The sequence below is a fragment of the Cnephaeus nilssonii genome (genome assembly GCF_951640355.1).
Source record: "Cnephaeus nilssonii genome assembly, chromosome: 8".
NCBI lineage: Eukaryota > Metazoa > Chordata > Mammalia > Chiroptera > Vespertilionidae > Cnephaeus > Cnephaeus nilssonii.
This window is the reverse complement of record NC_137079.1, coordinates 92,336,368-92,480,546: the sequence shown is the minus strand read 5'-3', so window position 1 is coordinate 92,480,546 and position 144,179 is coordinate 92,336,368. Positions and strand designations below refer to the sequence as shown.

The 144,179-nt window shown below is 40.3% G+C and overlaps 1 pseudogene across 1 annotated transcript; it reads right to left on the bottom strand.

Moving 5' to 3' along the window:
* Positions 1–58,016: 58,016 nt before the first annotated feature.
* LOC307104072 (ER lumen protein-retaining receptor 2-like) lies at positions 58,017–114,049 on the bottom strand (annotated as a pseudogene). The gene is made up of 3 exons: positions 113,986–114,049; positions 60,087–60,137; positions 58,017–58,631 (listed from the first exon to the last, which is right to left on the bottom strand). The product of its transcript is annotated as an ER lumen protein-retaining receptor 2-like (transcript).
* Between the last annotated feature and the right edge of the window lie 30,130 nt (positions 114,050–144,179).

Sequence of the window (144,179 nt, the reverse complement as noted above, 5' to 3'; positions counted from 1 at the left end):
CTTGAGTCTCTAAGTCTGATTCAAATAAAGGGAAGAGGAAGAGTTTCAATGAATCGTGCATACAATTTTACACCATTTCACTGTGTAAACCTTGGGCAATTTATTTAAAATATTTGTGCTCCAGTTTCTTCATCAGCAACATAGAAAGATCAGTATCTGCCTTATAGACCTGTTATAATAATAAAATGAATTATTGAAAATACTTTAAAACAGTGCAGGATATATGATGACTGCTCAATAATTATTAGCAATTGTTATGCTGATTACTAAGTCTATACCAGACCTCTTGGCCTGTGATGGAACTAATCTGGAGGCAAGAAGAATGTATGCTGGCAGCAGTTCATGGCTCCCCTTAAGTTGATCATTCCTATAAACAACAGAGTTAACTCCACATCTCCCTGTTGGGCCTTGTGTATCCAGATACTGTTCTTGCCTAGGCTGGGAATCCAGGACAGGCAGCATGTTTTCTTCTTTGTTATAAAAGTTCCTTATTCATTTTTCACAAGGAGAAGTAGTTTGCAAAGGTGCCAGTCCAGACTATGTGACTTCTCAGGTCCAATGGCATGGAGATGAGGAAGCTCAAAAGTGTCGAGGCTACTGTTGAAATCAGAGGTTTAAATCTCAGCTGAGCCATCAGGAGCCAGCCAAAAACCATTGGATAGATTATTTTAGCTTCTAAGGGTGGCTTCACAGAGCAAGGGCCTCTCCAGGGCTCTGTCCTGAAGTCACCTCAGAAAGCTATGTCTGTGACATCATAGGAAAGGGATCTCGGGCCAGAAATCATTCAAAATCACCCACCTCAGTTTCACCTCTGAGAATTGAGATATCAGGGACAAATATTGCAGGAAGGTTCAAGAATCTGGGTACCAAATAGATCTTTGAGATATTATATCAAGTTAAATAAAATTTATAAATATTTATTAGGTACCCACTATTAGCAACTTATAATAGTTCCTGAATTGGAAGAAACTTTCTGAGAAATGAATAGATGGGTAACCCATGTAGGATTGTAGATTAATTGCTATCTGCTGCAGTCAGAATTCACAGTGCTATTTCAAGAACATATGTCAGGAAGTTAAATAAGGAGTTTTGAATTTTTTATTTACAAATGTATTGAGTTCAAACTAGAAGCCAACAGTTACAGACTTTACACTAGCAAAAAGAGAAAGACCAAAAGGGGAAAAGAAGAAATTTGATAAGGTATCCAAATATCCCAATTCCTGAAATCTAACCAAATTATGTTAACAGTTCAGTCCTTTGCTTTTAAATGTATAAAGCAACATGATGACTGGCTCCATGAAGGCAAGACCACCAGGAAGCATAAGACCCCTCTGGCAACCATGGCCTAGGGGCTGACCCTTCCTGGAAAGAAAGGCCCCTTCTATTCAAAGGCAGTATCCAGGGAGAAGTAATTTATAAGTTTTATTTTATTTTATTTATATTTTAATACAACAAGTGAAAATTACTGTTTCTGGTCAGGGGTTCATATTACTCTCAAATAAATGAAAAATAGACTCTGTGGTTTCTCAAGGTATTATACTTTCAGCTAATTTGATAGAAGACTCAGCTTCCGGATCAATATTTGTATATTTTATATACACTCAGTTACGTAGGGAGGTCTGAGGATATTTAGATACAGAATATTATGATCAAGTTATAGCACATAATTTTCTCTCAAAATTTACCTTTTTAAAGTGGATTGCAAACCATTTAATTCCCCTTTGTGTTATTCCTATGAAAGAATGCCACACCAGGAATCAGACAGAAAAACAAAGATGAGTCTTTTCCTTGCACAAAAGCCTACACAGGAAAAAAATGGATGGCTCTCAGCACCATATACAGATGTGTGGCTGTAAACCACACACCCTTCTTTTCTTCTTGGAAAATGATCTTCAGCCGAAACCGGTTTGGCTCAGTGGATAGAGCGTCGGCCTGCGGACTGAAAGGTCCCAGGTTCAATTCTGGTCAAGGGCATGTACCTTGGTTGTGGGCACATCCCCAGTAGGGGGTGTGCAAGAGGCAGCTGATCGATGTTTCTAACTCTCTATCCCTCTCCCTTCCTCTCTGTAAAAAATCAATAAAATATATATATATATATATAAAGAAAATGATCTTTAATTAGACTGGAACACTAGATGAGCTGCTGCTAAGTAAAATGTTCATTGCTTTCTGCAACACTGACTGCATTTGAATTATATCAGACACTCTGAATTAATTTTCCTCCAAGGGCCCCATTTGGCTTCTAAGTCTTCTTCACAACCCCTCCTCCCTTCTCAAAAATGTTTCCTATTCACTGTGAGGCTCTCATCCAAGGAAAATAGATGGCAGTGAAGGCCCTGGGGGTGGGGATAGGGACACAGAGAGGAGCTGTTTTAGAGAAGGGAAGGAGAGATGAGGGCTGCTCCCACATAATGTGTGGACACCTATTAGAGGGTTGGTGGACTTATGGCAAACATAAAACTAGGTCCAAACACTCACTCCAATTCACTGGAACATGCAAATTCATTTGAGGCTAGAGAAGAGAAGTTTTAAAAAATTATCCCCCCCCCCCAAAAAAAAAAAAAGTATGAAATGAAGTTGTACCATAGAAAAAAAGTGGTAGCTAATGAGGAGGACTTTTTTTGTAATGTGAGAAGCTAAACAGCTGGAATAGAACTATTTCATATTTCAGATGTGGACTGAAATAACTGAATAACCTTCTTATTTTGACTCACAGCTTCATACAATGGAGGCATTCATCACATGAAGAGCCATAGCAGAGTTTTGGGCTATTTTCTCCTTTTATTCATTCTCTGAACCCCATCCCTCCCTTGCCTCCTTTCCCCCATTTCCTCTGTGTGGTTTGAATAGCTGAAATGTGCCCACAATGTGTTTGTACTGGGCACATTGTTAACTCCCTTTTACCAAAGGCACCTGGCAGGGTCAGCAGCCAACCTCAGCTTCCCCCACCGCCAGGGATTCTGGTTTAACTCTTTAGTGACAAATGTCCAAATACATTTTTACAGTGATTTTAGCAAATATTAGAAACTAGAGGCCTGGTGCATGAAATTCTTGCACTGGGTGGGGGGCGTACCTCAGCTCGGCCTGTACCCTCTCACAGTCTGGGAGCCCTTGGGGGATGTCTGACTGACGGCTTAGACCCGCTCCCTGCAGACATTCTTAGTACTACCATGGAGGTGGGAGAGGCTCCCACCCCGCTGCTGTGCTCGCCAGCCATGAGCCCGGCTTCTGGATGAGTGGCGCTCCCCCTGTGGGAGCGCACTGACCACCAGGGGGCAGCTCCTGTGTTGAGCATCTGCTCCCTGGTGGTCAATGCACGTCATAGCGACAGGTTGTTCTGCCGTTTGGTCAATTTGCATATTCACCTTTTATTATATAGGATAGTCCAACAAACTATTTGAACATATACTTTAAAGAGTGAAAGGAAAATAGAGCCTGCCTTATTTTGTTAAGTTTCATAATTTCCTTTCTTTCTATTCCTCCTCTCTTCTTGTCTCTTTTTCCCTTGAGTTCCTAACATTAAGATGTGAATTTGTTCTTTTCCAGCTGAATCAGTGGGAGATGGGTTGTTAATTGCTCTTAAATCTAAGTCTGAATATAACCATAGATTTTGTGGTGATAAAGCAAGCAACCACACATACTTGGTAAAGAAAAATTAGAACCCATTATATAGCAAAGCATAAAAATAATCAAATGCTTTGTATTTCTAGAAATAGAAACCTCCAGAGGACTGTCAGTATGTAAGTTGTTAGATTTCTGCTTCCAGCCTTGATAGAGTAACAGGGAATGGATGTACTTTCCTGTTTGAAACAGCCTAACTTAAACACACAGACACACACACACTATATGAAATAATAATTTTAAGACACTGAACAATAGGAAGGTTAGGATGCAGCTTTATTTTAGTTAGAAGTTGTAGTCTGGGCCATATGTAATTTCTTTATTTTATTTTATTATTTTTTAAAATAAATCTTTATTGTTCAGATTATTACAGTTGTTCCTCTTTTTTCCCCCTATAGCTCCCCTCCACCTGGTTCCCACCCCACCCTCTGCCCTTACACGCTCCCCCCCCCCCCCCGGCACTGTCCTCATCCATATGTGTATGATTTTTGTCCAGTCTCTTCCCACACCCCCACACCCCCTTCCACCAAGAATTGTCAGTCCACTCCCTTTCTATGCCCCTGATTCTATTATATTCACCAGTTTGTTCTGTTCATCAGATTTTTTACTCCCTTGATTTTTAGATTCACTTGTTGATAGGTTTGTGTTTGTTGTCACTTTGTTATTCATAATTTTTATCTTTACCTTTTTCTTCTTTTTCCTCTTCTTAAAGAATACCCATAAGCACTTCATTATAATACTGGTTTGGTGGTGATGAAATCTTTTAGCTTTTTCTTAACTGTGGAGCTCTTTATCTGACCTTCAATTCTGAATGATAGCTTTGCTGGGTAGAGTAATCTTGGTTGTAGGTTCTTGCTATTCATCACTTTGAATATTTCTTGCCACTCCCGTCTGGCCTGCATAGTTTCTGTTGAGAAATCAGCTGACAATCGTATGGGTACTCCCTTGTAGGTAACTAACTTTTTCTCTTGCTGCTTTTAAGATTCTCTCTTTGTCTTTTGCTCTTAGCATTTTAATTATGATGTGTCTTGGTGGGGTCCTCTTTGGATTCCTTTTGTTTGGGGTTCTGTGCACTTCCTGGACTTGTAAGTCTATTTCTTTCACCAGATAGGGGACATTTTCTGTCTTTATTTCTTCAAATAGGTTTTCAGTATCTTGCTCTCTCTCTTCTTCTGGCACCCCCATAATTCGGATGTTGGTACACTTGAAGTTGTCCCAGAGGCTCCTTACACTATCTTCATGTTTTTGGATTCTTTTTTCTTTTTGCTTTTCTGGTTGGGTATTTTTTTGCTTCTTCATATTTCAAATCTTTGACTTGATTCTTGCAATCCTCTAGTCTGCTGTTGGATCTCTGTATATTATTCTTAATTCAGTCAGTGTATACTTAATTTCTAGTTGGTCCTTTTTCCTATCCTTGAGGGTCTCACTAAATTTCTTGAAGGTTTCTAGATGATTCTTGAGTAACCTTACAACCATGGTTTTGAACTCTATATCCAGTCATTTGCTTTCTTCCATTTCTTTCATTTGTGACCTGTTTCTTTGTCTCCGCATTTTGGCTGCTTCCCTGTGTTGATAGAGTGGCTTTGTGTGCTAGGTGTCCTATAGGGCCCAGTGGTTCAGCCTCCCTAATTACCTGAGGTGGACACTCTTGGTGCACCCCTTTGTGGGCTGTGTGCACAGTCTTGTTGTAGTTAAGCCTTGATTATTTTTGGTATCACTGGGAGGAATTGACCTCCAGGCCAATTGGCTGTGAGGATCAGTTGTGTCTATAATGGGAGAACTTCTGTGCTGGAGACACCCTTATGGGCAAGACTTGCTTCAGTGAGGCTTTGGTGCTCACTGAGTCTGCCCCCTGAGTGTGTCCCTTGTGAATTTGAGGAGTTGTAATCTGGATGTTCTCACTCTGACCACTGAATACACTGGCTCTTGGATCTCCAAGGAGGTGCAAAGTCAGCCTCTGCCTGAAGCCACCCAGCAGGAGCTACAGAGAGATCTGCAGATCCTTCTGTTTTGTTTGGGGTTTGGAGGTACCCAGATGAGGCCCAGCTGTGAAGCAATGCAAGCTGCTGTCTAGCCGTGGGCCTTCTTTTGTAGGCTCTGGCACTCTCTGATCCAGCTGCAGTATGTTAGGATTTAGATTGCAAAGAGCCAGGCCATTCATATGCAAAAGCTTCTGGGCACAGCTTGGATGGGGTTGTAAATTGGGTGGGGCGGGGTCTCAGGAAATCACCAGGGTGGAGCAAACAGCAATGGCTGACCATCAGCCCTGCCCTGAAGAGGTCCCCGGGTCTCTGTGTCCTGCAGCACCATGCAGGAACAATGATCGCTGCAAGCACCTCTGAGAGAAAGCTGCCCTCATGTTCTGGCCCGATGCCAGACAGCCCAGTTTCTCCCCATGTGAGTCTGGGTCCCCAGAGTCTCACCCGGAACTGGAGTTCAGAGCAGTTGGGAGCTTGTATCTCCCTCCCAATTGAAAAAGACAACAGCGTACTCAGTTGCCAGCCCTTTCCACATGTGCCTCCGTACCTCCGCACTTCACTTCCACACCTCTGCACCTCCTCCCAGTCTCAGTGTGCTTTTCTCTTTCCTTCTAGTTGTATAATTTCCACTCAGCCAGCCTTCCTGTGGTTCTGGATGATATCTGTTTTGTCTTTCAGTTGTAGTTTTGAAGTGGTTGTGCGAGGCAGCAAGTTCAGATGTTTACCTTTGCCCCATCTTGGTTTTAGCCCATATGTAATTTCTTACATGGTGTTGGTATAGAATGTTTGACATGACTATTGTGTAACCTGTGGGTACCCCCACTCTTATCTGGATCAGATCAAATAAGAGTCCTCCCTAAATACTACATTTTGTAAGAACTACACGAGAAATAGGTTTTTTGAGGCCAAACCTCAATCTCCTTTATTTTCATCTGTACTGAGCTTTATGATAGAACTAGAGGCCTGGGGCACGAAATTCGTGCACTTGGTGTGTGTGGGGTGTCCCTCAGCCTGCTTATGCCCTCTCACAGTCTGGGAGCCACACAATCAATTACCCCAAAGAGGTAGGCCCTGCCCACCCGGCTGGGACTCCACAATGGATCACCCCGCAGAGGGAAGCTCTGCCCACCCTTTGCAGCCCACCATTCGGTGGCCTGGGCCTCCCTTTTTGGGGAAATCTTGGAGTCCCCTGATTGATTGATGGCCACACTGGCTGGTGGCCTGGGTCTCCCTCTGCAGGACGATCATGGGGCGATGGCCAGGCCCCAACCAATCACATCGCACCCACCTTGGCTGGCTGGTGCCAGTGGGTGTCATAGCGTGGTTGTCCGGAAGGTTGTCTGGATGGTCATTCTGCTGTTCGGTCACTCAGTCGATTTGCATATTACGCTTTTATTATTATAGATCTTAGCTTAATGAAGATGGGTGCTAGATCTAGCCTTAAACATGAACATGAGCTGATCATGTTTGCAGCCCTGGTCAGAGACAGGAGCCATAGAAAGTCAGGGAGCTGCTGCCCACTCTCTGTCACAGCAGGGCTGGCAATGGCCTTTTCGGGGGCAGCTCCTGGGCCAGGATGCTTACAGGACAAGCATCTGTCTGCAGCCTGTGGCTTCCTTTCTTTTGCTTTTTCTGTTTTTTTCTTTCTTTCTTTCTTTTTTTAAATCCTGACCCAAGGATATTTTTCCATTGATTTTGTGAGAGAGAGAGTGGAAGAGAGAGGGAAAGACAGATAGAAACATCCATGTGAGAGAAACACATCGATTGGTTGCCTCCTGCATGCACCATGACCAGGGCCTGGGTCGGGGGAGGAATCTGCAACCAAGGTACATGCCCTTGACTGGAATCAAACCTCGGACCCTTCGGTCTGCAGGCCAACACTCTATCCACTGAGCCAAACCGGCTAGGGCTTCCTTTCTGTTTTGGGATGTACTGATGGATAGATAAAAGACTACGGTTTGAATCCGGGTTTTAAAAATATGTGCAATTTGTGAGGAAGCTTCTAGGGTGCTGCCAATGTCTTGTTTCTTGATCTGGATGATGGTTCCCAGTGTGTTTATTTTGTGATAGTTTATCAAGATGTAAATTAATGATTGTGACATTTTCTATTATATATGTTGTTCAATAGGAGTTATAAAAATTAACATATTATGTCTTTTAATCAAAATCAATATTGTTTTTATTCAATTGTTACTTTATTATAGAAGAATATGTAGTAAAGCTTGGATACTGATTATACTTAATATTTTTAATGGTGATACTAGAAGCCTTACATATTTTCAAATAACAAGAAAGAATTCAGTCTCTTCATTCCTGCAGGTGGAGACAAAGCTTTATCATTGAAACCTTTGCCCATTGTTAGGAAACCTTTACTTCTACATTAGAAATAAATATTCTCATTGACAAAAGCATGGTGGTCACTGAATTAGTAGGGTGGCATTTTGAAAGAAATTTACTTATGCTCAGCAATATAAAAACCTGGCTTTTTCAATTATTGTGTAAATAATATTTGTTTATTTTTAAATTTTAGTCTTCTTTTTTTTTACTCCTAATGTCATAAGTGAACACAATAACTTATTTTTGAAACTGTTTTACTTTCTTTTCTGTTTCCTTTGAAATTCTTAGAGTCAGAAACTGTCTTTTCTGTTTTAAAATGATGTTACAGTTGGCAGTGCTATGCATGTGCTTGTGATATTGAAAGAACAAAACTTTCCAGAGGTCTTCTTAGACTACAGACCAACTCAAACTACGCTAACTGACCAAATATCTGATATTATGTGTTAACATAAGCAATATTCAAACCTGGGAAGAATTTTTTTGAGTTTATTTTATTTTTTTAAATATATTTTATTGATTTTTTACAGAGAGGTAGGGAGAAGGATAGAGAGTTAGAAACATTGATGAGAGAGAAACATGAATCAGCTGCCTCCTGCACACCCCCTGCTGGGGATGTGCCCGCAACCAAAGTAATGCCCTTGACCGGAATCGAACCTGGGACCCTTCAGTCCACAGGCTAATGCTCTAGCCACTGAGCCAAACCAGTTAGGGCTGTGAGTTTATATGAGCCAAACTGTTGACAAATGCTGGGAAGCAAAATCTCAATGGACTGAGATAATGCTCTGGAGAATGGCAGTTTTGCACCTTGTTTTATACATTACAATCAAAAGAGGAGATGTAAGTGGGTTACATGAAATCCATTGGTGACAGATTAGGGAGGCGGGAGAAAGAAAAGCAGGAAAACCTCTGGGATTGGATAAAAAGTAAAATGATAGACACAAACTTCTTTTACAGAGGTGGGTGCAGGATAGTTAACAGTCAACAATTAACTCAATAACAATGAGGGGACTTGTGGTCTCTGCAGAGCGGTGCCTGTGCTTTCAGGGGTCTGGGAAAAAGAAAAATTATTTTGACATTCCAAAGAGACAATGGTGTTAAGTTAAAGATTGATTTTGTCAGGGAAGATATTGGCCTAGGACATGACTACCCACCATAAACTGCTTTTCAGTTTAAAAAGTTTTAATTACAGACCATCCTATGTGGTTACTTTTAGGTCTCTGAGTTTGCAAGGCCACCGTGCAGGCCTTCTCTTGAGCTAGTTTGGTTAGCCTGTGGTCCCTTTTCATCCACATATGAAATATGGTTCCCAATTTGGACTCTGACTTCATACCAACAAGTGACCCAGTATCTATCTCAGTTTAATTCCAGGACATCTGACCACTGTTTCTCTGTTCACCCAGGTCTCCCTTGAGCTAGGAGTAGCCACACACAATAGTAATACACTTGTCATATACAAGACCAACTTCTGAGTTTACTGAGAGGAATTTTTCATTCCTATTTTGTTGAAAACCTTTGGAAATAAAGGTAAAAAAGCCAAGTGAGATCATTTTTCTTACTAGCCCAGAGGAAGTGGAAGCTGGGCTGCAGGTGGCCCCAAACAGCACGGAGTCTGAGGAATGCCACTGGTGGTCAGGGAGCAAGCTGGCTTCAGTGACTTCACTTAGAGCTGGTGCAATTTGGTTCATTTCAGGTGGGGCTTCTAGCACGAAGAAGGGGCGATGAGCAGGCTATGTGTGGGAAAGCTGCCAGTACCTTCATGGTCAACCAGGAGCTTGTATTCATGGAATTCTTAGGAGATACCTGTAAGCATCCCTCTGCCTAGGCCAGCTGACCTCACCTGCAAATAATGATGCCGATGCAGGACCTTCAGGGAAACATGCTTTGAAAGGGAAGGGTGCCGCTTAGAACAGCTGTGAGAAATGAGTTTTTGAATCCAGAGAAGTAGAGGCATGGATTAGCGGGGAGACTCTAACAGAGTGCTGGAGGAGAGCACAGCCACCTGCAAGGAGAAGGTGGCCTCTGGGCACCACAGCCAACCAATTAGTATTTACTGAACATGTATTTTGCTGTAGGGGCTGTAAGCATTGCACATAGAAGTCAAGAAGACTGCTTTCGGGGAGTGCACAGTATAGAACACAATAAGCTCTTCACTAAATTGGAATTAGTCAAAACTTTAAATAATAAGAATTTTAAGTTTACTGTGAGAGAGTGAATCATTTATATAGCAGTTGTCCACGTGCCTACAAGATTTTCAACTCCTTTTCTTTCAAAGATTCAAAGTTAAGGAAACCTGTCTGAATGAAGATGGTGTCCTTAACCACAGCCCAGGGACAGGAGGGAACAGTGAGTTTTTCCAAATAAACTTTTCAAGAAAGTAGAAATGGAGGAACCTGTGGGCTTCCTTCTACCCTGAACTGGCTGTTGAAGGAGGGATGGTGCTTTGGGAGCCCCCAGAGTGTGAGAGGTGGAGTGTACCCCCGGGGGCAGTCTGATGGTCCCAGGAAGTGCCTGAGAAAATGAGTGTGAAAGTGCTAACATGTTGTACTCAGTCTCATTTGGTTGTGGGCCCCCCTATATGAGCATCATACTGGGAAGAAGGAGTTGAACGTGATGAACTGCCACGGACTGGGGAGAACTCGGAGTGAAGGCCCCGTCTCAGGACACTCTCAGCTTTGGTCATGACCAGCTGCAGTGTGCCTCAGCATCCTGGCCCTGCGCGGCCACCAGAGGACCTCTTTGGGTCATCTGGTGGCAGCATGGTTGCTTGCAGCAGCACTAAAGGTGGCCTGAAAGGGTGCGCCTGAGTTCCGGTCCCGTGGTAAGGCTGAGAAGCTGAGAAATTCCTTTGAATTCTACTAAGCACCTGGGAATCCTGGGCTATATCAGGACATATAGTAGGGAGCAGGGTGGGGACTGGAAGTGGGATGGTAGAACTAAAGGGACTGGATTTCTTGCTATTGGACCATCTGATAAATTTAGTATTTTATTTTGGGTCTCCACTGGTAAATGTTATCTTCTCAGATTTAAAATGGACTTATCTCCATAGTCATTTTCTAGTTACTGTTTGGAAGTTTTATCATATATGCAATACATACTTTAAATTGTTAGAATTGTCTACTTACAGTCCTCCACCAGAAACAAAAAGGATCAGAGAGCGATCCTAATCAGTTATATGTATGAATCCTTTTATTTTCAAATATTTTTTAAAAGTATATTTTATTGATTTTTTTACAGAGAGGAAGGGAGAAGGATAGAGAGTTAAAAACATCGATGAGAGAGAAACATCTATCATCTGCCTCCTGCATGCCCCCTACTGGAGATGTGCCCGCAACCAAGGTACATGCCCTTGACCGGAACCGAACCTGGGACCCTTCAGTCCACAGGCCAACACTCTATCCACTGAGCCAAACCGGCCAGGGCAATGTTTTAAATATTAAGTGTGCTCAGAAGAGATTTCAGCTAGAATATTATATTTCATGCAACATTTTGCTAGCTATTGAGTTATCCTTAATATTTACTAAATTCTTCAACATAGGGATTGAGGCAAAAAGACCACCCTCAAATTAAATCAGGGAGAGAATAGGGGTTCGTGTACTGGAGGTTGTTCCGTTTTGCTCAGCTTTGGGGAATGAAGGAAATAATATATCAAAGTAGGGACTGACCTCAGTGCCCTGGGTTATAAATACAATGTGTTGTACAGAGGGTAGGATGATCCCTGTGAGGTGTGGTCAGGGTAGGGCCCAGCAGTGCCTGAACTATGTTTACATCCCTGGCTCAGGAAATCCTGCACTCTGACAGCAGGAAAAGGAGAAGCAGGCTGAAATCCTGGGGCTTACAGAGACTCTAAGGAGGGTTAGCAGGCTGAGCAAAGGAAGCTATATGAACTCCTGTTAGAAGAGAGGAGGAAATCACTTACCCAAAACAGCTAGGCTCATAAGGGAGACATTTTTTCCTTCCCAGATTACAGGAAACTGGTCCAGACCTCTGCAGTGGCATGATAGCAGAGGAAGGATTGTGAAGGCCGATAGAGAGGGCGGCTGGAACACGGGCTCTGCCTGTTTTAGTGTGCCTGACATGGAGCGGGAGAACAGTGGGGGTTAAAAAGGCAGGTGGCGCTGATGATGACAGTGGCAGTCTGCAGTGTTTGATGGGGAAGGGGGGGCGGGCACAGTTGTCAGGGCGCAGTTTAAAAATCACATCTCTAGAAGACAACCCCCCCCGATCGGGTGATGTTGAAAGAGGTTTAGCAAAGAGAATATTGTACTTACATATACTTGCACTTTTAAAATTCAGCTTTACAGCTACAAAATTTCGGACAAACGTGAAACTGAGTCATGTTTTCAAGTGCTCCCAGGAAAAGCCCCTCTGTGGTGCCCATCCTCTTTAAGCCTGCTGAACCGAAGCCTCCTGGTTTCAGAGGTAGCATTGGATTTTACCTACAGCAGCACTGTTCGTTCAGTGCTGGATTCAGGCAAAACTGTTTGGTTCCTGTTATCCCCCTGAGATTCTAGCATGCCGGTGAATAGAAAGAAGGCAGACACTCTACCATTCATAATTCAACTACTGCTTGTTTTTAAGATACTATTTTATCTGAACTACTAAAGGCGACTGAAACACATAATATTATTAATTGCATTATGGGCCCTAGAAGATTGCTTACAGGAAACCATTTTGAGAAATTTACAGATGGGAAATGAAAGGCACCACAAGTCTGCTGGTTCTCTGCCCGTATTTTCAAAGGTAGGAAATGTTCCTTTCGTTGTGAGATTGGCTTACCACGCTATGAACTTTAGTGAGTCGATTGGGTCAAGGATCAGGGGAGTGGAGTGAACAAAAAAGTGTGGGTGGTCCCTGCACAAAAGGCCAGTTTTAGGCATGATGTTCAAGCTTGGTTCCAGCAAAGTGCTCTTGAATCGCCTGCCAAGAAGATGGGGTTAATTGGGTAGGAAAGTGTAGAAGGAAACTGATGTTAGTGGAACATTTAACTGGAGTCTATATCATGTGGAATGTATGTGTGTCCTTATTTAATTTTACCAACAACCCTATGAGATGGGAATTAGTAGCTCCATTGTAGAGAAGAGGAAGCAAACTCAGTTTAAGTAAACTTGTCTAGTGGCAGAGACTTATTAAGAGGTACATTAAAGTTTAGAACAAATATCTGACACTAACTTCTGTGCTTTTCTTCTTTTAAAATAATTCACTCTTCTATTTAGTGCTAGTTCTCTCTCTCTCTCTCTCTCTCTCTCTCTCTCTCCATATTTATTTATATATTTATACATGCATTATTTACATAGAAAAAGTCAAGTTTTCTCGGAAGACAGCAATGCTTCCTTGTGGAATTTCAGGCACTTAGGACAGAGGTGTGCAGAAAAGATACTATGGAGTAAGATTTTCACAAAATGCCATACTTAAAGCTTGTGACAACTGTCACCACTGAGCAATAATCAGCTCCAAGCAGACTGTCCAGTTGCCCTCTTTATTGTCACAAGTCCGTCACCACATGATGTGCAGTAGATGATCCTGGATAAATCTTTGTACTAGCCCTCACTGGGAATGCTCAGGAATGTGGAGCATTCAAAGCAGGAAATTGCACCATCAGCACCATTGTCTTTGAATGTTGACACTTGCTCAAGGTCAGGCCACCACAGGGGCCATCATCATCATCATCATCATCATCTTGTGACCTATGCAGGACCTTGTCCTCTGGATTTCAGGTGTGGGAGGTGATGATACCTCAGAAAATTCTGCCTGGCTTGTAGAAACATAGACAGATGGTTTTGTCATCTGCCCTTGTGTACACTATACTCTGTAACTCTTTGTTTAATGGAAATGTAAGGTATTCACCAAATGGAAACTCAGATTTACTCCTTGGAAAAATACAGACAATAATACGTACATAGAACACACAAGATTGCTCTAAACTAATAAATATACCCAAAGTGTCTGACAAACTGTAAGCACCACTATATTAGCTATTGTTGTTGTGGTTGGTATTATTATTCATGTTCTTGTTTTAAATGTGTATTTTCTAAGTGACTGCCCCGACCCGCGGGGCAACAACGCAGTCGCTAGAGACGAACCTAAGAGAATGAGACAAACAAGGGACGCGGAGAATGGAGGCAAGACAAATGGGTTTCTGATCAAGCCTCAAATTTTTATTCTTACAGCGGTGCCTTATATCCAAGTCAGGGAGTGGGAGGTGGGGCGCGGGGAGTGAACTGTGGACCTATCAGTGCTTGCCAGCAGGGGCTGCAGGCAGGGGAGGGGGTATGAGGAAGTTCTAGAAGGGGAGATGTCTAGGAGGGATAGGGGCTGAGCGGATCATGTGGACTTAGATAATTTGGCTAAGGTCGTAAAGGGTGTTGACTAAAGATAAAGGATGGGGCGGTTGAAGGGCAGCTATGCGAAGAATGCTTTGTCCTCAGGCATGAGGAAGTAAGCCAATGGTGAGGACCAAGTTTCCATGAGGTTCTGTTTCATTAGCTTATTGAAATAATGTTAGAATTAATTTGTCATTGACTCTTGGCTCCTGACAAGTGACTTTAGTGTTTGTAGATTGTCTAAAGATAGAATGACCTGAAGAAAATTAAACCCTAAAGATACATTTATGGAACCACTTTTTTCTCACCAAGTTCCTTTTCTCTTAAACTTTACAGTTCCACTTTGTATTTTCACAGAAGTTGCTTACTTCAATGAACACCGATAGTATTATGCAGATATTGATTAAAATATCCTTACTTGTGCTGTTGGTTTTAAATTTTTTTTGTGAATAGGTGATAACATGTATACTGTAAAAAATCCAAAGGGTACAAGAGAGTGTATAGTGAAAATGTAGTCTCCTAATCACCCTGGACCTTAGTCCTCCAATTTTTCTTCCCAGGAGGCAATCCCTGTTACTTGCTTTTTTGCGCATGCTTCAGACAGAATTCGTGCCTATGCACTCAGACCACTCAAACTTATGCTGAAAAGAAATTATAGCATACTATTTACCGTGCTCTGTTCCTTCCTTTCTATACTCAATGCTGTATAATATTCCATAGCTGAGTGTATAATAATGTCCAATATTTTAAATGACTGTATAGTATTCCATAGTATGGATTCACTCTAATTTATAGTCCAGTCCTTAATTAATGATTATTTTGGTTTTGTTGCCACAAATAATGCTGCAATGATATACTTGTTCTTTACTTTTAATTTTTGGTTGTTTAAATATTAAATATTTTATCTACCTGGTATTGATATTTTTAATGGATATGAGGCAGGGACCCAACCTTATTTTATAACTAGGTATAATGTGTTAAATAATGTAATTTCCTCCAATGATTTGAAATATATTATTATCATATACTCAATTACCCCATGTATTCAGACAGTAAACCATATATTTTAGGGTGTGGACTCTGCAATCTGTCTGGATTTGAAATTTAGCTCCTCCACTAACTAATGATTTCCACTTGAACAAATTTTTTTAATCTCTTTGCTTCGATTTTCTCATCTAATAAGTAAAGATAGTAACAGTTCCACTATATTACTGATAGCACAATGAAAGGCATGTATTGTACAAGGCTTAACATATTGCCCGATACAGTAATCCCTTGGTATTCCCAGGAGATTGGTTCCAGGACCCCCATGGATACCAAAACCTATGAATGCTCAAGTGCCTTATATAAAAGTGCCACTGATTTTGCATATAATCTGTATACATCCTCCCATATACTTTATTTTTTAAAAAATATATTTTTAGTGATTTCAGAGATGAAGGGAGAGAGATAGAAAAATGAATAATGAGAGAGAATCATTGATCGGCTGCCTCCTTCATGCCCCACACTGGGGATTGAGCAAGCTGGGCATGTGCCCTGGCCAGGAATCGAACCGTGACCTCCTGTTTCATAGGTCGGTGCTCAATCACTGACCCATACCAGTCAGGCTCCTCCCATATACTTTAAATCATCTTTATTTTTAATTATACATTACTTATAACATCTGATACAATGTAAGTGCTATATAAATGGTTCCTACACTGTATTGTTGAGGGAATAATGACCAAAAAAGGCTGTACATGTTTAGTACAGACACAACAAATCTAGACCTAACTACATAGTACAAATCAGCAACAATGTAACTTTTAAAAATGATATTTTTGATCCCCAGTTGGTTGAATTTACTGATATGGAATCTTCAGATATGGAGGGCTGACTGTATATAATGAAGTCTAAATAACATTAGCTATGATTGTTTCTCTATTTATTAGTATTTCTGGCCTTTACAATATTTTCCCATTGCTTTTTCTACTCTTCATGAATCATGAATCTAGTATTCATGAATCAATTAATGTAGCTTTTAAATATGTTTTAATATCTGCAAGGTTCTGTCTTTCCTCACTACTTATGTCTTTCAGGAATTTCTCATGAACTAAAAATCAGCAACCGAGGCACATGCGCTTGGCCCAGGAATCGAACCTATGATCCTCTGGTCTGCCAGCCAATGCTCTAATCACTGAGCCAAACCTGCCAAGGCACCTCTTTTTTTTTCTTTATTGTCTAATTGCAGTGACTGATAGCTATGGAACAATATAAAATACTAGAGGCCCAGTGCATGAAAATTCGTGCACTTGGAGGGACCCCTCAGCCCAGCCTGTGCTTCTTGCAGTCCAGGAGCCCTTGGGGGATGTCTGACTGATGGCTTAGGCCCTCTTCCCCCCGGGGAGCAGGCCTAAGCCGCAGTCTGGCCTTCCTCTGTGGGAGGCAACTGGCAGGCCAATTGGGGGACCATGCCGGCTGGCGAGCGGCCAGCCTTCCCTCTGCCCACTGGCACCCACCTTGGCTGGCCTGGCGCCGCCTGCTGACTGGCCCCACCCCCTGCCAAGTGGTTGTACCACCCTTTGGTCAACTTGTATATTAGGCTTTTATTATATAGAATTGCTGACAAAGGACCTGCTTTCTTGTTCCAAAATTTAAAAGATAATTCTTTAGCAAGAAGCTGGTATCCATCCATTGATGAATACACTGAGTGGCCAGATTATTATGATCTCTGAATGCATAATAATCTGGCTACTCAGTATATGTCCTATATAATAAAAGGCTAATATGCAAATTGTCCCCTCGACCAGGAGTTCGACCAGCAGGCAGGCCAGCCAACTGCCCATGTCCCCTCCCCCTGGCCAGGCTGCCCAGACCCCACCCATGCACGAATTCATGCACCAGGCCTCTAATATATATATACGCCGAGTGGCCAAATTATTATGTGTTCAGAGATCATAATAATCTGGCCACTCAGTATGTGTGTGTGTGTGTGTGTGTGTGCACATGCGTGTGTGTGTGCGTGTGTGTGTGTGTGTGTGTGTGTGTGTATATCCACCATCCCCTCCTTTCTTTTTCTCTTTGTATATCTCTGTATCTAAATATATACTAGCTAGATATTATATTTTTGGTGTAATTCATGTTAAGAAGTAGATATTTTTAATATTTAACTTTTTTTATCTGAATAGATATTATATTTTATTGAAGGTCTTAGAACATCTGTGAAGATGATAATATGTTTTCTCTTTTAAATAATATGATGATCTATAGTAATATAGTAATAGATTTTCTAAATATTGAATGATTTGGGCATTATTGGAGGAGTCTGCTGATATTTCATTTAAGATTTTTACATTGATATTCATAAATTAGCAAAGTCTGTAGTTTTTCTTTTTTCATATGTTATATATGTGAAATTTTCATAGTTTAACTTTGTAAGAAACTTTTACAAGCTTTTATTTATGAAAATATGGTAGATTATATCTCTGAAAATATCTTCTTATTACAGAATACATAAAAATGTTGAGTAAAATAATAGAAACATTTAAAAATTCATTGTTTTCTGTCTCTTCTGGTGTTATTTATAGAAATTTTTATTTTAATAAAAAAATCATACATTACATCTCAGTTTCCAGATTTATTTCAGATAATTGAAATATTCGTCTATGATTCTGTGGAAGCCTTTGTATCTATACTTATTTTCTATCACATTTTTATTTTGTGTATTTCTCCTTAATACTTATTTACTTTATTAAATTAGGTAATTATGTATACACTTTATTATTTTTTAATATGTAGCTCTTGAATTTGTTAACTTTATTATTTTTCTGTTTTGAAATGATCAATTTCAATATAATACTTACCAAATTTCCTTATTGCTTTACTTTTGTCACCTACTTTCTAGCTTCTCGAGAAACATTTTTCCACCGTTCTATTGTGGTAAATGTTAAACATAGAACACAGTTGAAACAGTTTTACAGGGAACTCATAGATTTACTCATCTCATAAAGTCTACCAATAACATTTAGTACTCTCATTTTATGACATATCTACTACTCTACCCATCCAGCAAGCCATCTGACTTTGTTGACTCATTTCAATGTAAATTGCAGAAATCAGTTCACTTTCCTATTTCATATACAGACCATAAAATAGTTAACATTTCCCTTTTGATATAAGATTTGCATACAATTGAATATACCCATATTAAGTGTACATTTGTTGTGTTTTGACTAATATATTCATGTGTATAACTGAAACCCTATCAAGATATAGAACATTAACATAACTCCGGAATGTTAATTCTCGCTCCTCTAAGTCAATCACCATCTCACACCTTTTCCGGAGACTTTCACTATTGTGGTTTTTCCCACTACTGATTAGTTTGGTCTATTTTAGAAACTCATATAAATGTAATAATACAGTATGTACTCTTTTGTATACTGTTTCTTTTACTCAGCATAAATGCTGGCATATAGATCAGTAGTTCTTTCATTGTTATTGCTTAGTAGTATTCCAGGTGCCTGGAACTGAACATGCGAAAACTTGGAGGTATGCTTGTATGCCTTTTTGGTAAGGTATATGTTCCAGTCTTTGTTTCATTTTTATTTTCTCTCATCAATTTTTTATAGTATTAATTGTAGATGTATTGCATGCCCTTTGTTAAATTTTTCCCTAAGTATATATTTGGGTGTTGCTATATATATGGAATTTTATATCATATATTCCCTGGCAAAAATAATTTTTAATCTTGTTATTTTTAGTAATAGTTTTATAGTTTTTAAAGCATTTTAATACAAACAATGCCATCTGAAAATACAGAAAATCCTTTCTTATATTATGCCTTTATTTGTTCTATTATAAAAGTTAGGCAGGACCCCTAGTACAATGTTTAATCTAAATGGTGAGAATTGACATCCTTTCCTTATTTACAGTATTATGGGGAAAAATGTTTTGAAATTTTCTACTAAGTGTGATATTGACTGTTGATTTTTTATAAGTGTCATTTATCAGAATGAGGGATTGAAGATGTTACCTTCTAAGGTCTTACTTTGCTGAGAGAATATATTTTTACTGATTTCAGAGAGGAAGGTGAGTGGGAGAAAGAGAGAGAAACATCAATAATGAGAAAGAATCATTGATTGGTTGCTTTCTGCATAACCTCTACTGGGATCAAGCCCACAACCTAGGCATGTGCCCTGACCAGGAATCAAACTATGACCTCTGGGCTCATAGGTCAATGCTCAACAACTGAGCCACACCCACTGATGGGTGCTGAGAAATATTTTTGTTTGTTTAACCTTGAATGGGTGTTGAATTTTGTTCAGTGCTATTTTTTTGTGTGTGTGATTTTAAAATGATCATGTGTTGATTGATTTTTAAATCTTAAACCAATTTTATAATCCTAAAATAAACTCTACTTAATTTTGATATATCATTATTGTATATGTTATAAAACTCTATCTACTAATATCTTATGAAATGTTTTTGCACCTATTTTCATGAGGAATATTAAATTATTATTTTTTAACCTTCTCCTTTTTAATTTTACATTTTTTAAAATCACAAATCTTGCTTATCAAGCACTACTTTACTTATAAGCTATAGGATCTCTATGTGGTATTTTCTGTCCTTATCTTACCTAATAATAGAGAAACATGTAAATTGACTGTACCTCCGCTACATCCACAACCAATCAGAGTGAGTATGCAAATTAACCCAACAAAGATGGCGGTTAATTTTCATATATACCTGGGTCCGGGGAACCTCCTCGGCACCCAGGTCACTCCCAGCAGGCCATCGGGCGGAGGCTTTAGGCTTGGGAAGGGGCTGAGCCTGCGATCGGAGGTGCAGGGGGGCGGGGGAACCCCTTCACAAGCCTAAAACCTGGGTGGAGGCTTTAGGCTTGGGAAGGGGCCGAGCCTGCGATCGGAAGTGCCGGGGGGCGGGGGGGGGGGGAGGGACCCCTTCCCAAGCCTAATCCTGGGGTGGAGGCTTTAGGCTTGGGAAGGGGCCAAGCCTGCAATCAGAGAGAGGGAAGGGGAAAAAATCAATGGAAAGATATCCTAAGGTGAGGATAAAAAGAAAAATAAAGAAAGAAATGTCATATCCTGTGAAAGACACATCTTGAAAATGCTTAAAGAAAGTTGTCATTTTTTCATGGTGAACAGACTGGAGTCCGTGTAGATGAAAATACCTTGGTGGCTGTGGTGACTGGCAGTGGCTGCAGCAGCGGGGTGATGGGGCTGGCACCTTCCCCTGATCAGCCTGGTCGCCTCCCACAAAGGGAGACCAGACTGCGGCTTAGGTCTGCTCCCAACGCGGAGCAGGCCTAAGCCATCAGTAGGACATCCCCTGAGGGCTCCCAGTATGTGAGAGGGGGCAGGCTGGGCTGAGGGACCCCGCCCTAGTGCACGAATTTCGTGCATGAGGCCCCTAGTTTCTATATATTGTGCAATTATATTTTTATTTTCCTCTTTTAAACTGGCAGGTGATAGGTGATAGAGTTTTTTCTATTTTTTTTAGTTTTCATATTAATTTCTAGATTTATTTTATGTAATCATGTATCTATACTATTTCTACATATTGGAATCAATGGATTTTCTCATTATGACCTAATGCACATTATAATAAGTGTTGTATGGATATTTGAAACAGAGGTTTGCCTGGGACTGGGAGGGTTCCCAGAATGCAGGACTTACAGTGAAAAAACAAAAGAAAAACAAAAACTGGGACTTACCCTGAATAAGCCAGGATAGGTTGGTTACTTTCTTTCATTGAGGACATTGTAGTCCTTGCTTACTGTTCTTTCACAGCTAATATAGCATTAATTTGAGAATAGCATGAGTTTTTTTTCCTCCACTCTTTGGTGATTTGATATTCTATCTTTGAAATCGGTAACTTTACTAGGCTGTCTCAGCATTTGTTCTTGTATGTCAATTTTTTTCCTAGGAAATTTTAATTTATAGAAAGAAATCTTCACTTAAGTCTTGAAAGTATAAAAAATATACATATATATGTATATATATATATATATATATATATATATATATATATTTCTAATCTTTATAAAATCTATTTTAATTTCATTTTACTTGATTTTCTCAATTATCTTTTCTATAATCATTGTATTTCTCATTTGTTTGCTTTGAGTTTAGCCTTTGTTTTTGGGAGAATTTTAGTTTTTAATTTCACTTTTTTTCTGAGTTATGTGCGCTCATGTTTTATCTCCCTCTATTGTCCTATTACAACTTCTCTGAGCTCTTACATTTCTGATCTATGCTCTTGATTTAGAGAAGTGGTTGCTTCCTAAAGACTTAACAATTTTGCGGTGATATGTTTAGTTATGATTCTTATTGGTTAAATGCGATCTTTTTTTCCAGTATAAGGGCTTTCTATATATTTTAAATTTTTATTTAATTCCTTTTCTCCCCTTTGTGGTATCTTTGAAGGAGATAAATTCTTTCTAGAGCAGCTATTTGTAAAGGTTTATGTGGAAAAATAATCACTGCCATATTTCAGGCTAGTGGAAACTCTTCTTAATATTCAGGCTTGTATGTGTGAGTCACTAAACCTTTATATCTTTCTATCTAACTGAGTCCAGTGTATTACCTCCTAGTTTAATTGGCAGACTGTTTACTGCAGAGTGGCTTGTCTCTGTGATTACTCATTCAATCTTACCTGCCATGCTTCCTGAAACTACTAAGAGTACCTATACTTCTTATTTTAAACTAGAGGCCTGGTGCACGAAATCTGTGCACTGCGGGGGGGGGGGGGCGTGGTCCTTCAGCCCTGCCTGTGCCCTCTCGCAGTCTGGGACCCCTCTCTCCTTACCGCCCACCTGGTTGCTGCTGCTTACTGCTCAGCTTGCTGCTCCTTAGCGCTGCCGTGGAGGCGGGAGAGGCTCCCACCACTGCTGCTGCACTTGCCAGTCGTGAGCCCGGCTTCTGGCTGAGCAGCACGCCCCCTGTGGGAGCGCCCTGACCACCAGGGGGCAGCTCCTGTGTTTAGCATCTGAACCAATTGTTCTGGTCGTCCCACCGTAACAGTTGCTTAGGCTTTTATTATATATATACATATATATGCATATGCATATATATATATATATATATATATATATATATATATATATATATATATTCACTAGAGGCCTGGTGCAGGAAATTCATGCACGGGGGTGTGTGTCCCTCAGCCCAACCTGCAGCCTCTCCAATCTGGGACCCCTCAGGGGATGTTCGACTGCTGGGCCTAAACAGGCAGTCGGACATCCCTTTCACAATCCAGACTGCTGGCTTCCAACTGCTCACCTGCCTGCCTGATTGCCCCTAACTGCTTCTGCCTGCCAGCATGATCACCCCCTAACCACTCCCCTGCCAGCCTGATCAACACCTACCTAACTGCTCCCTTGCCAGCCTGATCGTCCCCAACTGCCCTCCCCTGACAGCCCAGTCACCCCCAAATGCCCTCCCCTGTATATTCCCTCTTTATTAGATAGGGTTTTTTTCTTTAACATATTGGACAGCCCTAACTGGTTTGGCTCAGTGGATGGAGTGACGGCCTGCAGACTCAAGGGTCCCAGGCTCGATTCCGGTCAATGCCATGTACCTTGGTTGGAGGCACATACCCAGTGGGGAGTGTGCAGAAGGCAGCTGATTGATATTTCTCTCTCATAGATGTTTCTAGCTCTCTATCCTTTTCCCTTCCTCTCTGTAAAAAATCAATAAAAAATATATATAAAAAAGAAACATTTAAGATTCCTCCATATCTGCCTGGCTGGTGTGACTCAGTGGCTGAGACTCCAGGTTGGGGATGGGACGGGATCACTCTGTGGGGCCGTGCACCCCTCCCAGGCTGAGACCCCAGGCTGGGGCCACACGCCCCTCCCAGGCTGAGACCCCAGGCTGGGGCTGGGACGGGATCACTACATGGGGAGTGAATTTGTTTTTGTTTTTTATAAAGGGTCAGGAGGGCCTCTGGGCAGCATTCTGCCAGGCCGCTTACTCTGCCAGGACTCTGGCGGGGCTTAGAGGACTGGGCGCCACCATCTTGTGGCTATGGGAGCCGCCATTTTGACACGGAGTGACGGTTAATTTGCATATTACTCTTTTATTAGATAGGACAAGAGATAGTTGGTTTTATTCTCCTAAGGGACAGAACTTATAAAACTGTACTCTGTTGATTCTCTGTATCTATGATAATTCTCTCTTGCTATCTTGATTTTTACTGCTTTTGTCAGATCTTATACACTGTGTATCATGATTACATATATCTCCTGGTTTGCCATAGGTGGAGTTTGCATTTCTATTTCTTCTCCTTTTAGTTTTACTCTGCTGTTTTTATACAATTCCAATCGTATTCTAGATGACTGATTTTGAAAGGACCTAGCGAATTATTAATATTAATAATTTTAAAAATATTTTTTCTCTCAGCTATCTCCCAAACAAAAAATGTAGAAATTTTTGTTGTTGTTAAGTGGCTAAATGATGAGTGCAGAAAATTTAGATAGAACATCTTAAAGAATCAATATTCATGTAAGAGTGGTAGGAAAAAATAAACAAGGGGTGGTACCTACCCCAGAGCTGTTAGTCAGTTGGTACACATAGGTATTTATTTACAGATAACATTGGCTCAATTGGACTAGATCTGTTCTGATTGTCATTCTGTACTCTACCATACTTATTATGTTAGGGGCTCAGGGCACAAATTCATGTACCTTGAAAGGAACTGTGGGCCACGAGGCTGCAGTGGGCACAGGGGTGGGTCTTGGCCCATTCTCTGTGCCCCTGCTTGGCCCCTCCTGCCATGGCTCCTGATCCCCTGTCTGCTGACAGCCCCACTCCCACTGCTGCCGCTCCCATGCACTGATGGCACTGGCCCTGCTTGCACCTGCTGATGGCACGGAGCCATTGGGGTGGGTGCCAGCAGTGGGTGCAAGAGGCGGCTGCTGCCATGATTACCCCTCAGGAGCAGGGGGAGGTGGAGAAGCCCTCAGGGGCTATCAGGGCCGGTAGCTGCCACTCGCACCTGCTGATGGTGCCGAGCATTTGGGACTGGGCACCAGCAGTAGGTGCGAGCGGCGGCTCTGGCACTGGCTGTGGCTGCGAGTGGGACCGGCACTGGCAGTGGGTGTGAGTGGTGGCTCCAGTGCTGGCAGTGGGTGTTAGCAGGGCCATCGCTGGCAGCAAGTACAAGAGGTAGCTGCTGGCCCCGATTGCCCCTCAGGAGCAGGGGGAGGTGGAGAAGCCCTGAGAGCCTGGTGCAAGCCGCAGATGTGAGCACTCAGTAGGACCATGGCACGTGGGAGCAAAGAATTTTCAGTAACCACCAGTGGCTTGCCCTGATGACAGGGATCGGCGCCCTGCCTTGGTCTGGTTCCCCCACTCACCTGCTCCACCATCCTGCCGTGGTGATGCCTGCCATGTTCTGTGCTCTGCCACCTGCTGCCAACACCTGCCATGTTCTGCGTGCGCCTCTGGTGGTCAGCGCATGTCATAGCGACTGGTTGTTCAGTTGTTTGGTTGTTCCGCCATTTGATCTATTTGCTTATTAGGGTTTTATATATATAGACTAGAGGCCCAGTGCACAAAATTCGTGCAGGTGGGGGGGTCCCTCAGCCTGGGCTGCACTCTCTTGCAATCTGGGACACTGCATGCACCAGTGACCATACTTTTCATACAGGTGAAAGGCATCTTGCTGTTGTATGGGGGCTACATTTTTTTGCCTGATTATAAAAAGTGGTTCATAACATGATCCTTCTGAGGCAGTAGTACCATTTTCCCCATCTTATGGGTGGAAAAACAGAAGCAGAGAGATTAAGTAATTGGCTTTGTCACACAGTTATAAATGTCAGAATCAGGGCTGACCACAAAATGTGCAAACCAGAGTCCATGCATGTCATCACTGCATCATCCTGTTTTTTCAGTGTTAGAGTAGCCTTGCCAGGTTTTAATTTTTAAATCTAAGAGACTGTTCCCAATATATGGGGATGAACATGCATTCCCATATATTGGGAACAGTCTCTTAGAATAGAATAAACTATCCACATCCTGTGTAGAATAAACAGGATGTGGATAGTTTGGAGATTCTTCTGATGAATTAGGATTAAGCAGCCACAGATCTCTTTTTCAAATATCGCAGAAGCCACCTTCCTTGTTTAACTGTGTGTAGGATGTAGCAGTTTATAAGCCATGGCATAGAGCCTCAAAATCCAGGACCCCTCAGGGGATGTTAGGGTCTGGAGTTGGGGGCCCGATTGGAGGTGGGGCTGGCTGGGGGGAGGAACTGCAGCAGGTTGGGGGTGTCAATTGGCTGCTGGTGAGCGTGGGGCGGGTTGGGGCAGGGTGTGCGGCCCTGGCGGTGGCACAGGGAGGAAGAGCCAGCTCCTTGGCCTGCCCATCCCCGGGTCATGGCCCCTGGTCGCGGCAGCATCTGCTGGAGACCTGGGGACACAAATGAGGCTGGCACTCAAGTCCCTGCATCCAGCCAGAAGGGCACTTGCTCCCCACTGCCCTGATCTTACAAATGCTGTGGTTGAACTGGAATATAAAAGTAGAAAGGCCAGTGTGGCCGAACTGAATAAACTTCAGATTTGTAGCCTCAATATTCTAATCTCTCTAGCTAATGGTAGTATTAGGGTTAAATTTTACGGTCCTGCTAATGCAAGGGCATACCATCCTATGGATATTCCCCCATCTTAACATCAGATTGGGTAGCCTTGCTCCCTGATCGCTGCTGCCAGTCGCTTCCCTCTTGGGGGGCAGATGCTCAATGTAGCACCTGCCCCCTGGTGTTCAGTGTGTGTAATAGTGACTGGTTGTTCTGCCATTTGGTCAATTTGCATAGTAAGCTTTTATTATATAGGAGGATACCATTTTAAATCATATTTTGAACATTACCCATCTACGCAACACAATGTAGAGATATGTTAATTGTTTAAATACTATAACCATTGTGGATAGAAAATTTAAAAGAGTTTGTGAGAGGCCATGTCCCATGTGGCTTGGGGTTTGGGATCAGGAGAAGGGCCATGGGCAAATGACGAGACAAGACAAGAAATAATAATTTGGAAATTGGGGGTCAGGCGGAGAGTCCAACGCAAGAGGAAGGACTTCACTGGTGCCCAGTCCTTGCCAACCTTTTGTTCAATTTTGGATACACATATTGCCCTTAGTCAGGCAGGAAATTCTGGTAACAGACAGACTATCTTAAAGGTCAGTAAATATTAGTAAAGATTTTCTTTGAGACTATTTGGTCAGGAAATTGCTTGAGCCACCATTGTCTTGACTAAACAATATTTGCATAGCTTTGGCCCTTGCCAGAGCTCAACGTTCATGAGCCTTCTGCTTTCCTTGTTTACACTTTTCTGATAGTTAAGACAATGGGTAGCTTCCAACATCTCCCCCTTCTCTTTTCCTTAATAAACCTTGAAAAGTGAATGCCACCTGAAGAGTTCGAGTTCTTTTAAGACTCTTCATTCTGCATCTGCAGACTAGAAATAAACATATAAGAACAAGAATGAGACAAGCAATAGTGGTTATGCTGAGAGGAAAATGTAAGGAGATCCAGTGGAAGGGATTAAATTCTTTCATGTCTTTTTAAAATTGCTGCCAGGCATCTAAGAAATTAGTGTGTAAGTTTGTCTGGGATAATTATATTATATTCTGTTGTAATTCTAAAATATCAAGGGTTGTATTACCTTTACCCCAAGCACCAAGAAGGTGATTTTTTATTGATTACCAAGGGTGTAAGGTACTATTATAGGGAATGCGGGTAACATAAATCTGTGAAAAATTATAATGATACTGCAAAGATATTATTTTCTCTAAGCTGTGGATTTTATCACCCATCCACAAGACTGTAGACTTTAATGCCAATAATTCTATCTCAAACTGGCTGTCAATTCTTTTTTGTATAGATAAGGTCTTAGTTACATTTTCCTTAACTTGTTGTACAAACTGAGAAGTTTAAAGTTTAAACAGTTTGTATCATGGATGAAGCAGCAATGCCCACAGAAGTAAGTAATGTTATGAGGGCAAAATTTCCTGCAATTAACATTCCAAGAAATTTTTTTTGTCTTTTTAAGATTTTTACCAGATCATGTAACAGTTGGTAAGTTTGACGAGATCCCCAAGGCTCAGTTAGGTTAGTAGGAACCCAAGTGAAAGCAGGTTGTTTTACAATCATAAGGGAATCTTTTTGGAATGTAGAATTAATACAATGGGATAGTGTGCAGCCTGTGCATGACACCTCATACAGATGGCTTGTAACATTAAGGTGCATCTGGATGGGGCCTGAGAGGAGAACAAAATGGATCAAATACACAGGTGGTGGCAAATACTGTCTTATTGGGAGTTCTCCATAAGGTACGAAAGTAATTATCTGAGCTATAATTAAAACTATACCATTTAATAGGTGCAAGTGCAGCAGCTAGTTTCCATTGTGTATTTTTAAGGGGCCAATTGTCATGTTGTAATTGAGAGCCAACAAATCCTACTCTATGCCATGAAATGGAGTGATTAGCTTCAACATATAGATGTGTTCCCCTTCCATTTTAGGGTGCGATTGTTACTATATGCAGACCCATAGGAGCTCCAATCCATAAAGGAAAATCTGTTATTAAGTTTGCTGCTGGTGGGATAGTCACTATAACAGTCTTGCCAATTAATTTCTTCCTCGGTGGGGTGCCATTCATAAGACTTTTAACATAATGGCTTAGTGGCGGGAGGGGTGTCTTAGTAAAGTTACATTTTCTACACCTCTTCCTGGAGCAAGTAGTGATAGTAGATGTATTTGGGCTTTTGCTTCCCCCTCCTTTGGTGTCCATGGTAGCCAGAAGCCTCTCTTTAATTTTACACACAAAGGAGCAGTGGTTTGATTCTGTGTCATTATACTTTGACCATATACTTCTTTGTCCCACCTGTGGTCCTCCTGGGTGACCAAGGTGTTTGGTATTATTGGTGACTACGTTAGGTGGGGGATCAGCCCACATAAGGGGTCTTACCCACGGTGGGTCAGGAACATAAGTCCCAAATACTTCCCCATTTGCCCCGGTAGTATTACTGCACAGCTGATGACTGCTAGCAGGGCAAGAAAGATGATCTCAGGTGTTCTTGAGGGTCTGTTCTCCTCACAAATTTGCTCAGCTTTCTGGACCGTCTTCTTCACCATCCCCCAGTGACCTCTGGGTTGTTTGTCGTCCCCTTTGTCCTCCTCCCACTCCTTATCTTCAGTGGGTTGCTTGGGGCTGCTGCTGTCTGCAGCTGGAGTAGACTATTGTCTGTAGCTGTAAGGTGTGGCTCCAGGTGCAAGATCCTCATTAATCTGGCCAGTTCCTCCCTCAGATCCATGTTGAAGTTTAATATTTCTTGCGGGAATCCACATGGGCTTCGAGAAATTTTCTGGAAATATACAAGTATACCCTCAACCAAATGTTAAGAGGGGATCCAGGCCCTTCTATAACCCAGACTCAGGATCTTTCTATTTAACAAGACCATTTTCCTTTGTCTTATTCTGACACCAGTGTATTTCTATGGGTGTCTTGCCATGGGCATCGCAAGTGAAACAATTTAAAGTAATTAAGGCTTGGTGTAATCTACTTACAGGTGATTTCTCCATAATCTCCCCTTTTTTGTTTTAAATAATATTAAGAGGCTTTTGGAGATCCTGCAGTGTGTTGAATTTTCTACTTTTTACAAAATTTCTGGAAATGACAGCTTGTGTCACTGAGTCATTTTAATTGAGTAACAAATTTGTCATTTCTTCCATAGAGATTTTTAGCTAAGGTCTTAACCAATTAATGTCCTTTAATAACTTCTAAAAAGTCACTTAAGGTTTTAAGGCAATTCTTTTTATATTTCTACTTTTTAAGGCCTAATATATTGACGTTTAATTACAGTTCTAAATATCTGAAGAGCATTTCCCTTTATTTCCTCCCAGAGTGATCTTTGAGCTACATTTAGGGAGTTTCTTTTAAAAACTTTTTTCTTTCTTTTGAACTGAGCAACAAACTTGGTTGCTTCTTGGAAGCTGGCCAATGCTGCCATGCATACGTTTTAAGTAAAAATAACTTTCCTTTTGCTTATGGTGTTTTATTAACGGTGAGATTTAATGCTTGAACCATAACTTTTAGTTTATTTTGTAAATAGTAGCAGAAGAGATTTTAAAATTTCTCATTTTCCTTTAAAATGTATATCTTGCTTTCTATTATCCTATCTAATAAAAGAGTAATATGCAAATTGACCATACCTCTGCTACACCCACAAGCCATGCCCACCAGCCATGCCCACCAGCCAATCAGGAGCAAATATGCAAATAACCCAACCAAGATGGCTGCAGCCACAGAGAGCAGGAGGGAGGCTTGGGTTTCCCCGGCAATGGAGGAAGCCAAGCTTTCCCCCGGCCCTTGCTGGCCTAGGCCTCCACTCAATGCTACAAAGTTTCAATTATAGAAGATAAATAAATTCCAACAGAAATGGCAGCAGCCACGGAGCTGGAAGAGCAGGAGGCTTGGGTTGCCCCTGGCAATGGAGGAAGCCAAGATTCTGCAGCCCTGGCTGGCCTAAGCCTCCACTCCAGGCTACAAAGTTTCAATTATAGAAGATAAATAAACAGCAACAGAAATGGTTGCCAACACAGAGCGAGCAGGAGGCTTGGCTCCACTCCAGGCTAAAAAGTTTCAATTGTAGAAGATAAATAAACCCCAGATACCAGGGCCTCCGATTGGGTCGCCATGGGGCGTGGCCGGCCTGCAAACCACCACTGGCCCCCTTGCCCAGGCCTCCCCACGTCCCAAGGGAACCTCCACCCTGATTCAGGACATCCTTCAGGGCAAACCAGCCGGCCCCCACCCATGCACCAGGCCTCTATCCTATCTAATAAAAGAGTAATATGCTGATTGACCATCACTTCAACACACAAGATGGCTGCCCCCATGTGGTCAAAGATCCTGACCCCATGTGGACACAAGATGGCCACCACAAGATGGCCAGCAGGGGTGGGCAGTTGGGAGGGATCAGGCCTGCAAGGGAGGGCAGTTGTGGGTGATCAGGCCAGCAGGGCAGGGCAGTTGAGAGGGACCAGGCCTGCAAGGGAGGGAAGTTGGGGGCAATCAAGCCTGCAGGGGAGGGCAGTTGGGGTGACCAGGCTGGCAGAGGAGGGAAGTTGGGGGTAACCAGGCCTGCAGGGGAGGGCAGTTGGGGGAGACCCTGGCCTGCAGGGGAGAGCAGTTGGGGGGGACCAGGCCTGCAGGGGAGGGCAGTTAGGGGTGACCAGGCCTGAAGGGGAGGGCAGTTAGGGGCAAACAGGCTGGCAGGGGAGTGGTTAGGGGGTGATCAGGCTGGCAGGCAGAAGTGATTAGGGGCAATCAGGAAGGCAGGCAGGTGAGCAGTTGGGAGCCAGCAGTCCTGGATTGTTAGAGGGATGTCCACTGGGATCGGGCCTAAGCGGGCAGTTGGACATCCCTTGAGGGGTCCCAGATTGGAGAGGGTGCAAGCTGGGCTGAGGGACATACCCCCCCATGCACAAATTTCATGCACCGGGCCTCGAGTTAAAACTATAATATTTAAACCTTAATTTTCTAATGATAATTAAAAGTGAACAGCCAGCATTATTTAGATTGACATTTATCAATAAACCTTTTGTAATTATTTTAAAAGATATTAATTAAATTTAAACTGGTTTTTATATTAAAAATTTGGTCAAGACTATGAAATTAATCCTCTTTTTTAAATTAAGAATTACTTTTCTCAAAAATGAATTTCTATATTTTATGAATTTTGTTATTATAACTATATAATTTCTCCCAACTTAATTTGAACTTAAAACTTTTAGAAGTTTCAAATTTTAGGTGGCAAGTTAAATACTTAGCATTTCTCAATTTAGTAATATTTTTACATTTTTAAGGATAATATTTCAAATAAAATACAAGGCATATTTAATTAATAGATTCAATTCTATCTTCTAGATTTTTCATATGAGGCAAATTTAGATTAATATTTTAGTATTTTTGTCATTTTAAAATATCTAGATATCTAATAATTTTTATTATATGAATCAGCAATGTTCTAAAGTTTTAAATTATTGAAGGCTTTGGAAAAGTATGTTTCTGGCAAAAAGGCAGGGGGAGGGGATTTTAAAACCGCCACATTTTTCCTTAGAGATAACATGTAAGGTTTCTGCTGCTGCCACCGGCTTCTCCGCTTTTACAGGGAGGATAGCAACTGGCCCTTCATCATTAATATATTATTACTGAAAAGCTTTACCACAAATTCTTCATTTTAGTTATTTATTTATGTTTTAACAACTTTGAGATTTTAAAGCCTATTACTATCTAAGGAATTTTCTTTTGGCAAATTTTGTAACAGAGATGACTTACTGACTTTAAGTGGCTTTAATGTTAAAGTATTATTTTATGAAAATAGGAGTGCCTCGAAGATTTGGGAGGCAACCTTGAAATGTAGTTTATTATTATTTTAAAATTACCTATTATTACGGAAATATTAATCCTATTGCCTAAATACAGCCTGTATATTTTTCTTGTGTCATTTTGCCATCTTTTTAAAGAAAAAAATTTTTTGAGTTTATTTTATAGTATCCATAAAGAGATTGGGGCTTCAACCAAGGGCCACCCAAAATCAGGTGGGGCGCCTCCCCTTGAACTAGCCTTTCACTTCACGGGTACAGAAATTCTAGACGCAACCCTCAATTCTGAGAAATGTCTTATTTGTCTAAATTTCAAATGATGGACTGGAAAATAAAAACATGGCAAAAATGTGACTTTTAATAACATTCTCAGGAGTGGGCATCCATCCTATAGGCTCACCAAAAGACTTAGTAATTTTTTAATTACTTCCCTTTGTCTAGGAAATTTTCCTAGAACCTGTATTATTGGCCACATGTACTGCTCATATTCTCTCTCTCCCCATTCCCGCATTCTGTTTGTTATGGGGAAATTCAGCAATGGCCTGGCCATCTACTGTTTCTTTTCTATTAAATTAAATTAAAGGCATGCTTAATAAACTAACAATAAACAACAAAGACAAATACCAAAATAATTAATAGATAAGTACCCAATAATTTTCTTTTTAATATCTAGGACATAAAAGAGGTTGAATCTGCATTGATTTAATCAGGAGGCGGAATGCTCGCGCCTTTCCTTTGAGCGCCACCTAGTGTCCTTTTTGGTTGCCTACATGCTTTTTAAAATGTCCTGTTCTTCCACAAAGTCTAATTTGCTCATAAACTTTTTGCATATAATCTAGCTGATTCTGCAAGTCACTGCTTATTATTTGATTTGGGAAATGTGGGTCAGCTATCTGTATAACAGTAAAAGCAAGTCTCTCCTTCACTGTCATGTCCTTTAACCCTTTTTGGATAGCTCTTTGCATAGGTGATTCTATTAACGGTGAATTAAATGTTTCAGGATTAGGACACGGAGGTGGAGGGGGCCATGAAGGCCATTCTTCCAATTTTTCTTTTTGCTTCTCTTTAGGAGCAGAGGGTGCAAGGGGCGGGGGTTTATCCTCTTTTGTCTCTCTAAAAGGCTCCAGCAAATGCAATACCATGTCCCACAAGGAGAAACAATTTTGAGACAATTTTTCCCCCAGCTGCTGAGCTTTTTTCAAGTTCTGACCAACTATTTCCCAACATTCAACATCTAATGTACCTTCTTCATGAAACCAAGGATTATGTTCTATAATAACATGCAAATCCTGTAAGAGAATACCTTCTGACACTTTAATTCCTTTATCCTTGAGCAAGCAAACCAAAAGTCTACTATAAAGTTTCTTCATTTTTAACTGAATTCTGCCCCATTAGCCTGGCTAAAAAAGACTTTTCCACCCTACTTACAGATTGCAACTTCTGCAGCTGGCCGTGGGCTTTGCACGTGGCAAATTTCCCCACTTATCCAGTGAATTCTTTTTCCTCACCTTGCCGGTGAAACTTTGTTTTTCCACTCTAGGCGAATCTTCTTCTCCAGAAGTCCATTGTTCGAGGTGCCAGATGTGAGAGGCCACGTCCCACATGGCTTAGGGTTTGGGATCTGGAGAAGGGCCATGGGAAAATGACAAGACAAGAAATAATAATTTAAAAATTGGGTGCCAGGCAGAGTCCAATGCAAGAGGAAGGACTTCATTGGTGCCCAGGCCTTGCCAACCTTTTATACAATTTTGGATACACATATTGCTCTTAGTCAGGCAGGCAATTCTGGTAACAGATAAACTATCTTAAAGGTCAGTAAATATTTTTTAAAAATATATTTTATTGATTTTTTACAGAAAGGAAGGGAGAGGGATAGAGAGTTAGAAACATTGATGAGAGAGAAACATCAATCAGTTGCCTCCTGCACACCTCCTACTGGGGATGTGCCCGCAACCAAGGTACATACCCTTGACCGGAATCGAACCTGGGACCCTTCAGTCTCCAGGCTGACACTCTATTCACTGAGTCAAACCAGTTAGGGCAAGGTCAGTAAATATTAGTAAAGATTTGCTTTGAGACTGTTTGGTCAGGAAATTGCTTGAGCCACCATTGTCTGGACTAAAAAATTGGTGCATAGCTTTGGCCCTTGTCAGAGCTCAATGTTCACGAGCCTTCTGTGTTCCTTGTTTACACTTTTCTGATAGTGAAGACAATGGGTAACTTCCAAAAGTGTTCTTGAATTTTTCCTCACTGACTAAATTAACCAGGTAATTGCCATATATCCAAAGTATTACTGGATGCTAACACCAGCTTTTCTATTTATTCTTCTTGTTTCTTTTGACTTTACAGACAAATTAACTCTGTGGTGGCTTTGCCTCTTATGAATAGGACCCTCTTATTCATATTTTCTATATTAATGCCAAAGCAATGTTTATATATTAACAGTAAACTGGACTGTGTATGCAGTATAGCAGGCCTGGCTTGTCATAGTTTCAGGGGAGCCCTTTATCAGGACATGAATGCTCTAGTGTTTGAGATCAATAAACCCTTTCAGAACCCATCAACAGTGGCCAAAAACCCCTTTGGTCCAGCCAAATCTACTGGGGTAGTTCCTTTTCTCCATCAAGGATTAACAAAACAAAACTAAAAAACCCTATTGAATCATATGCCTGAACCATGTCAAGCCAATTTATGTTGGGGAAATAGTGAGAGTTGTAATTGCTTTCTAATTAATTTTGTCTTCCTCCAATGTTCATATGAAATATTTGCACACTACATCCAATCCTAGAAGACTTGCTTAATTCACATCTTACTGGTAAGATTCTTCAGGGCAATCATAATGCTAAATTTAATGAACATTTATCATATTCCAGGAGCTATATTTTCCATGCCTTACTTTATTTATTCCTCAGAACAACTCTATTAAAATGGAATCATTACTAACCCAATGTATGGGCTATAAATTTTCAATGTAAGGAAATTGAAGATGAGAGAAGATAAGCACATTTTATAATATGGTACAGCTAGTTAGCATTAGTAACAAGAGTTTAACCTGGGCCATCTGGCGCCACTAAGCAATGTTGACTTATGTGCACACTTCTAATTTGGGCTTCTGTTATTTCCAGCCTGCCTTCTTAATCCAATGGGTTTCCATCCTGGCTACACATTCAAATCACCTGTTGAACTTTTTAAACAATATTAATTTTCAGAGATACTAATTTAATCGATTTGGATGGGGCTCATACTTGTATTTTAAACAGTTCCCAGGATTAAGAACCATGGTATAAAAACCATACAATTTTTAAATTAAATTTATTGGGGTAACAATGGTTGATAAAAGTACAGAGGTTTAATGTGTACAGTTCTGATACATGATCTGTATATTACATTGTGTGTTTACTACCCAAAATCAAATTTCTTTTCATCACCATATATTTGACCCCCTTTACCCTTTGCTACCCTCTACTCCCTTTCCTTTGGTGACCACCATACTGTTGTGTGTGTCTATGAGTTTTTGGATCTTGAGGATATCATTCTAAGCAAAATAAGTCAGGCAGAAAAAAGACAACGACCATTTTATTTCACTCATATGTGGGATATAAAGCTGAAAACAACAAATGAACCATAACATTTTTAAAATTTAAAATTTATTGGGCGACATTGATCAACATGTTCATATAGGTTTCAGGTTTGGGTTTCTATGTTATAAGTTCTGTATATTACACTATGTGCCCATCACCCAAAGTCAAATCTCCTGTCACCATATATTAGAACCCCTTTCTCCCCTGCACCCCCTTCCCTCTGATAATCACCACACTGCTGTTGTGTCCATGAGTTTCAGTTTTATATCCCACATATGCGTGAAATCATATAGTTCTTAGCTTTTTCTGACTTATTTTACTTGAAATAATGTTCTCAAGGTTCATCCATGTTGTTGCAAATGGTGCTATTTCATCCTTTCTTATGACTGAGTAGTATCCCATTGTGTATATGTACCACATCATCTTTATCCAGTCCTCTATAATCAATTTGAATATAGGTACCAAACTTATGAACCTTGGTCATAGAGAACATTTATGAATTTGACCCCAAAGGCAAGGGAAGTAAAGGCAAAAAAACAAATGGGACTATACCAAAGTAAAAAGCTTCTGAATCTCACATTTTTAATGTGAGGGTCTGAGTATCTAACATGCTGGTTTATGTATTGTCAGTCCCTCTGTAAGTGCATCTTTAAGTGAGTTAGAAGATTATATGTAGACTAGCGACCCGTTGCAGGAATATTCCTGCAAGACTTCCAGCGGGCTTCCCTCCCGCCACGGCCACCTGTCCTGCCCCACCACCTCTCCTGCTGCGGCAGGTGGGGCAGGCGGAACGCCCCGTGCTTGTCCCGCCCACCCAACCCAGCCCACGGCCACCGCGGCCTCCGAGGCTGCGCGTGTTGCTACCACCGCAGGGTGACCCACCACGCCCGCCTCCTCCGCTGCCTCCCACCACCGCCACCTCCGAGGCCATGCATGCTGCCACTGTGCACCTCACCCCGCTCACCCGACCCGCTGCCTCCCACCACCGCCTCCCGCCGCCGCCTCTGTGGCTGCCTCTGCACACCTCACCCCGCCCAGCAAGTACTGACAGTGCTTTCCCTCCAGCAGCCACAGCCACCCTGCTTTACACTTTCTCTCTCTCTTCCTCCACATATGCAAATTAATTGCCATCTTTGTTGGGTTAATTTGCATACTCGCTCTGATTGGCTGGTGGGCGTGGCTTTGTGGGCATGGCTTGTGTAGCAGAGTGATGGTTAATTTGCATATTGCTCTTTTATTAAATAGGATTGTTATCTGAGTTATTTAGCAGAGTTTGTAGTATAGTTTTGTGGCATTTTTAGTCATCCTTGCCTGTCTCCTTCCTTGACATGGCACTGTCATTAAGAAGCTGTCCAATTATTATTTTTATCTCTCAGAATGGAGAGAGCTGAGTAGAACTTGTTTGCAATGTTCTGGCCTGACTGTGGCCTTACTGAAGGACTGTTTTCTGTCTTGCCTTATTCAATGTTCAAGGAAACAATGACGTAGTTTGAATCTCAGGCTTGTAGCTATAAAAGGCAGTGGGTATGCCATGGCACATGAAAGCTGCAGGGGAACCACAGATGTATGGATAGCTAAGAGCAAGAGCTCATGGGCAGAGGAATACAATAGAACATCTAAGGTTACAAGAAGAAACTGAGTTGAGACTATTTGAGACATTAAGACACTTAAAAACAACTGGGGAAAATTAGAAAAAATACACACATGCTAATACATTTGAAATACATTCAAATAGGATGCATGCCCAGAGAAGAACTCAGAATACCTTAAGCTATCATCCTATACTGTTATCAAGTCTCAGAGGCCTGCAAATTAGAAAAGGTCTTCCATGCCAGTTTTCAAATACTCAGAAAGGTAGCTGTAATTTTCAACAAAAGATTACATGGCAGACACAGAAATAGGGAAAAATGACCCATCAAAAGAACAAAACAAATATCTGGAAACAGTCCCTGAAGAAGCACATGATTAAGACTTACTTTACAACAATTATCTTAAGTATGCTTAAAGAATTAAAGGAAATCAGGAAAACATATGAATGGAATGAGAGTATTTACAAAGAGACAGAAATTATAAAAAGGAAGCAAATAAATTATGGAGCTAAAAAAAATATAATAATTAAATGGAAAATATCCACTAGAGAGGTTCCAGGCAAACTTAAGTAGGCAGAAGAATGAGTCAGCAAATGTGAGCACAGGCCATTTGAAATTATCAATTCTGAGGAGCAAAATGAAAATTAAGAAAAATAAAAGAGCCTATGGGATTTGATGGAATACTATTAAGATACTATGCATTATGGAAATTCCAGAATACAAAGAACAATGAGTCAGGGGCAGAGAGATTATTTGAAGAAATAATTCTGAAAACTTCCCAAGTTAGAGGAAAGAAATGGATATACTAATTAAGAAGTTCAGGAGTTCAAAAATGGTGGGGGAGTATATGAAAGCTACACTGACACTCTCCCAGGACCAAACTGGAATTACAACTAAAACACAGAAAAATAATCCTGACTAATCAACTTAAGCCTAACTGGAGATAACCCTGATAACCAAGGATGGAAAGTGGAGACAGAGACTGGTAGAAAGTGCAGAAGCATGAGAGAGCTGATCAGGATTGCACAGACAGCAGCTGAAGTTCTGGAGAGATATCTCAGGTGAGGGGAGTTCCAACTGAGAATGCTGGGGTCTAAACCCCAAGCTGGGATCTACAACCCAGAGCACCAGAACTGAGAAAGGTGCCCGCATAACATCTGGCTGTGCAAATCAGCAGGGTTGCTGCCTCCCATGGAGAGAGGCTGGAAAGGCAGGCACCGCCTAAATGGCCAATGCACAAAATTTCATGTGCAGCCACTTACCTAGGGCTCTGGCAAAGGGAGGGCACAGTGGACTAGAGCTGTGTGAGGAAAATCTAGGGTTGGGGGATGTGGGGTGAGAGCTCAGAAGGCAACCACCTTGGCTTAATGTGGTTAAGTCATTCACTCATACTGCAGAGGACATCTTTCTACTGCAGACCATAATCCAGGCAGCTTTTGCTTGGGGTGGGGGAGGGAAGCAATTGTCCCACCCTCTTGAAAAACCTCTCCCCCAATCCTAGTGAGTCTAATTAAGACTGAATAACAATCAGACTGCAGGCAGAGGAGGATCTCTGGAGGCTTTGAATCTTTGCCTGATCTCTTTCTGGGCCCAGAGCTAGGAAAAGCAGATCTTGGTTCACATCTTGGTCATTTTCAAAAGCACCCACCTCCAGCATAGGAAGCCACAAGCTGTGGATTGCTGATGGCCCCAAATAGGGTATTCAGGGCCTGTCACAAACAGTGTTTGACATTGTCCTGCACCGGAGCCTGGGAGACTTAGCAGATCTACCTAATACATAGACACAAACCCAAACAGGCAGCCAAAATGGGGAGACAAAAAACAACCCCCAAATGAAAGAACAAGAGAATTCTCCAGAAGAGCCAAACAAAATGGAGAATAGATATTTATCTGATATAGAGTTCAGAATAGTGATGGCAAAGATGCTCAACAGCATGAGAAAAGATATAGTAACTATGAAAAAAGACCATTTGGAAATAAAGAATGACATATCACTAATAAAGAACACATTGGAAGGAATACACAGCATATTAGGGGAAGCTGAGGATTAGATCAGTGAATTAGAAGACAAGGTAGAAAAAAAAATCACTCTATATGAGAACAAAAAAGAAAAAAACAACAACAAAAAACAGGAGGGCAGGTTAAGGGAGCTGTGGGACAACATGAAACATAACAATATTCACATTATAGGAGTACCAGAAGTGAAGAAAGTGTGCTGGGGATAGAGAACCTATTTGAAGAAATACTAGCAGAAAATGTGCCTAACCTGGTAAGGAAAAAGTCATATAAGTTCAGGAGGCACAGAGAGCCCCAAGCAAGAAAAACCCAAGTAGGTCCACACCCACACACATTATAATTAAAATTCCAAAAATTAAAGACAAAGAGAGAATCTTAAAGGCAGCAAGAGAAAAGCAATTTGTTACCTAAGAAGGAGCTCCCATAAAATTGTCAGCTGATTTCTCAACAGAAACTCTACAGGCCAGAAGGAAACGGCATAAAGTACTCAAGGTAATGGAAAGCCAGGATCTGAAACCAAGATTTCTATATCCAGCAAAGCTATCATTCAAAATGGCTGGTGAGATAAAGAGATTCCCAAACAAAAAAGGTTAAAAATGTTTATCACCACAAAACCAGCATTGCCAGAAATGCTAAAGTGACTACTGTAATGAGAAGAAGAAATGGAGAGAGAAACATAGGCATAAGAAATAAAAATAGAAATAAATAAGTACCTATCATTAATAACCTTAAATGCAACTGATTTCTGGATATTTATTTTTATCCTGCTACTTTACTCAATTCATTTGAAATACTAGCAGAAAATGTACCTAACCCTCAAGATTCCACCTAATTTTTTGGTGGAATCTTGAGGGTTACCTATATACCATATCATGTATTGCTACCCCAGGTTTTTTTTCATTCTATTTGCATGAAATATCTTTTTCTATCCCTTTACTTTTAATCTGTGTGTATATTTTGTTATCTGTGGGTATCTCTTAGGTAGCATATATGTGTGCCTTGTTTTCTTATCCATTCAGCTACCCTATGTCTTTTGATTGGAGAATTTAAGCCATTTACATTTAAAGTGATTATTGATAGTACATATTTATTACCATTTTATTCTTTTAGTTATTTTCATCTGGTTTTTTTTTTCTTTCTTTTTCTTAAAGAAGATCCTTTAACATTACTTGTAATAGTGGTTTGGTGGTAACAAACTCTTTTATTTTCTTTTTTGTCTGGAAAGCTTTATATCAATTTTAAATGATAGCCTTGCTGGGTGAAGTAGTCTTGGTTGTAGGACATTTCTTTTCATCACTTTGAATATATTTCATGCCAATCACTTCTGTCCTGAAATGTTTCTCTTGAAAAATCAGCTCTCAATCTTATGGGAGCTCCCTTTTAGGTCACTGTCTTTCTCAATACTTTTTTTGTCTTAGATCTTTGCCATTTTAATCATTATACCCTATGTCTTGATGTGAGCCTCTTTAGGTTCATCTTATTTGGAACTCTGTTCTTCTTGGGATTGGGTGTCTTTTTCCTTCACCAGGCTAGGGAAGTTTATTATTTCTTCAAGTGGGTTATTTTAAAAAATATATTTTTATTGATTTCAGAGAGGAAAGGAGAGGGAGAGATAGAAACATCAATGATGAGAGAGAATCATTGATCAGCTTCCTCCTGCATGCCTCCCCACTGGGGATTGAGCCTGCAACCCAGGCACGTGCCCTTGACTGGAATCAATCCCGAGACCCTTCAGTCCATAGGCTGATGCTCTATCTACTGAGCCAAACTGGCTAGGGCTCAAGTGGGTTCTTGATCCCTTGCTCTCTCTCTTCTCCTTCTGGTACAGATATGATATAGTCATTGTGCTTCACATTGTCCCAAAGTTCTCTTAATTAACCTCATTTTAAATTTTAATTTAATTTTATTTTTTGCTAGTCTGATTGGATGTTTTCTGCTAAGTTGTCTTCCATGTCACTGATTCAATCCTCTGCTTCATCCAACCTACTTTTATTCCTCCCAGTATATTCTTCATTTTAGATATAATATTCTTCATTTCTGACTCTTCTTTTTCATGGGTTCTATATATTTTTTATGCTGTTGTAGTTCTCACTAAGTTCCTTGAGCATCCTCATAATCATTTTTTTGAAATCTATATCTGGCAAATTGCTTGTCTCCATTTCATTTAATCTATTTTTTTCTGGATATTCCTCCTCTTCTTTCATTTGAGGCCTGTTTATTTGTTTTCCTTTGGGACTGCCACTTCTTGTTTATTTGTATGTATTAGGTAGATCTTCAGTCTCCCAATATTGGTTGGGTGGCCTTATGTAGTATGTATAGCGTGGAATCCAATGACACTGTTTCCTTGAGATCCTGAGCTGAATTCTCCAGGCATGTCCTTCGTGTGGGTTATGTGAGCCCTCCTGTTATATTTGAGTATTGGTTGCTATAGGCCTATTTATGCGTGTGTTTAGCAGCATTATTCACATATTTAAAAATTTAAAGTACACCAAATGTTTGTCAGTGGATGAATGGATTACCTAAATGTGATATACAGTATAGTTAAAATGGAATGTTATTCAGCCTTTAACCAGTTAACTGCCACGTGTCCAAAATGGAAACCACCCCAATTTCTTCCATATGTGCTGGAATACTTACAAATTTAAGTTACCATCATTTTCTTTACTGGTACAAACCCAGAGAGTCACTAACAAGTCTGATTTTAAAACTGGACGACTAGAGTTGATATGCGAGGTTTGCGGCTATAGACGCGCATGGCGTTTGGGGGTGGTCCAGCGCTTGTGTCTATAGCCGATTATAGTATACAAAGGGTTAAAAGGAAGGAAATTCTGTCTGGCCTGTGTTTCTCAGTGGTTGAGCATCAGCCCAGGAACCAAGAAGTCACTGGTTTGATTCCCTGTCAGGGCACATGCCCCGGGTTGAGGGCTAAATCCCTAGTAGGGGGTGTCCAGCAGGCAGCCTATTGGTATAGCTGATGTTTCTATCTCTCTATCCCTCTTCTTTCCCCTCTCTCTAAATATCAATAAAAACATATATTTTTTTTAAAGGAAGGAAATTCTGACACATGCTACAACTTGGATGAATCTGAAAGCTGTCATGCTAAGTAAAATAAGGTGAACCCAAAAGGACAAATATTCTATGATTACACTTATATATTGTTCTGGAGTATTCAAAATCATAGAGACAGAAAGTAGAATTGTAGTTACCTTGGACTGTGAGGAAGGGAATGGGGAATTAGTGTTTAATGGCGTAGAAAGTTTCAGTTGGAGAAGATGAAAATGTTTTGGAGACGTATGGTAATTGGTGGCTGCACAACACAGGTTCTTAATGCCACAGAACTGTGCACTTAAAAATAATTAAAATGCTACATTTATGCTATGTATATTTTACCACAAAAATAATAGTGTCACCAAAATGAGACAAATCTTTAAAAAGTGCTTTAAGTTATGTGACCCTCCAATGTCCTCTTTTTTCATGAAATCTGGCTCCTGGGTCCCCCTTCCTCTTCTCTAATGTGGCTGTACTGACCTCCAGGGACGCAGTGTCACCCAAGGATTTCCCTTTCCAGCTCTATTATTAGAGCCACTCCTTTCTTAATGTATTTATTGAGTTACTCCCTTGTTTTGGTGGGTAATATTATTTATGAAAGGATACATGAGTATTAAATCTTATGAGTCCTTGCATGTTCCAAAATGTCTTTATTTTGCCCTTCACTGAATTGCAGTTTAGTTTTCCTCAAAATATTTAAGGCATTTCTCCATTTGCTTCTGACATCCAAGTCAATGCTTTCTAGTTGATTCATCACACCTCAGCCTCTATATATGATCTCTGTCTCTCAGGTTTTATTGATTTGATTTCTAACTTGAAGATTGTCTTCATATACATATACAGTCAAACCTCATTTCTCGAACCTCTTCCATCTGGAACAACCCAACCCTGTCATGCTGATACTTTTTGTCATGCAGCATGACAAAAAGCATCTCTCAGGCAACAAAGGAGAGAATACTTTTGTTGCTGGAGAAATCAATGATTAGCATAATTTTAAAACATAATGAGGCCATCAAGAATGCTACTGTTGCTAAGGCTGTAAAAGAAACAATGATCACAGGCAATTGAAGAGGTAGAAAAACTTGTTGATTTGGATAAGTAAAAAACAACCAGTGGCAGCATTTCAAAGGCATTGATTTATGAATAAGCAAAAATGCTGTATGCTGACCGGAAAGATACCCCTGGAATGAGTGCTGAAAGTGATTCTTTTAAGGACAGTAGGGGGTGGTTTGATAACTTTAAGAAAATAATTGTTTATTTATAGATTAAACAATACATTAGACATTCATTGTATATAAGAAAAGTTAAAACAGGGAATCATTTGGGGGTCTAAAACAGATTAATTCAGTATATACGATTTCTAATAGGAAGAAATGATTCAGTTTTCAAACAAATCACTTCTGGAAAAGCCTTCCAGAATGAAGTTAAGTTTGAGAAGTGAGGTTCCACTATATTTGTAAAATTAATAATACCATTGGTGAATACCATCCACTGATGCTTTTACCCTTGTTTATCTACTAGTTTGATCCTTTGCTCTTTGCTGTTCCCAGGAAATTGTTGGAACTCCAGAACTATAATCTGACTGTATAAAAAAGGGCTCAGGAAATTGTCCATTATCTTTAGTTTTCCCTGTTTTTTGTTGTTGTTGTTTTGTTTTGTTTTTAGCTTCATTTCAAAATTGCTTTGGAATTGGATTCATTATTTTTGTTCTTAGAAAATAAAATGTACATCCCCAGAAGAGCAAAACATCAAGTAAATAAAAACTTCTATTTGTTTGAAAACTTAATTTGTTAGCTATTATGTATTACCTTCAAATTTTCATTATAAACTGTTATTATTAACCAAAAGTCAAGTCTTTGCAGGGACTACATAATTGTGTCTCTCACAGCCTGACACTCAGAATTAATAAAACATATTTCATTTAACTTTTTTTGTTTTGTTTGTTTACTTTGTGCCTTTATATGTATTCCCATCTAAGTGTTTTCAGTTTTTAAATAAATATTTATTACCCAGATCTATATTTGGATGCATGCATAATTAACATCACCTTCAGTTAAACCTTCTGCATTTTGCAAAAAAATGGCAGAAATTGACCTTGATATTTTTCAGGAGGACAAATTCATAAGTATGAAAACAGAAAAGAGAATCCTGTACAAGAGAGCAAATGACTCAGTGCAGCTTCTACAGTGAAATGAAGATAATCTACAAGGCCGGCACATTTCTGAAAAGTACAATAAATTATGTAATACCACAAATAAGCACAGATAATATGAACCTCTAGGTTCTTTCTTGATGCTGGCAATTTGTATATATCTAAGCCCTCATGTGCCTCGCTTTCAGTGGGTTTTTCCATAAGAGCTAAACATCAGAGAGACCTCCATGGTGAAATTGTCATTTAAAATTCTACTTCTGCTGTATTACACATGCTTTGTGTGGAAAGGAATAAAACCAATCTTTATTATTTCTCTTGTAAAAAGAGAGTTAGAGAAAACATTGATGAAGGAAATCTATAACTTCAAACAAAGGCCACTATTTGACCTTCCTGACTGAGGAAAACTTTTCAACAGAGCAGTTAGCCATCAGACCAGTAGGTTAGTTGCAGCTTCATCATGCTTTCTTTTTTTCTAACTTATTTTTTGACAAGCAGAGAAAGGCTACATGGTTAAGAAAGGAAGAACTAGGAGGTGAAAGAAAGTACTGGATTACATGTAAGTAAAGACATAGGTGTGATCTCGACATGCTCTGGGCTTACCCGGGAGAATGCTCTGCTATTCGCAGGGCCCTTTCTCAGTGGGCTCAGCCTCCCCTTTTCCTTGCAGCAGCCCCCGCAGACTCAGTTTGTCTTCACCCATGTGTAGGTACCTCCACCACTCAATTCATCCCAGGAATTCACACCCTCCTCCTTCTCCCTCCTCAAAACTTAGTGGAGAGAGGACCCAAAACCTCGGCTGCCCTAGTATATGCTACTGCCAATAAACAGCTCCTTTTAAGACAGGTTTATTGCATAAAGGGAAAATGCATGTGAAGAACCATATGATCTGCATGGGATGTCCCCACATGATAAGCATGATACAGCAGCTGTACGTCCACGTCAAATTTTATCCTTCTGAATGACTCTGAGGCAGACATTATTATCTCTTGGTGAGGTTAGAGATTTCTCTTCAGGTCACTTGAATGCCTACAACCTTTATCCTATACCATGTCCCTCTGGCCCACGTGACAGTATCTAACAAAGGCCAGACTTTCCGGCTCCCAACCAGAAACCCTCTATTGCCTCTGCTTCTTACACAGCACTCCCTGCTGCTCAGGGGTCACCACCAAGGAAGGACATGCTGTGCTTGTTGTTACCTGAGAAGATTCAGTTTCAGGTGACGGTCTCTGGGGAGCACCCACAGGCCTTGCTGGTGTTGGCCTGTGCCAGGAGAGAGTTGATAGCATTTTCCCCCACTGCACCTCAGCATATGTCATCCCTAATATCCACTCCCCCACCTCTAGTGGCTAATGACTTTGGGGATTGCAAGATGATTAGGTTAAGAGTCCTCAAAAGCAGACTTGGATATGTCTTTTCCATTCAAATGCCGATTCTTTGAAATGAAGGTTGACTGGCAAATAACATTTTAATGATGGTTAGAAGACCCCAGAAGGCATGTATTCCTATTCTTCCAATAATCTCAGTTGTTTGTTGACTGTAACCTAGTGGATGTTTGTATGACAGAGATGATTATGTTGTTGTGAGTCACAGCACAAACCCTCTCCCCCCCTCATTACCACAGGAGTCATTGTCATTTTGCTTAAAAGCAATGAGGCAATGAGTAAAAGTGAAAAGAACTATGTCACAACAATTTCGGGGGGAGGCACTAATACCTCGACTTTGGTGTTCCTGTAACAAAATGTCACTCAGGGGAGACAGACAATTCCCACTTTTGCATTCGTCTGCCACGTGACCTTATCTTTTGAGGATCCCCAAGAACATGGTTCCAATGTGCCAGCTGTAACAGGCAGAGGCAGAAAAGTGGTGTCTTCGTCAGCTGGGGCTGCTATAACAAAATACCACAGACTGGGTGGCTTAACCAAGAGGAACTTAAACGTCACAATTTTGGAGGCTAGAAGCCCAAGATCAGAGTGCTGGTGGATTCGGCTCCTGGTGAGAGCCCTCTTCCTTGTTATTGATCACATGGTAGAGAGAGAGAGGAAGTGAGCTCTTTGGTCTCTTCTTATAAGGACACTGATCCCATCACAGGGCCTCTCCCTTCATGGCCTAATTATCCAATAACCCCAACCCCATTTGCCATCACACTGCGGATTAGGGTTTCAACATGTGAACTTGAGTGAGACAGACAAATATTGAATAGCAGGTGGGGTAGCACTGGAAGAGGCGCCTGTGCTGGGTGGTGATAGAGACTGCAGGGACCCTCAGAGCCACAGTGCGAAACAGCTCAGCAGTGGGTACCAGAGGTGGGGGCGAGAAGCTTCATGCAGCTTTAGGGAATTGACACCTACACAGCAGATGGTTCTAACAGGAACTCTGGTGATGGAGGAAACACAACTGCTGTGAACCCCACGGAGGAACCAGCGGAGTGTCCTGGTGATTCCCATTTATAATTAGAGAACAAGTGGGGGGTTCCACAATCATGAGTGTTAACATAAACAAGCAAAATGAAGATTATTAACATAAATAGGACTCCTTTTAAAATATCTGGCTGGTGTTGAAAAACACTGTTTACGACTATCAGAAAGAAATGTGGATGTAATTGATCTCCACCACCACTAAAATGGGAGAGATAATTATTCCTGTTCCTATGAATCATGGTTTGTGGTAGACAACGGTCCCAGTGATCCTCTGTGGGTTTAATCCCGATCTGAGCATCTGCATTAGTGTTTGAGCCCCAATTCAGATGTGTAATATTTACCTTTCTGGATGTGCCAGTGCCTTCACACTAGCAAACACTAGTCTTAGTCACCAAAACCATTATAATAGAGCAATTGCATAAATGCTGTCACCTAGCTGTCTGCTTTCCATCACTCCCAGGTCCTCAGCAGGCAGCCTCCCTCCACAATTGTCTGTTCCAGCCCCACCTCTCTGAGTCTTGTGAACCTCCATATGTTGTTGGCATCTCTCCCTTGGTCCCGCCTCAGCTCCGTTGTGTTGGTCCCGCATGCACCAAAGCCCTTTGCTCACATAATGTTAATTGTGAACATGGCACTTTTTCAAAAGATTCTTGGATCAAGTTTTAGCTCAAGTCTCTCTCCTTGGGTCTTTCTCAAATTGTCCTAGTTTCAATCTGGCTATCCTGAGATTAGCAATTTTGGCTGTGGACTGCAGCATCCTGGGTGATGCCCTCCCTCCTCAGGGCCTCTGTTTTTGTTCACACTAACTTTTCACCCAGACTCTGTTAACAACATAGTCCTACCTGGAAAAACCTAAATTTAACTGTGTTTCCCCAAGGGACTGCAAAACACCCTGAGTGTTTTGGGGTTGAACTTCCTCTCCTATGGCACAAGGTAAGTGGGGCTCAAGCTTAAATACACTTCATTCATTGCCAGAACACCTTTTCATTTTACTAAAAACATGCTTATCAGCAGACAAGTATTTAGTGCCTAGTATCACAGTGGGTTAAAAGTATCAGACATGTTCCCCAATGTCAAAGATCTGGCAATCTGGCCAAACCTGAGAGTAAATGAGAACTGACAGCAAAGTGTTTCAAAAGCTGCCTCTTCTTTCTCTTTCCATCTCAGACTAACACCTTATATATAGTTGTCTCTGCAAATTTTTCTCCTTTTTGTTCTTTTCTCCTGTCTCTTTCCTCTCTTACCCTGTATTGTCACTACATAATCGAGGTAACTCTCATTTTGCCTCCAAACCTTTTCTCTGTATAACCTTCAACACGTTACTTAATCTTGTTGCGACCTCATTCTTTTATACAGTGCAGTAGCCCTCCTTTACCCACAGGTTTCCCCCGCCACGGTTTCAGTTACCTGTGATCAACTGTGATCTAAAAATATTAAATGAAAAATTCCAGGACTATATAAATCATAAGTTTAAATTTCTCACCAGTCTGAGTAGCATGATAAAATCTCTCACTGTCCCGCTCCATCCTTCCTAGCATGTGATTCATCGTTTTGTCCAGCTTACCCACAATGTATATGCTTCCTGCCCATTAATCATTTAATAAACAACTCTGTTATCAGATCGACTGTCATGGTATTGATATCGTTGTATTTAACCCAGTTATTAATAAATCGGAAAGGAACAGAGGGAAGGCCAAATAGTATAGGCATGCCCAGTGAGGTCTGGGTTACCTGCCAGTCACACCTGAGAGCAGGTCATTGGCCAGAATAGGCATAGCCACTGCCAGGGCACGGAATCTAAGATACAGAAGCTCCTGAACAAAGGCGCTTCCTCTCCTGCCTCTCTTGCTGTCTGGGCTCCTGGCTCTGTGTGGCAAGGGGCCCACTCTCTGCATTTGCCCACATGGCCCACAGCGATATTTACCCCACACACAATGGACTGATGGACTGGAACTAGCCTGATATTCTGTCAGACACAACTCCACCATGGAACGAAATTCTGGACACTGGCTTTGCTTCTAGCTCTACTGAAGCCCCAGCTGCACCTCTTCCAGGACTAGATGAAGGGAAATGGGACTTTTGAAACCCAGGCTATAATTCCATGCAAATATAACTCAACCACCTCTTATTCTCCCACGGGGCCTCCAGAAATTCTTATTCCAGCAGCAGCCCCAGAACCCCACTCCCAATGGTAAAGGAGAAGGGCAATCCAGGCAATCTACAATAACAGTATCAGTACTTAGGTTTAAGTAAACCATATTTTACTTAATAATGGCCCTGATATTTTGCATAACATTTATTACAGTATATTGTTATACTTGTTCTATTTTATTCTTGTTGCTTAGTCTCTTACTATATCTAATTTATAAATTAAACTTTATCATAGGAAAGTATGCATAGGAACAAATAGTATCCTATATAATAATCCTATATAATAAAAAGGTAATATGCAAATTGACCATCACTCCAACACACAAGATGGCTGCTCCCATGTGGTCAAAGATGGCTGCCCCCATGTGGACACAAGATGGCCACCACAAATGGCCAACAGGAGAGGGCAGTTGGGAGGGACCAGGCCTGAAAGGGAGGGCAGTTGTGGGTGATCAGGCCTTCAGGGGAGAACAGTTAGGGTTGACCAGGCTGGCAGGGGAGGGCAGTTGGGGGGACCAGGCCTGCAGGAGAGGGCAGTTTCGGGGGACCAGGCCTGCAGGGGAGGGCAGTTAGGGGTGACCAGGCTGGCAGGGGAGGGGAGTAAGGGGCAATCGGGCTGGAAGGGGTGTGGTTATGGGATGATCAGGCTGGCAGGCAGAAGCAGATAGGGGCAATCAGGCAGGCAGGCAGGTGAGCAATTGGGAGGCAGCAGTCCTGGATTGTGAGAGGGATGTCCGACTGCCCATTTAGGATCGGGCCTAAATGGGCAGTTGGACATCCCTAGAGGGATCCCAGCTTGGAGGTTTGCAGGCTGGGCTGAGGCACACCCACCCCCATGCATGAATTTCATGCACTGGGCCTCTAGTATATATCTATATATCTATATATCTATATATCTATATATCTATATATCTATATATCTATATATCTATATATCTATATATCTATATATCTATATATCTATATATCTATATATCTATATATCTATATATCTATTATCTATATATCTATATATCTATATCTATATCTATATCTATATACATATATATAACTGTATGTAATGGGAATAATAATTAAAACTTTCTTATAAACTTGATGTGAACATTAGATGAGAAAATCAATGTAAAGAAATTAGCCTGGTTCCTGATACTTGTTAAATAGCCAATACATATTAGCTATTGTTTTAAAATTAGAATTATCATTAATTACCATCATCACCACTTTATTTGGCCACAGAAGAGATAATGGCAATAGCTCTCATTTCCATAGTTCACAGCATGGTGCACCATACTTTAAGTATATAAATTGGAACAGCTACTGACATGATGGAACTCATCTTTTTGGGTACCTTTCTTTCTAGCTTATGATTGATTGATTGGAGTGATTTAGAATCACAAGGGAAGGGAGCAGAGAGGGATCAGTTCCCTGGCACAAATTCTTGTAGAAACCACAGTTTTAGCAATGATACTAAGTGGCCATTCATCATCACAGGTATGCCTTTAAAAGTGAGGCTGTCACTGCTAGAAGAATTTCCTTTTAACAACATTAATATTAAATTATCTCTGTGTTTCTTTTTGGCACTTTCACATATATTTAGTCATCCCATTTTACAGGTGAAAAGATTGAGACTACAAGATATGGCTGGCCCCCTTCTTTTCTTTAATATCTCTCACTGGCCCTGGCCAGTGTGGGCCAGTTGGTTGGGTGTTGTTCCATGCACCAAGAGGTCACCACTTTGATTCCTAGTCAGGGCACATGCTGGGGTTGTGGGCATAATCCCCAGTTAGGAGATGTGCAAGAGGCATCCCATCAATGTTTCTCTCTCTCTCTCCCCTCCTCTCGCCTTCCTCTCTCTCTAAAAAGTCAATAAAAACATATTTAAAAAATATGTCCCACCATATGTTATTTCTTTCTCACAGCTATTTCTTTTCACCTTAAGTATTTTCTCTGTTTCTTTTGGGCAGAGTTACCTCATTTATTGTTGATACTGATTAAAGGAGACTTGTCAGTAATCTGAGACTTGATTACTTATATTATCTTCTTTTAATTCTTGGAAAATGAAAAATATATTATTTAAAGATCAATACCTTAGTGTGAAAATATGTAATGGTCACTGAAAAAAGACTCGTTTCTTTTAAGGTATGTGGTGAACAAAGTCTGGAGTGGATTGTTCAGCTTCTGTCAACCCTTAGAACACTTGTGAGGTACTCATTTTTGTAATGTCTTCTGCTACACACTTTGCAGTTATGTTGATGATAAGAATATAAATGTCAATTAATAACCAAAAGTTTTAATAGGCATATGTATAGGTGCACACACACACATATATATATATATATTCACAAACATACATTTATATACAAGAAAAATACAAATCGATAGAAAAAGACTGATAAAACTCTAAATTAATCTCTTTTTTTTTTTGTGCCGTTTTAGCCTAATGTTTGCTTTTTATTGCACTTGTATAGCTAATTTCTTTTATACTTTATAGGGTCATTTCTATGGTTTCCTGCTCAGCCTAATAATTTCCATTGGTATGAAATTATTCTGATGGCTCCCTGCAAGGCTCTGTGATTTCAATTGTTTGAGGGACATGGTGCCATTTAGAGAATGTTAAAAAGTGTAAATATTCATAGTAGGAATAGCCACAAAAGACATTTTCCCACATTATATTGAAGAAAAAATAGACGCATGAGTATGATAATAGCACATTGGCACAGAAGAACCAAATCACGTGGAGGTGGCCGCTAAAAGTTAAAATGAGGATGGTAACTTAGTGTTCTTGTTGAGTTCTTAGAAAGCAGTGGTACAAACTTGACTGCCTCCTACCCTGATATTCACAGAAAATCAAAATAACAAAGGAATTTTTGTCAAATTTTCAGATTTTACTTGGACCATTTTTAGTATATTCTCCCTAATGTTTATGATTCGAATGTCTACCTCTTGACACCCTTTGAGGCAGGTTATTTTTAAGTAGCTCCACAGATTTTTGCTTCAGCAAGTTTTAAGATGCCTGATTTCTGTGTGTCAAAGCATACTGACAACTGTTTAGATCATAGGAGAGAGTTGGTTCAATTACTAGGGGAGATTGAGCCTTTAGGAGTTGTAGTTAAAAAGACAAAGAGTGAAGGAGAGAAGACAGAGACTGGACTCTTGGTGTCTGTCTTCATAAGACCAGCTCCTGGGCAGGTGAGTCCTCTGGAGTTGAAGCAACCCATTTGAGAGATTGTGAGGGCAATTCCTAATGAGTCAGTCTCTTCTCTTTTTTGTTGTTTGTCTATGAGTAAAATAAAGCAGGATTTCTCAACTTTGGGACCAAATCATTATTTGTTGTGGGGGGCTATCTTCTGCATTAGACAATTTTTAGAAGCACCCCGGCCTCTACCCACTAGATGTCAGTAGTGCCCCCTAGTTGTGATAATAAAACATGTCTCCAGACCTTGTCAAATGTTCACTGGGCTGAGTGCACAGAGTAAAATTGCTTCTGGCCGAGAACCACTGATATAGAATGTTGTTGTATATACTTATTTATTAAGACAATTTTTCCTAAATTACTGGCTCCTAATTTTTTCTTCTTGTCTTCATAAGGGAAGTGATAAAAGTTTACAATTATATGTAACATGTATTACATATTTTTATTGCTAAATTGTTTATATAATTGTAGTGACCACCTTAAGACAACCAATTCTTTAAAAGAATCAATCTGTAGATTACCACAGGATTCTTATTCCCATTATTTTTCTTTTGCCCTTCTTCTCCCTTACCCCAATTCTTCCAGAACATCCCTAGAAAGTCAAAGGAAAGGAGGCAGCTATTGCCTCTGTAAGGTTGAAGATGTGACATTGCATTTTGGGGAGATTGCTAAATATAAGAGAAAATATGCAAAGCAATGTGAAGAGTTATAATGTTAGACTAAATTGTAACTAAAAAAAAGAGGAGGTAGGTGATTTGTAATATTAGACATTTTGGAAGAGAGTGACTATGTCTTCTTTATATTTGTCCTGGAGAAGAATGCATTCAAGAACTTGGATATGCACCCTAGACCTTCGACTGCTTCAGCAGACCTCTACAACTTTTTAGGAGATGACTCTCATTGAGGCATAAGAGAGGAACCATCTAAAGAATCAATGTGAAATTACTGAGAAAAAAAACCACACAACAACCAACCAACAAACAAAAAACAGAACCCCAAACACTGATTTTAAATTCTTCTTTATCTTATACCTTATCCCTTAACCACTCTTAATATTATGCAGACTATGCCTCGATTTTTAAGATACAATAGACATGCTTGAATCTGTTTATAGAAATCTCCAAAAGGGACAATCCAGCCTAATCCTTTTCAATCTTATATTGTGGTTTGGGCTCCAAAGTTAGTAGTAATAAAGAATATTCTGTGGTTGTAGTCCTCCATGTATGTATTTCCCTTGGGCAATGAGAAAAAGAAGTGACTGGATTTGGGGTCTTAGTGTCCTCTGCACTCTCTTTTTAATTTCACCCATTATTTCCCTTTTTAACATAGTTTCCTTCATCGTGTTCATTAGTTGAATCTTTGTTGCACTAATAACATGAAAGACATTTTCAGAAGTCTTTATGTGTCTTCTTGCTTCCTTATATGCTTTTCACACCTGTGAAGCCTTTAGAAATATTAAATTTTGAAACACACTTGAAATTGAAAAGACTTAATTTTCTATTGGGGCAAAATCTCTATATGCTTATGAAGGATTTTTTAATCCAAAATGTTATTTTAAGTGAGTCTGTTCATTTCATCCCATCAACATCCTCACTCAAATCATCAAGAAACTCTGAGTTTAGAGTATGTATTTTATAGAATAATTTCCACAATTTATTACTGGATCAAATTTGACTCTAGATAACAAATTTTAAAGGAGGGACTTAAATTCTTTTACATACTTTTGTTTTAGCAGGGAAAGTTGTCCAAGGGCTTGGATCCTATTTGTCCCTAATTGATGTTGACTAGAGATAAAAATATAACCAGAATAGATTCTTATAGTAACTCTACATGCATAAAACTTTTAAAAAAACTTTATGATATGCCATATATTACATGGATACATGAAAAAAGTACTTAAGTTTTAGGGAGTTTCTCCCTCTAATTGTAACATATAACATGTATTTCCTTAACAACCTTTATTTTAAAAGATAAAGGTTTTGAAATATACCTTTTTAACCTTTAAAATCCTGAGGTCAGTATGTAACTGCTTGCCAATGTGAACTTGATAGGATACAGTCTCTGAAAACAGAACACTGTGTGCTTGAAAATACTCTGATTCAATTGCACAGCTTATAACTCCTTTTGAGAAACTGAAAGTCTTCTATGCCAGAGAACAGAGGTTAATGGAAGAAGGATTGATTATCCTTTAATATTGTAATCACAAAGTTCCCATCGAGGCAGGCTACAAAATTTTTCTAGGCCAGACTAAAATGAACATGCAGGACCCCTAGTTAAAAATTTACTAAGAATTTCAGGACCATGACAGCTATCAATAAACTAAGTTAGGGAATCTTTTAAGAATGGCAATTTTCAAGAGAGATATTTTTTCCTTATAGTTGTCTAGTCCCTCTTTCTGGTTCAGCTGGGTACTTTGTAACTCAGTGAATATCTTTAGTTGTGTAGAACAGTCCAGAGTGATTCATTCCATGGCTTATCTTGTAGTAACAAGAAAACAAGTGACTTCTGAATAATAACATTAACCTGCAAAACACTGTTGATCCAGACTACATTTTATTAAATTTAGACAGTATCGGTTATACGAAACACCACTGTTTTATGTACTATTAAGAAAGAAAAGATGTTAGTAAATATGAAACGTCATCCATTGGAAATGAACTGTAAATTCAGAGACAGTAAACTGTTAAAGATCTTAGAATTCATGAAAGTGTGGATCTCAATAGAGAGCTCTTGCAACACTGAGCTACCTACCATTAGATCCTACCACATGATGTTGAGAAGCTCTTTTGTTCATAGAAATGAGGCATGGAGGGTTAAGGAGATGTACTAAGGTCACGTGTCTCATGATCATAGAGTAATAGGGTAAACCACTGGTGCTGAACTGAATGCTTTCCCCTACAGCTCAGCTGCTGTCTCTTCAACAGGATCTTTTACTGGGTAAGAGAAGGTCAGTTGTAAAGAAAGAAAAAAATTGACAAAAACTAGATGAGAAAAGGATGAACATGCACATGAACATTAATGTATATAATATACATATACTACATACATGTAGTATATGTATATTATATATAGTAAATATACTAGTATATGTGTGCATATGTGGTATATATGGTATATATATACACATATGTATATATTTTAATATATATACATGTATTTTAAATGATATTTGGGAAGCAATATTTTTGTGTGAAGTTTAATCAATTTATGCCTCATTTTAATTAATTTTGACCTGTTGATTACATTTTTTTTTCAGGCTGTTGATTTATATATGCATATACACATGCAATTTTTTTTTTTGATGAGTAGTATGGTCTATAAACATCATAAAAGTTTAATGTAAGCCACCAATCAACATCATCAATGTTTAATGTAAGCTACAGGGTTGTTTAGATTAGGTATGCATTGTCACCTTTGTGTTTAAAGTGTTTTGAATGTAAGCAATCTGGGATTGAAAAATAACTTCTATGAAATTGTAGGGGAACTCAGAGATGCAATATGGCTCCAGCAGTAAAGGGTCTATGAAATGTTGGGCTCTCTGTTTAATTCTCTGCGACTGTTTAGCTGCCTATAGCCTCAGGCTTGGCTGACTACCCAGAAAGCAGGAATGCCACCCAAAGATAAACGTTATGCCCCCAGGAAGGAGGTTAATGGATGTATAGGGTATGATAACTGCCTGATTCTATCCGTTAACTTATAAAGGCATTGTTCTTTCTGGTGGTTTATGTGACTATTACCGCTATAAAAACAGGCCCTGTCCTGAGAGGGGTGTGGATTCTTCCTTGCTGGCCACCACTGGAAGCAACTGCTTTGCCCATGTATGTAAGTTTTCTCCTATTAAAGCTCTTATGAATTTGAATAAGGCTGTGTCAGTTCTTCGGAATTGATGCTGAATTTAGACTTTTGGGGCTTTCCCCCAACAGAGATATTTATCAGAAATCATTTTTTCCTCATTAGCATCCACCCTACCAACACACATACACACACACTCACTCACACATCATCTTCTGCCTACACACCATCTTCTTAAGCCTTTATTTCAATCTTATCTATATATATAAAAGCCTAAGCAACTGTTACAACTGAATGACTGGTCGAATGGTCACTATGACAACACACTGACCACCAGGGGGCAGATGCTCAACGCAGGAGCTGTCCCCTGGTGGTCAGTTCACTCCCACAGCGAACCTCCTGTGGCTGGCCAACCTCCTGTGGTCCCTCCCCATGGCCAGCCAGGCCGAGGGACCCCACCCATGCACGAATTCGTGCATTGGGCCTCTAGTAATATCATAAAGTTCATTGTGTGACTTAAAAGACAAAATATATTAAGATTTCCATTTATGTTGCTCTCCCTAAGACAGTGGTCGGCAAACTGTGGCTCGCAAGCCACATGCGGCTCTTTGGCCCCTTGAGTGTGGCTCTTTCACAAAATACCACGTGCGGGCGCGCACGTACAGTGCAATTGAAACTTCGTGGCCCATGTGCAGAAGTCGGTTTTCGGCTCTCAAGAAATTTCAATCGTTGTACTGTTGATATTTGGCTCTGTTGACTAATGAGTTTGCCGATCACTGCCCTAAGTGATGGCTGTTACTTCAGAGAACAAAATCTCTAAGATGGTCTTTGTCTCTCATCACAACTCCATCCTACTCTGGGAGAAGGAGGGTCAGCACTGGTCTGAGATGTGGAGCCATGGGAATTAGTTTTCATACACTGGGTCCCGTGGGTGAAGAAGCTGCCTTTGAGGAGGGCAGCTTGACCAGGTGGTCCAGATGCCTCTAGAATTCCAGGGGTATGAAGGCAAAAGGGCACGGTAGGCTGTATCTGCAGGCCAACAACTACAGCTCAGATATCCTATATAAGGTAGTAGTGCCAAACAAAAGCTAATATTAAAGTCAACCCTTTGGAAGAGAAGAGGTAAAAGGAAATGGATTTGGAGGAAAGCTGTTGGCACTGTGGCTTTACGAGTCACACAGCCAAAGACAAATTCAAGTTACAATCTTCCAAAGACATTCTTCCCCAGCCTGAAAGCCACAATTGGTAGAAATACAAAAATGCCTTGGACAGCAGTGGACTTAATTAGATTAAGGCAGGAAAAATTAAGGAATATGTTAGAAAATAAATTTTAGTTTTTAGCTTTCTCCCTCTTTTCTTTTTCTTTTTTTACGTTTAATAAAGTATTTATTAAGGTAGTAACACAAGATAAATCATGCAAGAGCTCAGTAAAAACAAAAAAGTAAGAATATAAGAAATGGTAATTGGTGCTGCCAATTAAAAAAAAAATGTCAATAATTTTACTACCCAAAGTGATTTAAAAAAGTGTTGGAGTCTGAGCATGGACATGATTATAGCAATCTTGTGGAACTGTAAACTAAAGTGATAGCTGACTTCTTGTGTTCTAGTCCTCAGAGGAGTCAAGTCATAGATCCAAAATAATCATCAATGTCCCTCACATCTGCACTCAGAAGGCAGCCCAGAACCCCTGCCCACTGAGTCCTTCGGCACCCTTGGGACAGTCTCAAACTGACACTTCTTAGCAGGGGAGGGGAGCAGGCAGTTTTGGTGACTCTCAAATGAGACTCCATCCACATTCAAAATCTTTACATTTTTGGTAATGAAAACCGTAAGACTTCCATGTGATCCTTACCAGCCTTAAATGTAGTGTTGTGATGTCCAAGGAAGGGTTTTCATATCAGGTGGAATAAATTTGCACACCAAATTGAACATAGTATCTCAGATTTCAAACAAATATAACTCATCTTTTGGCAAAAAAATATAGTGGAATGCAAGTTTGATAGATGGAAGGAGTATAATTTCATTGCAGACACAAAGAACCAAAAGTTTAAAAGAATTAAAAAAAAAAAGAAGAAGTTTGCACTATTTCTCACAAAATCTTCACTTTTGGAACTTCCCCAATAGAAGCTACACACATAATTTATTAATACAACATTAAGTTTCATTGTGTAAAAAATATTTGTACATAATAATAAAAAAGATAAGGCAAGATGCATTAAACATAAACCTTCTGGTTCTTTTCCTCTGGTTCTTACAGAGCCACTGATGACTATCTGCAGCAAGAGTGAAGTTTCTGATTTTCCATATGGAACATCTTGTGCCTTTGCTGTGGTAAAAATTCTGTCCGAGCACCCTGAAGGACAGATGCTGGTGATGGACTTTGGCACTTACACTAGCAGACTGAGCTTCTTTTCCTTGAGTACTTATGTGATGTACAAGTAGAAGAAGTCGCAGCAGAGGATGGTCTGGACAACGCTACCACCATAGCGATGAGGTCAAAGAAGCCCTCAAAGTAGAAGTGCCAGACACAGTTGACGAGGTAGAGCCCCTGGTAGAGGCCCAGGAAGAACAAGTAGTGGGTGGTGACGGTCTTCACCTTCCCGGTCTTGCTGATCATGAAGCGCTGCAGAAGGATAGCCACCGATTCCAGGTAGATGGAGAAGGTCCACAGAATCTCAAGAGGAGAGAAATCATGATTGACTAGAAATAAGCGTCCTCCCACAGGGACCACCAGAAACTCCACTCAGAAGGTATCATGGTTCCCATCATAAGTTGCCTTAAACTTCATGTAGATCAAGTACACTGCTGCGCAGGGGCAGGCAATGTAGATACGCTTCCTAGATGTCTTATATAATGAAATAAATGAAGTAAAAAGATCCAGGCATGGAGTTGTGAAGACCAGTGCAAAGAGAAGCTGGCTTTTTCTGGAAATACCGTCGCAGGAGCGTGTCTTCCAGCTCTTCAGCATCAGGATGAGGATGGCCAGGTGGGACAGGTCCGGGTCAGCAGGAAGATGTTCACGGCGGTGCCCGGGGTCCCTGGGAGGAAGCGGCAAAGATGGCGAGAGCGGGAGATGTGGCCAGGGACGTGGCCAAACTCCCCCTTTTCTTTTCCATTTTGCTTTTCTTTTGCCTCATATTTGGAGAGGAAGAAAAGGCATCCATTATTTTATACCTTAATTTTCATCTTGTTGCTGACACCTGGTTGTCATTGGCACCAATGTTATGCCAACAGGAACCCCCAATTTGGGGTGCAGTAAAGAAGTGAACATTTTATTCAGTGCAAACAGCTCAGTTGTGATACTGAATGCTGTGAGGAGGCCCTGGGGTGAAGTACCTCTCAGGCCAGACAGCTCTGCTCTGCTCTACCCCACCTGCTCCAGGTCTTCCTGCCCTGTGCCAGTTGGCTCCAGGGAAATGTCTTTGGGGATTTAGTTGCAGTGAGAAACACAGTCTTAAGTCTTTGGTGGGAGAGAAAGTGCAATGTCCCAGCCAGAGGGAAGCCATTTTAGACAGAGACAGACAGAAGTCCCCGCCCCTGGTGTCTGACTAGCCCACCTTCATACAAATGAAGTCTCCACATCCTCACAGTTTGGTCCAAACAGCACTATCCTGATTGGTCACAGTAGAACTGCTTTGATTGATTAGTAATGAAACGGATAGAAATATAGCTGCACAGCTCTAATTGGAAAGGGGAAGTCGCAGTCCCATTGGTTGAAATAGGATTCTAGGAACCCCTTTGTAAGGGCTGGCTCAGAGGGCAGGAACACAGGACGGCAGTTCAGTGCAGAAGGCAGGTAGTTCAGTGAAGACTTCTCCCTGAAATGCAGTTTATGTGAACGGTCCCTGTGTAGAAATGACTGCTATGCTCTATTTTCCTTTTTAATTGATCCCAGTTAGCCACCAGGAGCTCTTCTTAGTAGGTATTTTATTTCTTAGGTTCCACACAGCTCATTCTCTTAATCAACATGTCACAGCTAAGTGCATTAATTTCTGAGGAAAAATTCTAGCAGGTTCTTGTAACTGTTCATGAGCGGTGGCTATTCGCCGCAATTAAGATTTTCTGTCATGACCTGAAATGAACTTTATGTGTTTAACTGGCAGGAAGGTTAAAGAAATAGCATTTATGAGTGGCCGTATCCCTTCTTGGCTCTTGGGGATCTGGGATAAAAGGAAGGGGGTCAGGGATCATGAAACAGGAACCACCTCAGACCCGTTAAAATTTTATCTGAGCCCAAATGTGGTTCAAGCACAATGGGGTGCATTGAAGGAGAGGCTGCCCAGGGCTCTGGAATGCAGGACTTTCTGGGGAGGAAGGTGGAGGAACCTGGTCTACAAAGGGAAGGTTCCCGTCAAGAATACAACCAGACATTGTGAGCCTCTCACTGTATTGTTAGTCACTGGGGCTCCATGGAAAACTTGGAACATTGAAGGAAGGGAGCTGACGCCCTGGAAGGAACTAAACAAGGACTAGGAGTTTAAATCACTACTTACCTCTAGTTTGGTGCTCTATACCCAATCCCTCTCCACTTTCTGACTCCCCATCTGTAAAATAAAAGAAACAGATGCTAATTTACCTTTTAGGGTGTTTTTATAGCATTATGTCTAAAACAGGCTTGGAAGGAATAAATGGAGTAATCTGAGGCCACAATTACGATCAGTTAGGTGGAGAATTAAAGTCCATGATGCTTGAAATGAAAGAATTGAAAACCCCAGACCTATAGTGTCCTGCCCCGAAAGAAAGAAAGAAAGAAAGAAAGAAAGAAAGAAAGAAAGAAAGAAAGAAAGAAAGAAACAATATATATAAAGGAAAGAAAAGGAAAACTGAAAGAAGAGCTCCAGGGGCATGATATGCGTCAGGGGTGAGATATGGTCAAATGGTGTCTGTAGATCAATGCCAGGCATGCACTGAGAACCTCAAAGGGTGGCAGTAGGTTTATAAATTATAAAATTTACAAGATTAGGAAACAGCTATGATTGTAGGTGGCAATGGTAATTGAGAGAAACAAAAGAAAAGTTTATGTCAGTCTGTAAACAGAAGGCAACATAATCAGATAGGAGGAAAAGAAGCAAAAAAGGTAAAGGAAGTGGAATATATAGGATATATGCCAATTTAGCATAAAATCGTGTGTGCGCACACATACAAACAAACTTTGTTTAGAGTAAAAAACAAACAAAAACTAAACTAAAACAAAGAAAAAAGGCTTCAGTATTCCCTCTCCAACAAAATAGATTGAATTAAACAGACAAATTGGTTATCTGGTTGCTTTTGGTCTTGGAGATTCGGAGGAGGACCAAGTAAAACAAAATGAGTCATGGATCAGAACCATCTAATTTGTCTGCAACAGAAAGCAGAACAAAGCAGATGTTTATTCCCTCTGGCTGAAGCCATAGACATGGAAGCAAAATGATTGCATTGGGGGGAAATTAAGCAGGATGGGTGAGGGGCAGATGGCTCCCGCATTCTTTCTGCTCTCTGGTAGAGTTGGCAGCAGACTGTGCAAAAGTAGACTGTGCCAAACAGAGCAAAGGGACCGGTGCTGCCTTCCTCTGCTGGTGATAGCACCCAAATTCCCAATGCTGAGGTATGCACAGGGGAGCAAAGCATAACAAAGCACTCATTTGGAAACCAACCCAGATCAAACCTTATATTTCAGGCAATATGAATGAAAAATAAGCTCTCAGGATCAAGGCTGACAATTGACACACCCATTCTTTCCATTTCAGCATACGATTAGATAGTCAAGGCAAAGGCACATGAAATCGAAGGCACTAGCATCCTGGTTAGATATCAGGAAATGCCTTTCCTAGCATGATCATCTTCCACAGAATTTCAAAAGTGGGGTGTTTCTCGGTTGCACTTGAATAATTTGTGGCTTCCAGGAAGGCATAAGGCTTGTTTGAACTACGCAGGTACTGGATACTGAATGTTTTTCTTTGAAACTCAAGAGGAAAGGTTCAGCAGAAAGTAACAGTCCCACACATTTCCTGCCCCTGTGCCTTTTCTACACCGATAATATCACATTCCTAAGTAGGCACAGCAGGTAGACAGGTCCTGTGAAGATGGGCAAATTCTCCCACATCTCTGTGTCCTCAACACATTTTCTTTCTTTGAACCCTATACCAAAAAGAATAAAAATTTCCTAGCAATAAGGCTTTGGGATAGATTAATTAGAAATAGAAAATGCCCTGGCTTAATTGCAGTCTTATCTCAGATGAAAGTGAAAAAGAGAGGCGGGAAGTGGGTAAGTGGAGGGAGCCCTGCCTAAACAACTGGCAGTACTCATGGTTTAATTCTCCTCAGGGATGAATCACTCTTAAATCAAGACCTTAGGCAGTGGGCCCTGAAAAAGTAGTTTTTGGACATATCTTAGTACCTTTCACCAAAGGCTAATATCTTCTATGACATATGACCATTGTAAGGTCTACAAATTAATATACTATTCAATAAAAGAGCTGTCTATAAGCTCAGATAAACAAATGGAAAATTCTGGGGGATTTTTCCAAGTTCTCACATTAAAGGAGATGGGAACACAATGTATTTTATTAGTTTGAGAAAAGAAAAGAACCAATATCATTTTCTAGGAAAATGGTGTTAAACTCATAATTGGTACTCCCTTTATTTTCTAACCACCCCCACCCTGCCCTTTTGTTTTTCTATGAAATATAAATGAATACAACTTTCTCTGGAAGTGAGCCCTAAGGCTGAATTTTATGCTGCTTATTTGAAATAATTTAAGACAAATATTTTTGTTAACTTTGGATCCTCAAATTGGGAAGAAATGTTTATAAACAGAAACTAACATGGTTGATGACATAGTTGTCTAGAAAACATAAGCCTTCCTTCAATCTGGCCCCATGAAATAGTATTTGTAAATGATGAATTTGTGTGTAAAGGAACAATTTCCTGTAAATCAATGTACCTTACTTTAGATTTCAGTTTAATACCTAAAACCCTACCCTTGGAAAACAAATGGCATAAAAATTACTTAAGATCTTCATTAAAAAAAAGCCATATGTTATTTGGGTGATTTAACTAGATTTTCAATCCTGTCTCACTGGACACCTGCATTTCTCAATAAAGTTCAAATTAAACTAACATAGTAGAATAAATTTGGAATACCTATGTTGATAATAAATGGACACAGACAGATTCTTTGGGCATTTTCATTGTAGGATGCACCCTAATAAATAACAAATGCTTTTAATGACTCCATTGCCACGATTGGCTTTTGATTTTCTAGTTTCATACCTTCTCAGAGCTATTTAAGTTATTAAACAGAAGAAAAATAAACAAGGGCTGCTCACCATGATTGAGGACAAGCATGATGGAGCCAATCCACAGGAAAATCCTTTTTGATTTTCAGTCATACTATACCTGGCAGGGAGCTAAAGCTAGTCTCACATTTTAGTTGTGTGAGAATAGCAGATTTCAGGGGGTGGGGTGTATTTGTCAAACTGTTGTATGATTCTGGTTGTCTGTTAAAGGAGAACATAGCAAAATCATTCTCTTATATTCAGAACTCAAATTCCTCACTCCAGAAAATTTAGATATTAGTTACGTACATTGTTGTTTCATGCCACTCAGGAATCTTTGCAGCAATTGGGAGAGAGATGAATGCACCAAAGAGCATTTTGACTTTGGAGCTTGCAGTTACATCCTAGAAGCTGCAGTCTTTTGCATAGTTCCTGGAAGCATGAAGCGCTGTAGTGATCATAGGATCAGTATAGGGAGGCCACAAACTAAGTTTAGTGGCGTTTTCTATTTGTTAGGAGAAAACAAGACAAGGTGAACAATGAAATTCAGTGAGCTGTTCCTCAACTCCCTGGTTCTATCTTTCAGAAAAATTGGCTCATGAGTCATTTCCGGGGAATTTTTAAAGCTCAAAACTCCTTTTTTTCTGTAATATAAATAGGATTACAACCTGAGCTAGGGTTTTGAGACTGGTTTCTATGATATCAGATCCTAGCAATAGGTCTTGTTCCATTACTATTTATGTATAATTTGGCAAGTAATTTTATTCAGTCCTCTTTTTGCCTCCAATAAAGTAATGACAAATAACCTGCAAAAGGTCTTATAACAATAAATATGGACATTTATATAAATTATTTTCTCCTTGTATTAAAATAAACACAAGATACTTTGTAGGGTTATTATTTTTATTTTCAGTAACAATAGTCCCAAGACAAGCATAATTGTAGTATCTTATATAATAAAGAGGTAATATGCAAATTGACCATAACTCCAACACACAAGATGGCTGCCCCATGTGGACACAAGATGGCTGCCACAAGATGGCCAGCAGGGAGGGCAGTTGGGAGGGACCAGGCCTGCAAGGTAGGGCAGTTGGGAGGAACCAGGCCTGCAGGGGAGGGCAGTGGGGAGAACCAGGCCTGTAGGGTAGGGCAGTTGGGGGGAACCAGGCCTGCAGGGGACGACAGTTAGGGGCAATCAGGCCTGCAGGGGAGGGCGGTTAGGGGCAATCGGGTGGGAAGGGGAGCAGTTAGGCATCGATCAGGCTGGCAGGGGAGTGGTTAGGGGGTGATCAGGCTGGCAGGCAGACCTAGTTAAGGGCAATCAGGCAGGCTGGCAGGTGAGCGGTTGGGAGCCAGCAGTCCTGGATTGTGAAAGGGATCCCAGATTGGAGAGGGTGCAGGCTGGGCTGAGGGACACAATACCCACCCCCCCACCCCCACACGAATTTTGTGCCCTGGGCCTCTAGTTTTACAGTATATTTCTATAGTGCTCTATGGTTTATAAAGCATTTTTCACATGAACTAACTCATTTGATGTTTATGAAAATACTAGAAGACAAAATAGGTAGAAATTATTTTTCCATTTCGTAAATAAAGAAATGAAGAACTAGAAAAGTTAAATAATTTACTTTAGGTCACACAGTCTTGAAAAAGGACTTAGCCCAGCTGGCATGGCTCAGTGGTTGAATATCGATCCATGAATCAGGTGGTCCCCGGTTCAATTCCAGTTCAGGGCACATACTTGAGTTGTGGGCTCAATCCCCAGTGAGGGGAGTGCAGGGTGCCTATTGATGTTTCTCTCTCATTGATATTTCCATCTCTCTAACCTGCTCCCTCCCTCTCTCTCTAAAATCAATAAACACACACACACACACACACACACACACACACATATACTATATAAATACACATATACACTGAGTGGCCAGATTATTATGATCTCTGAATGCATAATAATCTGGCCACTCAGTATATATTAGAGGCCCAGTGCATGAATTTGTGCATGGGTGGGGTCCGGCCAGCCTGGCCAGGGAGAGGGGACATGGGCGGTTGGCTGGCCTGCCTGCTGGTTGAACTCCTGGTCAAGGGGACAATTTGCATATTAGCCTTTTATTATATAGGATATACACTGAATGGCCAGATTATATGCGTTCAGAGATCATAATAATCTGGCCACTCAGTGTATATAAAGAAAAAGGACTTAAAAACCCTGGTTTATGATAATTGTCAATTAGTCTTTCACTCCTCTTGGGTGTCCAAGTTTTATCAGGTCACTAAATTTCTCTGTACTTCCTGAGCCAATTTGCTTAAAACCCTAAAATTCTGATTTTTTCAAGTGTTGCAATTTTAGTACAGAAATAAAACTGTGACCTATCTTCTGGGTTGTGAACCTAGGTGTGAAAGATCTGACAGCATGGTAAAATTCAAACTTCATGTCTCATAAACAAACTGACTTGATAGATAGGATATTTTAAACTCCAAGTGTATAATAGAAAGAAGCAGTAATATGCAACCGTTTATTCTGTGCAGAACTTATTGAATTTTTCCACAGCTTGCCCTTTAATAGTTCTTCAGAGTCTTCTTGTAGAATAAGTTCCACTCCTCTGGCCTTATTTTTTGGTCTCAGGGTGGGCCTCTATTAAAACAGGACCATTCAGAATCTCTTTCCTGAGAGTAGTGGGCTATATTGGGTACATTTCTGGGGCCATGGTTCTCATCACATGTATTCCAGAGCAGAACACACACACACGAGAGAGAGAGAGAGAGAGAGAGAGAGAGAGAGAGAGAGAGAGAGAGAGAGATATCTGAAGTAAAGTCTTGGGAGAAGAGATGAGAATCGGAGGGAGTCCTGACAAGATTTCCAAATCCTAGTTCCAGTGCCTTCCTAGGGACTTGTGAAATTCCTGCCCTTGGGTTCTGGGATACAGGTCTGAAGCCTTACTAATATATGAACCTGGATTCAATGTGCATAAGATAACCTTTCAATCCAACTGAAACAATTGTTCAAAGTAATTGCCTTCTCAGACAGAATATTTCACATTCATCTCTTTAATTCATGTCATGTGTCATAAACACAGTGAAGCATTGATGTAATTATGTGAAGGATAGTGGAAATTAAAAGGAGGAAATGTGGTCTGGTGGTTAAATTTTCAGACTAAATGTCAGGAGTTTTGTTTCTGTGTTTGATGTGACTCTTAGGACATATACTTAGCTCTCTGCTGTCAGCCCTAAAGTTAGAAAGAATAAGTTTGTCTCCTACTTAGCTGAACACAGATAGACTTTGATACTCTGGGACCCCTTGGATGGTAGAAGATGCCCTTGCAAGTGGAGAAGTCTTAAAGCCTATGCAGAGTGAAGGGCTAATTTCACAGTTGGCCCATGCTTCATTATTCACAAAACAGAGGACAGTATAAATCATGCTTTATGGGTCCAGCTTCAATTATGGGAATCAAAGCCAACCCCCTTTTTATCATGTGACATAGTTACCAGCTCAACACAGAAAAAAAATTGTGTTGTGGAACTGACATATTTTTGTATATATGTGAAAAGAGACATATAAATGCTGCCCCTCTGCTTCCATAGAACATTTATTTGTCTTTCAAAAGCATGACATGGCAGCACTCTTTAGTAGAAAATCCTTTACATTTCTGATAATGATTTTTGATTTGCTTAGAAAGGTCATCAGAGGTTCCTACTTACAGATGACATAATTGTCTATGAAGAAAATCCCCTAAAAATAATAATTAGGTATCTTGTTAAACAAAAATAAAATATGTGCAGGATCTGTATACTGAAAGTTATCAAATGCTGTTAAAGAAATCAAAGAATACCTACATAAATGGAGAGACATACTGTGCTTATTGGTGGGAAAATTTAAGATAGTAAACATATCAATTATCCCTAAATTGATTTATAGGTTTAAGGTTATTCTTATGAAAATACTAGCAAAGATTTTTTGTGTACATAGATAACCTTATTCTAAAATGTATATGTAATAGCTAAAATAATCTTGATAAAAAAATAAAAAAGAGAGAGGAACTACTCTGCCTGCTCTTGAGGTTCACCTTAGAGCTCTAGTAATCAATAAAGATGGTATTGGCAGAGGGATAGGCATATACAACAATGAAACAGAATAGAGAACCCAGATATAGATTCACACAAATGTGCTTCTTTGATTTTTTTGAGAAAAATGCAAAAGCAATTAAATGAATAGCCTTTTCAACAAATGCTAATGAAGAAATTGGAGTATCTATAAGTAAAACAACATTAAACAATCAAAAAAAGAAACCCTCAACCTAAACATTAGGCATTATACACAAATTAATTAAAAATGGGTCACTGACTTAAAAATAAAGTGTGAAAATATAAAACTTTTAGGAAGAAAAAATTAGAAGAAAAGCTTCAAGATAAACTGGTAAAGCTAGGTTGAAAGGTCTTAGGCTTGATTTCAAAAGCATGATCTACAAAAGGAAAAATTGATCAAATAGACTTCATAAAAATTTAAAAGTTTTCCTATGCAAAACACCCTGCAAACAGGATGAAAAGATAAGCTACAGACCAAGAAAGAATATTTGCAAACCACATATTGACAAAGAATTAGTATCTAGACTATATAAAGTTATCTTAAAACATAAATAATCCAATTAGAAAATAAGCACTATAGGTTTTTTACAGGCAAATACATATATGAAAAGATGCTCAGCATCAATAGCTATTAGGCAAATGAAAGTTAAAACCCAAATGAAATACCACTCACACCTATCGGAATGGCTAAAATTAAAAGGAAAAAGGATGGTGACAGTACCAAATGTAGGAGATAAAGATGGATTACTCATACATTGCTGGCAGAATTTAAAATAATACAGCCACTCTGGAAAATGATACAGCCACTCTGGAAATATTTTGGCAGTTTCTTATAAAATGAAATATTCAGTTACCATATGTTCCAACAATTTCAGTTTTTTGGCATTTGTCCCAGAGAAATGAAAATGTATGCTCATATAAAAATGCATATATAAATGTTTGTAGCAGTTGTATTTGTAATAGATCCAAAGTGGCAAGAATCCAAATGTTCTTTAATAGGTAAATGGTTAAACAAATTGTGGTACATCCATACCATGGAATATTATCCTATCTAATAAAAGAGTAATATTCAAATTAACCATCACTCCGCTACACCCACAAGCCACGCCCACCACCAAATCAGGAGCGAATATGCAAATAAACCTAACCAAGATGGCTACGGCCACAGAAAGCAGGAGGGAGGCTTGGGTTTCCCAGGCAATGGAGGAAGCCAAGATTTCCACCTGCACTTGCTGGCCTAAGCCTCCACTCAAGACTACAAAGTTTCAATTCTAGAAGATACATAAATCCAAACAGAAATGGCAGCAGCCACGGAGCTGGAAAGAGTGGGAGGCTAGGGTTGCCCCTGGCGATGGAGGAAGCCAAGCTTTCCACACACCCTGGCTAGTCCAGGCCTCTGCTTAAGGCTACAAAGTTTCAATGATAGAAGATACATAAATCCCAACAGAAATGGCTGCTGCCACGAAGAGAGCAGAAAGCTTGGCTCTGCTCCAGGCTACAAAGTTTCAATTGTAGAAGATAAATAAACCCCAGATACCAGGGCCTCTGCTTGGGTCGCTGTGGGGTGTGGCCAGCCTGCAAACCACCACAGGCCCCTCGCCCAGGCCGCCCCACGCCCCAAGGAAAACCCCACTCTGATCTGGGACACCCTTCAGGGCAAACCAGCTGGCCCCCACCCATGCACCAGGCGTCTATCCTATCTAATAAAAGAGTAATATGCAGATTGACCATCATTTCAACACACAGGATGGCTGCCCCCATGTGGACACAAGATGGCCGCCACAGGATGGCCAGCAGGGGAAGGCAGTTGAGAGGGACCAGGCCTGCAAGGGAGGGCAGTTAGGGGTGACCAAGCTGGCAGAGGAGAGAAGTTAGGGGGGACCCAGGCCTGTAGGGGAGAGCAGTTGGGGGGGACCAGGCCTGCAGGGGAGGGCAGTTAGGGGAAAACAGGCTGGCAGGGGAGCAGTTAGGCATCAATCAGGCTGGCAGGGGAGTGGTCAGGGGGTGATCATGCTGGCAGGCAGAAGCGATTAGGGGCAATCAGGAAGGCAGGCAGGTGAGCAGTTGGGAGACAGCAGTCCTGGATTGTGAGAGGGATGTCTGACTGCACCCTCTCCAATCTGGGAACCCTCAAGAGATGTCCGACTGCCCTGAGGGTTCCCAGATTGGAGAGGGTGCAGGCTGGGCTGAGGGACACCCCCCTCCCCCCACCCCATGCATGAATTTTGTGCACCGGGCCTATAGTCTATAATAATAAAAGCATAATATGCTAATTAAACTGGATGTCATACCGGACACCCTTCTGGATGACCTTCTGGATGAAGCTGGGGCTGCAAGGGAAGCCCGGGTCCCAGGTGTTGGAGGGAAGCTGGTGTCGGCAGCCAGGGAAAGGAAGGCCTACTTTTGCACTAATTTCATGCATTGGGCCTCTAGTTAGACAATGAAAAGGAATAGACTGTTAACTCACACAATAGCTTGGCTAAATCTCAAGTGAATTATACTGAGGGAGAAAAAAAATTATCACAAAGGGTTACATACTGTATTCATTTTCTGTTACTCCTGTGATGAATTACCACAAACCTAGTGGCTTAAATAACACAAATTTATTATCTTATAGTTCTGGATGTCAAAAACCCAAAATCCTTAAAGCCTTAAAAAGTCATGATGTGTACAGGGTTGCTTCCCTCTTGGAGACTCTGAGAAATTCAATTTCCTTGACTTTTTTAGCTTCTAAGAATATTGACATTCTTTGCCTTGTGACCTCTTCCTGGTGTCCCTCTAACCTCTGTCTCGGTCACTGCATCCTGCCTCATAACTCTGATCTCTTGTCTCACTCTTATCAGGTCTTTTATGATTATACTAGAGGCCCAGTGCATGAAATTCGTGCACTGGTGGGGTCCCTCAGCTTGGCCTGTGCCCCCTCGCAATCTGGGAGCCCTTGGGGGATGTCTGACTGATGGCAGTTGGACATCCTTAGTGCTGCTGCTGTGCTTGCCAGCCATCAGCCTGGCTTCTGGCTGAGCGGTGCTCCCCCTGTGGGAATGCACTGACTATCAGGGGGCAGCTCCTGCATTGAGCATATGCCCCCTGGTGCTCAGTGTACATCATAACAACTGGTTGTTCCATCGTCTGGCTGAAACTGGCTCTTTGACATCCCCCAAGGGGTCTGGGATTGTGAGAGGGCACAGGCCAGGCAGAGGGACCCCACCGGTGCACAATAGGGGCCAGGGAGGGATGCGGGAGGTTGGCCAGCCGGCAGGGGGGCAGGGGGGACCGCAGGAGGGCTCCAGAGTGTGTTTGGCCCGTATCACTCAGTCCTGATTGGCTGGACCCCAGCAGCAAGCTAACCTACTGGTTGGAGCGTCTGCCCCCTGGTGGTCAGTGCACATCATAGCTACTGGTTGACTGATCGACTCCCCCCTGGTCTGTGCATGTCATAGCGACTGGTCAACTGATCAACTGTCTGCCCCCTGGTGGTCAGTACACATCATAGTGAGCAGTTGAGAGGCCTTAGCATATCATTAACATATTATGCTTTGATTGGTTGAACAGCCGACTAAATGATTGGACACTTAGCATCTTAGGCTTTATTATTTAGGACAAGTGGCCTGGTGCATGAAATTTCCTTCTCGCAGTCCAGGACCCCTCACTCATTATCGCCCGCCTGCTTGCTGCTCCTTACCGCTCGGCTCACTGCTCCTTAGCGTTTCCACGGAGATGAGAGAGGCTCCCATCACCATCACTGCACTTGCCAGCCATGAGCCCTGCTTCTGGCTGAGCAGTGCTCCTACTGTGGGTGCACTGACCACCAGGGGACAGCTCCTGCATTGAGTGTCTGCCCCCTGGTGGTCAGTATGCATCATAGTGACTGGTCATTCTGCTGTAATGGTCACTTAGGCTTTTTCTATATAGACTAGAGGCCCAGTGCACAAAATTCGTGCATGGGGGTGTCCCTCAGTCTGGCCTGCACCCTCTTGCAATCTGGGAACCCTCAGGGGATGTCCAGATTGCTGGTTTAGGCCCAATCTCTGTGGTCAGACATCCCTCTTGCAATCCGGGACTGCTGGCTCCTAACCACTTACCTGCCTGCCTGCCTGATCGCCCCTAACCACTCGCCTGCCTGCCTGATTGCCCCTAACCATTGTGCCTGCCTGCCTGATCACCCCTAACTGCCCCTGCCTGCCTGCTTGATCACCCCTACCACTCTGCCTGCCTGCCTGATCACCCCTAACCATTCGTTTGCCTGCCTGATTGCCCCTAACTGCTCACCTGCCTGCCTGATCACCCCTAACCACTCTTCCAGCCTGTCTGATTGCCCCTAACTTCTCTCCTGCCTCCCTGATCACCCTTAATTGCCTCTGTCTTGGCCCCCGCCGCTGTGGCTTCTTCCAGAATGACGTCCAGAAGGTTGTTCAGCTGTCCAGTCTAATTAGCATATTACACTTTTATTGTTATAGATTGGCCCCATCCAGATAATCAAGAGATTATCTCAAGATCCTTAGCATAATCAAATCTGCAAAGTATCTTCTACTATGTAAAGTAATGTGATTACAGGTTCAAAGTATTAGGATGTGAACATTTTTGAGAGGCCATTTTTCAGACTGTCACCTAGATTGCTTGATTCAATTTATATAATATTGTTGAAATCTCAACATTATAGAACTGGAGAACATAGTAGTGGTTGCCTGGGTGAGGGCTAATGGGTAGGTGTAGCTATAAAAGGGCAACATAAGGGCCCCATGTGGTGTTGAAACTGCTCTGTATTTTGATTGCAGTGGTGTGCACACAAACCTACACACACACACACACACACACACACACACACACACACGTGAGCATAAATCAAACTGGGCAAATTTGAACAAGTTAAGTGAATTGTATCAACGTTAATATCCTGGTTTTGGTACTTGTACTGTGGTTTTGTAAGATGTTATTTTTTATTAAGGGAAATTAGGTAAATGTAATCTCTTTGTATTTCTTACAACTGCAAGTTAATCTATGATCATCTCAAAATAGAAAGTTGAAAAAACAAAACAAAAAACTCAAAAAGTCATACTTACTATTGTAGAAATATAATAATACCTTTGGGTGGATTCCAAACCCAGCTGGTCATCAGAATTATTTGGGGCAATTATAAGAATACAGGTTCCCTGACCCCCATCTCTAACACAAGTGATTAGAATTTGATGGAATAAAGGCCAGGAATCTCCTCCTTTAAAAACTTTTCAAGTGGTTTCTTATCAACTAGGTTTAGAAACCACTATATTATACTAGTAGCCTGGTGCATGAAATTCGTGCATGGGGGGGGGTGGTTCCCTCAGCCCAGCCTGCACCCTCTCCAATCGGGGACCCCTTGGGGGATGTCCGACCACTGGTTTAGGCCTGTGCGTAATCCCTATATCTGATCTCACCCCCAACTGCCCTCCCCTGATAGCCAGCCACAGGGACTGCTGGATCCTAACCAATCACCTGCCTGCCTGCCTGATCGCCCCTAACTGCCTCTGCCTGCCTGCCTGATTGCCTCTGCCTTCCTGCCTGATTGCCCTCCCCTGCCGGCCTGATCTCACCCCCAGCTGCCTCTGCCTGCCTGATCACCCTTAACTGCCCTCCCCTGCTGACATGATCTCGCCCCCAACTGCCCTCCCCTGCCGACCTGATCGCCCCTAACAGCCTCTGCCTTGGCCCCCACCACCATGGCTTTGTCCGGAAGGAAGTCAGACATCTGGAAGATGGCCAGTTGACCTGGTCTAATTAGCATATTACCCTTTTAGTAGTATAGATAGATTATATAGGATAGGATTGCTTAAATGGGGTGGGGGGAAACTTTTTCATCAGGGGAAGATGCTCTTGTCAGACAAAAATACATAATCCCTATATCTGGACTGATAGCCAGCCATATGCACTATACTGCCAAACTGGTCATTAAAAAATTGAACCGCTTTCTTACACCTTAGGCCAAACAGCTATTGCCCTTAAAACCCCTCCTCAGCCCGCACCTTAGATTCTTCCTTCGCAGTTCACCCAGATTAGGTTCTGATTGGTCAGTTCCTATGCCAGTCAGCGTCAAAAGTTCTGCCTCTGAGGCAGCCATTGGCTCCTCACACTTCACCCAGATTTGGTTCTGATTGGTTGGTTTCTATGCCAGTCAGCATCTCCGGGCCTACCAATGGGCCTGATCAGAGAGGTGGGGCTGATCAGCAGCCCCAGCGGAGGCCTGAGAGAAAGAGAGGCATGGCTGCTAGCCAGGCCTGGAACAAAAGAGAGAGGCAAGGGCTGATCAACAGCTGCCACGGAGGCTACAGATCAGACCCTGCTTCTCTCCAGGCCTCTCTTCGGGCCTGATCTGCAGTCCCCTCAGCAGTCAGTGCTGAATCACCATGGTAACCCAGCACTGCCTTCCAGTCGGTCGAGCCTTCGGTTGTTTTGGGTGTTATGGATCCTGGGTTTTTATATATTAGGATGCTTTGCTGCTTTTCTCAAAAACAATTTTTCATGTGGTATTTTTAGTTTACATAAAATTTCAAGAAGCACATAGGTCAGTTTTACCAGATGACAGCAGAAAAAGAGATAATCCCTCCCCATATAGTCTTCAGGTGGACTTACAAATAAGACTAGGGAAAAACTGAGTGAGAATGGAGAAACATGGGATATCGGGTATACAAAATTATCAGGTTGACAATTCTTGTCTGAATTAACCTACTAGAAAGATGGTTGTTTTGAGGTTCTCCCTAACAGGTGGTAGGGGGAGCTGTTGCTTGAAGGAGAACCCTAGCAAGGCAGAGGTAATAAGTGTGGACATAAAAAGGGACACATTGATTAGAGATGCTCAGGGTTCTGCTCTGAATGTGCAATGTACTTATGTTACTGTGCATGATTGTTTGAAGGCCCTAATTATAGCTGTGTGAGTCAGGGAACCTTCATTTTAAGATGCCAAATAGAGGAGAAAACCAAATGGCCAGATACAAGAACTGGAGAAGAGAATGCTATAATGGCTGGGAAAAGGTAACTTGAAATTTTATGAGTGAAAAATTTTAGAGTACTTGGGTGGGAGCCAATAGAAATATCTCATAAGATAATGTGGGTCTATTGTGCCTGTCTGACATAAAATTGGTGTTGTATGGATAAAGTGAGAGCCCTATAATCTATGAGTTGACACTAACTCATTTCAATTAACTGAGAAATTGTTAGTTTGGAAACTTCCCTTAAAAAGCAGGACCTGTGTCCTATCCACAAAGTTAATAAAAAACCAGATTGGGGTAAATTAAGATAAATAGGCTAATAAAATTAGATGAAAGGACAGTGTACCATGCTTCTACACAAATTTGAGTATCTATATAATAAAAGCCCAAGTGACTGTTATGGAGAAATGACCAGAACGACCAGTCGCTATGATGTGCACTGACCACCAGGGAGAAGACGCTTAAGGCAGGAGCTGCCGCCTGGTGGTCAGAGCACTCCCACGGGGGAGCGCCACTCAGCCAGAAGCTGGGCTCTCGGCTGGGGAGTGTAGTGGTAAGGAGCAGCGAGCAGGCAGGCGGTAAGGACTAGGGTCCTGGACTGTGAGAGGGATGTCTGCCTACTGGGTAGCAGGCTTAAGCCGGTAGGCGGACATCCCCTGAGGGGTCCCAGACTGTGAGAGGGCACAGGCCGGGCTGAGGGACACCCCCTCCCCCCTCCTCCCCGCCCCCCCCCCCCCCCCCCCGTGCACGAATGTCATGCACCGGGCCTCTAGCTAATAATAACCAGCTACATGCTAATTGTTGCTTTCCTGATTGCTGCTCATTTCCCCATTTATGTTAGTACTAGAGAGGTCTAAGATCCAAGATTAAGGCAGCTGATATTTGAAACTTCCTCAGAAAACCCGATGTGGTAGGATTACCTATCCTACTACCCACCTTAGGCAGCATTTGCCCAATGTTCCTAAGGGTGGAGGGAATAGGTCTTATTATAGTGCCCTGCTCCTGCCTATATCCCTCCATAGGAAAGGCAGCCAGCTGGATCTATAAGAGATGCTCCCCTATTCCCACCAGATGCTCATCACTTAGTGAAGGGACACCCTCCTCTGGTATCATTTTCCTAGAACCGTGGTCTCTGCAAGTACAGCTGTAATCACTGACCATATATGGAGAGAAATTAAGACTTCCGCCAGCAATATTTGTTAAGAAATTAAGTGACAGTAGATAATATTCATTGTGGGAATTTAATGGATTCTGGACCATAACCTACTGTAATGTGCCAGCCTCAGGGTATGTAATATTTGTTAATGTTCTTTTTATTAATAACATTTTCTTTAAATATGTTATAGTCAAAGTTCTCGAGAAGGGAGCTGTTGCTATTTTATTGGACTATTGAGAGAAAAATTGTGAAAGTGTTTGGGTGGGGAGCAGAAATGCATGACTTTGGGAAGATAATCTAAGTCTATTGTGTAGCTCAAATGGAATGGGAGTTGCATGGATGGCAGTGAGCAATCTACAGCCCATCAGCAGACCCTGTTAATATACGACTGGGGAGGTGTCTCAGTTCTGCTTTCCGGTCCTCACAGGGTGGGAAGGAAACAGTTTTCTCCCAGTGAATATTGGGCTTGGAAACTGGGCATTTTAGAGAGCAATGGTCTCTGTGGTTAAATCCTTGATATTAAATCCACTTCATGGAAAGAGATGTGACTTATTTGGTGAGTATCTTCTCACTCTCAGCCCCCATCCTATTCTAAGCCCTTTCCTACACCTCCTTACTACCCTTATTTAAACCAAATCACCGGTCTGGCCTAAAAGACTATAAGAATCTAGCATCTCACACCCTAAGGTCTAATCCTTAATGACTGGCAGGTTTTTAGTGTTTTTTCATTTAACTCTCTGGCTCAGACCTTCCAGATCTTTGGGGCATGTACTTTATGTGCACTACACATTGGCACACCCATGTCATAACACACTAGAGTGGAATGCCGAACCATTAGTCAGCCAGCTGAAAGGTGTAAAGAATTTAGGTTATTGTTGGATATGCCTACAATTTCCTGCAGGTGAGCAATTCATACAATACTGTACTTAAAATTCCAATGCCATTGTGTTCAGGAGTTTAGTAAACCTTTTGGGATCTAAGCCAACATTACCCTCTCACACCTGCCCTTTCATATCGAAAGGATAAAGGCCAACATTGTCCTTCTACAGTCTTAGTGTTAGCTTTTCTTTTCCTGGGTCAGGGACTTTCCCTTGGCCTAAGAAGCTCAACCTAATACAATCACTCCAGTCTCACCCCAACATCTGTACCAAGTGCCTTGGGTGTGAGATAACATTTAATTAAATCAGTAAAAACTGGGCTGTGATCAGAAACACGTGTGAATACAAGGATTGTGTCTCGTCCACCTGGATACTATAGGATTAATGTGTTGAAATAAGGAGGGAGATCCTGTGACAAAGATCAGATAAACCATAAACACCACAATTTATTCCTCCCTGGGGATGTTTAATAGACCAGACCAATTATTCTGTTGCTCTGGTAATTCCATGTCAGTAACAGAGGCAGATAATTAAATGGGTTTTCAGTGACACCTCAAGTCCCTAGCTAGTTCCCCACATCTAACTCCATGTTCTAGTAAATGGCTGGTTTATATATCACCACAGTTGCCAGGAGCTACTTTTTTCATGTAATTTCCTGATTATAGGTACTTGCATTCTGTAGAGCTTTCCAAATGTGTTTTTTGTTTTGTTTTGTTTTCAGATAGTTGTAAATCCATTATAGAATAGCTTTGCCAGGGGTATAAAAAACACCTCTTTTGAATGTGTAGAATATCATCCTTCAGGTGTGAAATGTTTAATAGTATGTGTAATAGTATGCACTTGAGGGCACATGCTTTTCAAAATGGATCATGGAATTCTCTCTGGGACTTGTCAATCTAGCTTATAAGAAGTCCAAGTTGATGCCACCCATGTAGGGCTTACAGTAACTGACCAGAGAGGGTGGACACTAGGCAACAGCAAGGCCCACCACATCTGGCCTACTTCTCTCAGACTACCCCCATACTGTCCTTGACCAAATATTTTGTGTATCAGTCTGCTCCCAATGACCTCACACATATGACACTTTCCCACTTATCTTCTTCTCTTATATTATTTCATCTTCAACATTGTCCATTTACTAACATGTATTATCATACCTTAACTTCCAAATGTCAGCTCCTTCCTACCATCAACACCCAATTCAAGTTCCTCTTCCTCATTCATTTAATAAATATTCAATTGACATGCTAGAGTTTAGGTACCTACTGGTGAATAAACAAGCATACTCTCTGCCCTGTGGAGCTTACAGCCTATCAAGGAAGGCAAATAATTAACTGGAATACAAACAAATAAGAAATAAAGACTGATCAATGAGAATAATAATAGGTAGAACTTACTTAGAGAAGGTGGTGACATTTAAGCTAAGACGTGAATATTGAAAAGAAGTCAGGTATACTTTGGTAGTGAGAGTAGGGACAGAACATCTGGCAGACAGAACAGCATATGATATGATTTGATGTACACTTTAGAAAGCTACCTGTGGACAACAGATGGGAGAAGGACAGAAGATGAAGTGGAGAGACCAGCAGGTGACCGTAAAAGTAGTCTGAAAGAAAAGTGATGGATGAGAGGGTGGCAGTGAAAATGGAGAGAATTGACAATGTTGGATTGGATATAAGGTGTGAATGATGGGGAGGAGCCGAAAATAGATAATTCCCAATCAATTTAAGCCTCTACCTACTCTTTTAGCATAGTACTCAGTAAAGATCAAAACATATTTGCTCCTTTTCTATTTTCTCTGAAGACATAGCAATTCTTTACACCGCTTGCTTGTCAGTACCTCAGGTTATATCCTGTGACATCTCTTTCACTGTTTTTTAATCAAAGATACTGGAAAATATAATCAGATAAACACAAAAAAGTATACAATGTTTCATCCTAGGAAACAGCCCACATTGCTCTTTGAAAAGATGATAATTTCTTTCTGGGACAGCAAGGTCATAATCACAAAAAGGAAGCATCAATTATAATATCTATTTTTTTTTCAATTTTATTTGTATTATTTTCTTAATTTTTGGTGCTTTTCCAAAGGCTCAAGGCATATTTCATTCATGACCCCTACTCATGATTATACATTCTCTTGTACCTAAAAAAGCAAAACAAACATGGGTTATTCAGTTTTTCCACTTTGGGAAAAAAAACAAACTATCAATTCAACCCATAATTTTAAGCCTGTGATCACAGCTCTTTCTATACGAGAGGAGTGGTCTGAATGAGTGGCTTTGCTACTGGCCATTTCAGCCATTTAGTAAATGGCAGAATTGCACTGGTGGGGAATATGAGGTGTCTGGAATGGATGAGCACATTGCAAGGGTTCAGTCAAATATTGTCACAGTCTGACTAGTTCACACAGCAGAAGCAGAGGAGTCTGTTGGAGGTTGCGGAGTGTGAAAAGGGTAGATGAGCTGCTAAAGGAGGAAGCCAAATGAATATTGTTCCCCTTCATCTGAGGGTCAGTTTGCTTAGCTAGAGATCTCAGGTCAGACTATACAAGCCTGTGGTTTCCTGCACAACTACTGGAGGCCCGAGAGCCTAAAGATGTCAGGTGGACTTGTAAATGGCTCAGCGAGAGAGTGTTCTGAGTAAGGTCTCTCAGAGACAAGTCTTGTGCCTGGGGATTTTTCAGCAGGAAGATTCGGAAAAACCATGTGTAACATGCTGGTGATGTTAGGATGAGACATTCAGCTGAAAAAATGTGAGAAAGTTCCAGCTATCAGTCATCAATAATAAGGGGAAATCTTTTAGTAAGAAAAAGACTCTTCATATAAATGCTTCTTTTGTAGTGATTTTCAACCTTTTTCATCTCATGACACCACACATAAACTAAGTACTAAAATTCTGTGGCATACCAAAAATATATATTTTTGCTGATCTGACCCCAAAAATGGGTATAATTTTAATTCATTCACACTGGATGGCTATTGTTGTGTTGGCTGTTGTCTTTTTTTTTTTTTTTTTTACAATCTAAAGGAAAAGAGGTCAGTGCCCCTGACTAAGTAGTTAGGTATTGCTTTTAAAATGTCTTGTGGCACACCATTGAAAATCACTGTTCTATTGTCTAAACATGTTCAAAAAGTTGTGAAATCAACTTAGTATTATACATTCTCTTGTACCTAAAAAAGCAAAACAAACACGGGTTATTCAGTTTTTCCACTTTGGGAAAAAAAACAAACTATCAATTCAACCCATAATTTTAAGCCTGTGATCACAGCTCTTTCTATACGAGAGGAGTGGTCTGAATGAGTGGCTTTGCTACTGGCCATTTCAGCCATTTAGAAAGAGTGAGGCTGGTCCCTGCTCTGGGGAAAAACCGTGTCTAAACAACTGCAGCTGAATCAACTGACTGAAAATTTTGGTGAACCCAATTAGCTGTGACATCGCTGTTTGAGTAAACCACACAGTTAAGGACATAAGCTTTGGCTCTGCCACTTGTCTAGAACTGGCAAATGCCTAACCAATTACAGTGAGTGCATTTTGCTGCCCTTATTTAGTTCACCCACGGGGCAGGCATATGTTCCTTTATTTTTCAAGTACTAAAGTGAAAATAAATATTGCCAGTCAAAAAAGTACAAACTGATAATGTGAAATGGGAAATGGGCAAGGAATCATTGCCTAGTGATGATGGCATGGAAAAGCAAAATTTTGAAGCTAGGTACTTTCACTTTTCAATGATATGGGTTTATTGTGCTTTTCCTTTCCCAGAAATGCACTGCTTTTTTTTTTTTTTTTCCAGTTCTGTGCTTAGCTCACCTTTGTTCCTAAAGATGTACACACAGGCTATTATTTTCCTCTACTATTAGAAAGAAAACAAAGTGGTTAGGAGACCTTCCTGAATCAGGAGTTTTATAATGATAACACATAGTTACAATAATAAAATTACTTTTTGCCAATTTATTTGTATGATTCTTTTTCTTATTGTGTTGACATATTTTTAAATGAATGCTGTCAAAATATTATTATAATCAAATCTATATTCTAATGCATTATTTAAAGGCGTTTGGGAGCTTTTTTTAACATATATGTTTTTGCTGACAAACTAACCAAATATTTATCACTTACATACTTTAAGTTACACAATTTTAAGTTCTCTCATCACCTCTGTATAAAGTGATAGCATCCCGGCTGCTCAGATCAGATTTTTTGTTTGAGTAACTGTTTTCCTCTCCAGATGAATTTTCTGAATTGGCATTTCTCTTAAGTTTTTCATGGAAGCCATCTAATCAAGGTAGTATTTGGACTGCAGTTGTACAAGACTGAAAACATACCCCAGACCATTGACCTGGGCAGATGAGGCTGTTTAAGGAATTATGTGCTGTTATAAAAGAAGAAAACAATGCTTTTGATTCCTATGTTAGGGGTCTCCCACATTTTATTATCCATAAGGACTAGGTGAGGGTCCTAAGTCCCTGAACAGAGTGTTACTCTCCAGAATGTGCACCTATAACATCAGGCGTGCATCTACATGGTAGCATTCTTTCACTTAATTGTAGAAGTTGAGGCAATATAGTAGAAGGACAGGGTTGGGTTCAAATTAATCTATACCACATTTTAGTCTTGAAACACAGATTAAGTTACATGACCTCCACAAGTCTTTGTTTTATCACTTGGTAAAAACAAAATAATAATTTCTATGTTACAGGTTAAATAAAGAACAAATATGTACTTACTTGCTATATATGTTAGATGCTCAATAAGTAAAAATATCTACACCTAATTTTCAGAGTGCTTTTTACCTTTAGTAATCAATACTTACCCTACAGGTATTGAAGAGTGGAAGAAAAAGGAGACATCAAGCTTTTCGAGAAGGGAGTTTATCTGGAAGACACCCATTCTTTTTGTCCCAGTCAGCGTCCCTTATCCAAATTCCTAACACTTTGTGCACAGATCCAAGGGTTTATGTAGTGTTAGAATGGCGGTGGTGGAAGGGAATAGCTGTCATTCTAGCCTTCCACAGCCTACTTTTGAGTTAGTTAGAGGATTAGTTGAGTTAGTTAGGGACCACTATTCTGTATGCAAGCCTAAATTCACCAAAATGGGGAAAAATTTTTATTGATCAAAATTCTTGCTAATAGGTGTGAAGAAAAGTTTACAGCATTATAAAATATGTCCCCAGATAGCCCACTGGTGGTGAACCCTTGATTCTGTGTTCTGGCAAGTGTCCAGGGGACTAGAGAAAGATGGATATCAACTATCTGCTCACCATTTTGTAATACCAAGTACTATCCATAAGCATTTCCTTCAGCTGGAAGACAGACTTACAATTCATCAGTATAATTAGTTCCTCCTTCAAAATGATCTATTTCTGTCTCTGTGTCTTCACCTGTTGTCCTGAGAGCAGAAGGTGATAAAAAGGAAGCCTCCTCAAAGAAGATTAAAACACCACTTGTTATGAAACACCTCATTTTCTATGGTTAAATACTATTCAGACTACAGGTAAAGCTATGTGTAGTTTCCCTGGTGTTTGCCAAGCCCAAAGCCGCAGACAGTTGGGTGACACAGAACATGAGCAATGAGGGAATGTGGGCTAAGGGATTCCATGTTTAGACAGATGGCTTCAAGCAGTGTGGCTAGCCAGAGAAAGCGAGTCCATGTCTGGAGCACCAGGCCCCAGGAGAGCAACTGGAGACATTAGTACCAACTATGTGAGGTCATGGGAAGAGCTAAATATGAAGACAACATTGTCAGTCATCATCACCCACAGTGTCACCAAGAAAGGAACGTGCTTTAGTCATAAACTGGAAAAATTGGTTATTTTTCTTGAAGAAGAGTTTTTATGAGAATGAAATGATGTGATATCAAAATAAGGGCAGTCAAAATAAGAAGCAGTAGTGACAGATTTTGGTGGGTGAATGGTGAGGGGGTGGTAATCCTTCCTCTTGGTTATGTCCTGACCAGCGTGTGTTCTTGGTCTACACCTGGTTTATTGAATAGGTTTTATTTCATGTGTCCATATAGACCTGTTGATAATGGCTTCCTAAAACATAGGAAAAGAATTTTATGATTGATTGCTGATGTCTGCCACAGGATAGGAAAGAAGAGTAGTTGTACTAATGCCATTTACTAGCCATCCCTGGTCTAGAACCTAATTTTCTTAGGCTTTACTTTCTCCATCTCAAAAACAATGCCAACCAGAATTATGTGAATTATTCTAAGCATAAACTGTAACTAATGAGAGTATTGTTCAAAGCTTACTGTGATTATGTTAAACTCACTTGTGTATAACATCATATTCAGCATTCAAGTAAATTAAAGTATTCAACCTTCAGCATTATTTATGTGCATGGGTATCTGAGATTATAACAGTCCTGGTATTTATTGTGTTATCATTTACATAATGCAGTGGTACCTGATACAGCCTTATGGATTATAGGCTTTTATTGGTTGGAGTTTTATAGTATAATGTCAAATATTGAAACATTGAAATTTATTAAAGAAAAGGATGGGACACTTGAAACTGTCTTGGATTTCTATATCTGTCTGTCTATTCATTTATTTATTTTCAAAATATGGGAGATGGAGCATACTGGTAAGAGACAAAAAATGTCAGCCTATATTTTTAAAAATTGCCTCAGAGCAAAAAGTCTTTTTGATTGCAAGACCTGGAAAAGGTAGTCTTGTATCAAAGGTCTGGAAGAGTCTTTAAGAATTCACTGAACTTAACCACCCCTTGCATTCAGGCAGGACTTCATATGAAGGGCTTCCGGATTTACTTTGCACAGTTCTCTTCTTTAAAGTTCCTAAAGCAGACTTGATAGTCTCCTTGAATTACCTATTACATGGCAGATCAAAGTTTCGTGGGTCCTGGAACTCATACAAATTTGAGGGTTCCTTTTAGAGAAAATGGACACAAAAATCTCTTTTACAAATTTTACATAAACATAAGACATGTAAATGCATCACCAAGTCCTCTGCTGGAGTTTTGGAAGGGGCATGTAGCCTTATCTTTATCAACCCTGAAGCTTCTTATTCTTTGTATTATTATTATTATTATTATTATTATTATTACTATTATTGATTTCAGAGATGAAGGGAGAGAGAGATAGAAACATCAATAATGAGAGAGAATCATTGATCGGCTGCCTTGTGCGCACCCCCTAGATCGAGCCTGCAACCTTGGTATGTGCCTTTGACTAGAATCAAACCTGGGACCCTTCAGTCCTCAGACTGATGATCTATCCACTGAGCCGAACCAGCTAGGGCTGTCTTATTCTTAGTAGTAAGTAATTTTGGCTGACTTCTCAATCCTGCTTTTGAAAGAATATAATTTATTCAAGAATATAAACTATGTTATAGATATATTTAATTATTTAAGAATAATAATTTAAAGTATGTCATACTGATTCACATTTAATGTTTTTCTTTTTTAGTCAAGACCCAAAGTAATTAATCTATGCACAAGAATAAAATGACAAGACTGCAAATAGTAAAGGAAGTAATTTTATTAGAAACCTGAGTGAATAAACTTTTATATAATCATCTTAACAGCTGAGATGATAAAGGAAACAAGGAAATACCAAGATCTTACCTAAAAATAGTGGGTAAACACTTACCTGGACTATATTTATTAGCTATGTTTGCTAACAAAGCATTTTTGTAGATATTTTAATGGAACACAAGACTCTGCAGAAGTTTGCTAAAGCACCATGGATGATTTACATGTAGAATTAAACTTTCAAACACCCCTAACTCAGGCCTAAACTGGCCCTTGGAAAATGGTCTCCAGTTAGGCCATGTGCTTGTGGAGGTTGCCTGTAATTGTTTTTTAGAAATTATTAATTTTTACAAAAACACTTTGGTCTGACTTGTTGCTATAAACAATTACTTTCTATTTTGTTTTGTTTTGTTTTGTTTTGTTTTGTTTTGTTTTGTTTATACCCAGTTGAACGGTCTAACAAGAAGCCATCATTGTCCCCTGGTAGTAAGTGACAGTAAAACAGAGCTGACTTGGAGAGCTCTGGCCACCCAAAGGGTGGAAAGGTAGGTACAGGAGGAGGAGAGGAGCTGAGTCTCAGAACTTCCAGAGCAATATCACAGTCTAGAAAAAAGCCACCTCAGTGTTAGGGATGAAAAAAGATGCCAAACCAGGAAATGGAAATCCTAATACAACATCTAAACAGAGGTAGGTACTGGGAACAGAATGAGTCAAGACACATGGGGAAGTGCCGGCTCAGTCATCGAGAGCTGAGCAGAACCCAGGAGAGGCAATGGGAATCTTTAACTGGCATCTACCATGTAATCATCAATTTTCTCCAATCCTCACAACTGTCTGCATGGTAGGTATTATTATCCTCATCGTATCACATCACTTCATCATAGCAGTCAATAGCATGATACAGTGCATCACTTGCTTAAAAGAAAATGAAAAGAAATTGGATAACATTAAAATCAATTTTCTAATTAAACTCTAAATGCAGAGTAATAAAACAATTTATTTGCGGACACAATTAACACTGTATATTCAACAAAGGAGTTGCCACTGTGTTTAGTGGAAAGGTTAAAAGCAACAAAACTGAGGGATGTAATTTACCACCGTTGCTTATCTTAGTGTGGATGTACTATTAATAACTACTAGTATAGAAAAAGACCAAAAGAAAATGGTGAATACAAAGAAATAAAAATCCTTTTTATAAAGGATGTAATTGCATACTTATACAATTCACGGATGGTAACTAAAAATTATGCAAAAGACAGAAAAAGAAATCTGTTACCTTTATACGTGGCTTTGTTACTTTTTAGTCACTGCATAGCATAACATATATGGAATGTGATACTGAAGAAATTAAATTACAGTAGAAATATTAAGCCAGATACAGTCAAAAGGTCACAGTTTTTCAAATTAGTTAACATAATCATTCCATTCATTTACTCATTAACAAATTCTTTTATTAATTAATTTTGTAAATAAAAACACAGGCTGTGTGTTAAGGGAGTGAGACAGCTTCCAGGGTCCCTGCCCTCGTGAAGTTTCTAGTCTGTTTGATTGACATAGATGATAAACATAAGCTGATTAGTACTATCATGGGTGAGATGCTGCCATTGCCCCAAACACTGGCACAGAGCAGGTTTCAGAAATAATTTTTGTGTCATACAAGAAAACCAGTTTTGCTAGTTTAAGGGTCTGGGTCATTGTATCAAATAAAAACAAACATAAAACATCCTTTGATGCTCTGCATTTACTGGGGAATTTTACAAAAGGACAATATAGTAAAATTTGTGTTTTATTTACCTGACTAGGCTTCAGGTAACATTCAGATATTTTAAAAGGGCAAAAAGTGTCATCATTGAGAATATGTGAAGAAGTGCTTTAAATTCTGAAAGCACCCTCTTAAAAAGGGTGACAGTGCTCTGAGTGAGGCAGCATTTTTGTAATAAATATCAAATACCCCGAAGGGACTTCTATGAAGGGGGCAATACTCTTTGAGATGAATCAATGTGGGATTTAAAACACAATCTCCTTACCGAAATAATCATTCCTTTTATGGTAGAAAAATGGTTTTACAGATCTTTTGTTGAACCAGAATTTAGTACTTATCTACACTACTACCTTCCTTTGAACACTAAACAATAATGATTTTCTTAAGCATTCCTGTTAGGCATGGGAACTGGGATCAGATGAACTGTATTTGAGTCTCAGACTGTAACCTGAAGGCAGATTTAATCTCTCTAAACCTTCATTTTTTTCCTCAAGACATTTTATTATGAAGGATTTCAAATGAAAGGCAAAGCTGAAAGACTTTTACAGTGAACATTCATAATTACATCACCTAGAGTTTACCAGTAACACTTTACTTTCTTTCTCACATATCTATTCATATCTCCATCCCTCTATCCAGCCATTAATCCATCTTATTTTTTATGGACTTTAAAGTAAATTTGCATAGATTACTATTGTTCCCCTAAATACTTAAGTATGTTTATTATTAACTAGAGTTAAATATTGCTTACAAGTTTTTATTTTGAAATAAAATGGACATACATTAAAATACATAAATCTGAAGTATATTTTTGTTGAATTTTGACAAATGTATGCACCTTTGTAACCCCAGTCCCTTCTCCGCTTAAACCTCCATTTTATATTTTAGTTATAAAATAAAATTGAGAGAATGGTTTTAAAGAGTTGTTGTGAGAATAACATAGGTAAAAGGTGCTATGTAACTTATAAGGTGAGATATACATGTGAGGCACTATTTTTATAACTGTTAATTAATATAATTATGATCTCTTCGATGAGTATGGCTAGTAGAAATGCTGAGAGGATGACAATTTCAGTTAGACTTGTAACCTTAATTACTATAAAAGCTATTATTGCCCCAATGTTCATTATTAAGCAATTTGCACACAGTGCTCTCACACAATCCGGACAGCCACTTGTATGGCTCTATTCCAGTAATCTGGCTGCTGTCTCTGTGCACCGTCTGGCATATGACTGGCAAAACAGTGATGGCAACATTGCCTCCTCTTGATTTAATTACCATTGCTTCATTGTGCGGGAAGCCACCACTTGCCAATACTGTCAGTGAACCAAGGAACTCGGACGACCGATGAACCTTGGGTGTTAGCAGGGCTGACACTAAGCACCAATTGTTGAGATAGTGGTGGCTCAAGGCAATTCTCTTAACCTGATAATCCTTTTAACTTTACCTTTGATATGCCTGTATGCATTGCTTGAGGGCAAGATATGTATCTAAAACTGAATAAAAAGCACACTGGACCCAGTCTTGGGTGTGTCTCTTCAAGAAAGAGGCTCACCCTGACCCCTAATGCCTTCTAAATTCATATTTCTTGTATAGTATTTTCATTTGTGCATTGGCCACTCTTTCAGATCCTGAACCCCGCCATGAAGGTCGTGGCACATTGCACTTTCTGGGCAAACTCAAAGGCTGGCCCTGGTTTTACCTCTCTCTTTTAGTTTTATCACATTTTATGAATGGGTGACAAACCAGAATGCTATTGGTCATAGAGGAAGATTGGTTTCCTGTCCTCCCTCAGCAAAACCACCCATGCACTAAAGATTCAAATGTGGACATTTGTCTACCAATTGCTGACATTTAGTGCCAGGTAATCCTCCTTATTGATGTTGTTAATAATTTGGTTATAATGTATTTGCTTAATAAAATGATACTGTGGAGAAGAATGCCCAGGACAGGTCTGAGACTTGGCCTGCCTGAAAATGTAAGGCAGGTTTTGGAAATTTTTGAGTGCATTCAGATCATGGGAGAAAATATTGTCCAGTGGTGTGGACAGAGCATAGTTACAGAGAAAAGGTAGTTAAAGCAAGTTGTTAGCATCAGAGAATAATAATTCTACAAAAAATAAAGGTGGTATAACTATACTAGTAAGTCCATGGCAACAGGAACTCTATGAGTTATCAAGAACACTGAAGGGTTTGAGATTTTTACCTGAAGGGTTTGAACTTATCTGAGGGATATTACATATGTATTCCTTTAAGGTAAGGAACTCAGAATAGAATAGGATATCATTGAATATTGGAAAGGCCGTCCATACAGCATTTCATAAGGGCTTAACCTTAGAGAGGGTCATGGAGCAATTCGTACCCAAAGAAGAGCTATAGGAAAGGTTTTGACCCATGGAAGATTGTTTCCTAGCTTAGTTTTCTAATGATGGACTTTAAAGTAAAATTAGCCCTTTATACTGTGGACGAAAGGAGCCACATGCTAACCTGACAAGCTCAGGGGTGGCAGGCTTGCAAACTCAGAGACCTAAAATAACCACAAAAGATGGTTTGAAAATTAAATATTTAACTACAAACAGGTTATAGTGGGTAGTCTTGTCCTAGGCCGATATTTTCCCTGACAAAGATCAACTTAGATCTTCTTTACTGAACCCATTTGCCTTTTTGCCTCTAAGATAACATATCTGTGAGATGTCTCGGTAACTTGTAACTTCCTTTTTACCCCGGACCCCTCAGGGCACAACAAATGGCACTGGGACATTCCCTCATTGTTATTGTTATCAAGTTAATTGTCAACTGTTAATTACGTTAAAGTATCCTGTATCCATCTCTGTAAAAGAAGCGCATGCCCATCATTTCACTTTTTACCCTATCCCAGAGGTTTCCCCTCTTTGCTTTATCCCACCTCCTTAATCTATCACCAATGAAATTCAGGTAACTCACCTATGTCCCTTTCCTTTGCTTGCAATCCTCTCTAATAAAATGGTAATATGCAAATTAACCATCACTCCGCTACATAACCCACGCCCACCAGCCAAGCCACGCCCACCAGCCAATCAGGGCGAGTATGCAAATTAACCCCAATCCAAGATGGCTACAGCCACAGAGAGCAAGGTTTCCCAGGTAACAGAGCAAGCCAAGCTTTCCATAGCCGTTGCAGGCCTAAGCCTCCACTCAAGCTACAAAGTTTCAATTATAGAAGGTAAACAAATTCAAACAAATGGCGGCAGAATGGAGCTTGAGAGAGCAGGCCAGGGTTGCCGGCGGCAACAGGGGAAGCAAAGCTTTCCGCACACCCTGGCCGGGCTCACCCGCTTAAGGCTACAAAGTTTCAATTGTAGAAGGTGAATTAACTGCCACAGAAATGGCTGCCGGAGCCCCAGGCTTGGCTCCGCTCCAGGCTACAAAGTTTCAATTGTAGAAGGAAAATAAATTCCAGATACCAGGGCCTCCCCTTGGGTTGCCAGGGGGCATGACCGGCCTGCAAACCACCACAGGTCCCTCGCTCAGGCCGCCCCACACCCCAAGGGAACCCCACCCTGATCCGGGACACCCTTCAGGGCAAACCAGCTGGCCCCCACCTGTGCACCAGGCCTCTATCCTATCTAATAAAAGAGTAATATACAGATTGATCATCACTGCAACACACAATATAGCTGCCCCCATGTGGTCAAAGATCCTGCCCCCATGTGGGCACAAGATGGCCACCACAAGATGGCCAGCAGGAGAGGGCAGTTGGGAGGCACCCGGCCTGCAAGGGAGGACAGTTGTGAGGGACCAGGCCTGCAAGGGAGGGCAGTTGAGAGGGACCAGGCTTGCAAGGGAGGGCAGTTGGAGGTGATCAACCCTGCAGGAGAGGGCAGTTAGGGGTGACCAGGCTGGCAGAGGAGGGAAGTTGGGGGCAAACAGGCTGGCAGGGGAGCAGTTAAGCATCAACCAGGCTGGAAGCAGAGTGGTTAGGGGGTGATCAGGCTGGCAGGCAGAAGCGGTTAGGGGCAATCAGGCAGGCAGGCAGGCAAGCAGTTGGGAGCCAGCAGTCCTGGGTTGTGAGAGGGATGTCCGACTGCCCGTTTAGGCCCGATCCCACCAGGATCGGGCCTAAACGGGCAGTCGGACATCCCTCCAGGAGTCCCAGATTGGATAGGGTAAAGGCTGGGCTGAGGGACAACCCCCCGCCGTGCACGAATTTCGTGCACCAGGCTTCTAGTATCTAAATATAGATGTAACCCTCCATTCTCCGGAGCATTATCTCAATTCATTGAGGTTCTGCTTCCTGGCATATGTCAACAGTTTGGCTCAAATAAACTCACAAAAATTCTTTACAGGTTTCAATGTTTTTTTTTTTCGTTAACAATACCTTTCCCCATGTTTGGGGCCTCCGTGAGGAATGGAGGTGATACTGAATTCCTAGGGAGGTAGCTAGTTGTTGGGTGACCTGGTATATAAAGTAAGGTCCATTATCACTTTGTAGGTATTGGGGTAGGCCAAACTGGGGATTAGTTCTTTAAGTAAAGCTTTTGTTACTTCTGAAACCCTTTCTGTCTTAGTAGGATATGCTTCTATCCATTCAGTGAAAGTATCAATGAAAACTAAAAGGTATTTTACTCTCTTATCCTTTGGCATCTGGGTAAAGTCTAGTTGCCAGTCTTCTCTTGGGTAAGCTCCTGGATGGACTGGAGGGGCTAATGGACATTTAAGTGTTTTCCCTTGGGTTTCCTGGGGGAGATTGAATTTGTTGTTGAGGGTATACATCTTTCCGTGTTAAGAGTATAGGCTCTAAGTTATTCTGCCCATTTTTTCTCAAATTGGGTGTATTGGGTCTGGGAAAGGAAGGCAAGGCTCCTGGGAATAAAGCCCCATGGGAATGAAGTTTTTGAGCCAGAGCCTTTGCAGTCTTGTCTGCTAAATTATTTCCCTGTGCTATCTCATAGTTGTCTCATTGGTGCCCTTTACAATGAACTACAACTAAAGGATTCGAGCATTATCCTAAGGCAATGGAAGTTACTAACCATTTTAGGCAAAGAAGTAGTCTAGATAATAAATGTATTAAAATCCTTCAATTTGGCGGAAAAACATCTGGAACATTATTTGAAGTGGTTAACTTCATGAAGTAGAATTTCTTTGTGTCTTGTGTTTCATCTTAAATAATTATGAACATTTAGCACAATATAGTTGTATTTATTTTATACTAAAGTAGTTTGTATAATGTATCTTTGATAGGATTGATATACTCTGAACATCTATCAAGCAGATCTCAAGGCTCCAGGTATCCCTAATCACATTGCCCTTTACCCTTGGAGATGAACACTTTCCAATCTGTGGAACTAGCAGTAACTGATTAAATGAGAATTGCAATTTCCTGCCTGGACCTAGGGAGAGAGGAAAGGTGTTCTTCAGTCAAAAGAGGCAAATGCAAAAGAGAGAAAAGCTGTAGACTAGAAGCAATGAAGACAAAAGCCTTGGATGTGAGAATTCCATTCAAAATGGAGAGAGAGCCTCCAGAGACAGTGTTATAAAGTAATCAGCTAACACAGCAGTACCTCGCGGAAACCAAGGTAAAGGGCACACAAATTCCACCCAAACTGAGACTTTGCCTGTTGTCAGGAGTAGCTAGAACATTATGCTAATTCCAACCCAGTGAGATGTTCTCACATGGAAGTTAAATTTGTAATTATAACTACCTAAATCTAGTATATATATTTGTGTATAATTAACTCAGTGTTCCTGATATTGTTATTGTTTAATTAACAACTTTGTGTTGAAAGCCCCAACCAAAATAGTTTTATTTGAACTCAAAAGAAAATCACTAAAACCCACATGACCCCCCCAACTCCAGTCATGATGTCCATATTTAGGGAGGGCCAGTTTCTGATTTGTTCTTCCAAGTTACCAGTTCCAGGAGCCCTTTAGATCTTGAATAATAACCAATAATCATTAAAGCAGAAAATATTTATAAGTACTTACTATGTGCCAACACTGTTCTGAATGCTTTACTTCATTAGTCCATTCAATAATATTCACAAACCTTATTTTTATCATTAGATGAAGAAACAAGCACAATGTAGATGAGCAACCAGTTCAACTAGCAACACAGTTGAAAGAACTGAAGTCAGTATTCCAGCATAAGTGGCAGCTGAGCACATAGTTTTAATCATTTTGATATGTATTTCTAGGTAACTAATCCATACAGAGCTTCTGTCAGAGCAGCTTGCTTTATCAGGGAGCTGTGACATGTGCCTGACAATGTTAAGGTCCAGAGCACCTGGAAAATGAGTCTGGGATATATCATGCTAACATGACCTATCTTGTTAGCTTAAATACCTACAATTATATAGGAATAAAACAAATATACCTGGGCAGCTACTTTGAATAAAAGTAATAGTGGTTTCTCTCTCTTATAAGAGAGGGTTTCTCAACTACCAAGATACTATTCTAATGTGTTTTTCTGGAACCTTGTTACTCAATTTAATTACAACCCCAGATGAGCTCATTTTATACTTCTATTTTTTTATTTTTGTTTAAAGTATTACAAAGAGTAGTACATATGTCTCCTTCTTCCCCCATTGACCTCTGCCCAGCCTCCCCTAACCCCCAGCACATGCTCACACCACCGCCCCCCACCAGTGTCTGTGTCCATTGGTTATGTTTATATGCAGGCATACAAGTCCTTTGGTTGATCTCTTACTCGCCGCCCCCCACCCCCTGCAAACCCTCCCCTGCCTCCATGCTGTAGTTTGACAGTCTGCTCCTTTGTCTTTTTATCCATTTTTGTTCATCAGTTTATGATATTCTTTATATTCCACAAATTAGTGATATTTATATTTCTCTGACTGGCTTATTTCACTTAGCATAATGCTCTCCAGTTCCATCCATGCTGTTGTAAATGGTAAGAATTCCTTCTTTTGTACAGCAGCATAGTATTCCATTGTGTAGATATACAACAGTTTTCTAATCCACTCATCTGCTGATGGGCACTTGGGCTGTTTCCAAATCTTAGCTATTGTAAGTTGTGCTGCTATGATCATAGGGGTGCATATATCCTTTCTGTGTGGTGTTTCTGGTTTCTTGGGTTATATTCCTAGAAGTGGGATTACTGGGTCAAATGGAAGTTTCATTTTTAATTTTTTGAGGAAACACCATACTGTTTCCCACAGTAGCTGCACCAGTCTGCATTCCCACAAGTAGTGCAAGAGGGTTCCGTTTTCTCCACATCCTTTCCAGCACTTGTCGTTTGCTGATTTGTTGATGATAGCCATTCTGACAGGTGTGAAATGGTACCTCATTGTTGTTTTGATTTGTATCTCTCTGATGATGAGTGACTTTGAGCATGTTTTCACATGTCTCTTGGCCTTCTGTATGTCCTCTTTTGAAAAGTGTCTATTTAGGTCCTTTGCCCATTTTTTTTTATTGGATTGTTTATCTTCCTTTTGTTATGAGCTCCTGGTAAATATTGGAGATTAAACCCTTATAAAAGATAACATTGGAAAATATGTACTCCCATGCAGTGGGCTTTCTTGTTGTTTTGTTGATGGTTTCTTTTGCTATGCAGAAGCTTTTTATTTTGATGTAGTCCCATTTGTTTATTTTCTCCTTATTTTCCATTGTCCTAGGAGCTGTATTGGTATAGACATATGACATATGTCTGATATTTTGCTGCCTATGGCTTCTTCTAAGATATTTTTGGTTCTGCGTCTTAAGTTTAAGTCCTTTGTCCATTTTGAGTTTATTTTTGTGTACAGTGTAAGGTGGTGGTCTAGTTTCATTTTTTTGCATGTATCTCCAATTTTCTCAACACCATTTATTCAAGAGACTGTCTTGACACCATTGTATGCTCTTTCCTCCTTTGTCAAATATTAATTGAGCATACTGGCTTGGGTCGATTTCTGGGTTCTCTGTTCTGTTCCACTGATCTATATGTCTGTTCTTGTGCCAGTACCAGGCAGTTTTGAGAACAGCAGCTTTGTAGTATAGCTTGATATCTGTTATTCTGATCCCTCCAACTTTGTTCTTCTTTCCCAAGATTGCTAAAGCTATTCGGGGTCTTTTAAAATTCCAGATGAATTTTTGGAGAGTTTGTTCTAGGTCTTTGAAGTATGCTGTTGGTATTTTAATGAGGATTGTATTGAATCTATAGATTTCTTTGGGTAGTATGGACATTTTAATGATGTTGATTCTACCAAACTAAGAACATGGTATATTTTTCCATTTGTTTATGTCTTCCTTTATCTCTTTTTTCAGCGTCCTGTAATTTTCTGAGTACAGGTATTTTACCTCCTTAGTTAAGTTTATTCCTAGGTATCTTAATTTTTTTTGGTGCAATGGTAAATGGGATTTTTTTTTAGTTTCTCTTTCTGTGAGTTCATTATTGGTATATAAAACAGCCATAGACTTTTGGGTGTTAATTTTGTATCCTGCTACATTGATTACGTGTACTTACTAGTTTTTTGATGGAGTCTTTAGAGTTTTCTGTGTAAAATATCATGTCATCTGCGAATAATGAGAATTTTATTTCTTCTTTTCCAATTTGGATGCCTTTTATTTATTCTTGTCTCATCGCTATGGCTAGTACTTCTAGTACTATGTAGAACAGGAATGGTGAGAGTGGGTATCCCTGTCTTGTTCCTGTTCTTAGTGGAAATGAGTTTAGTTTTTGCCCATTGAATATGATGTTGGCTATAGGTTTGTCATATAAGGCTTTTATTAGGTTGAGGTATGATCCCTCTATTCCCACTTTGATGAGATTTTTTATCAAGAAAGATGTTGGATTTTGTCAAATGCCTTTTCTGTATCAATTGATATGATTATGTGATTTTTGTCTTTAATTTGTTTTTGTGATGTATCACATTTATTGATTTGTGGATATTGTGCCAGCCTTGCATCCCTGGAATAAATCCCACCTGGTCAAGGTGTATGATCTTTCTAATGTAATGCTGGATTCCATTTGCTAGATTTTTTTCGAGCATTTTAGCTTCTAGATTAGTCAGGGATATTGGCCTGTAATCCTCTCTCTTTGCAGTGTCTTAATCTGGTTTTGGGATTAGGATAATGCTGGCTTGATAGAAAGATCTTGGAAGTGTGCCTTCCTCTTGAATTTTTTGGGAATAGTCTGAGAAGGACAGGTTTTATTTTTTCTTTGAATGTTTGGTAAAACTCCCCTGTGAAGACATCTGGCCAGGGTTTTTGTTTGCTGGAAGTTTTTTGATTACTGCTTCAATTTGCTCCATAGTTATCGGTCTATTGAGACTTTCTGATTATTCCTGGTTGAGTTTTGGAAGGTTGTATTTTTCTAGGAATATGTCCATTTCTTCTAAGTTTACCAGTTTGTTGGAATAGAGTTGCTCATTGTATTTTTTTACAATTCTTCGTATTTCTGTGGGGTCCGTTGCTATTTCACCTCTTTCATTTCTACTTTTGTTTATATGGATCCTCTCTCTTTGCTTCTTGGTGAGTCTGGCTAGAGGTTCATCAATCTTGTTTATCCTTTCAAAGAACCAACTCTTGGTTTCATTGATCTTTTGTATTTTTTTGTTTGTTTTATTTTTGGTCTCTATGTCATTTATTTCTGCTCTGATCTTTTATATTTCTTTTCTTCTGCTCACTCTGCATTTTTCTTGTTGCTCTCTTCCTAATTATTCAAGTTGCATAGTCAGATGGTTTATTACTATTTTTTCTTGTTTTTTTGAGGTAGGCCTGTAATGATAGGAAATTCCCTCTCAGGACTGCTTTCACTGTGTCCCATAGATTTTTGGATTGTTGTGTTTTCATTGTCATTTGTTTCCAGAATGTTTTAAATTTATTCTTTGATCTCTTTGGTAACCCAATCATTGTTTAATAGCATGCTATTCAGCCTCCAAATGTTTGAATTTTTGTGATTGTTTTTATTGTAGTTTATTTCTAATATTATGCCATTGTGATCTGAGAAGATGCTTGAAATGATTTCAATCTTCTTGAATTTGGAGAGACTTTGCCTGTGTCCAAATATGCAGTTTATCTTTGAAAATGTCCCATGTGCGTTTGAGAAGAATGTATATTCTGTAGCTTTGATTTGGAATGTTCTGAAGATGATGATTAATTCCATCTGATCTAGTGAGTTGCTTAGGATTGCTGTTTCTTTGCTGATTTTTTTGTCTAGAGGATTTATCCAGTGATGTTGATGGAGTATTAAAGTCCCCTACTATGATTGTATTGCTGTCAATCTCTACCCTGATATCTTTCAGAAGTTTTTTTTTTTTTAATGTATTTGGGTGCTCCTGTATTGGGTGCATATATATTTACCAGAGTTATATCCTCTTGTTGTATTGATCCCTTTATAATTATGAAGTTGCCTTCATTGTATCTTGTTATGGTCTTCACTTTCAGGTCTATTTTGTCAGGTATAAGTATTGCTACCCCAGCTTTTTTTTTCATTTCCATTTGCCTGAAAGATATTTTCCATCCCTTCACTTTCAGTTTTGGTGAGTCCCTTTTTTTGAGGTGGGCTATCTCTTGTAGACAGCATATATATGGGTCATGTTTTCTTATCCATTAAGTCACTCAATGTCTTTTGATTAGAGCATTTAATCCATTTATGTTTAAAGTTATTATTGATAGGTACTTGTTTATAGCCATTTCTATTCTTTTTGCCTGTGTTCCTTCCTCCCTTTCTATTCTTCTTTTTACAGCATTCCCTTGAGCATTTCTTGCATTGCTGGGTTGGTATTGATAAACTCCCTTAGCCTTTTTTTGTCTGTGAAGCTCCTGATTTCTCCTTCAATTTTGATTGATAGTCTTGCTAGATAGAGTATTCTTGGACTCAGTCCTTTGCTTTGCATCACTTTTTATACTTCATTCCATTCCCTTCTGGCCTGATGTGCTTCTGTTAAGAAATCACTTGATAATCTCATGGGGGATCCTTTGTAGGTAACTCTCTGTCTCTCTCTTGCAGCCTTTAAGATTCCCTCTTTGTCATTAATGTTTGCCATTGTAATTATGATGTGTCTTGGTGTGGGTCTTTTGGAGTTCATCTTGCTTGGGACTCTCTGTACTTGTGTGACTTTTAGGGAAGTTTTCTGTTATTATTTCTTCAAATAGATTCTCTAATCCTTGCTGCTCTTCTTGTCCTTCTGGAACCCCTATTATACGTATGTTACTTTGTTTCATGTTGTCCAAAAGCTCCTTTAGGCTCTCTGCCTGCTTTTTACTTTTTTCCTCCAGTTGCTGTTCACATTGGGCTTGTTTCTCTACCTTATTTTCTAACTCACTTATTCAGTCCTCCACTTCTTCTAGTCTACTGTTGAAATCCTTCATCACATTTTTTATTGTAGCTATATCACTTTTGATTTCTTCCTGATTTTTGCAAAGGATGTCGATTTTCTCATCCATGTGGTTTATGAACTATATGATCGACCATTACTCTGAATTATTTTTGACATATTGCATGCCTCTGTTTCATTTAGTTCCTTTCTTGGTGATTCCTCTTTTTCTTTCATTTGGGGATTATTTTGTTGTCTCCCCATTCTAGCTATCACCAGAAGGTCCAAGTGCCGAGTGGCAGGGGCCTGAACTGTGTGCAGCGGGAGTGCTGCACCACCCGAGTGTCACTGAATATCTTAGACACTGAGATGTGTGGCTGCCATGGGTTGGCAGGAGCCACGCACACCGAGAATCAGAGTCACCACGTGTCTGTCCTGAGAATCAGAGTCACGGGCGCTCAGTGCAGCCTCATGCATGCACCAAGAATCAGGTTCTCCCATGTGCGCACACAGAGAATCGGAGTCACTGGAGCTCAGTGTGGTTTTGTGCATGCACCTAGAATCAGGGTCCCTGCACCCGCACGCTGAGAAACAGAGTATTGAAATCAGAGTTCCCAAGCATGTGCTGGGAATCAGAGTCCCTGTGTGCATGTGCAAGACTTGAGATTCAGAGTCTCTGGTGCTTGGTGTGGCCTCATGCATGTGCTGAGCATCAGGGTCCCTGTGCCTGTGTGAGGAGAAACAGGGTCCCCATGTGCGCGCATTGAGAATCAAAGTCACTGGTGCTCAGTGTGGCCTTGCATGTGTGGCAAGAATCAGTCCGTATACTGATAATCAGAGTCCCCTTGCGTGCACACAATGAGAAACAGAGTCCCTGCATCCATGCGCTGAGAATCAAAGTCACCAGCGCTCTATATGGTCTTGTGCGTGCACATGCTGATAATCAGAATCCCTGACCTGCTAGGGGGGCCGGGTTGCACAACTACCCTGTGTGGGTGGGAGGCCCGCTCACATCCCATGGGTCATGCAGGCCTTAAGCTGCTGAAGAAGGTTGACGGGGAGGGGGATACACTCTGTGACTCGCAGAAATCTGTGGCCAGGATGTCTGGAGTCTTGGTTTCCCTGGGTCTGCAGCTGTAGTAGCAGGTCTTTGTCCAGAGTGGCTGTAGGGTCCCAGTTTGTGTCTGAGGCCAATCTAGGTGGTGGTGAGGCTAGAACCCTAGTCACAAGCAGTTCTGCCCTTCAAGATGGCATAGTTACTATGCCAGTGCTGGCTGCTCAGAAGTGTTTGCAACAGCAGCAGGGTCTCACAGTCTAAGACCACCCGTCCGCCAGGCCCCAAAAGTCCTGCAGGATCTAACTGCCCTAGCTCACACACACACTCACCACACATGTCCACACACTCCCCTTTCGCTCTCTCACTCTCTCACACTCTCTTCCGCCCTGTTGTCTTGCCAGTCACCATCTTCCGTCCCCAGTCTACAGTATACTTTATCTTTCAGTTGGATTTCTATATATAGCAACATCCAAGTAAAATATTTTACCATCCTGTATTTCCTTAGTCCATAAATCTTCTACATTCCTTGACAATTATTTCATATTTTGTTACTTTCCTCACACTTCTCATTACTTCACTCCATCGATACTCTCAGTTAATGACTTGCTTACTATTTAACTGAGAAAATCAAAGTAATCAAAAGAGAACTTCCACAAGTGTCCATAGCATATCCAACTGACTCTTCATCTGAGACCTTACAGTCTACCTTTCTTTTGTTATTATAAATGGACTATCCTGACTCCTTGCCAAGGGTAACCCTTGTACTTGTACATAAAATTGAAAATTCAGTCCCTGTGCTCTACTCAAGTATATTACTTTGCAATTTTTTTCTCTCTTTCTTGTATAGTCAGTTTTCCCACCCTCACCTACTGAATAATTTTTGTCAGCTATTATTTGTCCTATCTTCTGTACTATTTTTCTGTTATTCTTTACAGCAAAAATCCTTAATAGAGTTCACTCTACTTGATGTTTCCTAATTGCCTGCTCTCATTCTTTCTCAAGTCTATCCCAGTTATGCTTTTGTTCTCACCTCTCCACCTAAACTGTTTTTGTCAAGGTCACCATGACCTCTATATTGCTAAATATAATAATCAAAACTTAGTCATATTATTTAAACTATAAGTGACATTGTTGACCACTTCTTCCTCCTTGAAATGATTTCTTCATTTAACTTCCAAGATATTGAATTCCTATTTTTCTGATTATATCTCTGGTTACTCCTTATCAATTCCCTTTGCTGTTTCACTGTATATGTCTGGCCTCTAAAAACTGAAGTGTCCCAAGGTTCAATCCTGGGGACTCTTCCCCACACACACTTATAGTTAATCTCATCCAATTTTATTACTATCACTATGATCTTTATCCAGATGTCTCCCAGATTTATAGCTCTGACTCCTACTGCTTTCAAGAGTTAGATTTATTTATCAAACACTATTCAAGCAATGGAAATCTCAATTATATCCTTTGTTAGATAAAAATTAAGAAAGGTCAGAATTAAAAAAAATAACAGGAAAAATCTGTGGCAGACTCTGTTAGTTGTCTACTCAAAATCCATTCCATTATTTATTCCTTGCTAACAATATTCTGAACTTGTTCAGACATCCATATTTCAGGAGAAGAATCTGTTCCATACTTAGCTCATGGGTAAGTCCTGTATAATCCTAAACAATGAAGCTATGTTTTGGTAAATTATTTGTTTAGGCGAAGACATTTCTGGCCAATAAGATGTGAGGAGAATTCTGCTGAAGGAATTCCAAAAAAGGTTTCCTCAGTGACAAAAAGAGAGGCTAAAAATGGATGGCTACTCTTCTTCCAATGGACTTTGGTGGGGTGGAGAAGCTGGATGGGGTGCCTAGAGCTCTTATAGCCAACCAACTCCCCAGAGCTAGGGTTTGTCTGAAAAAAAAAACCTCCACATTGAAGGTGGTCAAGTGGAATGACAGGAAGAGAATGAGTCCCTGATAATATCAGCCTTTGGAAAAACTAACCCAGTAGCTGCTCTATAATGAAACTTTCTATTTGAGGATACAAATTAGTCTCATTGTTTAATCCAAATGATTAGAATTTTTTTGTTACTTATAGCTTAAAAATTAAAGCCCACATAGTGTGGAATTTTTTGAGGTGGAGGAGGGGTACTTAAATGTCCAACTGTATACAATTGTTACAAGAGTTTATTTGAGCCAAAATTGACAACAGACACCAGGTAGCAAGATCTCAAATGCTCCAGAGAATAACAGTTTTTCTTTGTGTTTTTCTTATGTGTTCAAAATTAAGGAGGGCATTTAAGGAAGATTATGTGAAGGTGGAAGAAAGCAAGACAAAGATTTAATTACAGTTTAGTTAACAAGATTCTGTGCTCTCTTGAAGGTGGTTAGGGCTTATTTGGAAAGTGTGTTAACTTAGATGCACAGAAACAAGGATAGGACTGTCTTAAGGCAAAGATGAACCTTTTACTAAAGTTATATGCCATGAGTAGTCAGTCCAGTTAGAAATTTATGATCAGATCACGCTATCACAGTGATGGCGAACCTATGACACGCGTGTCAGCACTGACATGTGTAGCCATTTCTGATGACACGCGGCCGCTGAGGCGGCCGCATGCTGAGGATGAAACATTTGCTGCTCCTGAGGATGAAACATTTGTGAAATAATGTTTTTACCTCAAAGTGACACACTACCTGAGTTATGCTCAGTTTTTTGGCGAAGTTTGACACACCAAGCTCAAAAGGTTGCCCATCACTGCTCTATCAGATTACTTTCTATATAATCCCTTTTTCATCCACATTCTTAAATAAAAGACATACTGATATAGAAGAGTTATAAAATTCTCACTTAAAAAACAAATCCTGGCCCTGGCCAGTGTGGCTCAGTTGGTTGGGCTTCGTCCATTGCACCAAAAGGACTTGATCCCCAGTAGGGGGTGTGCAGAGGCAACTGATCAACGTTTTGCTCTCACATCAATGTTTCTCCCTCTCCCTCTCCCTCTCTCTCTAAAAATCAATAAACTATTAAAACAAACCAATAAACAAACAAGGAAACAAACCCTGGATGGGAATTTCTGGACTATCTTCTCAATTTCTATTAATCTAAAACACTTCTAAAAAATAAAGTGTACTTAAAAAAAAGGTTTGTGCATGTTGGAGGTGATTGAAATTTGGTGGAAGTAACTGGTAAATATTACAGAAGTGCATGAAGAATGACGAGAAGGCAGGAAAGTCATTGAGTTCTCATCTAAGCAATCTGTTAAAGCCTTCTGGAGAAAAATAAGACTTTCACAGCAGTTTGAAGGATGGAACTGAAATGGTGACAAGGGATGAAGTTGTTGTAACCACATGGTTCACTTTGAAAAAAGGTTCACAGGCAGTGGTAGTGTTACTGCTTCTGGAGGGCTTAGGAAGAAATGATATAAAGATCTGAGAAGAAAGCCCTAGTTAAAGGAGCCCTGCTTCTTAATAACCAAAAGTGACACTTTGAACTTAGTTAATCATAATTTAGTTTCGACACTGTAAACTATTATTGCAATTGGTAAAATTAATAAATTTTATTTACTTTTTAATTACAAGATTATAAGGGGACTTACCATTTTTAATTGCTCTGAGCTTCTCAGTCATTTGACAAGTTTAATATCCAGCCTTATTTTGAAGAGCAGACCAATTAATGTTGCCAGTTTATGCAGAAGAGCTAGATACAACAAAGGCTGGGAAAGAAGAACTGAAAATATTTGTCAGTAGAGTGAATATTTGGTTTAGAGGACAGAAGTCTATCTGATATCTTATTTTAATATAAATTCCTGATTAATGAAATGAAAACAACACCAATATTTGAAGAAAAAAGCAATATTTATATAATCTTGGGGGTGAGGAAGTATTTTCTAAGAATAATACCAAAATTAGATACAATTTTTAAAAAGGTCAGTAGTTTTTATCATTTTTAGCATAAATGGCCTAAACAACTTTTTAAAGAGTAGACACTGGAAAAAAATATGTTGCATCATATTACATTAAAAATCAAGATCCTTAATATATAATGAGCTCTTAGAAATCAGTAAATAGATGAGTACAACAAAAAGAAAATGGCAAATGACATTAGTGGAGACTGCCAAGAGAAGAAATACAGATGATTAACGCATTTTTGACACAATGTTCACTCTTACTATAATTCCAAAAGTGTCAAATAAAAGCAAGAATAAGATACTACCCCTCCTCCATCAATTGATAATAATTATTTTTAAAATCCTCACCTGATGACATGTTTATTTGAGAGAGAGAGAGAGAGAAAGAGAGAGAGAGAGAGAGAGAGAGAGAGAGAGAGAAAGAGAGACATCCATGTGAGAGAGGAACATCAATCGGCTGCCTCTTGTATGTTTCCTGACTAGGGATCAAACCCCCAACCTAGGTAGGTGTACTGACTTGGAATCAAACCTGTAACTTTCTGATATATGGAACAATGCTCTAACCAACTGAATCACCCAGCCAGGGCAGTTGATGAAGATTAAAAAGAATAATATTCACCCTAACTGGTTTGGCTCAGTGGATAGAGCGTCAGCCTGCGGACTGAAAGGTCCCAGGTTGGATTCCAGTCAAGGGCATGTACCTTGGTTGCAGGCACATCCCCAGTAGGAGGTGTGCAGGAGGCAGCTGATCTATGTTTCTCTCTCATTGATGTTTCTAACTCACTATCCCTCTCCCCTCCTCTCTGTAAAAAATCAATAAAGTATATTTTAAAAAATAATAATAATATTCATTATTGGCTAGGGTTCAGGAAAACAAGCAAATAATAGTGCCGTAAATACAGGTTCATCTTTCCAGAGGAAACATTGGCAATATTTATTTAACATCTTTAACACTTATTAAAAACATTCCCTTTGTTACTGTAATTCCTACTGCAAGAATGAGGATAAAGGCATAAAAATAATTTATCTCAGGATTTTTAATATTAATAAGACCTGAGTTGAATAATGTATATACCTTATATGTCATTAAAATTACATTACAAAAGAATATCAATTAACATAGGAAAATGTTCAGGCTATGTTGTTTAAAGTCAAAACAGCAGATTTTAGAATTGCATGTATTATATGATCTTATTGCTGTAAAAAATGCTATGCGCACATAGAGAAGATATGGAAGAAGAAACAATAAAATATTGAAAACTATCTTTTAATGTTAGGATTATAAGCAGCTGGATTGTAAAGTTCATTATGTGTTACCCAGCAAAACCTGTTTTTGTTATGCTTAGTTTGAATTGGTAATAGAATTTTGAGTCAGTGTTATCACGTTGACAGGAATTGAATCAAGGACAAAACTTAGGCTGGACTTCTAGCATGATAGATGGCTATTGAATGGCAAAATGATTTGTTGATGGGATGGTTTTAAATATTCTGTGTGATTTAAAGTGAGGATTTTGGAACAACTGGAATTTGGATGATCTTATTTGGTAGACTTCTTAGGACTCTGTTTTTATAAAGTCCTGAGCAGCCATCTGGGAAAGATCATCTCAGGACAAGCTTGGCCTCATAGCAAAGCCTCACAGTAAGAGGCTAACTGATTCTTTTATCATAGTGCCTGTCACTCACATGTGTCTCAGTGCAATTCTCTTAGATTTCCTGAATCCTGGGAAGGGACCTGGTTCAGTTAAACCAGAAGAAGGGAACCTTTTTTTTTTTTTTTTTTGCCGAGGACCATTTGGATATTTATAACATCATTCACTTAATATAAATTTATGTTGCTATGAAAAAAGCTCACTTAATATAAATTTATGTTGCTATGAAAAAAAGCTCCTAGATTTATTGAATTTTGAGTCAGGCCTGTGGTTGCCTTGACAGGGTCAGCCCCAATGATTTCAAGGGCCTTATAGGGCCTATAGGCCAGACATTCTGAACCTTGAGTTAAACAAACAAACAAACAAAACACACAAAGAAACATCTTTGGCAGTTTGTCAGGAAACATTCCTTGGTGCCATTCTTATAGAAAGTAACCCAAAAGGAGAGACAGGCATTCTGCCAACTGGCTCATCTTGCTGCTTGTGGAATGGCACCATCCTTTGCACAAGCAGGGTAGCACCCGTGTGTCGTGCCACTGAACTTTACCTCTTGGATGGATCTTGTCCTGGCACTTATGCCCTGACAGCTCCGTAGTACTGCTGGCTGTAACAAACCAGTTTTGACCAACTCTTAGTGGTAATGCCAAGAAGAAGGGAATTGGAGTCTGAGATATTACTGAGCCCCAAATTGTGTTGATATGGACTAGGTACTTCTTTTTTGGTCCAGTGGTTGTTAACCTTTACTCTTTTAGCAGTAAGACACATTTTTGTATGAATTAAATATTATGTGTAATTCAAAACATAAAATTGATAAGTCAGAGATCATTTACATGGGAATGGGCAGGTGTGGTTAGAAACCCTATTACTCTATGTTACCTTTTCTCTAACCTAGGTAGGGGTACTTCTTGGAACCACTTCTTGAAAACCATGGATACATCTGATTTTCAGAGACATGCAATGACTTGGTCAATATATGTAGCAGCAGAGTCAAGGTTGGAATCTAGAACTACTTATCCTGGGAGATGTTCCCATCACATTGTGTGTTGTGTTCCTTCTCTAGCACATCATCCTTAGAAACCCTCCACATTTTGAGGTGAAGGAGGTGTTAACCTTCTTGTGTTAATCATTTTGGAATATAGATGTGTATCATATCACATCACACTTTACACTTGCACAATTATATCTCAGTAAAAATGGAAAAAATCTATACTAATAAAAGCCTATGTGGCCCTTGCACCCTCATGCCATCATGTCATCACAAGATGGCCGCCCCATGTTGTCACAAGATGGCCGCCCACATGTTATCACAAGATGGCCACCACAAGATGGCCAGCAGGGGAGGGCTGTTGTGGGCGATTAGGCCAGCAGGGGAGGAAAGTTGGGGGTGACCAGACCTGCAGGGGAGGGCAGTTGGGGGTGATCAGGCCAGCAGGGGAGCAGTTAGGGGGCAGTCAGGCTGGCAGGCAGAAGTAGTTAGGGACAATCAGGCAGGCAGGCAGGTGAGTGGTTAGGAGCCAGCACTCCTGGATTGTGAGAGGGATGTCTGACTGCTGGTTTAGGCCTGATCCTTACAACTGGCTGTTGAACATCCCCCGAAGGGTCCCAGATTGGAGAGGGTGCAGACTGGCTGAGGGACACCCCTCTAGTGCACAAATTTTGTGTACCGGGCCTCTAGTAAATAAATAAAAAAGAAACCCTCCATGGCTCCTTTTAGAGAAACAGACTATGTCTTGTGGTTAGGGAGGAAAAGGAGCAGAGTAGATGTCACATGATGGAGATGTGAGAAACTATAAGAACCTCAATGGGAAAGCCACACAGTGCCTCCACACACTGAGGTCCTTGACAATGAAGCCAAAACCTCCTTCAGGCTGTGTTTTCTGGAGGACATGAAGGGGCTTCTCTGCAGGAGTTCTCTCCTGCTGTTCTGTGTGGCTTGAATCTGCAGGCCTTTCAAGGTCACAGTGGGCCCTCTGAAAGAACCTTTGATTTAACGTGTATGGGAATTCCCACTGGCATATTAAATGTTTTTCTATTTTATCATTTTCCTGCAGCTAGCAGCTTTTGGCATGCAGGCTATTTTTATGAACATTATAAGTAAATATTCTAGGGTGAGTTACAGTGATGAATATGGACATGAAAGCCTAAGGCTGGAAGACATTAGGCTTCACTGAAAAAAAGTGGGAATGGAAAAAGTAAATATCAAGGATTTAAAAATACTTGTCAGAGCTTTGCGACTCTGCCCTGTGCATCCAAAATCCAAATTTAATAGAATTAGACCAATAAAAGCAAGTTGGTTTAAAGAGATATATACCTAGATAGCCAAAAAATTTAATTGGTTTTACTTTGAGCTTGGGGCTTTTATTAAAAGAAAGAGAGTAAGCAGAGTTAAATTTTCACATCAATAACCATTAGTTTTGTTTTCCAGACAGAACTAGTCCCTTCCAGACTTTTCTACAAAGCATGACAGACAGATTTCTAAGATATCAAACAACTACCTAGAGTTTCCAGGGACCACAGGCCACTTTTGGTTCAAATATCCCTTTGAAAAATATCCCCCCAAATAAATAAGGTGTGGAGTATGGCATTATGCTCCAGTACCCTCCTGAGTTGGACATTCTTGGTGAGCTGCTTGAAAGCTGAGGTCAGGAAAACTTTTCTGGACATTGAGTTATTCACTGCAGGAAAATTACTCCTTCCTGGGAGACTGCTAAATCTCTGCAGTGGTTATGCCTGTTTTATAGTCACAGGCCTGGAAATCCCCAGAGAATCTATGCATAGTATATTGGTCAACATTTCCAAAGTGATATCTACCTCAAGATGCCCCCCACAAGCATCTTTTCTACTTTCTCTTCCCTCTCATAGTCCCTGGCACAGGTCAGAATGATTGGGGATGAGGGAGCTTAACAAATACTCGTACAGTTGATTTACTTTTAAATATATATATATTTTTATTGATTTCAGAGAGGGAGGGAGAGGGAAAGAGAGATAAAAAATATATCAATTATGAGAGAGATTTATTGATTGGCTGCCTCCTGCATGCCACCGGGGATCCAGCCCACAACCCAGGCATGTGCCCTGACTGGGAATCGAACTGTGGCCTACTGGTTCATAGGTTGACGCTTAACCACTGAGCCACAAAGGCTGGGGTACAGTTGATTTACTTTGCTACACTAATTTTGCCCTATCAATCTATTCTTATATCCCTCAATTGAATTTGCCCCTCTGCTACCTTGAGTCTAAACTTATTTGAATCGAAATCATTTCATAGTTTTCTAATTAGCTTGAGTGCATTTATTCAATAAACCCATAATATTTTTCCCTTTCAAGGTGTTAGCAACCTAATATTATTTGCTGTCATCTTCAAATTTAAGATCCCAGTCTAAACCCAGATAATTAACAAAGTCAGCATCAAGCATATAACAGGCAGTCAATAAATATATTGTCAAGAGGACCTTAGAGGGCCTGTGGGAACAAGGGAGGAAGGAAGAAAAAGAAAGGGATAGAAGGAAGGGAGAGAGTGAGGGAGGGAGGGAGGAAGATAGTATGTTGTTTAATCTCCATTGTGGGTTTGTTTACTTTCTTTTAGCAATTTATTTCTAATTTCAAGGCATCGTGGTCAGAGAATATACTGGGTATAATTTCAATATTCTTGAATTTGTGATGCTAGTTTTGTGACCCAACATGTGGTCTGATCTTGAGAATGTCCCATGTGCACTGGAGAAGAATGTATAATCCAGTGTTCCAGGATGAAAAATGTCAATCATGTCCATTTGGTCTAGTGTTTCATTTAAGGCTGATATTTCATATATATACACACACTAGAGGTCCATTGCAGGAAGATTCCTGCAAGAATAGGGCTTCCTTGGGCCTATTCCTGCAAGAATAGGGCTTCCTTTGGCCGGAGCGAAGCAGAGAAGGGAGTGAAGCCTGTCTCTGCTGCCTCGCTCCCTCCCTTCTCCACTGTCTCGCTCCCTCTCATGTCCGCTGCCTCCCTCCCCTCTCTGCAGCTTCACTCCCTTCTGCAGCACTTGGCTTCCTTCTACTGGCTTCCTTCTACACTGTCTTCAGTCTTCGCTCCCCGCCTATGTATGAAAATTAACTGCCATCTTTGTTGGGTTAATTTAAATACTTGCTCCTGATTGGCTGGTGGGCGTAGGGGAGGTACACTCAATTTACATGTTTGTCTATTATTAGGTAAGATATTAGTGTATATATATATATATGTGTGTGTGTGTGTGTGTATGTGTGTGTATATATATATATATATGTGTGTGTGTATATATATATATATATGTGTATATATATATATATATATATATATATATATATACACACTAATATAAATATACTAGTGGCCTGTGGCACTAAATTCGTGCCCCGGGGGTGTGTTCCTCAGCCCGGCTTGCACCCTCTCCAATCTGGGACCCCTCGAAGGATGTCTTATTGCCAGTTTACAGGGATCGGGCCCAAACCGGCAGTCGGACATTCCACTCGTAGTCCAGGACTGCTGACTCCTAACTGCTCACCTGCCTGCCTGCCTGATTGCCCCTAACCACTCTGCCTGCCGGCCTGCTCGCCCCCAACTGCCCCTGCCGCTGGCCTGCTCACCCCCAAATGCTCCCCTGCCAGCCTGATCACCCCCAACTGCCCCCTGTGCCAGTGTGCTCACCCTCAACTGCTTCCACTGCCGGCCTGCTCACCCCCAACTGCCTCTCCTGCTGGCCTGCTCGCCCCCACCTTCCCTCCCCACTGGCCTGCTCGCCCCCAACTGCCCCCCCTGCTCTCCTGCTCACTCCAAACTGCCCCCCCACTGTCCTGATCACCTCCAACTGACCCCCACTGACGGCCTGCTTGCCCCTAACTGGCCCCCCTACTGGTCTGATTACCCCCAACAGCCCCGCCCCCCAACAGCCTGATCACCCACAACTGCCATCCCATCCAGGCCTGATCACTGACAACTGCCCTCCCCTCTTGGTCTCCAACTGCCTCTACCTCAGCTCTGCCACCATGGCTTTGTCCAGAAGATCGTCTGGAAGGTCTCCTGGAAGATCTCCCAGTCTAATTAGCATATTACCTTTTTATTAGTATAGATAGAGGCCTGGTACACAGGTGGGGGCCAGCTGGTTTGCCCTGAAGGATGTCCCGGATCAGGGTGGGGGTCCCGCTGGGGTGCCTGGCCAGCCTGGGTGAGGGGCTGAGGGCTGTCTTCAGGCTGGCCACACCGCTTCAGGGTTGGGGTCCCTGCTGGGGTGCCTGGCCAGCCTGGGTGAGGGGCTGATGGCTGTTTGCAAGCTGGCCATGGCCCCCAGCGACCCACACTCCCAGCCCCTCCTTTTTTGCTTTTTTTTTTTCAGTGCCTCCTTGAGTGGAGGCCGGGGCCGGCTGGAAGTAGGTATCTGGGATTTATTTATCTTCTATAATTGAAACTTTGTAGCCTTGAGTGGAGGCCAGGGCCGGCCAGGGCGGGCGGGAAGCTTGGCTTACTCCATCACCAGGGGCAGCCCAAGCCTCCTGCTCACTTCAGCTCCGTGGCTGCTGCCATCTTGGTTGGGTTAATTTGCATACTCGCTCATGATTGGCTAGTGGGCGTGGCTTGTGGGTATAGCGTAGGTACAGTCAATTTGCATGTTTCTCTTTTATTAGATAGGACTAGAGGCCTGATGCACGAAGATTCATGCAAGAATAGGCCTTCCTTACCCTGGCTGCCGGCATCGCCTTTGCTCCGGCCAGGAGCTGCCTTCTGCCTCTCGCCTTGTTGCATCAATTTGCATATTTCCTCCTTATTGGTTGTGGGCACTGGCATCTTTGTCATGGAGTTATGGTCAATTTGCATATTCCATCTTTATTGGATAGGATATATATATATATATATATATATATATATATATATATATATGAGGAAGGGAGAGGTACAAAAAGATAGAAACATCAACAATGGGAGAGAATCATTGATCGTCTGCCTTATGCATGCCCTACACTGGGGATCGAGCCTGCAAGCCAGGCATGTGCCCTGACCAGGAATCAGACTGTGACTTCCTGGTTCATAGGTTGACGCTCAACCACTGAGCCACTCCAGCTGGGCAAGACTGATATTTCATTACTAGAGGCCCAGTGCATGATTGAATCATGCATGTGTAGGGTCCCCTACATGCTTTCGCTTTTCGCGGTGGAGCTGGGTGCCTGTCAGCTGGTGCACCAGGCCTTTCAGAAGCCTCCGGCTTGGCGGAGGCTTCTGAAAGGCCTGATGCCAGAGCAGACAGGCACCCAGCTCCCCCACTTTTGATGGTCCGCGGCCGCTGAGCGGGGCTACCCTGCTGTTGAGAGGCTCAGGAGGCGGGACTCCCACCCCCTGCGCCTCTCAACGGCCGCTGAGGGGGGCTGCCACGGACACCTGGCTACCCTGCTGTTGAGAGGTGCAGCTGAGTATCCGCGCAGGCCCCCTCAGCGGCTGCGGATCTGGCCGTTGAGAGGCACAGGCTCCCCCCCCCCCCTGCGCTTCTCAACAGCAAGGTAGCCCCCCTCAGTGGCAGCGCATCCATGCCTCTCAATGGCCGGATAGGCCACCCCGAGTCCCGCCCCCCAGCCTCCCGCCGCCCAATCGTGGGCGTAGTGGAGTGATGGTAATTTACATGTTACTCTATTATTAGATAGGATTGACTTTCTGTTTGGTTGATCTGTCTGGAGCTGTCAATGAAGTGTTAGGGTCTCCAATTATGATTGTGTTTTGATCTGTTTTTTTTTTTTTTCCATTTAGATCTCTGAGTATTTATTTTATATATTTCAGTGCTCCCTGGTTGGGTGCATATATATTAAGAAGTTATATGTTTTCTTGATATAGTGTTTCCTTTATCATTATAAAATGTCCATCTTTGTCTCTTGTTACCTTTGTTATCTTGAAATATATTTTCTTAGATGTAAGTATGGCTACACTTGCTTTTCTGTGGATGTTATTTGCTTGAAGAGCCATTTTACACCCTTTTACTTTGAATCTACCTTTGTCTTCGAAGCCTAGATCTATCTTTTGTATGCAGCATATGGTTGACTTTTGTTTTTTGATCCACTCTGTCCCTCTTTATTGGTGAATTCAGACCATTTACATTTAGGGTAATCTTTAATGTATGAGGATTTCCTATAGCCATTTTATCTTTTGTTTTCACAGGTAGCTCTGTGCCTCCATTAGTTCTTTTCCTTTGTGTTTCTGTCTGTTGTTTTTGTTTGGTGGTATTCCATACTTCTTTCCTCTGTTTCCTCTTTTTTATTTTTATTTATTTATTTTTTAAAAATCTTTATTGTTCAGATTATTACAGTTGTTCTCTTTTTTCCCCCCATAGCTCCCCTCCACCCGGTTCCCACCCCACCCCATGCCCTTACCCTCCCTCCCCACTGTCCTCATCCATAGGTGTATGATTTTTGTCCAGTCTCTTCCCGCACCCCCATACCCCTTTCCTATCGAGGATTGTCAGTCCACTCCCTTTCTATATCCCTGATTCTATTATATTCACCAGATTATTCTGTTCATCAGATTTTTTATTCACTTGATTTTTAGATTCACTTGTTGATAGATATGTATTTGTTGTCACTTTGTTGTTCATAATTTTTATCTTTACTTTATTCTTCTTTTTCTTCTTCTTAAAGAATACCATTCAGCATTTCATATAATACTGGTTTGGCAGTGATGAACTCCTTAGCTTTTCCTTATCTGTGAAGCTCTTTATCTGACCTCCAATTCTAAATGATAGCTTTTCTGGGTAGAGTAATCTTGGTTGTAGGTTCTTGCTATTCATTACTTTGAATATTTCTTGCCACTCCCGTCTGCCCTGCATAGTTTCTGTTGAGAAATCAGCTGACAATCGTATGGGTACTCCCTTGTAGGTAACTAACTGTTTTTCTCTTGCTGCTTTTAATATTCTCTCTTTGTTTTTTGCTCTTGGCATTTTAATTATAATGTGTCTTGGTGTGGTCTTTTTTGGATTCCTTTTGTTTGGAATGCACTTCCTGGACATGTAAGTCTATTTCTTTCACCAGGTGGGGGAAGTTTTCTGTCATTATTTCTTCAAATAAGTTTTCAGTATCTTGCTCTCTCTCTTCTTCTGGCACCCCCATAATTCAGATGTTGGTACACTTGAAGTTGTCCCAGAGGCTCCTTACACTGTCTTCATATTTTTGGATTATTTTTTCTTTTCCAGTTGGATGTTTTTTGCTTCTTTGTATTTCAAATTTTTGACTTGATTCTTGTGATCCTCTAGTCTGCTGTTAGATCTTTGTATAATATTCTTTATTTCAGTCAGTGTATGCTTAATTTCTAGTTGGTCCTTTTTCATATCCTCGAGGGTCTCTTTGAATTTATTGGCCTTTTCTAGAAAATTCTTGAAAAACCTTATAACTGTGGTTTTGAACTCTATATCAAGTCATTTGCTTTCCTCCATTTCTTTCATTTGTGACCTGTTTCTTTGTCTCCGCATTTTGGCTGCTTCCCTGAGTTGATAGAGTGGCTTTGTGTGCTGGGTGTCCTATAGGGCCCAGTGGCTCAGCCTCCCCAGTTACCTGAGGTGGACACTCTTGGTGCACCCCTTTGTGGGCTGTGTGCACAGTCTTGTTGTAGTTAAGCTTTGATTGTTGTTGGTATAACTGGGAGGAATTAACCTCCAGGCCAATTGGTTGTGAGGATCAGTTGTGTCTACGATGGGAGAACTTCTGTGCTGGAGACACCCTTATGAGGCAAGACTAGCTTCAGTGGGGCTTTGGTGCTCACTGAGTCAGCCCCCTGAATGTGTCCTTTATGGATCTGAGGAGTCGTAATCTGGATGGTCCTACTCTGACCCCTGGGTACACTGGCTCTTGGATCTCCAAGGAGGTGCTAATTTAGCCTCTGCCTGAGGCCACCCAGCAGGAGCTATGGAGAGATCTGCAGATTCCTCTTCTTTGTTTGGGTTTTGGAGGTTCCCAGATGAGGCCCAACTGTGAAGCAATGCAAGCTGCTGTGGGGCCTTGGGCCTTCTTTTGGATGTTCTGGGTCTCTCTGACTCAGCTGAAGTTTGTTAGGTAAGTTTAGTTTTCAAAGGACCAGGCCATTCATATGCAAAAGCCTCTGTGCACAGCTTGGATGGGGCGGAGTCTCAGAGCAGAGCATACAGTAATGGCTTCCCATCAGCTCTGCCCTAAGAGGCCCCTGGGTCTCAGTGTCCCGCGGTAATTGCTGCAAGCACCTCTGAGAGAAAGCTGCCCTCGAGTTCTGACAGCTGCCAGACAGTCCATTTTCTCCCCGTATGAGTCTGGGTCCCCAGGGTCTCGCCCAAAACTGGAGTTCAGAGCAGTCGGTAGCTTGTGTCTCCCTGATGATTGAAAAAGCCAGCCACGTACTCAGTTGCCAGCCCTCTCCGCGCGCACATGCGCACGCCTCCATAACTCTGGACTTTACTTTCGCAGCTCCTCTGAGTCTCAGTGTGCTTTTCTCTTCCCTTCTAGTTGTAGAATTTCCACTTAGCCAGCCTTCCTGTAGTTCTGGATGATGTCTGTTTTGTCTTTTAGTTGTAGTTTTGAATTGGTTGTGCGAGGCAGCAAGTTCAGGTGTTTACCCATGCCGCCATCTTGGTTTCTCCTGTTTCCTCTTTTTTAAAGCTATGGTTCTGGTTTAGGGATTTTTGTGTTTGGTTACATTAGCTTTATAAAATATAAAGTTGCATATATACTAATATATATATATATATATATATATATATATATATATATATATATATATATACATACACACACAGTAGTTTTTTTTTTTTTCTTTTGAGTCCATCTGGTCTTCATTTGCCAGTTCAGACCTTTATCTCCTCCCCTTTAATGTTTTTGTTGTCACAAATTATCCCTGTTTATGCTGTAAATTTTTTTTGGTGATCTTACTTGTAGTTTGTGATCTTATGTGCTTTGTTTCAGGTAGAATAACTCCCTGTGTATTTCCTGCAATGGAGGTTTTCTGGTGATAAAATCCCTCAGCTTCTATATATCTGGGAATGTATTTCTCCTTCATATTTTTAAAATATACATTTTTTTTACTGATTTTTAGATAGAGAGAAAGAGAGAAGGAGAGAGATAGAAACATCAATGATGAGAGAGAATCATTGATTGGCTGCCTCCTTCACACCCCCCACTGGGGATTGAGCCAGTAACCCCAGACATGTGCCCTGAGTGTGAATAGAACCCAGGATCTCTTAGTTCATGGGACAATGCTCAATCCACTGAGCCACACCAGCCAGGTTCTCCTTCCTATTTAAAGGATCATTTTGCTGGATATATTATTCATAGCTGGGAATTTCTCTTTTTCAGACTGTGACTATTTGGTTCCATTCTCTTGCTTGTAGCATTTCTGGTCAGAATTCAGATGAAATTCTAATGGGTTTTCCTTTGTAGGTCACTTCATTCTTTTCCCTGGCTGCTTTAAGAATTTTTTTCTTTGTCATTAATTTTGTACAGTTTTAATACAAAGTGCCTTGGAGAGGGCCTCTTTGGATTGAGGTAACTAGGTGTTCTGTTTGCTTCTTGAATTTGAGGATCTAGTTCTTTCCATAGGTTTGCAACATTCTCAGCCACCATTTGTTTGAATAAACTCTCCATTCCTTGCACCCTGTCTTCCTCTTCCAGAATGCCTATTATTCTGATACTAGAGGCCCAGTGCACAAATTTGTGGACTGGTGGGGTCACTTAGGGTGGCCTGTGGAGATCAGGCCTCAGCTCATGCCCCCAGCTTGCACCCCCAGCCTTGCAGCCCTGTAACCCCACCTGGCACCCCACCTTGGCCTGGCGCTGTCCCCTCACCTGCTCCACCATCCCGCCTTTGGAGTGATCAATCGGGGCCAGGCCCCTGCCATGCCGATTAGTATAGTATCTGCAGGGCGATCGGCAGGGCAATTGGGCCCCCACTCGTGATTGGGCCCCCGCTTGCACCCACTTACCTGCTCCACTATCCCGTGGTGGTCCCACTCTCGTCAGAGACCATTGGGGCTGGCAGCTCCTCCACTGCTGCCACCTGCAATTACCACATTGTCAATGTCCGCCATGTCCCGTGCTGCCCCCTGGTGGTCAGCGCACGTCATAGCTTCCTCTGAAGAGGTCTTTCTACTATTTTCCAGTGGATGGCGCTAAATTGCAAGATTTTTTACCTTTGTCATCTCCCAGTTTTGATCTCAAGGGCTTCCATAAGACAGTACAGCTGTGCTGGTTGGGGCTGGGATTTGTTTTGCTCTCACCATAATGGTGACCCAGACCTTTGTGGAGTCCCACCCCAAGCACCCCACCTGGGAATCAGTCACAGAGGGAAACAGCAGTTCTACTGCAATAGCTCTTGGTCTACAGATAATGTGCAGCTTGACCCCACTCCAAGGACAACAGGAGGCAAGTTTTGGGAGTGCAAGTGGCAGTAGGCCTCTGTAGTTCTATTTCTTTGTCTGAAACACCACCGTCCAACAGTGGAGAGCCACACAGCAGAAATCCGTGCTCTGTCAGTTGTCTGCTGGCTCAGTCATTGCTCTGCTCACCACTCACCTTGCTGGACTGCCCCCTCTCCCCCAGCCTTCTGGTCCTCCTGGCCAAAGGAAGTGCCTGCTACTGCTGGCTTCCTCTCCTCTCCAGCCCAACTGGCGAGCTCCCAGGTGCAGAGCTGCATCTGCAGGTTGTCAGAGCTTTCCTCCCTTCTCATCTCCCTGTTTATTCCTGGTTGCCCATCTTTAGATGTTTCAATGCACAGTTCTCTCAGGCATGCCTTTGTATTGAACAGGGATTTCTTTGTTGTATTATAGTTGCTTAACTTGTAATTTCAGGTGGAGAGGCCAAGGGGATCTTTCACACTACCTTTCCTCTGATGTCACTCCTTGATTATAGAATTTTTGAGCCATCTTCCAATTGGAATCCACTCTGATTTTTTTTCACACTTGTGCAGGGCATTTGTGCAGGGAGCTCTAAGTTCATATTGTGTTCAGCAGTCTCTCAACTATACCCTCTCATTTCTGGCCTCTGTGCAAACAAGATGGATATAAGCTCAGGCCATGGACCATTCTGTATGTAAGTGATCTGTTCTCACAATATATGAAAGCAGCTTTCAGGATCTCAACAACACTCATTCTATGTTACTTAGAAAAATTTTGCTGAAACAGAGGCATAGTTCTTCAAATGTTAACAATTGTAATTTCTTAAGGAAAGTTGGATTGCATAGTTTCCTTCCTATATTAGAAATTACACAGAAACTAAAATTTCTCATATCAATAGTATTTTTCTGCTCTACTTCATTGTTCTCACTTTCAAAATATGTGAAAATAATAAAGCTGTTTCAAATATGTCAAATCTAATTTCAAATAAGCACTCCCAGACTCCACTATTGTGATTGTGTTTCTAGTTTTTATTCTGTAATCTTATCACTCTTGACCACACATCCACATATCATCCTGGGTTATTTATGAAGATAAATCCTGTGCTGAGATCAAAATCAACTATCATTTTTTTTCTACATCTAAATTTATTTTTGCTGTTTCTAAAAAAAGATTTAAAATATATTTTCCAGTGGGTTTATTTGCTAAAACATTTTGCTAAAAAATTACTTTGAGTGAAAAGTATCTTTTGGGTTGTCAGCTATTTGAAATATCTTGAATTATCGGGGACCTGATAATTCAGTTTTAGGATTATTTATACCCCTGGCTTTGTTATGTTTTAAGATTTTCAAAGTTTGTCTAAAAATATAACTCTAATCATTAATTTCTGGCTCCCTGTGAGCATGGGCTTTATTAACCAATTGAACTTCATGTTATCCAGATTATTTGAGCTTTAATTTCTCATCTATAAGTTAAAATGAGTATTACCTACTTTATAGAGTTGTCATGAGAATTAAATGATATAATACATGAAAAATAATTATTTCCCATTACACAGTAAGTTCTCAATAAAGGGTAGCTTTAAAATATTATCTAACAAATAAAATTTAAAATTAATAATTGGGTTACAATAATTTCTGCACATGTCTTCTTTCCCCACATGCGTGTATGCTCTGGGAGGATGGGCAGTGGCCTCCTTTGATAAGTCTTCCCCAACCTTCAATCCAGTCCTGACATAGAGCAGTCTCTCCAGGAATACTGAGGGAATGAAATTCATCTAAATATCAATTTGCCATGGTTTCAATTGCATTGATAAATAGGAGTTATCAATAGTTATTTATATTTAGTATTGATTTCTTTTCCTTAATACATTTTAAAAATTTAACTCTAATTTTAAAAATACTGTTTTTGTTTTACTCTACTGTTTAAGAAATTGAAAGTCAATAAATTAGTGTTAAGAAGCTTAAGCCTAAAAAGAGTTAGCAGATAAATCATAATGAGCTTTTCCAAGGAGAGGTAAAATTGAGACAACTTGGGAGAATAGCAGGAATTGGTTATCTGCTTTAGACTTGTCTCAAAAACAATGACCTATATAGTGTGGAGAGCTGGATACAACTAAGAAAAAATTGGGACTCATATGTGAATATGTTATGAGAATACTTATGTCATCAGAGCCATTTATTTGCAAGATTCAGTTAAAGACATATTGGGCGTAAACATGTAGGTTTGCTCTATAAGGAATATATTTTCAACTTTCAAATTAATATACCATTTCTCTCCTAAATCTATATAAATAAATGTATATAAGTAACTGCTCCAAATTAATTTACAAATATTATCTGGTGCTACATCAATATTTGAAACATATTTGGCTCAGATTTAAATGTTGCATTGTGTGCTTAGAGAGAACTTTAATTATATAATGGGATTCCAGTCTAACACATATTTCAAACACCGAATATGTGCTATGCATAGTACAAAGATCTAAAGATATGGCACCAAAGAGTAAGAGGAGAAGTGCTAAGATGCTAGAATAAAAGAATGGGGCCAGATTGTGTAATGCCAAGCTTTTGAATTTGGAACATATTTTATCTTATAGGACAAGATTGGAAAATATATTTACCTTGAGTAAAAAGTAATAAGTATTTGTTATCTGGAAATCTGTGGTGGAAGTGGTTCTCAGACTGAAAGCAGCTATAGTGGGCAAGAAGGCCCTGGGAGTAGATGACCACTCACATGTTGAGTATTTATCATACTTGTCTTATAGTCAAAGGTAGCTACTGGAGGTTTCTGACAAAGGAAGTGACCTCATCAGGTCTGTGGTTAAGAAAAAACTGTCAACAAGGAGAATGAATCAGAAAAGGAAAAATTAATGCATTTGCTTTCACCTCATAGGCAACTCTTTTCTAGACACAGGAGAAACTATTTATCTTTGCAGTCCCTCCTGGCCACTCATCTTCTCAATTTGGGAGAAGGCAAGATGATCTTACTCCTAGGACAGGACACTGTGATGCAGGATTATTGCTGTGCTCTGCCTACCCATGTAGGAGTGCAGGCTTTTCATTTACTTATTCTGTAGGAATTAAGCAAAAACTAATTTGTTTCACATTTCAGAATCAAGACTGCCTTTTTTTTTTTTTTAATCCTCACCTGATATTTTTAGAGAGGGGGAAAGGAGAGAGAGAAACATAGATCTGAGAGAGACACATCAATTGGTTGCCTCCCGCAAGTGTCCCAACCAGGGCTGAGGATCAAACCCACAACCCAGGTATGCCCCAACTGGGAGTCAAACATGCGGCTTTTCAATGTACAGAATGGCACTCCCGCCAACTGAGCCACACAACCAGGGCAAGGCTGCATTTTTAATGAGACATTTTCTGAATCCCAAGCTGAGTATCATCCTGATAAATATTATAAATTTATTAAAGAAAGTGAATTCCTATAGCTTGACCCAAGGTAGCCTTCAGACTCTGCTGATACCTGAGAACATTTATCCAAAATCAGAAGCATTTCTCTGAAAGAGAAATAGCAGCCAATAGTGCAGAATGTCAATCAGAGTTCCAGCAAGAAACAGATGGCACTCTCAAACTAAGTGAGCAAGGAGTATTAATAAAAGAGTGATTTACAAAGGTGTGAAAATATTTAAAGACATGTACACAGGATGTTGAAAGACCTTGGGGCTATAACAGCAAAAGATGACGGTGGTTGTTAAGCTCTTTATTACTCCCAGGTCTGAAGGGAAATGTTCCAGTTCCATACCTCAGTAGTAGATAGCTATAGGGAGAGGGTCTTTGGAGTAGAACTGTGATATTTGATGGAAACATGTGGCCAACTTGTATACACTGCAGAAAGGGAATTAAATGCAAAGCCTCCCTCTCATCCCACTTGGGCTGAGAGCCAGTTGGTATGGCCTCTATAGTTCAGCTGGCAGGGCACAGATTGGGACAGAGAAGGGTAAAGAGTGGGTCTGGCGGGCAAAGAGAAAATAACCATCTCACTGCAGTTTTTGATATGAGGTAATTCCACATACAGTATTAATAAGGAGAGATTACTAAAATGTTGAGCTAGCAAGATTTAAGATCATGTTCCTTCATGTAATCATAAAAAAAACAAAACAAACCTTGCACAAATGGCAAAGTCTTGGTCTTAAGTAGTGGTAACTTAGTTCCCAGTTCCAGGGAGCAGAACTTACTTGCAAATTATTGTGTACATCGGTACTAACCTAGCTGGGAATGTCTGAAGAAATTGATTCGCTGTCTCTTTCTCACATAACTCAGGACACAGGCAGGAAAAGCTGAAGGCTCTGCTCATAAAGCTACAAGGAGATTACACACCCACAGACACCTGAGCAATATATCCTCACTGGAGACATACAATAAACCATCCAAGGCCCAGAGGAGAATGTGGGGTGAGATTTTCTGGGAAATTAGGAAATTCAAAAACAGTCATTTTTATAGGGGAATCTAGAAAGCCACGTGCAAACATAAGTAAGATACATGTTTTAATCCATAGAAAACCTTAAACTTTCCCCTAAGGTTGATCCCTAGGCTTAGAGCAAGTCTAACTAAGTGGAAAGAGTACCTCCTGCCCTAGCCGGTTTGGCTCAGTGGATAGAGCATTGGCCTGTGGACTGAAGGGCCCCAGGTTCGATTCTGGCCAAGGGCACATGCCTGGGTTGCGGGCTTGATCCCCAGTAGGGGGTGTATAGGAGGCAGCCAATCAATGATTCTCATCATTGATATTTCTATCTCTCTAACCCTCTCCCTTCCTCTCTGAAATCAATAAAAATATATTAAAAAAAAAAAAAAAAGAATACCTCCTCACAGAGCCAGTCTACTAGGTCTGGAAGTGGTAATTTTACTCTCTCTCTCTCTCTCTCTCTCTGTCTCTCTCTCTCTCTCTCTCTCTCTCTCTCTCTCTCTCTCTCTCTGTCTCTCTCTCTATCTCTCATTACTCTGTTTAAGCTTCTGGAATTCAAGGAAATGTCTATCAAAACATCAGCTGAACACTAGCTAAAGTAACAGAGACTTCAGTGAGCACACATGGCAAAAAATAGACTTTTAGAAAAGTTTACCAACAAATGGACTATAACAGCTTTCAACAATCAATTAATCAATCAAACAAACAAAGCAAACACTAGGGAAGAGGGCCGGATTTGGTATTCAAAATTTCCACATTATAGTATTCAAATACTCAAATTTCAACAACAACCCTACCACAAGGCTTACAAAGAAACAACCATAACAACAATAACAACAAAAAACAGCTAGTCCGAGGGCCAAAATAAATTGACAAAAACTGTCCCCAAGAAATCTGATAATGAACTTAGTAGACAAAGACTAAAACAACTTTCTTAAATGTGCTTGCTGTTCTGAGGGAAAACATGAACAAAGAACTAAAGGAAATCAGAAAAAATATATATTTATATTGATATGAAAATATCAATAAAAAGATAAGAATTATAAAATATAAACAGATATAAATATTGTGTAATAACTAAAATTAAACATTCACTATTGGGGTTCAACAACAGATATGAGCAGGTAGACAAAAAGAATAAGAGATCATTAAGATAAGGCATCTGAAATTATTGAGTCTGTGGATGAGAAAAAAATATGAAAAAAGTGAACAGAATATAAGGAACTCATGGGATACCATTAAAAGGATCAATATATGCATTATGGAAGTTCCAGAAGGAGAAAAAGTGACAGAGAAATCATTTGAAGAAATAATGACTGAAAACTTACAGAATTTAATGAAATAGATAAATCTACAAATCCAAGAAGCACAACTAACTCCAAGTAGGATAACCAAAAGAGATCTACTTCAAGACACATAATAATCAAACGGCAAAAGACCAAAGAGAGAATATTGACATCAATAAATGTGTAGGAATTCATCAAGTACAGGGGGTCTTTAGTAAGATTATTCCTCAAATTCTCAGCAAAAACCTTGGAGGCCAGAAGACAGTGGGATGATATATTTAAAGTGCTAAGAGGAAAAAGAAAAAACAAAAAAACTTAACTGAGAATTCTCTATCTAGAAAATAATCCTTCAAAAGTGAGAAAAGGAACTACGACATTGCCAGAAAGCAAAAACTGAGAGTCCATTACCGCTAAACTTTCTCTACAATGAATGCTAAAAGAAGTCCTTCTCAGGTGTGTGTTCTTTCCAATACTACAAACAGTTAACTTAATTCTGACATTATCTACCTGGAGATAGCATCAGACCTAATAGGTTAAGGTTTCAGTCCTATAAGACTACTCTCACTTCCCCACTAAAGATGCCAGTCACAAGTACATGTTGTCACCTATGCTTCTATCTGACTTATTATAGAGCAGAGTTTCCAATGACCCCTCCTTAGGTTAAATTAATTTGCTAGAGTAGCTCACAGAACTCAGAGAAACATTTTACTTACTAGTTTACTGGTTTGTTATAAAGGGTATAACTGAGGAACAGCCCTATTGAAAAGATGCATAGAGCAAGGTATATGGGAAGGGGTATACAGCTTTCATTCTCTCTAAGTGTGTCACTCTCCTAGTACCTCCATGTGTTCACAAACCCTGAAGCTCTCTCATTATTTTGGGTTTTTATGGAGGCTTCATTACATAGCCATAACCGATGAGATCATTGGCTATTGGTGATTAAACTTAATCTTCAACCCTTCTCACCTCCTTCAAGGTCCAGGGGTAGGACTGAAAATCCCAACCTTCTAATCACCTGGTTGGTTCCTGAGGCAACCAACCCTCATCCTTAGGTTATCTAGTGACTTTCCAAAAGTCATCTCATTAACATAACAAAAGACACCGTTATTGTTCTTATCACTTAGAAAATTCCAACAGTTTTAGAAACTCTGTGTCAGTGTTTCTTGTTATAAGCCACAATAACACACCTTGCTATCAGAATGAAAGAATGTTACACAGTAACTTGAAGCTGAATGAAGCTATAATGATCTCTGGTAAAGGTAAACACATGAGTAAATATAAAAGCCACTGTAATTTTGGATGTAACACTCTTTTAATTTAACTTCACTTCAGGATTTATAAGACAAATGCATGAAAAGTAATTATAAATATATGTAAATGGGCATTTAATGTATAAAGATGTAATTTGTAACATCAATAACATACATGGGGAGAGCTATAAAGAAAGAGTTTTTATGCAACTAAAGTTGTTGGTATCTGTTCAATTATCAGTTATAACTTTAGGAAGTTATATGTAATCACCATGATAACAAAGAAAATATCTATAGAATGTACACAAAAGGGAATGAAAAAGGAATCAAAATGTTTTATTACAAAAACTCAACTAAAACAAAATAAGGCAATAATGGAGGAAATAAGGAACAAAACAAGATGTGACATACAGAAAATAAATAAAATAGCAAAAGTAATACCTTCCTTATCAGTAATTACTTCAAATACAAATGGGTTAAATTATTCAATCAAAACGCATAGATTGGAAGAATAGATTTTTTTAAATTGAACTATTTGGTATCAACATGAGACTTATTTTAGTTCTAAAGATAGAAATAGGTTGGAAATAAAAACATGAATAGAATATTTTATGCAAAAAGTAAGCAGAAGAGAGCCTGTGTGGCTATACAAACATTAGACAAAAATAGTCTTTAAGTTAAAAATTATTATAAAAAGGATATTATGTATTGATAAAATAGTCAATACACTGAGAAGATATGACAATTATAAATATATATGCACAAAACACTTAAAGAGCTCTAAAACATATCTAGAAAACATTGGCATAATTGAAGGGAAAAAATAGGTAGCTCTAAGATGATAGTGTTGACCGGAATGGTGAGCTGAGCTGTTTTTTTCTGGGGTTGTGTCTTGTGACGCTGAAGAATGAGCTCCGTGGACCAGAACATTTAAGCAGAAGTGTTGAAAATTTATTACAAGCAGATTCAGACTCCCCATTGGGGAGGGGGCCAAAAGAACGGGTTTCCCCTTAAAGCCTTGTAGCCCAGGGGTATGTATGTGCTACAAGCCTCCTCTATATCTACCTGTGTCATCACCTGATTGATTCCCTCAATTGTTTTTGCCCAGCAACGGACCTGAACTTTCTGTTTCTATATGTTCTTTCTCTGTTCCTATTCTGAACTTTTTTTGTGTCTATGTGTGTTTGTACATCTTGTTGCTATAGGCCTTCCCTTGTTTTCCCATGCCTCCCATTTTGAGTCCAGACATATTTTATTACTTCTGCGTGGTTGGTTTCTGTGATTAGGCTTGCTCAAACTGCCTATGTTCCCCCTGCCTTTGTTTTCCACTGGACCTTTGCCCTATCTGCCTGTGTTCAAGTTAACCCTCTCAATAGTAGGAGACTCCAATACCCCCGCCTTTGGTAATGACTAGTGCAATCAGACAAAGATCAATGGGAAACAGTGGACTTTAACAACATTACAGATCAATTGGAGCTAACACACATATACAGAACATTTTACCCAACAACAGCAGAATACACATTTTTCTCAATTGGACATGGAACATTCTCTAGGATAGACCATATATATGTTAGACCACAAAACAAATCAATAAATTAAGATGATTGAAACTATATATTTGATCACAATGGAATCAAATAGCAAAAGGAAAACTGGAAAATCCACAATATGTAGAAATTAAACAACATATCACAAGGGAGATTAAAAAATACCTCGAGACAAATGAAAAGGGCAAACAAAAACACAACTTATCAAAACTTATGGGATGCAAAAAATCAGTTTAAAAAGGTACATTTGTAGCGATAAATGTTTACATTAAAAACACACACAAAGGGTGATCCAAGATGGCTGCTGACAGGAAGACAGGCTGCAAGATAGTGTGTGAGTGAGAGAATGAAGGGAGAGTATGTGGACATGTGGGGATTGTCTATATTTGTGAGTGAGGGACAGCTATATTCCAAGGGACTGTTGGGGATTGGCAGACCGGACTCCTCTGGCTGGGCAGCCTCTACTGCTGCTGAAATCTCTCCCAAAGTGGCCAACTCTGCCATGGAGACCACACCATCTTGAAGGGGAGATGGCTGTGATTGGGAGACCGGCTGTGACCAGAAGCCCAGCCTTACCTTCAACCAGGAAGACCTTAGATACCCCCCAGGACCTTAAAACCACAATGCCCAGGGACCAGCTGCCTCAGCTGCGAATCCACGAACACTGGGATTCCAATTTCCCTGACCACAGGCTGTCCAGGGGGGGACAGAGTGGCACCAAAGATGTGGTCAGGCCCTGCACCTTCTCATGGAGCAGAAAGAAGAAACAGCTGAATTGAATAACATCCACCCAGAACTGGCAAATTAAACACAGCTGATGAGGCAATCCATGGACAGAAAGGTCAAACATCACCTAGAGCAGTGGTCGGCAAACTGTGGCTTGCGAGCCACATGTGACTCTTTGGCCCCTTGAGTGTGGCTCTTCCACAAAATACCACATCCTGGGTGAGTCTATTTTGAAGAAGTGGTATTATAAGAAGTTTAAGTTTAAAAAATTTGGCTCTCAAAAGAAATTTCAATCGTTGTACTGTTGATAATTTGGCTCTGTTGAATAATGAGTTTGCCGACCACTGACCTGGAGAAAGGTGAGATTTGGGATCCAGGCTGGAGGGAGAAACACATGCAGTGGGAACTAGAGTCTCAGAGGAAGACTGCACCCCACAAAATCCACAGCCGTTAGGGTCAGTGTAGCCCTCGAATGTGGAAGGGGGTTCACAGGGCTGCTGGCAGAAACGGACTCTAGATATTAACCTATAACTGGACTGGGCCCAGAAAGGCAGCCTGAAGTTCTGTACCAGTTGTGCAGAGCCAGGGGGAAAAGACTTGTGCAGAGCCAGGGGGAAAAAAGTTGTGCACAGTGCCAGGGGAAAAAGATGCAAGCCTGCGTGCCTCCTCTGACTTTTTATTTTTTTTATTTTTAAATCCTTATTTTTGCTTGTTAAGTCCAGTACATAGGATCTTCCAATTAAAAACACTCACCAAGACTGCAGGGGAAAGTTGTTTTTGTGGAAACTGGAGATCAGAGTAGGGAGAGATGAACAGAAAACCAGCTCTGGGGCAGTCTGTCCCTCCAACCCAGTATTAAATGTGGCAGGAAAAGCAAAATCTAAATATGGGATAGAGAGGTCTTTTAGCCCCAGATATTAAGACAGAAAGACTGCCACCCAGGGATTTTATCAGAAATTGACTCTTGTGTGTAAATACAACTAAAGACAGACTGAGAAAAAAAGAGAACAGAGAGATCCTTCCTGCTTGAAAACAGGGTTGTGGCTTATGACACAGAAGAGCGGTGGATTGCAGTGAACTTCAATACTCTGCTGACTACCAGAAAGGAAATAGACATGCCAAGCAAAACAGTAGAGGAAGTGAAAGACCTTCACTACTTTGCATTTTTATTTTTTACTTAAGAAACTAATTTTTTTCTCTCACTTGATTTTACCTTGTTTATTTTTATATTTTTAAGTTTAACTATTATTATTACTTCTATTATTTTACCATTTTTTAAAGTTTTATTTTATTTTTTCTTTATTTCATTTAATTTGGGATTAGTGTTCTACTTTCTATTTTTAATTTCCTTTTAGCGTTATTTTACTCTATCTCAATTTTTCCATTATGCCAACACTCTCTTTCTCACTTTCCCCCTTTTTTGTCCTGTTTCCTTTACCCTGTTCCCCCTTTTAGTTTTTCTCTATCCTTTCTTTTTACTCCCTGTTAAAAATTGATCTTATTCATATATCTAATTTCCTCTCCCCTGCTTCAAGCCCATACACACTTCTCTCTTCTCTTTCTTCACTATCCAAATTCCTTTTTGCCTTTTTCTTTCTTTCTGTCTTGTTGTTGTTTGTTTGATTGTTAGTTAGTTGTTTTTTTTTTTTTTACTTCTGTTTTTCCTTTCCTCGATTGTTCTCTTCTTCTACTAATTGCTTAACTAATTCCAGTCACCAACTCAGACCTATCTACTCTCTATTCTCCTTTTCCAGTAGTAAAAAATACATAGATAGATAGATTAAAGAAGGGAGAAATTTATATATATATATGATTTTTCTAATATATATATATTTAATATATAATTTTCACTTTTTTTTATTTTGATTTTTACTTTTCTTTTTATATACTCATTCTCTTTCTACTTCCTCTATACTGAATTGTGGCTATTTCCCCATTCATTCAAGTCCTTGACCTTACCTTCTGGAAAAAAGCTCTGCCTCATCAGTTCATCTGGGTGTTTGTTGTTTGGAGGTTTGTTGTTAGCATTTTTTGGATTAGATGTTTGGAGTTTGCATTAATCTCTGGGCATTTGTTGTTTGCATTTTTTTATTAGTTGTTGTTTTATTGGAGTTTTCTCCCCATATACATATATTTTCTTCCTTCCTTTTTCTTCTCTTTCTTTTCTCTCTTATATTTTTTTCCTTTTCCCAATATCATTTTTTCACTCTTTTTTATTCCCTAATTCTCTTTTATCTGGTGGTCACCTTTGTTTGAGGGTATTAGTATCATGAATACATTTGCGTATGGTGCTCTGTGTGTTGTGTCTTGTTGTGTTGTGTTTTGTGCCTTTAAGTCAATGCAGGAGAGAGAGATCTACATAACCAGACACCCTGAGAGAAGTGATCATGGGGAGACAAAGAAACAGCCTGCATACAAAAGCAAAGGAGGAATCACCAGAAAAGAAGGAATCACCAGAAAAGGAAGTAAACATAATGGAGGTAAGCAACATGACAGAGAAAGAATTCAGAGCAATGGTCATAAGGTCACTGAAAAGGATGGAAGACAAATTCAACAATATGTGTAAGAACCAAGAGGAAATGAAGAAGAACCAAGAAGAAAAGAAATGTGACATTGCTGCAATAAAGAACTCAATAGAAAGCATCAATAGTAGACTAGAAGAAGCGGAGGACAACATCAGTGAGCTAGAAGACAAGGTAGGAAAAAATACCCAAGCAGAACAGCATCTAGAAAAAAAACTTAAAAAACAGGAGGAGAGCCTAAGGGAACATTGGGACAACACAAAACAAAACAAAATCTTCATAATAGGAGTGCCAGAAGGAGAGGAAACTGAGCAAGGAATAGAAAACCTGTTTGAAGAAATAATGACAGAAAACTTCCCTGATATTAGGAAGAAAAAACACACATAAGTCCAAGCTCACAGAGTCCCAAACAAGATGAATTCCAAAAGACTGACACCAAGACACATTATAATTACATTGGAAAACACTAATGACAAACTAAGAATCTTAAGGCTGTCAGAGAGAGACAGAAAGTTACATATAAAGGATCTCCCATCAGACTATCACCTGATTTCTCAACAGAAACACATCAGGCTAGAAAGGAATGGAATGAAATATACAAAGTCATGCAAAGCAAGGATCTGAACCCAATAACACCATACCCAGCAAGACTATCAATCAAAATTGAGTGAGAAATTAGGAGCTTCACAGACAAAAAAGGACTAAGGGAGTTTATTACCACCAAACCAGCAATGCAAGAAATGCTAAAGGGTCTGCTGTAAAAAGAAGAAGTAGAAAGGGAAGAAGGAACACAGGCATAAAGAATAAAAATGGCGACAAATAAGTACCTATTGATAATAACTTTAAATGTAAATCGATTAAATGCCCCAGTCAAAAGACATAGGGTAGCTGAGTGGATAAGAAAACATGACCTATACATCTGCTGTATACAGGAAACCCACCACAGAACAAAGGACTCACCCAGACTACTGGTGAAGGGATAGAAAAGGGTTTTTCAGGCAAATAGAAATGAAAAACAAAAACAAAAACAAAAACAAAAACTGGGGTGGCAATACTTATAGCTGACAAATTAGACCTCAAAGTGAAGACCATAACAAGAGATAAGAAAGGCCAGTTCACAATACTAAAAGGAGCAATTCAACAAGAAGATATAACTCTTGTAAACATATATGCACCCAATACAGGAGCACCCAAATACATAAAAAAACTTCTGGAGGATATCAAGGGAGAGATTGACAGCAATGCAGTCATAGTAGGGGACTTTAATACCCCACTGACACCACTGGATAAATCCTCTAAACAAAAAATTAGCAAAGAAACATCAATCCTAAATGACTCACTAGATCAGAGGGAATAAATTGACATCTTCAGAGCATTTCACCCCAAAGCCACAGAATACACATTCTTCTCAAGTGCACATGGGTCATTTTCAAAGATAGATCACATATTGGGTCACAAACAAAGTCTCCCCAAATTCAAGAAGATAGAAATCATATTAAGAATCTTCTCAGATCACAATGGCCTAAAATTATAAATCAACTACAATAAAAAAACAATTTAAAAAATCAAACACCTGGAGGCTAAACAGCATGCTGTTAAACAATGATTGGATTACCAAAGAGATCAAAGAAGAAATAATAAGCATCATGGCAACAAATGACAATGAAAACACAACGATCTAAAATCTATGGGACACAGTGAAAGCAGTCTTGAGAGGGAAGTTCATAGCTCTACAGGCCTATTTCAAAAAACAAGAAACAATGGTAATAAAATATCTAACCCTACAACTCAAAGCATTAGAAAGAGAGCCACAAGAAAAGCCCAGCATAAGCAGAAGGAAGGAAATAATAAATATCAGAGCAGAGATAAATGACATAAAGACAAAACACACACACACACACACACACACACACACACACACACACACACACACAAACAATATAAAAGATCAACAAAACCAAGAGCTGGTTCTTTGAAAGGATAAACAAGATTGATGAACCTCTAGCCAGGCTTACCAAGAAGCAAAGAGAGAGGACCCAAATAAACAAAATCAGAAATGAAAGAGGTGAAGTAACAACCAATCCCACAGAAATACAAATTATTATGAAAAAATACTATGAACAACTCTATTCCAACAAAATGGACAACCTAGATGAAATGGACATATGGTTAGAAAAGTACAAGCTCCCCAAAACTCAATAAAGAAGAACCAAAAAACCTGAATAGGCCAATAACTACCAAAGAAATTGAAGTAGCAATAAAAAATTTTCCAGCAAACAAAAGCCCTGGTGTGGATGGCTTTACAGGGGAGTTCTCCTAAGCATTCAAAGAAGAATTAAAACCTATCTTCATCAGACTATTCCAAAAAATTGAAGAGGAAGGCACACTTCCAAGCTCTTTCTATGAAGCCAGCATTACCCTAATCCCAAAACCAGATAAATACACCAGAAGAAAGGAGAACTACAGGCCAGTATTCTTGATGAAGACAGATGCTAAAATTCTCAACAAAATTCTAGCAAATCAGATTCAGCATTACATTAGAAAGGTCCTACACTATGACCAAGTGGGATTTATTCCAGGGTTGCAAGGATGGATGGAATAATATCCACAAATCAATAAATGTGATACATCACATAAACAAACTGAAAGACAACAATCACATAATCATAACAATTGATACAGAAAAGGCATTTGACAAAATCCAACACCTTTCTTGATAAAAACTCTCAGCAAAGTGGGAATAGAGCCTTATATGACAAACCTATAGCCAACATCATACTCATTGGGCAAAAACTAAAAACATTTCCCCTAAGAACAGGAACAAGACAGGGATGCCCACTCTCACCACTCCTCTTCGACAGTACTGGAAGTGCTAGTCATAGTGATCAGACAAGAAGAAGAAATAAAAAGCATCCAAATTAGAAAAGAAGAAGTAAAATGTCCTTATTCACAGATGACATGACACTATACATAGAAAACCCTAAAGACTCCATCAAAAAACTACTAGACCTAATAAATGAATTTAGCAATATAGCAGGATACAAAATTAACACCCAGAAATTTATGGCCTTTTTATATACCGATAATGAACTCACAGAAAGAGAAGCAAAAAAACACACAATCCCATTTACCATTGCACCAAAAAAATTAAGATACCTAGGAATAAACTTAACTAAGGATGTACAAGACCTGTACTCAGAAAACTACAGGACATTGAAAAAAGAGATAGAGGAAGACATAAACAAATGGAAGAACTTACCATGTTCATGGATTGGTAGAATCAACATCATTAAAATGTCCATATTACCCAAAGCAATCTACATATTCAATGCACTCCCCATTAAAACACCAACAGCATGTTTCAAAGACCTAGAATAAACTCTCCAAAAATTCACATGGAATTAAAAAAAAAAAAAAAAAACCACGCCGAAAAGCAGCAGCAATCTTGAGAAAGAAGAACAAATTTGGAGAATCATACCAGTTACCAAGCTATACTACAAAGCCACTGTTCTCAAAGCTGCCTAGTACTGGCATAAGAACAGACATATAAATCAATGGAATAAAACAGAGAACCCAGAAATTGACCCAAGCCATCATGCTCAATTAATATTTGACAAAGGAGACAAGAGCATACAATGGAGTCAAGATAGCATCTTCAAAAAATGGTGCTGGGAAATTTGGTCAGATACATGCAAAAAAATTGAAACTAGATCACCAACTTACACCATACACAAAACAAACTCAAAATGGCTAAAGGACTTAAATGTAAGATGGGAAACCATAAATATCCTACAAGACTCCACAGGCAGCAAAATAGCAGACCAAATAGCAGACACAATATCTTTACAGACACAGCTGTTAGGGCAATGGAGACTAAGGAGAAAAGTAAACAAATGGAACTGCATCAAAATAAAAAAAAATAAATCCCACTGCATGGGAGAACATATTTGCCAATGATATTTCCGATAAAGATTTAATCTCCAAAATTTACAGACAACTCATACAACTTAGCAAATGGAAGATAAACTATCCAATCAAAAAATGGGCAAATGACCTAATTATACACTTTTAGAAAGAGGACATACAGAAGGCCCAGAGACATATGAAAACATGCTCAAAGTCACTAACCATCTGAGAGATGCAAAGCAAAACAACAGTGAGATACCATCTCACACCTGTCAGAATGGCTATCATCAACAAATCAACAAATGACAAGTTCTGGCAAGGATGTGGAGAAAAAGGAACCCTCCTGCACTGCTGGTGGAAATGCAGACTGGTGTAGCCACTGTGGAAGACAGTATGGATTTTTTTCAAAAAGTTAAAAATGGAACTCCCATTGACCCAGTAATTCCACGTCTAAGACTATATCCCAAGAAAACAGAAACATCAATCAGAAAGGATATATACACTGCTATGTTCATAGCAGCACAATTTACAATAGCTAAGATTTGGAAACAGCCTAAAAGCCCATCAGCAGATGAGTGGATTAAAAAACTGTGGTACATCTACACAATGGAATACTATCTATACTAATAATAGAGGAATATGCAAATTTTCTGGGAAGCTGTCACATAATGACCAATCAGGACGAGGGAGGGGCCGCAGTGGAGAACTCTCTGCATGCCTGCACTGGGGATCAGAAGGACCTGGAGAGGAAGGGAGAGCAGATAGGCAGTTAGGGGGATCAGGCCAGCAGGGGGGAGCAGATAGGCAGTTAGGGGGATCAGACTGGCAGGGGAGAACAGTTAGGCAGTTAGGGGGATCAGGCCAGCAGGGGAGCAGTTAGGAGCATCAGACAGGCAAGCAAGTGAGTGGTTAAGAGCCAGTGGTTCTGGATTGCGAGAGGGGTCCCAGATTTGAGAGGGTGCAGGCTGGGCCTAGGGCCCCCCTACTCAGTGCACCAATTTTGTGCACCGGGCCTCTAGTGCTGCTATAAAAAGGAAGGAACTTTTACCATTTGCAACAGCATGGATGGAACTGGAGAGCATTATGCTAAGTGAAATAAGCCAGTCGAAGAAAAATAAATATCACATGATTTCACTCATATGTGGGATATAATGATCAACATAATTTGATGAACAAGACTAGAACCAGAGACAAATGGTAGGGGAGGGTGGGTTAGAGAGCAACCATCGGACTTGTATGCATGCATATTGGCATAACCAATGGACACAGACACTGGGGCAGTGGGGGCTTTCCCGGGGTGGGAATGGCTGGGGTACATCAGTTGGGGTAAAAGAAGACATATGTAAAATTTTAGACAATAAAAAATAAAAATAAAAAATATAAGAGAAAACACACACACACACACACACACACACAAAAGATCTCAAATCAATAATGCAAATTTATTCTCTAAGGAACCAGGGGGGAAAAGCAAACTAAACCCATAGCTAGAAAAAGAAGGAAATACAGTAAACTCTCAATCCTGCTGACTGAAATTTAATGGACTTTGGATTTAATGGACAACTTCTCTGGTCCGTATGTCATCTGTGAAAATTTAACACCTTGTTAATTTTAAAATGCTTTTAGCCAAGATTTGCTTATAATTAAATTAACAGGGTTTTTTATTTTATTTTATTTATTTTTTTGCTATTCACTGTTATTTTAAACAAATTTTAGTGAATACTGTAGTAATTTCATCAACATAAATAAACATTACATATCTACATTTATAGTCTACAAATTTAAATATAAGAGTCGCTGCTCTTAAACAATATTCTGCGAACGAGTAGCACATGATCATACCATGTGGCATGAGATAATTGGGTCTATTGTCACATGGCGTGACTTTGTGCAGAAGTTTTAATGCATGTAGACTAAATGGTTCTGATGTGTGCTAAGCCATGCCACAGCTGTGTGCATTTGTTTATTCCAGGTGACTGGTGAATGAATGCATGCATTTACTAGACCTATTTAGTACAAATTTAAAATTACAGTAATAAATATAGAAAACTTTTCTGAAATTAAAGTTTTCATACATACTTAATTTTAATTACACAACATGTCTATATAAGTAAAAACAGGTAAACTAACTAATTTGTCAATTTTTTAACATATAAATTCAGAAAACCTACTTTATTATATAACTAGAGACCCAGTGCACGAAATCGTCCCTGGGTAGGGTCCCTAGGCCTGGCTGGCTATCAGGGCCAATTGAGGCCTTCCTTTCCCAGCTGCTGGCTGCTGGCTGGGGCCTTCCTTCGCTCAGCACCGTGACCTGGAGGTCAGCACATGTCATAGCGGTCGAATTCCCAGTCGGTCACACTCCCAGTCAGTCAAACTCCTGAGGGGACAATTTGCATAGTAGCCTTTTATTATATAGGATTAAGGAGTAGAGTCAGCATGCATATTTCAGATTTTAAGATTACACAGTCTAGGGCAGTGGTTCTCAATCTTTCTAATGCCGCAACCCTTTAATAAAAAAAGGGTCCCACAGGTTGAGAACCACTAGCAGGGTCGCCTAAGACCATCGGAAAACACAGATATTTACATTGCGATTCATTAACAGTAGCAAAATTACAGTTATGAAGTAGCGACGAAAATAATTTTATGGTTGGGGGTCACCACAACATGAGGAAATGTATTAAAGGGTCGCGGCATTAGAAAGGTTGAGAACCACTGGTCTAGGGCATTTCTATTATGCCTTTTACTCTTGTATCTAAAGAAAACTAAAATGATGGACCTAATAAAATGGCCTTTGGTGTCTTCATCCCTGACATAATTCCCACTGGTAATAAAGTGCTACTATTTTGATGGTTTATTAACTTTCATTCCTGAAATGGTGGCTCATCTCACTCCAATATTGACTTTGGACTGCTGGATGTTGTCTGCCCTTTCTATAGTCTATGCAAGAGCAGAATGGTTCATATGGCACCAGAGCCCAATAATGCAGCAGCATCCACAGTGACAGTAGAAGCAGCAAAAAACAAATAAGAATTTCATAAACTGAGTAAGCTGGAATCAATTTGGTTTTGAGTTTGTTCCTCATTTTAAAAAATCTCTAAAAACTGGTGTTATCTCATTGAACTCAGTTATAAATAAAAGTCAGAATTAGAGCTTCCAACTTTTTGAACAAGTTAAAATATGTATAATGCTTAGCTTTCTGACAAATTGATGACCTGTTAAATTCCAAAGTGCATGTGACATTTGTTTACTTGGACTATTACAAGAAAAGAGATATTTTACAATTTTATATTAATTGTAGTAAAACTCAAAAAGATGCTTCTGCAAACTTCTGAATTTGTACATTTTAAACTTTTAAAATAACTTTCAAACCTATTACCTTGCTTTAGCACCATGGTAGCTGGGAAGGTGATGTACCTGTTAGGCCAGGTATTTCTGCTTTATAGGTAACATTTCCAGACTAGGAAGTGGAAGAGCAGATGAGGATTTAGTTATTGTGACACAGTCTGAGGTGAAGGGATGTTAGCCAAGCCAAAAAACCTGGGTTTTCTCAGTCTTAGAGACCTGAAATTTCTGGGGAGGAGGTGCTGGTACATTAACTGTTCTTTAATGGAGTTATCTAGAGAAGTAACTCCACATTTTGTTTAGATTCCATTTATTGCCCTTTGCTCTTTCATAGTTTTACAACATTCCTTCTCTGTCACTGGCCACATGCATAGAGATCAGAGTGACAGTGACAGGAGATGTTAATCAAGCAATTAAAACACTTAAACCACTTCAAAACACATTTTATCTTTATTGTTGAAAGTTATATAGATTACTCGTTTTTTCCCCATTGATGCATTCTAGCCCATCCCCTCTCTCCTCCCCAGGCCTTCAGCACACTATTGTCTGTGTCTATGATTTATGCATATATGCATATAAGTTCTTTGGTTAATCTCTTCCCACCCCTGCCTTCACTCTGAGATTTGTCAGTCTGTTGCATGTTTCTATGTCTCTGGATCTATTTTGTTCTTCAGTTTATTTTGTTCTTTAGATTCCACATATGAGTGAGATCATGTGATACTTGGCTTTCTCTGACTGGTTTATTTCACTTAGCACAATACTCTCCAGATCCCTCTATGCTGTCTAAAAGGGTAAGAGATCCTTTTTTGTTTTGTTTTGAGGTTTTTTTTTTACAGCTGCATAGTATTCCATAGTATTTAAATGTACCACAGTTATTTTTTTTTTTATCCACTCATCTATTGATGGGCATTTAGACTGTTTCCAGATCTTAGCTATTGTAAATTGTGTTGCTATGAACATAGGAGTACATACATTCTTTCTGATTGGTGTTTCAGGTATCTTAGGACATATTCCTAGAAGGGGGATCACTGGGTCAAATGGCAGTTCCATATTTAATTTATTGAAGGAACTCCATACTGTTTTTCATAATGGCTGCACCAGTCTGTCTTCTCACCAGCAGTGTATTAGGGTTCCCTTTTCTCCACATCCTTGCCAGCACTTGTCATTTGTTGATTTGTTGATGTTAGCCATTCTGACAGGTGTGAGGTGATACCTCATTATCATTTTAATTTGATCTTTCTGATGACTAGTGACTTTGAGCATTTTTCCATATGTCTCTTGGTCATCTGTATGTCCGCTTTGGAGACGTGTCTATTTGGGTCCTTGGCCAAATATTTTTTAGTTGGACTGTTTGTCTTCCTTTTGTTAAAAAGGATTACTTTATATATTTTGAATATTAACCCTTTATCAGACATTTCATTGGCAAATATGTTCTCCCATACAGTGGGCTCCCTTTTCATTAAACCACTTAAATGCTATGTATGACACTAATGCTAGTTGCACTGAAAAGCAGATGTAATATATCAGTTTTAGCCGAAACTGGTTTGGCTCAGTGGATAGAGCATCGGCCTGCGGACTCAAGGGTCCCAGGTTCGATTCCGGTCAAGGGCATGTACCTTGGTTGCGGGCACATCCCCGGTAGGGGGTGTGCAGGAGGCAGCTGATCGATGTTTCTCTCTCATCGATGTTTCTGACTCTCTATCCCTCTCTCTTCCTCTCTGTAAAAAATCAATAAAATAAAAAAAATATATATATATGTATATATATATATATATATATATATATATATATATATATAATCAGTTTCATAATTCCAACCCAAATTGTGTTATATAAGCCTGGTCTATTAAAGACAAAGCTTACATTCCTTAAGAAGATGGAAATTTGAAAAAGACAAAAAAAAAATCAAAATGAAAAAGAAAGCTTTCATTTATACTTCACATCTTGTCAGGTGACTCCTGCTATCTTCTTTAGGTTGAATGCTTGAACACAGGAAATATAACTGCATTAAGAAAGAATTTTCCTATCACTGAGAAAATCTGCTTATTAAGTTTGTCAGAAGCTGTCTTGCCTCCCCGCCAAAATAACAAACTGGTGAATTCTATGCCAGTGGGTGAAGGTGGCTTATCAGGCTCTCATCTCTGAAGGTAGAGAGTATAAGTAAGGTCACAGGTAAAGGCATTGGTGGCCTCTTTTTAGTCTCGTCTTTCCAGATTAAGGTAGTTCAGTGTGTGTGTGTTTTTTTAAAAGAAAACATCTGGGGTGGAAGTAGAGGGTGGGGGTTGGGTGGGGATACAAGTTAACAGGTCTGGTATACCACGAGGCTAGGTATCCCTGATGACCAGCAAGGGTTGGGAAGGAGAAAGCCCATTTAGGCCTACAGAGCTCCGTGGTACCATCTCCTTTCTACCAAAATATTTACTAAATGCTTAAACAAAAGCCTTGCAAATCCCCAAAGATCAATTCTTCCCTCTGGGGTTTTTTAAAATCAGTTCTACCCTGTGGATCACATGGGCTATGGGATATATTGTCTCTGCCTGCAGAGAGCACTGGCCACCAGGCCTCAGTCCTGCAATGCCTGTCTGTACTTCTGAGTTCTGACCATTATTAGTTAACACTGCTGTTCAAGTTTAAATATGGAAATATCTTCCTTTTAATCCCTGTTTTCTTTCCTTAACCCACAGCACACTAACCTGTCAAAGAAAGCCTTCGTATAATTAGAGTAAATGCTGCTTCAGAATGGTCTCTGTGTCAGGGTGTGGACGGCATTCAGCAGCATGGAAGTGGAATGCGACCTTCTACTTGTATAATCATCATGTCTAAGAACATCAGACACCCCTTACTGTATTGGTGACACACAGACTCTTGGGGGACGAATAATCATATTAACATTCATTTGGGGGTGAAGCAATAGAGAACAATTAGTAGAAACTGATTCCAAAATATAAAAATTAATAGCACAAACTTCAAAAGATGTTTTCATTGTAAACTGAGGTTTTTGTTCCCTGATCAATTATTCCTCTGCCCTTTTATTTTATTTTTATTTCTTTAAGCCCAAGAGTTTGCTTTAATTCATACCTTCTACTTATCAGGCTGCTACATGGGGACAGTCACACTCCATGTAGCTCTCATTAAGAGATCTGCCTGCCTCTGCAGACGATGTTCCCAGTATCAGTACATCCAGGTCTTCGGCAGGTGGAAGAGTTGTGAGTCCACATTGTGCTGGTAAAGATGATTCCCCTGCACTGTACAATCATAAACCCGCTTTCACATTGTGTGATTTAGACTTCCAGGTTACAACCACTTTCACATTGTGTTTTAGACTTCCAGGTTACAACCACTTTCACATTGTGTGATTTAGACTTTCAGGTTACAAGCAGTCATTTCTCCATTACAAACTTAGGGTGCTGTTTCTCGCCATTGGGTCCTTTTCAATAAATGGCAAAATAAAAGCAGTAACTTCTCAATTAGACTGAAAGATGAAGGACATAACTTGACTTCTTTTCCTATTTACTACCAGCATGTTTCTCCCCCTTTCCTTTAGATTGCATGTTTAAACACTGATGTAAAGATAAGTGTCTCATGTTTTGGGACTAGAGTTATTTTTATAATTGCACATGAAGCCCTGAATTGGGATATCTTAGTAGTACTTAGAGGTTAACAAGATAAAGGGACATGCCTGCCAATGTCTTTGAAGAAAGGCTGCATTATGCAATGGAGGGCCAAGCGTGAGGTTGTGTGAAGCTCCTACCCTTCCTCTTCAAAGTTCTGGACACAGCAATACAGCTCCAGGTTGTCCGGAGCCAGCGTATCTGCAGCCTGCGAGCAGGAGCTTATGCGTGTCATGGAGTGAAGAATGCTCAACCCTGGAAGACACTTTGTAGATCATAGAGGCCAACTTTCTTAATTTACAATCTAAGGGCTAAGTAAGTTAACTCTGGTTTTGAACAAGAATATTTTCAAGTACTGTACACATTGTGAATCATTTTCATATACATATGTCACTTATTTCTCCCCCTAATTTGAATGTAGATGCTGGTTCCATTTTGCAGTTGAGAAAACTGAGGCTCAGGAAGATTAAGTGGCTAGTTCTAAATCATAAAACTGCAAGTAATGGAGATCAGACTTGAACCTCCATTTTATAAATTCTCCACGCTTTTCACAAGGCTACGTGCCCTGTCTGCATTTAGAGCGTATGTACTCCAACAAACATTTATTGCCTGCTTTCTAGGTGTCTGATAATATTGTGCATAGCCTGTAGTCTGCATTCTCTCTACATCTAAGCCATTAATAAAAGGTGCTAATATATGTGAATCAATTTTATTTTTTGTTATTTTTAATGTCATTAGGAAAGTAAATACAAGAATTTGGATTTTAAAATTTTTTTTGTCTTCATTTTCCTGTGCAAGTAAGAAGTACCATTTTGGCTTATCTCATGAAGGTGGTACCAAAGTACCTGACAAAGATAATCATAAAATCTCCTGGGAGATACCTGGAAGGTACCTAATCTAACTTTGTCATTTTTAAGAGATGAGAAAATTAACACCAGGAACTTCTAGTACATTTTTCAAGGTTACATATCTACTTAGATGTTGAGCCAGGACTGGAAATCAAAATGTTTGGTGATCAGTTTATTTCTTTTAGAAGAATAGTTTTTAGCCAAGTGTAGTTTGATTATTTCATATTAATACTTCTTCCCCCCCCCCCAGACATATTTTAAAAGGGACAGGATAAAAAGAGATACTTTTGGGTTGAGATATATGTATATTCCTGAAACCAACATACAACAGAAAGATTAACAATTAAGCACATTAATCTGAAAGAAAAGGAAAAAAACTAGGAGCATTCCTGTTCTCAGTTATATTTTCTCTCCCTAATCAAAACCATGTGAAAAGCTAGACAAGAATCAAGAGCCCAGTATGATTGCCAAAGATGAAGGGAAAGCAGAAAAAGAAAGATGAGGGAACAGTGAAGCAGAGACCCAGTATTATTTCCAAAACTTTAGCACACAGTAACACTTCCAGTTCTTCATAAGATAAGAATATTTTGCTCACATTGGGCTAATTTATGCTGCCCAGGAAAGCCGGTAGCTGGGCTTACAGCTCACTACTTCCTGTGGGAGTCAGAGAAATAGGCTCAAGACCTTCATTTCTTAAACCAAAATGCTCCCAAGTCAGAAGAAAAACCTCCCTGTTCATCCTGCCTTTTGGTGGAAGGAGTCCACAGTCAACTCCTAGCAATCATCAAGAAAATGTCCATTTATCAGGTGTCTTTTTTTGTGTGTGTGTGTATGTAAGAAAGCCTAACTTCCTTTTGGCTTACTGAATTCCAATTACTTATTATTCATGCAAGTTAATTATTTATAGTTGCAAGTTTTGTTTTGCCATGACAACACAAGCAATTTTAGGCACAGAAAAAGCCCTGCTAACCACTTGGAGCTGATCTCCATTCTGTCTCTCCATTACCACAGTTCCTTTACAGAACCTTGCATTCAGGGCACAGAGAAAGGAAAAGTTTACTGGGAGGCTGCCTCCTGAAATTCACTCCATAAATTTTCATTGTTATATCAACTTAGATGAGGCCAAATAGTGAAGACAGCTAAATGATACAGTCTCATTTAATTTGTTTTAAAACAAAGTTCAAAAACATTTTCATCCATGATTATCTTCCAAATTCTTGACAATAGTCCTTTGACTTATTCTTCCTTCTTCCTACTTCCCTCCTTCTCTGATTACTCCTACATTATTAATAAGATGCCATATTTTTTTCCATGGGTGCCACCTCAACCAACTACCTGTTAAGAAATTATCTCATTCCAGTCTTCCTCTTGGTATCCCAGCAGGTGTGACATGAGACTGAGGAAGAAGGTGTAGCTGGTTCACCTGTTCACACCTTCTACTTCCTGATATTCTGGTCTAGCTCTTTTTTGAAGATTTTTTTCTGTGGGCTCCTTCTCCTTACCCCAGTCTGAATCTACTGACATGAAAATCACTGCTCTAGTGGGAAGGTTTTTTGGATCAACTGAGAACCCTCGGGGTCTCTTGGTCTCCCAACAACAAGGGAGCTCACCCTAGAGCTGATTCCAGGTTGGCACTACCAGTATAGGAAGTAAAATTCTAATTTGTCATTCAGAGATTGAGCCTCATGACATAAAATGACATGCCCAACATCTACTCAGTTAATGAAAAGTGCAGAACCAAAAAGACTCAGATCTGAGTTTCAACTCAGTTTTCTTTCCATCTTCTAAGAGCTTGCAGAGCTGAGTTACAGGGAGCATAGGCCAGGGGGTCATACTGGAGAACTTCCTGCTCAAAACACTTGGTCCTTTGGGTTTTGATTATAGTAGAAGGAATTATTTATTTTTATTAGGAAATCTGAAGGAATAGAAGACCCAGACACTCTGGGTGGGAACTGTATAATTACACAGAACTCCATGGAGAGCACACAGGAAAAATATAATGTAACCAAAAATTTAAGAAATAAAATGAACCTAAAGATCTTTATAGATATCCAATTCTTAGATATTCTAAAGATACTCTTAGTGCCTTCTACATTTTAAACCCATTTTATCACATAATGCTTTTTTCAATTAATGATTATGCATATCTATAACACAAGAAGATTTTAATTTCACTTCTTATATTTGGAATCATGAAAATATGCACCCTGGAAAAACCAAGATGGCAGCATAAGGTAAACACCTAATTGTTGCCTGCCACAAAAATTTTGAAACTACAACTGGAAAACAGAGCGCACACTGTCCAGAACCACCGGAAAGCTGGCAGAGTGGAAAACCTACAACTAGAGAAAAAAGAGAGGGGGACGCTGAGCCTCAGGAGCTGTGGAGGTGCGGAGATCCGTGAGCGCGGAAAGGGCGGGCGGCTGAATACGCAGCAGGCTTGCTCGCAGCGCGCGGAGAGGGAGGGCAGCAGATGCTGTGTGGCTAGCTTTCTCGTTTGGGAGAAAAACAAAACCTCCCGACTGCACTGAAATCCAGCTGCGGTCGGGGAGAAACTGGTCTGTTAGGCAGCGGGAGAGGCTCAAAAGCTGCCTTCTCTCAGAGGCGTGCAGCCATTAATTCGGGCACGGAGAAACCGCCCCTCTTAGGGCGGAGCAGACGGGAAACCAAAGCTTGTCTGCACCACCCTGAGACTCCGCCCCATCCAAGCTGAGCACAGAAGCTCTCCCAGCGGAGACACTGCTGATCCTCACAGCCAACTGGCTTGGAGATCAACTCCCGCCAGTGATACCAACAATCCCAACCACTCTGAACTCCAGTTTCTGGGGACACGCGGAGGACCCAGACGCCTACGGGACTTTCGGCCATCAGTCGGAGAGTGAGAGTGACTTTTCTGTTGGTGTGGACGACACCAGATTTCAACCACTCTCATAAGGGACACATTCAAGAGGCAGACTCAGTGAGCACCAAAGCCCTACTGTGTCTCCAGCACAGCAATTCTTCCGTTATAGACACAGCAGGCCCTCACAACCAATTGGACCGGAGGTCAATTCCTCCCAGTTTACCAACAGCAATCAGGGCTTTTAACTACACCAAGACTTTCCACTCAGCCCACAAAGGGGAGTACCAAGAGCGACCACCTAGGGTGATTGGGGAAGCTGAGCTACCGGCCCCTATAGGTCACCGACCACACAAAGCCACTCCATCAACACAGGGAGGCAGCCAAAATGTGGAGACATCGAAGTATGTCACAAGTAGGAGAGATAGATGAAAGCAAACTAATGGACGACACAGTGTTCAGAACCATATTTATAAGGTTACTCAAGAATCTTCTAAAAACTGCTGAGAAACTTGAAGAGACCTTCAAGGACCTAAATGAGAATACCAAAAAAATGGAAAAGGACCAGTCAGAAATTATGCATACACTGTCTGAAATAAAGAATATACAGAGTAGACCACCGCACCCGAAGAGTCAAACCAAAGATCTGGAATATGAGGAAGAAAAAAACACCCAACCAGAGAGGCGGAAAGAAAGAAGAATCCAAAAGTGTGAGGATAGCATAAGGAGCCTCCGGGATGGCTTTAAGCGTACCAATATCCGAATTTTTGGGGTGCCAGAAGAGAGAGAACAAGATACTGAAAACCTATTTGAAGAAATAATGACAGAAAACTTCCCCCACCTGGTGAAAGAAATAGACTTACAGGTTCAGGAAGCGCACAGAACCCCAAACAAGAGGAATCCAAAGAGGACCACACCAAGACACATCATAATTAAAATGCCAAGGGAAAAGACAAAGAGAGAATCTTACAAGCAGCAAGAGAAAAACAGTTAGTTACCTACAAGGGAGCACCCATACGACTGTCAGCTGATTTCTCAACAGAAACTATGCAGGCCAGACGGGAATGGCAAGAAATATTCAAAGTGATGAATAGCAAGAACCTACAACCAAGACTACTCTACCCAGCAAAGTTATCATTCAGAATTGAAGGGCAGATAAAGAGCTTCACAGATAAGAAAAAGCTAAAGGAGTTCATCACCACCAAACCAGTATTATATGAAATGCTGAAAGGTATTCTTTAAAAAGAGGAAAAAGAAGAAAAAAGTTAAGATAAAAATTATGAACAACAAATACATATCTATCAACAAGTGATTCTAAAATCAAGTGAATTAAAAATCTGAGGAACAGAATAAACTGGTGAACATAATAGAATCAGAGGCATAGAATGAGAGTGGATTAATAATTCTCAGGGGGAAAGGGGTGTCTGTGTGGGGGGTATGGGAAGAGACTGGAAAAAATCATACACCTATGGGTAAGGACAACGGGGGGGAGGGAACCGGGTGATGGGGAGATATGGGGGGGGGGAAGGAGAAACAATTGTAATAATCTGAATAATAAAGATTTATTTTTAAAAAAAAGAAAATATGTACCCTTACAGATTCTTGTGTCCCCAGATACATAGGTACTCCCCCTCCCCATAATCGCTAAGAATTTCTGTAGCACAATCTCATAGATAGAATGGCAAGAAATGACCTGGCTAAGATTCTATAGCTATTTATCTGCCTGCCCAAGATAAGAACATATGTTTCTTACCTTCTAGGCAAGAGCTTTATCATCTACTAGAAGCCCGATGCACAAAGATTCGTGCTAGAATGGGCTTTCCTTTCCCTGGCTGCCGGCACCGCCTTTCCACTCCGGCCCAGCCCCTTTCTGCTCAGGCCCTGCAGCCGCCTCTTTCCGCTCCAGGAGCTGCCTCTTTCTGCTCCAGCCCCACCTTCCCATGCTGCCCAGAGGCCCTGAGAGACCGGGGATGGGGTAGAATGCCTGCGTTGTCGCCGGGGCGATGACGCAAGCATCCCGCCTGCCCCCCCCCCGTCACTTGGCGCCTGTGTATGCAAATAAACTGCCATCTTTGTTGGGTTAATTTGCCTATCACTCCTGATAGGCTGGTGGCGTAGCGGAGGTACAGTCAATTTACATATTTGTCTATTATTAGGTAAGATAATATTCTGTGTGCTTAGAATTTAAGTGTATCAAGAATATGAGATGTTGCCCAGCTGTTGTGACTCAGTGAGTGATAACTCATCAACCAAGAGTGTTATCTGTTGGATTTCTAGTCAGGGTACATGCCTGTGTTGCAGGCTCAATCCCAAGTAGGGGGCACGCAGGAGGCTGCCAATTGATGGGTGATTTTCTCTTATCATTGATGTTTCTATCTCTTCCTCTCCCTTCTTCTCTCTCTAAAATCAATAAAAAACATTTTTTTTTTTAAAAAAAGAATGTGATATGTACTATTCTTCAAATTCCTTAAAGTGCTCAAAATATTTCATTGGGGAGAGTTATTCTAGGCATTTTCTGGGAAACAAGCACATGGTACATCCATCATCCAAATGAGTCTTCAGAAACACTGATATTAGAAGCAGAGAATAGAGCCCCAAAGTCTCAATCTGCCTCTGAACAAAAGGGAGGGAAGTAAATGAAGATAAGAGTTACAGAAAAGAAAGCACCTGTGACCATTCAGATTTACACAGTAAATATTAATGAATGCATAGCTTAAAGCAGTGTAAAGCCCAATTCCTAGATTTAAAATTTTAAGCATAAAATTAATCAGACAAGTGAAATGAGAATTTTTAAATGCTTGTAAGTGCCCCAGGAATCTTTAGAAATTTAAGCAGCACTCTATAATTAATACACATGGGATTTTATTTCTTTTTAAAGAAAGAAAAAGTACAGCTGTACTGTGGACTCACAAAGAAAGATAGAGAATTTCATCTTGAAAGATATATAATGATCTCTTCCTGAGAATATCAAAGAAGATAGACTCATCCTATAGCAAGCCTGAAAACTGCAAGGGACAGGAAAGGACAGTAGTCCCTGGAAGGAATGTGTGTGTGAAAAGATTATTGAAACTTACAAGGCTTTAATAAAAGGATTGGAGAGAAAGAAACACAGGAGGTCCATTAGTAAGACATAGGAAAGATAAATTTAATGATGAACATGACATTATTGAGATAATAAACTACATCATTAAATTTATCTTTTAGAATGAAGAAAAAATACATCCCCAGGAATCTTTTTGTGGGGAAAAAGGAGTAGAAATAATGATCTTTAAAAAAATTGGCCACTAGTCAACAGCAAATTTTAAAACAAAATAACTTTAAAAGTAAGCAAAACTAATGAAAATGCATTGAGCTGTACACTGTGACACATGCACTTTAATTATTTGTTACACAGGAGCAAAAAGTCCAAATGAAAATGAAATAAAATGAGTTTTTTTAAAAAGGTAAATATTAAAATTATAATGATGTGTAAACAAGAATCAAAGATGGAATAGTAAGGTAATGGAATCAGAAAGAAGCACATAG